Here is a 143,856-nt window from a genome sequence, read left to right as displayed (position 1 = left end):
CCCTCTCCACACACATTTGGGAGCCTCTTCCAATGATACGTCTGTGCTCGGGTGTCCCTGAGAGACCACACAGTGTCTGCGGGCTCTCTAAAGACCTCTTGGCACCAGAGGACACTATGGGGACAAGGGTGATCATGTTTTAACTTGACAGGATCATTCAGCAAAGAAACAGGCCCTTCAGCCCAACTGATCCATGTTGGTCAAGATGCCTAGCTAAGCTAGTCCCATTTGGCCCGTATCCCTCTAAACCTTTCCTATCCGTGTACCTGTCCGTATCCCTCTAAACCTTTCCTATCCGTGTACCCGTCCGTATCCCTCTAAACCTTTCCTATCTGTGTACCTGTCCGTATCCCTCTAAACCTTTCCTATCTGTGTCCCTGTCCGTATCCCTCTAAACCTTTCCTATCTGTGTCCCTGTCCGTATCCCTCTAAACCTTTCCTATCCGTGTACCCGTCCGTATCCCTCTAAACCCTTCCTATCCGTGTACCTGTCTGTATCCCTCTAAACCTTTCCTATCCGTGTACCTGTCCATATCCCTCTAAACCTTTCCTATCCGTGTACCTGTCCAAGTGCTTTTTAAACGGTGTTAATGTACCTGCCTCAACCATTTCCTCTGGCAGGTAAAATAACAGCATTTTAAAGGCGTAAACACGAGGAATTCTGCAGATGCTGGAAATTCAAACAACACACATCAAAGTTGCTGGTGAACGCAGCAGGCCAGGCAGCATCTCTAGGAAGAGGTACAGTCGATGTTTCAGGCTAAGACCCTTCGTCAGGACTCTCCTTATAACTCAGCTCTCCAGTCCGTGTGACATCCTGGTGAATCTTTCCTATCCCCCTCTCCAGTTTCATGATAGCCGTCCTCTGTATAGCTGTAAAATGACATCCCAGCCCCTGTCCACCGTCCCCCATCCGGCGAAGGCCAGAGTACCAGACGCTCTCTCCTTGGACCTGATGTTTGTCAGCACTTCAGCTCACGGTCAGCAGAGGGCGCTCTTGGCAAATGTCTGCCGATGTACAATGGCGAGTACTGAATGTACTGTGTTCTAACTGGCGTCACCTCGCCGCTGTGATGGACAGGACTGCAAGAGGATGCAGAAGGTAGAGGATTATAGAGGCAGCCAGTTCCATCTTGGGCACTAGCCGGCCCACCATCGAGAACATCTAGAGGTTCCACCTTTTGAGGCCAGCTGCCATTATTCCATCAACACTACCTCACTATTTCTGAATGGACAATGAACTCACGAGCACTTTCTCAGTTTTTTTCTCTCTTTTTGAACTCCTTATTTAATTTAATCTGTTTTTATATATGCTTATTGTAATTTATAGCTTTTATTATCATGTATGCATAGTACTGCTGCCACAAAACAAATTTCAGGACCTCTGCCAGTGATATTAAATCTGATTCTGATAAAGACCCTCACCATTCAAGAACTGCCCCCTTCTCCTTGCTACCATCAGGACCCTGAAGACCCACACTCAACATTTTAGGAGCAGTTTCTTCCCCTTCTGCCATCAGATACCTGAATGGTCCATGAACACCACCTGACTATCTGAGACCACAGACCATGCTGTCTTTTTGCTTTATTGATTTGTATAAGCTTCTTGCTGTAACTTGGAGTAGGGTTCTGGTATACTGCACCAAATTTGCCACAAATCAACAAATTTCACAGCCTGATTCTGCTATCACCCAAGGAAGTCGGCCCCACAGGCTCCAGATAGGTGGCACTGGGCAGCACTTAGCTGATGCCAAGTCCATTCGCAGAACCTGTAACCCTGCAGGTCAGTCAAGGTGGGGGTGGGGGTTACAAACGGACCCTTGTAACTTGCCCCAAACATCGGGGACGAAATGGTGGGAATGTAAAATGGAATTGGTACGGCCTCGATGACCATACCCTAACCCTAGCCCTCCTGAACCCCGAGAGAGACCCCCTCCTGAACCCTGAGAGACCCCCTCCTGAACCCCGAGAGAGAAACCCCCTCCTGAACCCCGAGAGAGACCCCCTCCTGAACCCCAAGAGAGAGACCCCCTCCTGAACCCTGAGAAAGATCCCCTCCTGAACTCCCAGAGAGACCCTCTCCTGAACCCTGAGAGACCCCCTCCTGAACCCTGAGAGAGAGACCCCTCCTGAACCCCGAGAGAGAAAGACCCCCTCCTGAACCCCGAGAGACAGACCCCCTCCTGAACCCCGAGAGTGACCCCTCCTGAACCCCGAGAGAGAGAGACCCCCTCCTGAACCCCGAGAGAGAGACCCCCTCCTGAACCCCGAGAAAGATCCCCTCCTGAACCCCGAGAAAGATCCCCTCCTGAACTCCGAGAGAGACCCCCTCCTGAACCCTGAGAGACCCCCTCCTGAACCCTGAGAGAGAGACCCCTCCTGAACCCCGAGAGAGAAAGACCCCCTCCTGAACCCCGAGAGACAGACCCCCTCCTGAACCCCGAGAGTGACCCCCTCCTGAACCCTGAGAGACCCCTCCTGAACCCCGAGAGAGAAAGACCCCCTCCTGAACCCCGAGAGAGAGACCCCCTCCTGAACCCCGAGAGAGAAAGACCCCCTCCTGAACCCCCAGAGAGAGACCCCCTCCTGAACCCCGAGAGAGAGACCCCCTCCTGAACCCCGATAGAGAACCCCCTCCTGAACCTCGAGAGAGAGACCCCCCTCCTGAACCCCGAGAGAGAGAGACCCCCTCCAGAACCCCGGGAGAGAGACAACCCTCCTGAACCCCGAGAGACCCCCCTCCTGAACCCCGAGAGACCCCCCTCCTGAACCCCGACAGAGAGAGACTCCCTCCTGAACCCCGAGAGACAGACCCCCTCGCAGATACTGAGACCTCACTCCCCCCCACTTGAGTATTGAAAGGAAAGCCCTCCCTGCTGAACCCCAGAAACTTATGAACGCCGTGACAACCCGACCTCAGAACCTCCGCTCTCCCCGCCTGCACAGAACGTCCCTGGCGCTGTTCCGTGTGCAGGACACTTTTTTCCATCTCGTTCCCTCGTCCCACCCGCGCTGTTGTTATTGTTCTCTGTGTGACACGTTCTGACATGTACCCTGCATGTGGTGTACCGAGCACCGAGGACTGCGTACTGTACTGTACTGTACTGTGTTTCCTGTGCCTCGTGTGCCTTTTCTACACTCTGGCTGTGCAGTCAGTGTACTGAGGTACAGTACTCACTATCGGAGTCCCTGCACTCTGGGCAGCGATATTGAAAGTCTGCCTTGTTTGTGCACAACCAGCTCTACATTCCAGACATCTCCTTTCCCTGCCCCCTGCCCTGACTGCTCGGATTCCCAGTGCTCCGGGCTGTTGTTACCATTTATTGCAAAGCGATGTGCCCGGTCGCTGGCTTACGTGCTGCGGCTCCAGTCATTCCTGTTCTATAAATCAGGGAGGCACGGCAGTGACACGCCCAGCCAGCACTGATCACGGCTGGGGGAGCCAGAACATTCCGGTTCAGCACTAAAAGCAGTCAACCGAAGTTACTGTAAATACTGCCTCTACACCACACACTCCCGGGGCCAGACACAGAGTGAAACTCCCTCTACACTGTCCCATCACACACTGCCGGGGTCAGACACAGAGTGAAACTCCCTCTACACTGTCCCATCACACACTCCCAGGGTCAGACACAGAGTGAAGCTCCCTCTACACTGTCCCTTCACACACTCCCGGGGTCAGACACAGAGTGAAACTCCCTCTACACTGTCCCTTCACACACTGCCGGGGTCAGACACAGAGTGAAGCTCCCTCTACACTGTCCCATCACACACTCCCGGGGTCAGACACAGAGTGAAACTCCCTCTACACTGTCCCATCACACACTCCCGGGGCCAGATACAGAGTGAAACTCCCTCTACACTGTCCCATCACACACTCCCGGGGTCAGACACAGAGTGAAGCTCCCTCTACATTGTCCCATCACACACTCCCGGGGCCAGACACAGAGTGAAACTCCCTCTACATTGTCCCATCACACACTCCCGGGGCCAGACACAGAGTGAAACTCCCTCTACACCGTCCCATCACACACTCCAAGGGCCAGACACAGAGTGAAACTCCCTCTACACTGTCCCATCACACACTGCCAGGGTCAGACACAGAGTGAAACTCCCTCTACACTGTCCCATCACACACTCCCGGGGTCAGACACAGAGTGAAGCTCCCTCTACACTGTCCCTTCACACACTCCCGGGGTCAGACACAGAGTGAAACTCCCTCTACACTGTCCCTTCACACACTCCCGGGGTCAGACACAGAGTGAAGCTCCCTCTACACTGTCCCATCACACACTCCCAGGGTCAGACACAGAGTGAAACTCCCTCTACACTGTCCCATCACACACTCCCAGGGCCAGATACAGAGTGAAACTCCCTCTACACTGTCCCATCACACACTCCCGGGGTCAGACACAGAGTGAAGCTCCCTCTACATTGTCCCATCACACACTCCCGGGGCCAGACACAGAGTGAAACTCCCTCTACACCGTCCCATCACACACTCCAAGGGCCAGACACAGAGTGAAACTCCCTCTACACTGTCCCATCACACACTCCCGGGGCCAGACACAGAGTGAAACTCCCTCTACACCGTCCCATCACACACTCCCGGGGTCAGACACAGAGTGAAGCTCCCTCTACACCGTCCCATCACACACTCCCGGGGTCAGACACAGAGTGAAGCTCCCTCTACACCGTCCCATCACTCCCAATGTCAGACACACAGAGTGAAACTCCCTCCACACTGTCCCATCACTCCGAATGTCAGACACATAGAGTGAAACTCCCTCCACACTGTCCCATCACACACTCCCGGGGTCAGGCACAGAGCGAAGCTCCCTCTACACCGTCCCATCACACACTCCAAGGGCCAGACACAGAGTGAAACTCCCTCTACACTGTCCCATCACACACTCCCGGGGCCAGACACAGAGTGAAACTCCCTCTACACCGTCCCATCACACACTCCCGGGGTCAGACACAGAGTGAAGCTCCCTCTACACCGTCCCATCACTCCCAATGTCAGACACACAGAGTGAAACTCCCTCTACACAGTCCCATCACTCCCAATGTCAGACACAAAGAGTGAAACTCCCTCCACACTGTCCCATCACTCCGAATGTCAGACACATAGAGTGAAACTCCCTCCACACTGTCCCATCACACACTCCCGGGGCCAGACACAGAGTGAAACTCCCTCTACACCGTCCCATCACACACTCCAAGGGCCAGACACAGAGCGAAGCTCCCTCTACACTGTCCCATCACACACTCCCAGGGTCAGACACAGAGTAAAACTCCCTCTACACTGTCCCACCACACACTTCTGCGGTCAGACACAGAGTGAGGTTCCCTCTGCATTTTTCTGTCAATCCCTTGTATGATAGCTATCTGTCTATCTTGCTCTCTCTCTCTCTCTCTCTCTTTCTCTTTCTCCCTCTCTCTCTCTCTCTTTCTCTTTCTCTTTCTCCCTCTCTTTCTCATAACAAGACCACCTCGAACAATCAGTGACCCTCTCTCTCCATTTATTGGTCTTTGACATTACCAATGGTCCCAGTGCTGTCTGTCTCCTGTGACCCTGAGGTTACCCAGACCCCATGTCCCCACTTGCGTCATAGCTTATTTGGGAACCCCGGTGATCCATCTGTTAAAATCACAAAGAGTTGGACAGAATGGGCCGCATGCTGGCGAACAGTCTGATGGTCTGGGGTCTCCATGGGATGGGATAGTCTGATGAAACAGGGGAGATATCTGTTGGAGTAGTCTGATAGGATGGGGTAGTCAGGGTGGGACAGTCTGGGATGAGGTAGTCAGGATAGGGCAGTCTGTAGGGATGGGTAGTCTGATAGGAGGGGACAGTTTGATGGGATAGGACAGTCTGATGGGATGGGGTGGTCTGGTGGGATAATCTGATAGGATGGGGTAGTCAGGATGGGACAGTCTCTAGGGATGGGTAGTCTGATGGGATGGGGTGATATGATGGGATGGTGTAGTCAGGATGGGGCAGTCTATTGGGATAGGAGTCGTCTGGTGGGAGGGGAGTCTATTGGGGTGGGGTAGTCTGCTGGGAGGGAACAGTCTGCTGGAGTGAGGTAGTCTGATGGGATGGTCTGATGGGTTTTAAGTGATGGATGCTGCCTTCTTGAGGCACCTCCTTTAAAAGGTGTCCCCAGTGGTGGGGAGGGTTGTGCCATGAAGGAGTTATCTGAGTCTCCAACCCTCCGCAGTTTTTTGTGATCCTGTGCTTTGGGACCTGTGATAGAACCAGGCAGAATGCTCTCCACCGTGCATCTGGAGAAATTTGTCAGAGTGTTCAGTGGTGAGCCAAATTTCTTCAAACTCCCAGAGAAGTACAGCCACTGGCGTGCCTGTTCCATGTGAGTCACTTCCTCTGCCTCCTCCTGCCCTGAGCTCAGCCAAACGAGAGGGTGACTCACACTCTCTGTAGTTGTTTATCACCAGGACACCACATTAATCACAGTTCCCCAAGCTTCAGCTGGACACCACTCCCATGGTTAAAGTTTTTTTTTGTCATTTATAGACATCTATATAACGTATATAACCATATAGAAACGAGGGTGTAAAGCACAGTAGTACACATAACACACAATAACTTAGGAAGGTAAGAATCTACGAATGAATCACACATAAATAACAAACTAATATTAAACACAAACATGAGGAATTCTGCAGATGCTGGAAGTTCAAGCAACACACATCAAAGTTGCTGGTGAACGCAGCAGGCCAGGCAGCATCTCTAGGAAGAGGCACAGTCGACGTTTCAGGCCGAGACCCTTCGTCAGGACTAACTGAAGGAAGAGCTAGTAAGAGATTTGAAAGTGGGAGGGGGAGGGGGAGATCTGAAATGATAGGAGAAGACAGGAGGGGGAGGGATGGAGCCAAGAGCTGGACAGGTGATAGGCAAAAGGGGTACGAGAGGATCATGGGACAGGAGGTCCGGGGAGAAGGAAAAGGGGGAGGAAGGGAAACCCAGAGGATGGGCAAGGGGTATAGTCAGAGGGAGAAAAAGGAGAGAGAGAGAGAGAGAGAGAAAGAATGTGTGTATATAAATAAGTAGCGGATGGGGTACGAGGGGGAGGTGGGGCATTAGTGGAAGTTTGAGAAGTCTACAAGGGGGAGGTGAAAAATATTGTAGAGTACAGAACAGATTAACCAGTGTCATTTCAAATACAATGCATCCAGGAGTTCAGAAGCCTAATAGCCTTGGGGGAGAAATTTAGTCATTTTAACCATTTTTGTTTTTATGCATTGCAGTCTCCTGCCTGATGGTGGAAAGTCAGAGGATGCTGGATGGATGGGTGGGATCCTCAATAACACCAAGGGCTCTGCATATGCAGTGCTCCTGATAAATGTTCCACTTGAATGGTAAGGAGGGCTCTCACCACCCAGGACGTAACCCCTTTTCATTGCTACCATCAGGGAGCAGGTACAGGAGCCTGAAGACACACACTCAACGATTCAGGAACAGCTTCTTCCCCTCCACCATCAGATTTCTGAACGGTCCAGGAAACAATTAACAGTACCTCATTATTTTGTTTTCTCTTTTAATTATTTATTTTTGTAACGTAATTACCTGTGTGCACAGGTAGAATAAAAAGGTACTTGCAACAGTGTCACAGGCGCAGAAAGACATAACATCTGGAATCAGAATCAAGTTTATTAGCTCTGACGTACACCGTGAAATTTTGTGGTTCTGTCTGTAAGGAGCTTGTACGTTCTCCCCGTGACCACAAGGGTTTCCTCTGGGTACTCTGGTTCTGTCCCACAGCCCAAAGATGTGCCGGTTGGTAGGCTGGTTGGTCATTGTAAATTGTCCTGTGATTAGAGTAGGATTAAATTAGTCACTAATTGGTCACTGTAAATTGTCCTGTGATTAGACTAAAATTAAATTGAGGGATTGTTGGGCGCTGTGGCTCAAAAAGATGGAGGGCCGATTCCGTGCTGTACAGGTATCTCAATAAATAAATGGTGTGATAATATTCATGGATTCATGGGCCAACAATGGAGGGGAAGAAACGGTTCCTAAAGTGTTGAGTGTGGGTCTTCAGGCTCCTGTCCCTCCTCCCTGATGTAGTAATGAGAAGAGGGTATGTCTCAGGTGGTGAGGGTCCTTCATGATGGATGCAGGTATGGTCACGTGTACAGAGAGTTGTGGACACGGATCAGCACATCATTGAAACCAACCTCCCCTCCATGGACGCTGTCTACACTTGTCACTGCCTCAGAAAAGCAGCCAGCAGAATCCAGGACCCCACCCACCCCAGGCATTTCCCCCTTCTTCTCCCATCAGGCAGAAGATACAAAAGCCTGAAAGCTCAGACCACCAGGCTCCAGGACTAATTCAGGTTCAAACTCATTTATTTAGCACATGGGCATCGAAACGTACAGTAAAATGTGTCGTTTGCATCAACAACCAAAAGGGGTGAGATGTGCTGGGGCTGCTGTAACTGTTTGTAACTCACTGTTATCAGCTTCTTGAATGGGCTTGTAGAACGATAAAGATGAATTCTTCAGCAAACAAACACAAGAAATTCCACAAATGCTGGAAATCCAGAGCAACACACACAGAATGCTGGAGGAACTCAGCAGGGCAGGCAGCGTCTATGGAAATGAATGAACAGTTGACAATTTGGGATGAGACCCTTCTTTAGGACTGGAAAGGAAGGGAAAGAGGACAAAATAAAAAGGTGTGGTGGGGGGCAGAGAGGACCACCAGCCGGAAGGTGATAGGTGAAGCCAGGTGGGTAGTCATAGTCATACTTTATTGATCCCGGGGGAAATTGGTTTTTGTTACAGTTGCACCATAAATAATTAAATAGTTATATGTAAATTATGCCAGGAAATAAATCCAGGACCAGCCTATTGACTGGAGAGAAAGGAATCTGAAAGGAGAGGAGAGTGGACCTTGGGAGAAAGGGAAGGAGGAGGGGATGCGGGGGGTGGGGGGGGGGGTGATACACAGGTGAAAAACGGTAGAGGCCAGAGTGGGGAATAGAATAGAGGGGAGGGGAAGGGATTTTTTTTTACCAGTAGGAGAAATCAATGTTCATACCATCAGGTTGGAGGCTACCCAGACGGAATATAAGGTGTTGTTCCTCCACCCTCATCGTGGCACAAGAAGGAGACATGGACCGACCTCACGATCTATCTACAAGAGGCCTTTGCACTTCATTGTCCACTGCTCCGACTGTAACCTCTAATGCAGGATTCTGTTATTGCTTTTCCCTCAGTATGGTCAAATAGTTTGTTTGGATAGCATACAAAGCAAAGTTTTTCACTGTCTTATCTAGATGTAACAATAATAAACAGATTTGCCGGTATTGAAAAGACAGGCACATGGATCGGAAAGACTTGTACCAAATACAGGCAGACAGGGCCAGTTTGGACAAGTTGGGCTGAAGGGCCTATTTCTGCACTTCATAACAAACAAACAAAGAACAGGAACAAACCCTTTTGGCCCACGACATTGCGACAAACTTAATTAAACTAGTAATTAAATACCTAACTAATCCCTTCTTTTTATAGAATGTCCACATCCCTCCTTTCTCCGCATGTCCACGTGCCTCGCTGAGCCTCTTAAATGCCCCTATCGTATCTGCCTCCTCCACCACCAGCCCTGTCAGCACATTCCAGCACCCAGCACTCTTTACGTGAAGACTTAGCCCACATTTCTTCTTTCCACACCCCCTCTCACTTTATATGCTTGCCCTCTTGTATTAGACATTTCACCCCCCGGGGAGGTGATGCTGTCGACTCTGTCTCTGCCCCTCACATTGTTATGACCCTCCATCAGATCTTGCACAGGCTCTGATGCTCCAGAGAAGACAACACAAGTTTGACCAAACGCTCCTTACAGCTCATGCCCTCCAACCCAAGCAGCATCCTGGTGAGCCTCATCGGAATCAGGTTTACTATCACCGGCATGTGTCGTGAATTTTGTTAACTTAGCAGTGGCAGTACGTTATTGAGGATCCCTCCCACCCATCCCACAACCTCTCCGACCCACCACCATCGGGAAGGAGGTACCAGAGCATATTGACAATAAACTGGACTGGTCAAAGAACACTGAGGCTGTCTACAAGAAGGGTCAGAGCCGTCTCTATTTCCTGAGGAGACTGAGGTCCTTTAACATCTGCCGGATGATGCTGAGGATGTTCTACGAGTCTGTGGTGGCCAGTGCTATCAGGTTTGCTGTTGTGTGCTGGGGCAGCAGGCTGAGGGTAGCAGACACCAACAGAATCAACAAACTCATTCGTAAGGCCAGTGATGTTGTGGGGATGGAACTGGACTCTCTGACGGTGGTGTCTGAAAAGAGGATGCTGTCTAAGTTGCATGCCATCTTGGACAATGTCTCCCAACCACTACATAATGTACTGGTTGGGCACAGGAGTACATTCAGCCAGAGACTCATTCCACCGAGATGCAGCACAGAGCATCATAGGAAGTCATTCCTGCCTGTGGCCATCAAACTTTACAACTCCTCCCTTGGAGGGTCAGACACCCTGAGCCAATAGGCTGGTCCTGGACTTATTTCATAATTTCCCGGCATAATTTACATATTACTATTTAACTATTTATGGTTCTATTACTATTTATTATTTATGGAGCAACTGTAACGAAAACCAATTTCCCCCAGGATTAATAAAGTATGATTACTACTAATACTATGTTATAAAGACTCGGACTAGCAGACTGAGTAACAGGCTCTTGCCTCGGGGTGTGAGACCCGGCCACCGAGGACAGTGAGCTGTTTACTGTTTACCTGTGCTGTGCACTACATCCACTTTGAATTGTAATTTTATTAACTTATTTGTGGTAATATTTTACTCCCTCTCACGTTTAATACATGGCCTGTAGTATTAGACATTTCAACCCTGGGGTACAGATACCGGATATCTGTTCTGTCTATAAGGCATCTGTTAGTCTTGTGAGACCATGGATCTGCGCCTGGAAAGTCTTCACTCTCCAGGGCGCAGGCCTGGGCAAGGTTGTATGGAAGACCGGCAGTTGCCCATGCGGCAAGTCTCCCCTCTCCACGACACCGATGTTGTCCAAGGGAAGGTGTCGTGGAGAGGGGAGACTTGCAGCTGATAGCTTGGCACCGGTGTCGTCGCAGAGCAATGTGTGGTTAAGTGCCTTGCTCAAACACACAACATGTTGCCTCGGCTGGGGCTCGAACTCACGACCATCAGATCGCTAGTCGAATGCCTTAACCATTTGACCACGTGCCCACACTGTCTATGACCCTTATAATCTTATAACCTTCTATCAGGTGTGTCAGCGTCCACCACTCCAGACAAAACACTTTGTCTGACCTCTATAGCTCATAGTCTCCAATCCAGGCAGCGTCCTGGAGAATCTCCTCTGCCCTCTCTCTAAAGCCTCCACACCCTTCCTGTAAAGGTGTGACCAGGACTGAATACAACACTCTGGATGCGGCCTGACCAGAGCTTTATAAAGTTGTAACATAACTTCCTGAAACTTGCACCCAGCGCCCTGACGACTAAGGGCATGCATGAAGTGAACCTTCTTTACCAACGGCTGGACCAACAGTGTGCTGTATGTTGGTGGTCAGACTCAGCCACTTATCCGACTAATGGCATTAAATGAACAAGTGTCCACAGACGTACTGTGCTGTCAAAAGTATTCTGACTGGTGGTGTCATGGCCTGGGACAGCCATTCCGATGCACAGGGATGTAAGAAGCTGCATAGAGAGAGGTAGATTCGGCCCAATACATCACAGGTACAAGTACATCCCACCCCACCATCAGTCGTATCCACAGGAGACGCTGTCTCAACAAGGCAACATATGTCATCACAGATCCCCACCGTCCGGGCCAGGCCATCTTCTCACAGCTCCAATCAGGCAGGAGGTCCCACACCACCAGGTTCAGGAACAGCGACTTCCCTTCAACCATTTGGTTCTTGAACCAACCAGCACAACCCTAATCACCACCTCAGTACAGAAACACTGTGACCGCTTTGCACTACAATTATGTAGAATTTGTGATTGCTTTATGATTTGCGTATGAATGCTGCTTATCTGAAGCTGTGAGCCTGTGATATAAGTTTTGCATTGCAGCTGCACACACGGACTTTTGCTGATGACAATAAACTCGAGTTAGACTTCCGACACATTCTGATCTGCCGACGTGTGTGTGCACTTGCAAGCTATACAAAATGTTCTTTTGACCTGAGAGTGCAGATGCGTGTGCTGTGTGTGAGCTGGGAACAAGAACAGAGTGTACTTCCTGTTTATACACTGCACGCTTGTGAGATCATGTTACAGGCCAGGGACACACACACACACACACACACACACACACCAGATACCTGTTCTGTTCAGCCAGCAGTGGGTGTTTGTATTCCCTGGGATCTGCCCCAGGACATAATGACCTACAAATAATCCTGCGGTCTAACGCTGGCACACACAGACAGGGCTCAAAAACAGGGCAGATGACATCCCACACCCTTACAGCAGATAATACACAATGAAATGCACACATTGAGGGTGGCGTATGTGTGTGAGTGTGTGTGTGTGTGTGTGTGTGTGTGTGTGTGTGTGGGACTCAACCCCCCCCCCATTGAGGGTCAGTGAGTGTGTGTGTGTGAGTGTGTGTGACTGTTCCCCCCCGAGGGTCTGTTTATGTGTGTATGTGTGTGTGTTTGTGGGACTGTTCCCTCCCCCCCATTGAGGGTCAGTGTGTGTGTGTGTGTGTGTTTGTGGGACTGTTCCCTCCCCCAAGAGTCAGAGTGTGTTTGTCTGTCTGTGGGACCCATCCCCCCCAGTGAGGGTCAGTGACTGTGAGTGTGTGTGGGGAACTATCCCCCCCGAGGGTCAGTGAGTGTGTGTGTGTGTGACTGTTCCCCCCCCCCGAAGGTCAGTGTGTGTGTGTGAGACTGTTCCCCCCGGAGGGTCAGTGTGCCTGTGTGTGTGTGTGTGACTGTTCCCCCTCCCAAGGGTCAGTATGTGTGTGTGTGTGTGTGTGTGTGTTTCGACTACCTCTCCCTGCGTGAGCCGCTGGTGTGGAAAGGAGAGCAGAGGTATTGGAGCTCTTTGTCACCGTTTGCAGTTGTGTTAGGTCTGCTGGAGGATCGGCCCCCATTCTGCACTCAGTAACCACAGCCACTCCCCCCACGCAGCCGGACTTGCAGCAAGGAAAGCATCTGGTGACTGGTTACATTACCAGTGCCCGACACGTCATCGACGCTTCGAAATCGAATGTGAGATGACGAAAGCCGCAGAATTAAAAATAGAAAATGCCAAAAATACCCAGCGAGTTGGACAGCGTGCGTGGAGATGGAGATCAGTTCAACAAACATTTATCAGCGTCGTAGAACACTACAGCACATAAGCAGGCTCTTCGGCCCATCTGGTCCATGCTGGACTGTTATTCTGCCCAGTCTTATTAACCTACGCCTCCCATATCCAAATCTCCCTCAAATATTGAAATCGGACCCGCATGCTCTCACCCTCTGAGTAAAGAAGTTCCTCTTAAGTATTTCTCCTTTCACCCTTAACCCATGAACAGTCTCACCCAATCTTGGTGAAAAAACCTGCTTGCATTTACCCTCTCTACACCCCTCATAATCTTGAATACCTCTATCAATCTCCCCTGACCCTGACTCTCCCTCACTCCAGGGAATGAATTGTGAACCTATCCAACCCTTCCCTGTAACTCGGGTCCCGGCAACATCCTTGTAAATTTTCCCTGCACGCTTTAAATCTGATTGACATTGAGTGTTCGTCCATTATTGACGTCGATGAGGACCTCAACACCATTATGATGGTGTCGAGACTAGCGCGTGATTTGGATTTAAGTGAGGGAGAGTTGTGCAGCGTCAACCTCACTCTCTCTTCCCAATTCCCATCTGGATCCAGTGGCAAGACAGAGTTTAGACGGCTGGAGATGGGACTGGGCGCAGTGGATGACCAGGACATCTTCTGTGTCTTGTCCTGCTCTACACGTTCCACGACGCTTGCAGAGACCGCCTTCTTGACCGTTGGACCTTTCACTGGTCTCGTCCGCTCAATCCGCTGGAGTCTGTCTTCACATGCTGGGATAGACAACTCCCTATCTCACCAAGGGTTTGAGACCCGTCAGCTACCCTCACCTGGTTTACCCGGCTTGTCGAAGCCGTTGCCCGGGGTGTGGCTGCTGTCACATGCAAACAGCTACAGGGAGCCACAGGTGAGAGCTGAGTGCCAGGTGGGGACCAAAGGTGGACTAACCGCCTTGAAAAGGACGCGACATGTTCCCCCACCAGAGGTGCTACCCCTCCCTGACACCCCATACACCCCTTTGACATTAGAGGCAGTCTACAGCTGAATAAGACATTGATGAGACAGCACTGGGGGTATTGTACACAGTTCTGATCTCCAGGCTATAGGAAGGAAGTTATCAAGCTCGACAGGATACAGAAGAAATTCACCAGGGTGTAAGTGGGACTGGTTTCAGTCACAAGGAGAGACTGGACAGGCTGCGACCATTATCCCAAAAGCAGAGGAGGCTGACGGGTGACCTTAGTGAGATTCAGATACCCTGAGCGCCACAGTAACGTAGCGGCCAGCAAGGGCGTCCGAGTTCCAACTTCGATCCTGGCGTCCTCCGTAAGGGGTCGGTCCGTCCTCCCTGTGCCCACGTGGGTTTCCTCCGGGTGATCCGGTTTCCTCCCAAACTCCACAGACGGACCGGTCGGTAGGGTAATTGGTCATTGTGGATTGTCCCATGATTAGGCTGGGGTTGCGAGGGCCTGCTCTCCACTGTATCTCTAAATAAATAAAAATAAATTAAACAAATAACATTCTCACCCCAAGGGTGGACAGTCTCAGCAACAAGCTGGAGAGGAAGTGATTGAGACGGGTACATTATCAACATTTAAAATGCACCTGGACAGGTACACTGATAGGGAAGGTTTAGAGGGATATGGACAGGTACATGGATAGGAAAGGTTTAGAGGGATACGGACAGGTACATGGATAGGAAAGGTTTAGAGGGATACGGACGGGTACACGGATAGGAAAGGTTTAGAGGGATACGGACGGGTACACGGATAGGAAAGGTTTAGAGGGATATGGACAGGTACACGGATAGGAAAGGTTTAGAGGGAGACGGACAGGTACACGGAACGAGTTGGACTGAAGGGTCTTTTTCCATGCTGTATGACTCTGTGACTCCAAGGCCAATATCACCCAAGACATTCTGTTGGACTTCTAGACTTTTTATCAGGCTTTTTGGGATGTCCTGGGGGATGATTACAGCCTTGTCCTAGGGGAGAGCCTAGCCACCGGAGAAATGCCCCTCTCATGGCGGAGAGCTGTTGTGGTCCTACTGCCCAAGAAGGGAGACCTCCGCCTGCTAAAGAACTGGCGGCCGGTCTCCCTCTTGTGCGTGGACTACAAGATCTTCGCCCGGGCAATGGCCAACCGTCTGGGTTCGGTAATTGGACAGGTGGTCCATCCTGACCAATCTTACACAGTCCCGGGCCGCTCCATCCAGGACAATGTCCACCTAGTACGGGACCTGATCCACCTACTCCAGGAGACTGGGACCCCGGCAGCGTTTCTTTCTCTTGACCAGGAGAAGGCTTTTGACCGGGTGGACCACAGTTTCCTGGTGGGCACCCTGCAGGCTTTTGGGCTCGGACCACACTTTGTGGCCCGAGTTCGGCTCCTGTACTCTGCCGCAGAGTGCCTAGTTAAGATTAATGGATCATTGACAGGACCTATCCACTTCCGAAGAGGAGTGCGTCAAGGGTGCCCCATGTCCGGTCAACTGTATGCGATCTGTGTCGAGCCATTCCTTAGCCTTCTTCGGTGAAGGCTGACAGGTCTGGTTCTGCGCGAACCAGACGTGGGGGTCGTCCTCTCGGCCTACGCCGATGACGTACTCCTCATGATGACAGACCCCTGTGACCTGCGGAGGATGCGCGAGTGCCAAGATGTTTTCGCGGCGGCATCCTCCGCCAGGATCAACTGGGCGAAATGTTCCGGACTCTTAGTAGGCCAGTGGCAGGTGGACTCCCTGCCGGAGGAGATGAGAGCTTTTGAGTGGAGCACCAGACGTCTTCTCTATCTGGGAGTCTACCTGAGTCCTTCTGGGGAGACCTGGCTGGCGAACTGGCAGGACCTGGAGACAAAGGTCATGGCCCGGCTAGGGCGCTGGTCAGGCCTTCTCAGGGTGCTTTCCTATCGAGGCAGGGTGGTGGTCATAAACCAGCTGGTGGCCTCCATGTTGTGGTACCGGATGGTCACCTTGGCCCCCCCTGCCCCTTTTGTCGCAAGAATGCAGAGGAAGCTAGTGGACTTCTTCTGGGGAAACAGGAAGCACTGGGTCTCTGCAGCGGTTCTGAGCCTCCCAGTAGGAGAGGGCGGACAGTCGCTGGTGTGTGTACGCACACGACTGGCGGCTCTCCGCCTCAGGACGCTGCAGAGATTCCTGTACGCCGAGCACCCTCCCAGGTGGCACGTGTTGGCGACTTTCTTCCTCCGGAGGGGCTGCTGTCTTGCCGAAGATATGCAGCTACCGCCGGCGGGCATCAGCCGTGCTGCTTTGCAGAGGCTGCCAGGCTTCTATCAGGACCTACTGAGAGTCTGGAACATGGTTGCCTCAGGCCGGGAATCCCCTCCTCTGGCAGAGGGCAGGGTCCTGGCCGACCCTTGCCCTGTCTCAACGGATGTCAGTGCGGCTCAGGTGTGTGGAACGACTCGGGCTGAGCTGCTCGTCGGGCCCAGGCCCCGCAGCCTTACCCGAGAGGCGAATCCACACAACTTGAGCCGTCTTTCATCGACACCCACAATCCCATTCAGGGATGCAGGCAGGAGGTACCTTTATGGGCTGCTGCTCCACACCCTCCACTTCCTAGCATTTGTCCACCGTCCCGACACGCCATGGCGGTCGGTCTTTCCACCTGGAGGTGAGGGGGGTCCCCAATGGAAGTCCCTCTACAAAGGAGTCCTTCCCATGCACCTTGGGGATCTCGGCTGGAGGGTGCTGCATAAAGTGGTGCCCTGCAATAAGTTCTTTAGTTTGTACACGGATCTCCCAGCCGCGTGTCACTTCTGTGGGCTGGAGGAGACCGTGTACCATATGTACGTGGAGTGTGTGAGGCTGCAGCCCCTTTTCGCGTATTTGTGTGGGCTGCTTCTCGCCTTCTGGTTGCAGTTCAGTCCCACCCTATTCATATATGGTCATCCAGTAAGGAGGGGGGCACAGAGGGATGAGGATGTCCTTGTCAACTTGCTCCTGGGGCTGGCGAAAATTGCCATCCGTGGCTCCTGGAAAAGGGTGGCAGGAGGTTCTCCCCGGGCTGACTGCCTGGCTATGTTTAGGGGGTATGTTCGTGCCCGGGTGAACATTGAAAAGGAATACGCGCAGTCCACGGCGACCGTAGAGATGTTCTGGGACCGTTGGGCTCCGCGGGGTGTAAATACCATCATTGATGAGGATGGCAATATACTGGCTTAACATGTATTGTCTCTTTGTAGTGTAGTAAATGTGTTAGTCACTGGTTTTGTAAATATTGTATAGCACCAACATTTGTAATAAAGAATTTTGTATAAAAAAAAAGACATTCTGTTGGACTTCTAGATAACGGGAAGGGATGCCTTCTGATTTTTTTAAAGATCGGTAGGCGTTTAAAATGTAGACCATAAAACATAGGATCAAAATAGGCCATTTGGCCCATTTAGTCTGTTCTGCAATTCCAATCAAGAACCTATCACCTCTGCTGGGTGACAAGATAGCAAAGCAAATGGCGTGGCACTGTTACAGCAGTAGTGACCCACGTTCCAAAGGCGTACCTGGTAGGTTAGTTGGTCATTGTAAGCTATCCCGTGGTTTGGTCAGGGTCAGTCAGGTTTGTAGAGTTTCAGCAACACTCACAACACGCTGGAGGAACTCGGCAGGTCGGGCAGCATCCGTGGAAACGATCAGTCGACGTTTCGGGCTGGAACCCTTCGTCAGGACTGAAGAGGGAAGGGGCAGAGGCCCTATAAAGAAGGTGGGAGGAGGGTGGGAAGGAGAAAGCTGGTAGGTTCCAGGTGAAAAACCAGTAAAGGGAAAGATAAAGGGGTGGGGGAGGGAAGCAGAGAGGGGATAGGCAGGAAAGGTGAAGAAGGAATAGGGGAAAACACTATGGGTAGTGGAAGGAGGCGGAACCATGAGGGAGGTGATAGGCAGCTGAGGGAGGGGGCAGAGTGACATAGGGATAGGGGAAGGGAGGGGGAGGAAATTACCGGAAGTTGGAGAATTCTATGTTCATACCAAGGGGCTGGAGACTACCTAGACGGTATATGAGGTGTTGCTCCTCCAACCTGAGTTTAGCCTCATCATGGCAGTATAGGAGGCCATGTATGGACATATCTGAATGGGAGTGGGAAGCAGAGTTGAAGTGGGTGGCTACTGGGAGATCCTGTCTATTTTGGCGGACGGAGCGGAGGTGCTCTACGAATCGGTCCCCCAATCTGCCTCGGGTTTCACCGATGTAGAGGAGGCCGCACCGGGAGCACCGGATGCAATAGATGACCCCAACAGACTCACAAGTGAAGTGTTGCCTCACCTGAAAGGACTGTTTGGGGCCCTGAATGGTGGCAAGAGAGGAGGTGTAGGGACAGGTGTAGCACTTACGCTTACAGGGATAAGTGCCGGGTGGGAGATCCGTGTGGATCAGGGAGTTGTGGAGGGACTGATCCCTGCAGAAAGCGGAGAGGGGTGGAGAGGGAAAGATATGCTTAGTGGTGGGGTCCTGTTGAAGGTGGCGGAAGTTGCGGAGGATAATGTGCTGGATCTGGAGGCTGGTGGGGTGGTAGGTGAGGACAAGGGGAACTCCGTCCCTGTTGTGGTGGCGGGAGGATGGGGTGAGGGCGGAAGTGCAGGAAATGGAGGAGATGTGAGTGAGGGCATCATTGATGATGGCAGAAGGGAAACCACGATCCTTAAAGAAAGAGGACATTTGAGATGTCTTGGAACGGAAAACCTCATCCTGAGAGCAGATGTGGCGGAGACGGAGGAATTGGGAATAGGGAATGGCATTTTTGCATGTGGCCCGGTGGGAAGAGGTATAGTCGAGGTAGTTATGAGAGTCAGTTTAAATTCACTGCGAAGCCTCTTCCGTGACGTCTACACTGAAGAAGTTTAAATCTTCTCTTCGACGGGAGTTCAGTGAAACCATCTCTCGCTGCTCCCCATTTGTAATTTCTTCGGCTTTTCAACTTTTCGACCACACTTTGACTCAGACTCGCTATCACAGCCACATATCCGTTCTTGGAACGTGCCAGCTCTTGGCTCCATCCCTCCCCCTCCTGTCTTCTCCTATCATTTTGGATCTCCCCCTCCCCCTCCCACTTTCAAATCTCTCACTAGCTCTTCCTTCAGTTAGTCCTGACGAAGGGTCTAACGTCGACTGTACCTCTTCCTAGAGATGCTTCCTGGCCTGCTGCGTTCACCAGCAACTTTGATGTGTGTTGCTTGAATTTCCAGCATCTGCAGAATTCCTCGTGTTTAGGCTCGTAGAAGATGTCAGTGGACAGTCTGTCTCCAGAGATGGAGACTGAGAGATCGAGAAAGGGGAGAGAAGTATCTGAGATGGACCAAGTGAGTTTGGGGGCTGGGTGGAAGTTTGAAATAAAGTTGATGAAATTGACGAGCTCAGCTTGGGTGCAGGAAGCAGCCCCAATGTAGTCATCAATGTAGCGAAGGAAAAGTTGGGGAGCAGTACCAGAATAGGTTTGGAGCACAGACTGTTCCACATAACCAACGAAGAGGCAGGCATAGCTGGGGCCCATGCGAGTGCCCATAGCTACACCCTTAGTCTGAAGAAAGTAGGAAGAGACAAAACAGAAGTTATTAAGTGTGAGTATCAGTTCCGCCAACCGGAGGAGGGTAGTGGTGGTGGGGAACTGGTGAGGTCTATTGTCCAGAAAGTAGCGGAGGGCTTTGAGGCCTTCTTGATGGGGAATGGAAGTGTATAAGGATTGGATATCCATAGTGAAAATGAAGCAGTCAGGAACAGGGAACTGTAAGTTATTGAAGAGGTGGAGGGCATGGGATGTATCCTGGATGTAGGTGGGGAGGGACTGAACTATGGGTGACAAAATGGAGTCCAGGTAGGCAGATACAAATTCGGTGGGACAGGAGCAGGCAGAAACTATGGGTCTACTGGGACAGTCAGGCTTGTGGATCTTGGGGAGGAGGTAAAACCGAGGGGTACAGGGTGTGGGAATAATGAGTTTAGCGGCTGAGGATGGAAGGTCTCCAGAGTTGATGAGGGCGGTGATGGTGCGGGAGACAGTGGTCTGATGTTTTTTGGTGGGATCCTGTTCCAGGGGTAAGTAAGAGGAGGTGTCAGAGATCTGCCGTTTGGCCTCAGTGAGGTAGAGGTCCGTCCGCCAGACTACCACGGCACCACCTTTGTCAGCAGGTTTGATGGTGAGGTTGGGATTAGTGTGGAGAGAGTGGAGGGCAGTGTGTTCTCAGGCAGTGAGGTTGGAACAGGAGATAGTAGTGGTGAAGTTGAGACGGTTGATGTCTCGGCGACAGTTAGAGATGAAGAGATCGAGTGCAGGGAGAAGACCCGGGCGGGGTGTCCAGGAGGAGGAGGAGAGTTGAAGACAGGAGAAGGGGTCATCAGTAGGGGGAGGGGAATCCTTGCCAAAGAAGTAGGCTCAGTGACGTAGGCGACGGAAAAAGAGTTCAGCGTCATGGTGGGCACGGAACTCACTGAGGTGTGGATGGAGGGGGACAAAACTGAGGCCCTTGCTAAGGACAGAACGTTCTGCCTCAGAGAGGGTAAGGTCAGAGGGGATGGTGAAGACACAGCAAGGGTTGGGGCTGGGGTCAGAGGAGGGTAAAGAGTGGGAGGTCTCAGGAGGGAGGGGGGGTTTGGATGTTCAGTAAGAGCGGGGTGAGGGGTGGATGAGGGATCAGAGGAATGGAGGGGCGATGAGGAGTAGAGGGTAGATTGGGAGTCGCGGGGAGGAAAGAGGGTAGAGGGGGAATCAGACCCAGCGGCAGTAAGAGCAGTGCTGGTCTGGAGAGGGTCGGTCTAGGTAGTCTCCAGCCCCTTGGTATGAACATACAATTCTCCTACTTCTGGTAATTTCCTCCCCCTCCCTTCCCCTATCCCTATGTCACTCTGCCCCCTCCACCAGCTGCCTACCACCTCCCTCTTGGTTCTACCTCCTTCTACTACCCATTGTGTTTTCCCCTATTCCTTCTTCACCTTTCCTGCCCATCTCCTCCCTGCTTCCCCTCCCTCACCCCTTTATCTTTCCCTTTACTGGTTTTTCACCTGGAATCTACCAGCCTTCTCCTTCCCACCCGCCCCCCACCTTCTTTATAGGGCCACTGCCCCTTCTCCCTACAGTCCTGACGAAGGGTTCCAGCCCGAAACGTCGACTGATCGTTTCCACGGATGCTGCCCGACCTGCCAAGTTCCTCCAGCGTGTTGTGAGTGTTGCTTTGACCCCAGCCTCTGCAGAGTATTTTGTGCTGTAGAGTTGCAGGAAGAGCTGGAAGGGTACTCTGTAAACAAACAAACTCCCGCCACCGTCTGTAAGGAGTTTGTACGTTCTCCCTCTGAATACGTATGTTTCCTCCTGCGTACAGGTTAGTAGGTTAGTGGGTCACGTTGGGCCTGGAGGGCCTGTTGCCATGCTCTGTCTGTAAAGAAATTATATTAATGACTCAGTCTCCACAGCCACCTGCGGCGAGGAATTCTACAGACTCTCCACCCTCTGGCCACAGAAATTCCTCCTCAATTCCTTAAAGGGACGTCCTTCTGTTGCGATGCTGTGCCCTCTGATTGTAAAATCTCCTGCGATTTTGGAGCTGAAGCTTACAATCCTCTGTCGCACTTCCACCGAGCAACAGCAGCTGGGACGTCACGTTACATCTGCACGAGTTGTGGCACTAGGAGCATTGTCAGCAGTTCTGGTCACCCAGCTACAGGAAGCTGAATCGCAACCAGAATCACTTCACTGTCAGTACAGTATGTGAATCACACCAGGATTGATCGTGGTTCTGAGCCAAGCACAGAACACAGGGCAATACCGGAACAGACAACACAGCAGCAACCAACAGCTTACAAGATGATTGAGCAAGCAGCCGTGAGCAATCAGCAATTAGCAGAACGGTCACACGTGCAAACATCATTAATCAAACTTACATAAAGGTGAACATATGAACAGACACAATAATTCTCAACAGAGCAGGACAGGAAAGAATCTCAGAAATATTGCCGTGACTGGGCAGCTTGAGTTATCAGGAGAGACTGGACAGGCCAGGACTGTTTTCCCCAGAGACGGAGGGTAAAATTATTGTAAAATCATGAGCACTGTAGATGGACAGATAGATGGATAGATAGATAGGTAGTCGTTAGATCAATACTTTATTGATCCCAAAGGAAATGACAGTGTCAGATAGAGGAGTAGGCCAAGAGAGAGTGTGTGAACGGGGTTCTCACAGGAAACGATTTCACACAGAGACCTGGGATGAGCTGCCAGAGCAGGAGGTGGAGGCAGGAACAGTTACAATATTTAACTGGCACCTGGACAGGCAGTTTGATGGATTCAGATCAGGTTTATTTATTCCGTGTACATTGAAACCGACACAGATCGGTTGGGGGCAGTGTGTCTTCGGTTTGGTTTGGATCCCGCCGCCCTTTTTATCGGTTGTAGGGGTGATTTCACGAGTCTTGGGCTGGTGAGGTCCATCCCTCTCCAGGCCAGACCATAGTCGTTCCTGCCTGTGGCCATCAAACTTTACAACTCCTCCCTTGGAGGGTCAGACCACCCTGAGCCAATAGGCTGGTCCTGGACTTTTTTCATTATTTCCTGGCATAATTTACATATTACTATTTAACTATTTATGGTTCTAACACTATTTATTATTCATGGTGCAACTGTAACGAAAACCAATTTCCCCCGGGATCAATAAAGTATGACTATGACTATTACTATGTCCTCCAGCTGGGTGGCTCGCCTGGTCTCGAACACGTGGCCATTGTAGCTCTTCGCCCAGGGGTGCCGTGTTAACACCACCCCCTCATGTCACTTAGCCTGCTACTAGAAGGTAGCCGTGAGAGATTTAGGAGAGGGATGAGGACCAGAGATGTCCGTCCACCCTGTGAAGTAGAGCGCAGCTGCCAGACATTACAGGTCCGAACTTTACCCAGAGCCCCCTACACCATTTGGGGGATTAGTATGGATGGGCATCATGGTCAACATAGCAACAATGAGCCGAACGGTCTGTTTCAATGCTGGACAACTGTGTGACTCTACAAAACATTAAGAGCATGAAAACAAATTGGTAAATAGGTGGAAATCGTTGTTTTGCATGCCATCCGTTTCAATATAGCAGTACAATCAATAACAGAATGCAGAATAAAATGTCATAGTTACAGAGAAAGTGCAGCACAGGCAGACAGGAAGGTGCAAGAGTCATTACAAAGCAGATTGTGAGGCCAAGAGTCTATCTTATCTAAACCTAAAAGCACGTCGCCAAAATTTAACATTTATACTCTGGGGAAAACAGTGAGAAGAATCAGAATTAAGTTTATTATCACTGAGGATATGTTCCTGGTCTTCAGCTCCTGTACCCCAACCACTTCAAGGTTCAACATGTTATGTGTTCAGAGATGCTCTTCTGCACACCTCTGTTGTAACACATAGTTAGTTGAATTACTTTTGCTTTCCTGCTGGCTTGAACCAACCTGGTCATTCTCCTCTGACCACTCTCATTAACAAGGCATTTTCATCCACAAAACTCCCACTCACTGTTTTTCACTCCATTCTCAGTAAATTCTAGAGACTGCATGAAAATCCTAGGAGATCAACAGTTCTTGAGATACTCAAATCACCCCATCTGGCACCAATGATTATTCCACGGCCAAAATCACTGAGATCACATTCCTTCCCCATTCTGATGTTTTCTCTGAACAACAACCGAACCTCTTGACCATGTCTGCATGCTTTGATACATTGAGTAGCTGCCACATGATTGGCTGATCTGGTACTTGCATTACATACAGGTGTACCAGATAAAGTGGCTACTGAGTTTATGTCATGGAAGTTCTTGCTTTGCTGCAGCAGTACAGATCAGGATATAAAAAGTATCATAAGTTACAAAGACAAATAGTCCAAAAGAGGGATAGTGAGGTGGTGTTCATGGGTTCCTGGACCGGTCAGAAATCTGATGACAGAGGGATAGTGAGGTGGTGTTCATGGGTTCCTGGACCGGTCAGAAATCTGATGACAGAGGGATAGTGAGGTGGTGATCATGGGTTCATGGACCGGTCAGAAATCTGATGACAGAGGGATAGTGAGGTGTTGTTCATGGACCGGTCAGAAATCTGATGACAGAGGGATAGTGAGGTGGTGTTCATGGGCTGGTCAGAAATCTGATGGTGGAGGGGAAGAGGCTGTTCCTAAGACATTGAGTGTGGGTCCTCAGGCTCCTGTACCTCCTGCCTGATGGTAGTCATGAGAAGAGGGCACATCCCGGAAGGTGAGAGCCCTGAATGATGGATGCTACCTTCCTGAGGTACCACTTCTCAAAGATGTCGTTGATGATGAGGGTTCTGCCCGTGGTGGAGCTGATTAAGTCTACGTCCCTCTGCAGCCTCTTGCGATCCGGCACATTGGAGCCTCCACACCAGGGATTGATGCAGTCGGTCAGAATGCGCACTTGCGTACATCTGTAGAAATTTGCCACAGTCTGTGGTGACATTCCAAACGCGTAGCATTGGAACACCTCAGGTCAGAGGCTCCTGCTCAGTCTTGCATGTTGCACAAGGCGTTTGTTTTGGCCTTGTGCATGAAGGACGTGAGGACCTTCTTATACCAGATCTCTTCAAACTCCTGATGGACGTGAGGACCTTCTTATACCAAATCTCCTCAAACTCCTGATGGACGTGAGGACCTTCTTATACCAAATCTCCTCAAACTCCTGATGAGCTACAGCTGCAGATGAGCCTGCTTGCTGACCCTTCAATAAGGATAGAATGTGTTCTCCCAACTTTCTGGAGCCCAGAATCAATTCCTTGGTCTTGTTGATATTGAGTGCGAGGTTGTTGTGGGACACCACTGGTCTCAGTTCCTCTTCTGCAGTAGTTTCCCCAAGCTCTTAGTTCCTCAAACTGGCTCCCAGTCTATTCTTGATTTGTCGATACAAGCAAATCACCGCTTGCTTCTCCTTCCTCCGGCGTCCTTCACTCCCGATGACCTCTTGCCTCCATCGTCCACAGTCGATGGTACAGTTGAAGTTCATCAACGTTTCTGTAATCCACGCTCTCTGCTAGCTTCCACTAACATACAGACCCTCCTCAGTCTACAACAACCGCAGCAGGCTGGGGTAGCAGACACCAACAGAATCAACAAACTCATCCGTAAGGCCAGTGATGTTGTGGGGATGGAACTGGACTCTCTGACGGCGGTGTCTGAAAAGAGGATGCTGTCCAAGTTGCATGCCATCTTGGACAATGTCTCCCATCCACTACATAATGTACTGGGTGGGCACAGGAGTACATTCAGCCTGAGACTCATTCCACCGAGATGCAACACAGAGCGTCATAGGAAGTCATTCCTGCCTGTGGCCATCAAACTTTACAACTCCTCCCTTGGAGGGTCAGACACCCTGATACAATAGGCTGGTCCTGGACTTATTTCCTGGCATAATTTACATATTACTATTTAACTATTTGTGGTTTTATTACTATTTAATTATTTATGGTTCAACTGTAACGAAAACCAGTTTCCCCCAGGATCAATAAAGTATGACTATGACTATGTCAAGGAGTCGAGGTGAGTCAAATTTGTTGCCACCCGCACAAGAACACTGAGGTGCGGCTACAGTGAAATTTATTTATTTGGAGGTACAGTGTGAACAGGCCTTCCCGACCCAGTAAGCTGCACTGCCCAGCAACACAACTATGAGGGTGGGTCTGATTGAAAGCTATCGAATACCGGAAGGCCTAGAGAGAGTGGATGTGGAGAGGATGTGTCCTGCTGGGGGAATCTAGGATCGGAAGGCACAGCCTCAGAATGGAGATTTAGAAAAGAGATGAGGAGGAATTTCTTTAGCCAGAGGGTGGTGAATCTGTGAAATCTGTTGCCACAGGCGGCTGTGGAGGCCAAGTCAATGAGTGGATTTAAAGAGGAGGTTGATAAATTCTCAATAAGTCAGAATGTAAGAAATTACAGGAGACTGGGGTTGAGAGGAGTAGTAAATCAGCCATAGTGGAATGATGGCTCAGACTCAAAGAGCCGAATTTCTGCTCCAATGTCTTATGGTCTTATTTAATGCTAGCCTAATCACAGGACAATTTACAGTGACCAATTAACATAGAACATAGAATAGTACAGCACAGTACAGGCCCTTAAGCCCACAATGTTGTGCTGACCCTCAAACCCTGCCTCCCATATAAGCCCCCACCTTAAATTCCTCCAGATACCTGTCTAGTCTCTTAAACTTCACTAGTGTATCTGCCTCCACCACTGACTCAGGCAGTGCATTCCACGCACCAACCACTCTCCGAGTGAAAAACCTTCCTCTATTATCCCCCTTGAACTTCCCACCCCTTACCTTAAAGCCATGTCCTCTTGTATTGAGCAGTGGTGCCCTGGGGAAGAGGCGCTGGTTATCCACTCTATCTATTCCTCTTATTATCTTGTACACCTCTATCATGTCTCCTCTCATCCTCCTCCTCTCCAAAGAGTAAAGCCCTAGTTCCCTTAATCTCTGATCATAATGCATACTCTCTAAACCAGGCAGCATCCTGGTAAATCTCCTCTGTACCCTTTCCAATGCTTCCACATCCTTCCAAAAGTGAGACAACCAGAACTGGACAGAGTACTCCAAGTGTGGCCTAACCAGAGTTTTATAGAGCTGCATCATTACATCGCGACTCTTAAACTCTACCCCTCGACTTATGAAAGCTAACACCCCATAAGCTTTCTTAACTACCCTATCCACCTGTGAGGCAACTAACCGACATGTCTGTGGACTATGGGAGGGAACTGGAGCACCAGAGGAAACCCACACACTCATGGGGAGGACACACAAATTTCTTACAGACAGTTTTGGAGATGAACTCTGAGCGCCGATGTCTGAGCTCCAAACTGTCACAGCGTCACACTAACCACTGCACTACCGTGGCGCTCTAAAAAACTTGCTTGCAGCAGCACCACGGGCGCGTGAGTACAGACAACACATAGAACATAAATTGTACAAGAGAATGAAGAAAAAAACTGTGCAAACCACAACATGACTGCAAGAGCAAAGACACAACCCGAGACAAGTCCATGGTAGTCCACGAGGTGGTCTGTAGTGTTCTGTACTGAGATGGTGATTAGGGTTTTGTCGGTTGGTTCAAGAACCGAATGGTTGAAGGGAAGTCGCTGTTCCTGAACCTGGTGGTGTGGGACTTCAGGCTTCTGTACCTCCTGCCCGACGGGAGCTGTGAGAAGACGGCCTGGCCCGGATGGTGGGGATCTCTGATGATGGACGTTGTCTTCATGAGGCGGCGTCTCCTGTAGATGGTGTCAGTGGTGGGGAGGGACGTTATTGAGATGGACTGAGCTGTGTCCATGCCTCTCTGTGGCCACTTATGTTCCTGCGCATTTGAATTGCCATGCTAGACCATGCTGCAATCATTTGGGATAGTTTCAACGGTGCATCTGTAGAAGTTTGTTAGAGTATTGAATGACAAGCCAAATCTCTTCGCACTTCTGAGGAAGCAAAGACCCTGGCATGCCTTCTTTGTGATCGCATCCATGAGCGGGGCCCAGGACAGCTCACCCGAGAAGTTAACGACCGGAGATTTAAAGTTGCTGACTCTCTCCACCGCCGATCAAGCAATGGGGGCTGGAACCAGTGTCCCCCGACTTCCCGTTTTTGGGACAATGCACGCAATGCAGGAGAAACTCGGCATCTGTGGGTCGAAGCCCTTCACCTGGGCTGAAAGAGAGGAGGGGAGATAGCCAGTATAAGGAGGTGAGGGTAAGGGGTGGATCTAGGTGAGGAGGGGGGATAGGCAGAGTGGGAGGTGGGGATAAAGATAGAGGCTGGGAGGTGACAAAGGGCTACAGGTGGTGGGAGTCTGATGGACTGTGGAATCAGATAAGGGAGGTGGGAAGGCCGACGGGAACCGGAACGGAGAGAGGAGCCCCAGTGAGATGGATTGGGTGCGGGGAGGGGCAGATCCCGCTCACTTCTTCACCATCAAAGATCACTTTAATCATTGCACGAAAATGTGCTGTTTTTTGCTCAAATTGCGTTCTTTCTTGTAAAAACTGTATATATTTTATATTTAGTTTATGTTTTCTGTGTGAATGCTGCAAGTAAGGTTTTTTTTTTGTCTTTTATTTTTTTATTGAAGTTCATCATCAAACAAACATTTCCATAAGGTGTATTTCAGATGTACATATATATCATATAGTCATATTTGTCGCAAATCTCCACATAATATTTATCTGAGGTATACACTTACAGAAAGGAGAGGAAAGAAAGAACAATCGGAAGAAGAAAACTATGTACAAAGTTTACAACATATTCATTGACTTGTGAGAATAAAATCAGGCCTATGAAGTGTTATGTAGTTAAACCATTTTTCCCAGTATGAATAAAATTGTTCCAACTTATGATTAACAGATGCTGTTATCTTCTCCATTTTGTAAATGTCCATTGTAATTTCCATCCATACATTTAAAGTTGGGCTCTCCTGTGATAACCATTTCCTGGTAAGGGTCTTTCTACCAGCCACCAGCAGTACATTCATTAAATATTTATCTCTTTTCCACCATTCTTGAGGTATATACCCAAAGTATATGGTCTTACTCTCTAAGGGTATTTCACATTTAAAGCTGCCTTGTAGGGCATTGTGTATCCCACTCCAATAGTCTTTGATAACGGGGCATTCCCAGAAAATATGATAATGGTTTGCAAACATGAAGGGTCTGGGCCCGAAACGTCGACTGTACCTCTTTCTAGAGATGCTGCCTGGCCTGCTGCGTTCACCAGCAACTTTGATGTCTGATGCTCATAATGGTTTGCATTTTGATTTCCATAATTTCTCCAGCAAACAGGGAGGTTACTATCATAATGCGATTTCTGAGAGGGTGTAATAAAATATCTTATCAAGATTTTCCACCTGAACTCCCTCCATTTCTGTGAAATGGCACACTTCCATTGATACCTCCATATTATTGTCCAGTCTTCCTCAGATATTATTATCCTTCCTTCCTTCTCTCATTTTGTTTTCATGTATGAAGTCAAATGTGTTTTAAAATTTGACAAACCCTTATACACGCTTGAAATTATTCTACTATTGTCGTCTGAATTATATGCTTTTCTAAATAGCTCTATCAGGCATGTACTTGCCTTGGTTACATTTTTAACCCCTCCTATTAACCTACTGTCGCATCTGTAAATACCGGTAAAAGTCTTGTTTTCTAATGAGTGTTTCTCTTTGAGCATTTCAAAACTGAACAGTGTTCCATCTTTCATTAAATTGCAAATAGCTGTTATTCCTTTAGCTGTCCAGTCCTTAAATCTAGCATCCAGTTTGTTCAGTGTAAAATCCGAGTCATATGCACACCATTTAAGAATTGCAATGTCTCTCTCTAGTTTATATTCTTTTATAATAGTTTTCCATATTTTAAGAGTCCATTTCACCCACGGGTTATCAATAGTATTTATGTAACTTTGTAGGTTGTTATCAGCCAAAATTGCCTGTATGGGGATGGAAAGTATCCTCTCCTCAATGTTTTTCCATTGAGCGTCATATGATGGGTTGCACCAGCATATCACGGCTCTCAACTGTGCTGTAAAATAATAATCTCCAAGAGAAGGTAGGCTCCATCCCCCCTTTTCCTTGGCTGATTGCAAAGTTTTGAGATGAACCCTGGGCCTTTTACCTTGCCATATGTATCTTGATAGCATCTTGTTCCATTCATTGAATTGATTTTGGTTAATCTCTATTGGTAGGGTCTGAAAGAGATATAGTAGTCTGGGCAGTATATTCATTTTAATAGATTCAATCCTTCAACTGAGACCAAGAAAAGGAATTAGGTTCCATCTTGATATATTTTCCTTAATTTTTTTATATATAGGCTGATAATTGCATTCTCATAATTTTGCCCAATCTTTTGGCATAATGATGCCCAAATATTTGACGGACTCTGTTTGCCATGCCAAGGATATCTACTTTCAATTTCTCTTGGTGGGCTACAGTTATATGAAAGTAGTTGGGTTTTATCTATGTTGATCTTGTATCCTGATAATTGGCCATATTGTGCAAAGGATTGCATTAAGATCCATTGATTTTAATCCTGGCAGTGGGATTGTCGTATAGTGCCTGTATAGTTTTAATAATTGTGTCATGTAGACCAAATCTATGTAAAACTCTGTAAAGAAAACTCCAATTAACCGAATCAAATGCCTTTTCAGCGTCCGCGCTTATTACTATAGCTTCAGTTTCAAGCAACACACATCAAAGTTGCTGGTGAACGCAGCAGGCCAGGCAGCATCTCCAGGAAGAGGTGCAGTCGACGTTTCAGGCCGAGACCCTTCGTCAGGACTAACTGAAGGAAGAGCTAGTAAGAGATTTGAAAGTGGGAGGGGGAGGGGGAGATCCAAAATGATAGGAGAAGACAGGAGGGAGAGGGATAGAGCCAAGAGCTGGAGAAGGGAGAGGATCATGGGACAGGAGGCCTAGGGAGAAAGAAAGGGGGAGGGAAGCCCAGAGATGGGCAAGGAGTGATAGTGAGAGGGACAGAGGGAGAAAAGGAATAAATAAATAAATAAGGGATGGGGTACGGTGGAGGTGGGGCATTAATGAAAGTTAGAGAAGTCAATGTTCATGCCAATACATTTCTTCGTGTTTGCTTCAATTTCATTTTTTAAATATGATCCATAATGTGAAGTGTCCTTCATATATTGTCTTGTGTTTGGTGTTGTTGTATAAAACCTGTCTGATCATTATGTATAGTGTGGGTAGAAACACAAGTAAGTTTTTCATTGCACCTGTGCACACACGACTTGCGCATTTGATAATAAACGCAGGATTCTACATTCAGGTATATTTACTCTCTCCCTCACAACTGGCAGGTGTGTTTACAGTCATTTTTAATCTCTCCCTCTCCCAGTGTAGAGTGCCCTCCTGCTTCAAAACATCGGCCATTGTCCTTGTACCTAAAAAGACCAAGGTAACATGTCTGAACGACTGGGGTCCTCTCGCACTCACCTCAGTAATAAGCAAATGCTTTGAGAGGCTGGTCAAAGACTACATCTGCAGCTTGCTACCACCCAAACTGAACCCCCTACAATTCGCCTACTGACACAACCGAACGACAGATGATGCAATAGCCACAGCTCTAAATACCGTCCTCACACATCTGGAGAAGTGGGAGGCTGTTCTTTGGACTACAGTTCAGCATTCAGCGCCATAATTCCCTCCAGGCTCGACACGAAGCTCAGAGATCTCGGCCTTCACCCTGCCTTGTGTAGCTGGATCCTGGACTTCCTGTCAGATCTCCGGCAGGTGGTAAGAGTGGGCTCCCTCACCTCTGCCCCTCAGTACAGGAGCCCCTCAGGGTTGTATACTAAGCCCCCTCCTTTACTCTCTGTATGCCCATGACTGTGTTGCCACCCACAGCTCCAATCTGTTAATTAAATTTGCTGACTACACTACACTGATTGGCCTAATCTCAAATAATAATGAGGCAGCCTACAGAGAAGAAGTCATCACCCTGACACAGTTGTGTCAAGAAAACAACCTCTCTTTCAAAGTCACAAAAACAAAGGAGCTGGTTGTGGACTACAGGAGGAATAGAGACAGGCTCACCCCTATTGACATCAATGGATCTGGGGTTGAGATGGTGAACAGCTTTAAGTTCCTCAGTTGTTGTTGCTGTTGTTCGTCCTTCGTAGTCGAAGATGACCATGGCTTCAAAGTCAAATGGGAGATTGGTGGCTGGGGGTCCGGAGGTGACTGATGAGGCCAATCCGGGCCCTGAAGGCTCGCCCACATGTGGGACACAAGTGGGTGGGTGCTGCTTGGGCCTTGCGCACAGCACGCTTTCGTTGCGCCTCGATCATGTGCCCGACTTCAGCTGCGCGGGCTCCTGTGGTGATCTTGCTGTGCCAAGCTGGATGGTCCAGGGCAAGTGTCTCCCACATGTTGATGTTGACACCCAGGCCTTGGAGGGACGCTTTGAGGCAGTCTTTGTAACGTTTCTTCTGCCCCCCCGACTGAGCGCTTGCCCTGACACAGTTCTCCGTACAGCAGCTGCTTAGGCAATCGGCTGTCTGGCATTCTGACCACATGTCCAGCCCACCTGGCTTGGGCTTTCAGCAGGAGGGTGTAGACGCTGCAGAGCCCAGCTCGTTCCGGGATTTCCGTGTCGGGGACTTTGTCCTGCCACCTGAGTATTCCTCAGTGTTCCTCAGCATACACATCACCGAGGACCTCATGTGGTCCGTACACACCGGCTGGGTGGTGAAAAAGACACAACAGCACCTCTTTCACCTCAGACGGTTGAGGAAGTTTGGCATGAGTCCTCAAATCCTAAGGACTTTCTATGGGGGCACAATTGAGCGCATCCTGACTGGCTGCATCACTGTCTGGTATGGGAACTGTACTTCCCTCAATCGCAGGACTCTGCAGAGAGTGGTGCGGACAGCCCAGTGCATCTGTAGTTGTGAACTTCCCACGATTCAGGACATTTACAAGGACAGGTGTGTAAAAAGGGGCTGAAGGATCACTGGGGACCCAAGTCACCCCAACCACAAACTGTTCCAGCTGCTACCATCCGGGAAATGGTACCGCAGCATAAGAGCCAGGACCAACAGGCTCCGGGACAGCTTCTTCCACCAGACAATCAGACTGATTAATTCAACCTGATACAGTTGTATTTCTGTGTTATGTTGACTGTGCTGTTGTACATACTATTTATTATAAATTACTATAAATTGCACATTGTACATTTAGATGGGGACATAACGTAAAGATTTTTACTCATCATGTATATGAAGGAAGTAAGGTAATAAAGGAGGGAGGAGAAGATGGCACCGTGACGCAGCGCGTGTGGCTGTTCCGAATGAATATTGATATGTGTTAACTACGGGCCGTGCACAATCCTGATTTGATGGGGACAGCCATGAAAAGCGCAGAGGAACATCTGGAGCAACTTCTGAAATGCCCGCTTCGCTGCCGCTGCTACTGTGAGACTGTCTGGAGACGAAGGCCCCAAATCCTCGGCTTTGCCTATCGCCTGTTGCCGGGGCCGGGGTTGAAATGCTCGGCAGAGATGGTGCTCAGTGCTCGGTGTTGGGAGGTGGTCGGAGGCTGGGAGTTTTTCGGTCGGACTGTGGTCGAATGCTTCCGGGAATCTGCATCGGCAAGTTGGCGGCGCTGGAGGTTCACCGTCTGCGTGAGATGATGGGACTTTCGAGAGACTTTGAGACTTTTACCGTGCCATGGTCTGTTCTTATCAAATTATGGTATTGCTTTGCACTGTTGTAACTATGTTGTAATTATGTGGTTTTTGTTAGTTTTTAAGTTGGTTTGTCATGTGTTTTTCATGATATCATTCTGGAAAAATATTTTTATAATTTCTTAATGCATGCATTACTAAATGACAATAAAAGGGGACTGCGTGTCCTCATAATCATAAAGTCAACTCAATTCACGTGTACGAGACACACCTAATCTTGCTGTTGACTTGTTCCAAGTTCATGAAAGGACAGAGGACATGCCAGAGATATTTATCAGGGTCAAGGCGGAATAAATTCTAAAGATTAAAGATTAGCTTTATTTGCTTGTAAATTTTTCATTGTACCTGGGCATACAGGGTACTTGCGTGTGACTATCAACTCGACTTTGACTTTGTCTGTGACCCTCTTGTTCCTTCTAACTGCACGTTCATCAGCTTTCACCCACGCCAGTAACTTTCCGCCAGCACGTCTTGTGTTAACCTTTAACAAAGCCGCTTCCTCAAACAACCCTCAATAGGTTTGTTTCCCCTTCATGAAACTCTGTTTCATTGGATTACAAACTCAAAGAACGGCAAGGAGCTGTGGGGAGCTGTTGACCCAGCCCAGCCCAGCCCGTCCCCCCTTCACTCTTCCTGCTATCTCAGGAATGCAGCCAGGACCTTGACACAAGATGCTGGAGGAACTCGGCGACCCAGCAGCACCTACGGAGGGAAACTGCCCTCAGATGAGTGCTCACTTCTGCTCGCCTCATTCTCGGAAGGACATAGAAGCTTTCGAGAAGGTGCAGAGCAGATTCACCCAGATGCTACAGGGATTAGATAGTACGTCTTAGGTTGAGTGAGCCAGGGCTTTTCGACAACGAGGGAAGGAGGATCAGAGGAGATTCAATAGAGGAGCACAAGAAGATAAGAGGCAAAGATCAAGTGGATAACAAGAAACTTCTTCCTGGGTGGGGAGGGGAACAGCTGATACCAGGGGGGATAATTGTAAGGAGACAGGGGGAAAGTATGGGGTGGGGTGTCAGATCTAAATTCCTCACACAGGGAGTGGTGGGTGTGTGGAACACCCTGACAGCAGTGGTGGAGGTCAACTTAAGGAAATCTTAGATATGATGTTAGAAAAATGGAGGGCCTTGTCGGAGAGATAGGTTAGCTTGAGTAGGTTAAAAAGTCACACAGATTGTGGGCTGAAAGGCCTGTGCTGTGCTGTAATGTTCTATGATCTAAAACACTGACCGACTGTTTCCTTCCGTAGATGCTGCCTGACCCATCGAGCTCCTCCAGCTTTTTGTTTGTGTTGCTTCAGATTTCAGCACTGGTACTCGCTTGTGTTTCCATAATCAAGGACCCTCCCGCCCGCCCCCCCCTATCATTTTCTCTATTCCACCCCCCTCTCCCAAACCTGGTCTGGCAGAAGATCCAAAAGCCTGATAGCATGTACCACCAGGCACAAGGACAGCCTCTGCCCCACTGCTGTCAAACTCTTAGACAGACCTCTCATACGCTGAAAGATGAACTCTCGATCTCCCAGCCTACACCCTCGTGACCCTTGCACTTTATTTGTCTGCCTGAACAGCACTCTCTCTATAACTGTGACACTCTATTCTGCATCCTGTTTTCTTTTCCAGAATCAGAATCACGTTTATTACCTCTGAGGTATGCTGAGAACATTGGCAGCAGTGCAGTGCAAGGCAAAAAGTTACAGTCTGAAATAGAAAATAGATAAATAATGCACAATAGTTAGTGAGGTGTTGTTCATGGGTTTATGGACCGGTCAGAAATCTGATGACAGAGGGATAGTGAGGTGTTGTTCACGGGTTTATGGACCGGTCAGAAATCTGATGACAGAGGGATAGTGAGGTTTTGTTCACGGGTTTATGGACCGGTCAGAAATCTGATGACAGAGGGATAGTGAGGTGTTGTTCATGGGTTCATGGACTGGTCAGAAATCTGATGACAGAGGGATAGTGAGGTGTTGTTCCTGGGTTTATGGACCGGTCAGAAATCTGATGACAGAGGGATAGTGAGGTGTTGTTCATGGGTTTATGGACCGGTCAGAAATCTGATGATAGAGGGATAGTGAGGTGTTGTTCATTGGTTTATGGACCGGTCAGAAATCTGATGACAGAGGGATTGTGAGGTGTTGTTAATGGGTTTATGGACCGGTCAGAAATCTGATGACAGAGGGATAGTGAGGTGTTGTTCATGGGTTTATGGACTGGTCAGAAATCTGATGACAGAGGGATAGTGAGGTGTTGTTCATGGGTTTATGGACTGGTCAGAAATCTGATGACAGAGGGATAGTGAGGTGTTGTTCATGGGTTTATGGACCGGTCAGAAATCTGATGACAGAGGGATAGTGAGGTGGTGTTCGTGGGTTTATGGACCAGTCAGAAATTTGATGACACAATATCAGTGATTTACTATAACTCCTTAAAGCATTTTAAACTTTTCTCAATAAATGCCCAGCTTAATTTAGTCATAACTGAATCATTTTTAGTCATGACTATCTCTTAATAGAATGTTTCTGCATTTGGAATTGTGAAATATTCTTCAAAGGTTTATTATTGTTATTCATCCAAAGTCACACCTTTTCAGCTATCAGTCCATCTTAGTCGAGGTAATTCGGGAATTTAGAATCAAACACTCACTTCGGAAACAGGCCCTTCGGCCCACTGAGTCTGTACTAACCATTTTACCCACATCCCCATTTTATTCTCCCCACAGATTCTGCCCCTCCCTTGCACACTGAGGAGTGGGGGGGGTGAATTCCACGCCCGATCACTCCACTTACCCTGCGCGTCTTAGGGATGGGGGGGCAGTGCATGCAGTCACAGGGAGAACGAGCCTGGGAGAACTCCACACAGCGACGCGGACAGCGCCAGAGATCGGGATCAAACCAGTGGCTCTACCTGTGCATATTCCACAGAAATTAAAAAATAAACAGTAGAACACTACTGGCTCTTCGTACGTGGTGAGACCTGGGAGGCATCAGGGAATTCAGTCGTCTCACAGCCTGTAGGGATCTTTAATAATAAATCTAATATCAAAATATTGTATATATATGTCACCATATCCTACCCTGAAATTCAGTTTCCTGCTGGCATTCACCGTAGAACAAAGAAATACAATAGAATCAGTGAAAGATTACAAATGAGCAACACACAGAAGAGACAAACTGTGCAAATACCCCCGCCAGCAAAAAAAAAACTAAAATAAATAAATAATACTGAGAACACGAGCTGTCAAGTCCTTGAGAGTGAGCCTGTAGGTAATGGAAGCAGTTCGGCGTTGAGGTAAGTGAAGTTATCCTCTCCGGTTCAGGACCCTGGTGGTTGAAGGGCAGTAACTGTTCCTGAACTGTAGCATTAGGACAAAGGTTGTACAGATGAGAAACAGCTTCTTCCTCCAGGCTGTGAGACGACTGAATTCCCTGATACCACCCAGGTCTCATCACGTATGAAGTGCTAATATTACTTTATAGTGTGGGCATGTGGCCAAGTGGTTAAGGCATTGGACTAGCAACCTGAAGGTCATGAGTTCGAGCCCCAGCCGTGAGAACATATTGTGTCCTTGAGCAAGGCACTTAACCACACATTGCTCTGCGACGACACCGGTGCCAAGCTGTATGCCCTTCCCTTGGACAACGTTGGTGTCCTGGAGAGGGGAGACTTGCAGCATGGGCAACTGCAGGTCTTCCATACAACCTTGCCCAGGCCTGCGCCCTGGAGAGTGAAGACTTTCCAGGCGCAGATCCATGGCCTCGCAAGACTAACGGATGCCTTATATATTACTTTATCTGTACTGTGTTGTGCACCCTGTCCCAGAGGGTTGTTGTTTTGTTTGCAGTATACATTGTGTAGGGTTGAGTGATAACCAACTTGAACCTGGCGGGTTGGGACCTGAGGCTTCTGTGCCTCCTTGCTGACGGCAGCACTGAGAGGGAACACGGCCTGGCCGGTGGGGGTCCTTGACGATGGAGGCTGCTTTCTGGTGGCAGAGCTCCTTGTAGACGCGATCAGTGGTGGGGAGGGCTTTACCTGGGATGGATTGGACCGTATCCACTACTTCTTGTAGGACTTTCCATTGTCCGGTGTTCCTGTACCGGGCTGTTCCTCCAGCATTCTGTAACTGTTGCTTAAGATTTCCAGTATCTGCAGAACCTTTTGTGTTTTTGCTTACGTACCACCACTCTCTGTGTTAAATATTTGCCCCCTTTTGAATTATCCCTCCTCTCATTACATTAAAAACATGGCCTCTGGTGATTGCCTGACTGGCAGACCACAGTACGTGTGCTTGTAACACTGTGTGTCCAACAGAGTGATCAGCAGCACTGGGGCTCCACAGCGGACTGTCTTGTCTCCCTTCCTCTTCACCATTTACACCTTGGACTTCAACTACTGCACAGAGTCTTGTCATCTTCAGAAGTTTTCAGGTGACTCTGCCATAGTTGGATGCATCAGCAAGGGAGATAAGGCTGAGTACAGGGCTACGGTAGGAAACTTTGTCACATAGTGTGAGCAGAATTATCTGCAGCTTAATGTGAAAAAGACTAAGGAGCTGGAGGTAGACCTGAGCAGAGCTAAGGTACTGGTGACCCCTGTTTCCATCCAGAGGGTCAGTGTGGGCATGGTGGAGGATTACAAATACCTTGTGGATACGAATTGACAATAAACTGGACTGGTCAAAGGACACTGAGGCTGTCTACAAGAAGAGTCAGAGCCGTCTCTATTTCCTGAGGAGACTGAGGTCCTTTAACATCTGCTGGATGATGCTGAGGATGTTCTACGAGTCTGTGGTGGCCAGTGTGATCATGTTTGCTGTTGTGTGCTGGGGCAGCAGGCTAAGGGTAGCAGACACCAACAGAATCAACAAACTCATTCGTAAGGCCAGTGATGTTGTGGGGATGGAACTGGACTCTCTGATGGTGGTGTCTGAAAAGAGGATGCTGTCCAAGTTGCATGCCATCTTGGACAATGTCTCCCATCCACTACATAATGTACTGGTTGGGCACAGGAGTACATTCAGCCAGAGACTCATTCCACCGAGATGCAACACAAAGTGTCATAGGAAGACATTCCTGCCTGTGGCCATCAAACTTTACAACTCCTCCCTTGGAGGGTCAGACACCCTGAGCCAATAGGCTGGTCCTGGACTTATTTCATAATTTACTGGCATAATTTACATATTATTATTTAACTATTTATGGTTTTATTACTATTTATTATTTATGGTGCAACTGTAACGAAAACCAATTTCCCCCGGGATCAGTAAAGTATGACTATGACTATGATTGACATTTCTTCCCTGGGGAAGAGATTCTGTCTACTCTATGCCTGTCATAATGTAAAAAAAAGTCCATTAAGACTATGCAGCCTTCAGTGTTCCGTGTCTCCAAACTTTACTGCCCTGTTGTCTTGTGTGGCTGCTTTTGGAAAGAACACCTACACACAGTGGCCACCTTATTAGATACACCTGCTGGTTACTGCAAATATCTCATCAGGTGGCAGCAAGCCCATGCATTAAAACATGCAAAAATGCTCAAGCGAGTCAGCCCGAACATCAGAATGGGGATGAAGCATGATCTAAGTGACTTTGACAGTGGAATGATTGTTGGTGCCAGATGGGGTGGTTTGAGTATCTCAGAAGTCGCTGATCTCCTGGGGTTGCTATGCACAATAGTCTGTAGAGAATAGTGGGAAAACAAAAAAAAAAAATCCAGTTCGGTGGGCAAAAATGCCTTGCTAATGAGAGATGTGATTAAAATGGCCGGACTGGTTCAAGGTGGCAGGAAGACGAGAGTAACTCAGATAACGATGTGCTATAACAGTGGTGTGCGGAACAGCATCTCTGAACGCCCATGTTGAACCTTGAAGTGGATCGGCCACAGCAGCAGAAGGCCACAGACATACACTCAGTGCCTGCTTTATTAGGAGAAAGAGTTAATTTCCCAGGTGGAAATTCCCTGCTCTCCCCACAGATGCACTGTCCTGTATTTTCTTTCGTTTCAGATTCTGTGTACTATTGCCAGTAACTGGTGGATTTTCCAAACCGATGACTCAGTCCGTAGATAACTCCAATTGAAAGTGCGGTAACAGATACAACTCCCCTCCCTCAGCCCCCGCAACACAAAGAACCTGCTGACTACAACCCTCACCGCGCGTTCCCCTCTATTCGGAAAGGCAATCCCCACTAGGAACTGGCGAACGGGAAGATCAGGGCTCAGACGGTGTGACACAGCGGCGGGTGGGGTGATCACAACCCTCTCTTGTCACTCCGCAGCTGTCGGTGAAGCGGGACGGGGGGGAATCTGCTGTGGGTCTCTGTCTAGGGTCCCAGGTGTCCGCCCGGTTCATCCGTAGCCATGACTCAGGGACCCCGGGCCCCGGTGGGACCCTGTCCCGGAATGGCCATGCCCGATCCCCCGCGGACCCCACCCCGAGACCGGCCGACGGCCGAAACTGAAATTGCTCCCAAGTTACAACTCGATACACCAAACTGTTACAGCAGCCCGCGTGCACCCCACGTGAATCAGCGGCTCCTCCAATCAGAAGTCACCGGCTCACAGCCCGGCGACCAATCGCAGCGGCCGACACGCGGTCCCCCCATGCAGAGAGGCAGCTCCGGGGCAGAGTCCGTTCCGGCGCCGGGAGCGCCACCAAAGTTAACCCATTCAGCTGCCGGACAGTTTGAAACAGCCAGAGGAGGTGCCGTTAACCCACCCAACACCAGAATAGGCGGGATTAACCCGTGTGATGCCAGAAGGTGTGGGTTTGAGCTTGATTTTTAAATTAGCTGGCGTTGTAGGCACTGTCGACGGTAATGAAAAAAAATCAGGGACCTCTTAATCAGCTCGATATGTGAGCTGAGGATTGACAAATGACCTTCAGTTCAGATAAATAATGAGGTATTGCACTTTGGGGATCAAGCCACGGTAGGACTTGCGACTAGTAGGATCCTGGGAAGGGTTTAGAACAGAGACCAGGTGTATAGGATCACTGATAGCGGCGTCTGAGGTAGACTGACAGGTGGGAGGGGAGGAAGGGGAGAGAGGGGAAAGGGGGAAGGGGAATTGAAGAACGTGTGTGCGAAGAAAAAGAATTTCAGGATGTATATTGTATACATTTCTCTGACAATAAATGTACTCATTCCACCGAGATGCAACACAGAGCGTCATAGGAAGTCATTCCTGCCTGTGGCCATCAAACTTTACAACTCTTCCCTTGGAGGGTCAGACACCCTGAGCCAATAAGCTGGTCCTGGACTTATTTCCTGGCATAATTTATATATTACTATTTAACAATTTACTGTATGGTTTTATCACTATTTAATTATTTATGGTGCAACTGTAACAAAAACCAATTTCCCCCGGGATCAATAAAGTATGACTATGACTATTGAAGCTTGCTGGCCCTTCATCAATTAGGGCATTCTGTGTAGGAGTAGGAAGATATATTACATTTATATAGGGTATCTGTGAGACTGCACTCGGGGTACTCTGCACAGTTTTGGTCGCCCTGTTATTGGAAAGATGTATTAGTAAATTAAAGAGAGATGCAGAAAAGTTTAACCTGGCCATGAGTTACAAGGAGAGGTAACATAAACTAGGACACTATTCCCTGGAATGTCGAGGGGTGACCTGATGGAGGTATATACGATTATGACGGACATAGGCAGGGTGAAACCACATAGTCTTTTTCACCAGGGAGGGATGCTAAAAACAAGAGAGCAAAGGTTTCAGGGCAGAGGTCAGCAACATACCCTTTCATTTTCTTTCATAGCTATATGGACCAGCTATTGCTCTGTGCAGGAAATGTTTACACCACCTGAAAACTGCACAACACTTCAATAAAACATGATAATGAAGATAATTCCATCTGTGCAGCAACAAAGACTATGTGCGCGGGAGCGTTTCAGTTAGTGAGCAGCCTCATGCACCTTACTTAGAGGGAGCAGGGAGCAGTGGAGGCGAGAGATTTAAGAGGGACACGGGGGCGGCTTCTTCACCCGAAGGGTGGTGTGTATTTGGAGCGAGCTGCCAGAAGTGGTGGTTGAGGCGGACACATAAGCAACGTTTATCTGGGTAGTATGGGGAGAGGGGAGGCCATGAGCCAAACGCGGGCAGATGGGACTAGCTGACTGGGCCATGGAGTCAACATGGATGATTTGGGCCGAAGGGCCTGTTTCATTGCTGAATGACTCTGTAATCTGTCCAATACCAGGTGGAGAGGCAGCCACTCGTGCAATGCCCGCGGAGCTGACGTCAACCTGTCCTGTGAGGGGGGGAGAACACAATAGGTTACGGTGGTATTGATGAATAAAGTTTAGCTTTATTTGTCACACGGAAATTGGAACCTACAGTGAAATGCATCATTTGCAGCAAATCAAATCAGCGAGGATCTGCTGGGCAGCCCGCAAGTGTCACCATGCTTCCGGTGCCAACACAGCATGCCCACCAGTCACGTACCCTAGCCCGCACAACTTTGGACGTGAGAGGACTCTGGGGCACCCAGAAAAGACCCATGCTGTACGTAAAGACTTCTTACAGACAGAATCAAACCCCAATCCTACAACTAGTGCCCAATTTCTATGGGTGTCTGATAAATCTATGACAAAGTGAAAGCAACTTTCTATGGGTAAAACTATAGATGGGTGGTGGAGAGTATACTGACTGCTGCATCACAGCCTGGTATGGAAACACCGATGCCCCTGAATGGAAAATCCTACAAAGGGTAGTGGCTATGGTCTCGTCCATAACAGGTAAAGCCCTCCCCACCGTTGAGCACGTCTACATGGGAGTGCAGTCACACATCGTCGAGGACTCCCACCATCCAAACCATGCTCTCTTCTCACCGCCGCCATCAGGAAAGGGGCACAGGAGCCTCATGACCCCCACCTCCAGGTTCAGGAACAGTTATTACCCCTCAACTATCATGCTCCTGAGCCAGAAGGGATAACTTCACTCACCCGTACACTGAAATATTCCCACAAGCTGCGGACTCACTTTTAAGGACTCTTTGCCTCATGTTCTCAATATTTATTTGTTTATCTTTCTTTTTTTCATCTGCACCATTGGTCATTCGTCCACCCTGTTGGGTGTGGCCTTCCATCGATTCTATTCTGGTTATTGGATTTACTGAGAATGCCCACAAGAAAGTCAATCTCAGGATAGTATCTGGTGACATATATGTCCTTTGGTAATAAATTAACTTTGAACTTTGAAATAGGAGGAGACAGTGTAGAAAATTAGTAATTAGAAAGGAATTTGTTTCCGTGGGATAGGATCCAACAAAGTCCCATGGAAGGAAAAGCAAACTGTTCGAGGAACACAGTTGAAGAGTCAGGCAGCCTCTGGCAGTGATGTTAGTATTCAAATCAAAGAGAACTAAATGCAAACACCAGGGCATACATATGAGGCATTGGTCAGACCACATATTTTGAAGACTATTGATTGGAAGGATGTTCTGGCCCTGGAGAGGGTCCAGCGGAGGTTCACAAGAATGAAGACTTGTATGAAAGAATGTACAAAGAGCGTTTAATGCCTCTGGACCTCTACTTGATGGAGTTCAGAAGGATGAAGGCAAGTTGTCCTTGAGATCTCCCAGATGCTGAAAAGTCTGGATAGAGTAGATGTTTCCATCAGTAAGAGAATGTAGGACCAAGGGTGCAACCTGAGAATTCAGGGGAATTGGGGTGAAGAGGAATTTTTTCATTTAGTGGGTGGCAATCTGTGGAGTTTGTTGCCACAGAGGGCTGTGGAGACCGAGTCATTGGGTGTGTTTAGGGCAGGTTCTGGATTGGTGAGGTGGTTAAGGGTCACAGGGAGAAGGTGGGAGGAATGGAGCTGGGAAAATGCCAGCCAGGATTGAACGGTGGAGCAGACTCAATGAGCTGAGTAGTCTAATTCTTCTCCTACCTTAAGGATTTGTGGTCTTACCTGTGCAGGGAAATGGACACTCAGTGTCTCAGGTCAAGACCCATCATTTAGTCTGTCTTTGACTCCGGATTCCAACACCCTCACTCTCTCGCGTCTCCACTTTGCCACTCTGTGGTGAAATGTCTTCAAAGTATGCCCACTTTGAGAAAGCCTCCTTCTCTCTGTGAAGGGAGTTCTGTGAGACCCGCTCACTGTTCCTCTTCCACGACCCGGATTGAAGGGTCTCGACCTGAAACATTGACGGTTCACAGGTAAGCCCAACACATTGAGCCAAACGTGAAGAAGGTAGGCCTGTGGCTCTATTTCATCAGGAGATTTTCTACAGATGTGCAGTGGGGAGCATTCTGACTTGCTGCATCACTGCCTGGTGTGGAGGCTCCAATGCATGGATCGCAAGAGGCTGCAGAATCAGTCAGCTTCATCTTGTTTCTGTGAGCATGACTGTATCAGGGAGGAGGCGCACCAGCCTGAAGACCCACACTCGGTATTTTAGGAGCAGCCTTCTTCCCCCCTCATGTCAGATTTCTCAATGGGCAATCAACTATTTATTTCTGTTTGCAGCTTGTAAATTTTTAAGTCTTGCACTGTACTGCTGCCACAAAACAACAAATTTCGCGACATAAATTAAAGGCATCCGTTAGTCTTGCGAGACCATGGATCTGTGCTTGGAAAGTCTTCACTCTCCAGGGCGCAGGCCTGGGCAAGGTTGTATGGAAGACCGGTTGTCCATGCTGCAAGTCTCCCCTCTCCACGACACCGATGTTGTCCAAGGGAAGAGCATTAGGACCCATACAGCTTGGCACCGGTGTTGTCACAGAGCAATGTGTGGTTAAGTGCCTTGCTCAAGGACACAACACGCTGCCTCGGCTGGGGCTCGAACTCACGACCTTCAGATCACTAGTTGAGTGCCGTAACCACTTGGCCACGTGCCCACACTTCACAACATATGCCAGTGATAATAAACCTGGTTCCGATTCTGTCTCTGCATTCCCCTCCACAGATACTGCCTGACCCATTGAGTTTGTCGCTGCTCTCGATTCCTGGAGCTGTCGCCCCTTGTGTCTCGGAAGTCCACAGTCCCTTCCCCTCCACCTGCCCCCAACCCCCATCCCTACCTGCGGCCCTCAAATGATGAGGACACCTGATGCAGAATTCTACGTTGTTGCTATGTACACATTTGCATAGCCTTATCTCTAATTAGCCAGCTCCATCTGGGTACCAGCCTCCATAGTAACCAAGATATCTCCAAAGAGTGGTGTCTCAGAAAGGTGGCTCCCATCATTAAGGGCCCCTCTTCTCATTGTTACTGCTGGGAAGGAGGTACAGGATCCTGAAAACACACACTCAGCGATTCGAGAACAGCTTCTTCCCCTCTGCCATCCGATTCCTAAATGAGCATTGAACCCATGAACAGTACTTCAATTTTCAAAAGTTATTTCTGCTTTTGCACTATTTTTAATTTAACTATTTAATAGACATATACACACTGTAATTGCTTTACCTATTGTTTTTCCCTATACTTATGATGCATTGCATCTTACTGCTGCCACTAAGTTAACCAGTTTCACGACATAAGCTGGTGATATTAAACCTCGTTCTGAGTGCATCACAGACGGTATCAAATTCTGCGAGAACACCACCTCGCCAGCCAGGACTGGACGCTGCTTCCCAAACAGCATGCCCTGGATTGCCAGTGACCTAAAAGAACTTTTGAATATGACGAAGGAAGCTTGCAGGTCTGGAGATAACAAGTACTGAGGCGAGTACAGAGTGAACTGAGGGTAAGGCTGAGGGAACGCAAAGAGTCCTACAAGAGGAAGCTCCAGCAGAATAGCACAAGGGATGTGTGTTCGGGCATGGAGCAGATCACTGGCTTCAAGGTTCAGGAAAGGGAGATCGAGGGCCGCCTGGATAGGGCCAACGAATTGAACTTGTTTCTCAACATATTCACACGGGACCTCCCCCACTTGCCCAAACCACACACCCTCCCTGCCCCCGAAGCCTTCCCCCCTCCACCCCTCCCTCCCCTCCAGTGAGTGCTTGTGTTCCAAAACCCCCAACTTTGGAGTATCCTGCCTCCATGGGGATGACCACCCTCCCCTGCCTGACTGTGACTGCAGGTCGGGTTAGGAGACAGCCGGAGAGACCACATCGAGGCAAGGCTGCTATCAGCCCAGGGTACTGAAGGCCTGTGCGAGCCAGCTGTCTGGTATTTTGCAGCACCTTTACAACCTGAGTCTGGGTCAGGAAAAGATACCAGTGCTACGAAGACTTCCTGCTTGGTTCCTGTACCCAAAAGGGTGACTCCATCTGAGTACAACCAATTGACCTCACATCTCACGTGATGAAGGTGCTGGTCCTCTTGGACCACAGGTGAGATCTTCATTGGGCCCTCTACAGTTTGCCTACCAACCTCTTGTGGGAGTGGATGATGCCTTTTGTAACGAGCTCACTCCCACCTGGATGAAGCTGATGGCGTTGTGAGAATCACAGTTTTTGATTTCTCTTTTGCCTTCAGTACAATCCAGCCACTTCTTCTGAGCAAGAATCTGCAAAGGATGGGCATAGACAAGCCCACTATCTCCTGGATTACTGACTACCTGACTGATAGACCCCAGTTTGTATGGCTGGGTAGTTCTCTACCTGAGGTGGAAGTGAGTGATGCTGGAGACCCACAAGGGACTGTCCTGTCTCCGTTTCTGTTCACACTGTACACCTCAGACTCTCAGCACAGATCTGAGTCTCGTCACTTGCAGAAGTTCTCTGATGACCCTGTGGTAGTTGGGTGTATCAGACATGGGCAGGAGCCGGAGCACAGAGTCTGGTGGACAAGTTTGTGGAGTGGTGTGGGAGGAATCACCTGCTCTCGAATGTGGCCAAAACCAGGGAGATGGTGATTGATTTTGGGGGGAAGAGGACTGTGACGAGTCCTGTATACATTCTGGGAGAAGAAGTTGTGGTGGTGGAGGAGTACAAATACTTGGGTGTTCACCTCGACGATGGACCTGACTGGAAAACCAACACTAAGGCTGTTTACAAGAAGGGGATGAACAGACTCTATTTTCTAAGGAAGCTGAGATCCTTCAAAGTGTGCAGCAGGATGTTGGAGATCTTTTATCAGCCTGTTGTAGCAAGTGCAGTCTTCTTTGCTACGGGAGCAGCATCGGTGTTGATGATGCAAAAAGGCTAAATAGTCACGGTCATACTTTATTGATCCCGGAGGAAATTGGTTTTCGTTACAGTTGCACCATAAATAATAGATAGTAATAGAACCATAAATAGTTAAATAGTAATATGTAAATTATGCCAGGAAATGAGTCCAGGACCAGCCTATTGGCTCAGTGTGTCTGACCCTCCAAGGGAGGAGTTGTAAAGTTTGATGGCCACAGGCAGGAATGACTTCCTATGACGCTCTGTGTTGCATCTCGGTGGAATGAGTCTCTGGCTGAATGTACTCCTGTGCCCACCCAGTACATTATGTAGTGGATGGGAGACATTGTCCAAGATGGCATGCAACTTGGACAGCATCCTCTTTTCAGACACCACCATCAGAGAGTCCAGTTCCATCCCCACAACATCACTGGCCTTATGAATGAGTTTGTTGTTTCCGTTGGTGTCTGCTACCCTCAGCCTGCTGCCCCAGCACACAACAGCAAACATGATCGCACTGGCCACCACAGACTCTCAAATAAACTCATCAAAAAGGCTGGACATGTCCTTGGCCACAACCCGGACTCTTTTGAGTTAGTGGTGGACAGGAGGTCACTAAACAAACTGTTATCCATTATGGACAGTCAGGCACATCCTCCCCAGGACCTACTGAACAAGCAGTGGAGCACCCTTTCGAACAGACTCATTCAACTCCACTGTCACAAGGATCGTTACAGAAAGTCTTTCCTACCAAATGCAATAAGCAGATCCAACAGTTCATCTCTGTGCGACAGGAAAACACACATCATAGTGCACTAGTCTCTGTTTTATTACTTCATACATTATTATTGCACATTGGTAAATTATTATTGTGTATGTTATTATTCTGTACTTCATTATTAGTTCAGTCTGCACACTGCTATCTGTGTTTTTAAACGTTGCTGCTGTAACAAAAGGATTATTCTCAGTACAGCAACACTTGTGACCATTTTGCACCACAGTGGACTTTGTTTTAAATCAGAATCAGAATCATTGTCACTGACATTAATTGTGAAATCTGCTGTCTTGTGTCTGCAGTTCAGTGCAGGCATCACAAATTACTATACGTAACAATGGGAATAAGTTAATAATTAGTCAGAAGAGGAACTGTGAGGTAGTGTTCATGGGTTCAGAAATATAATGTCAGAGGGGAATAAATGATGACACAGTACAGGCCCTTCGGCTCACGATATGGTGCCCACCTTTGAACAATAAGATCAATTTAATCCTTCGTTCAGAATCAGGTTTATTATCACCTGCATGTGACCTGAAATTTGTTAACTTCGCAGCAGCAGTTCCTGCATAGACCCTCCCTTTTTCACTCATTCATGTTCCTGTCCAAAGTTTCTTAAATGTCTGTGATATATCTGCCTCTACCATCACCCTCCAAGCTCTGTGTAAATAGCTCACCTCTGACACCTCCCCCGATACTTTCACCTTAAAATTATGCTCCAGCCACCTCCACGCTGGGAAAATGCCTCTGGCTAACCACTCAACCTATGCCTGCTGTCATCTTGTAGAACTCTACCAGGTCTCTTCTCATCGACCTTCGCTCCAGAGGAGGAAGCTGCAGCTCACTCGTAATACCCTCCCCCCAGTGGGTGTAATGAGCAGAGGGCATGTCCCAGACAGTGAGAGTCCCTAATGACTGATGCCACTTTCCTGAGGCTCCAGCTTCTGAGGATGTCCTCAGTGGTGGGAGGGTTGCACCCGTGATGGAACTGGCTGAGGCTACGACCCTCCGCAGCCTCTTGCGATCCAGTTCATTGGAGCCTCCGCACCTGGCAGTGAAGCGACTAGTCAGAGTGCTCTCCACTGTCCACCTGTAAGTATTTGCTGGTGATTTTGCAAATCTCCTCCAACCTGAAGTATAGTGCCCTCTTCACGATTGTGTCAATGTGTTGGGCCCAGTTGACACCCAGGAACTTGAAGCTGCTCACCCTTTCCACCACTGACACTCCAGCAAGGACTGATGTGAGCTCTCCTGTCCTCCTCCCTTCAAGAACTGTGTATAATTTATGTTTTTCTTATCCGATGCTGAGTGCCTGTGATACTGTTGTGTAGGGTTTTCACACTCAGACTTGAGGATGTGACGATGACAGGTACGGCTGATAATAAATCTCATTCTGAATGTGAGCTTGTGGCTTGTGGCCAGGCTAAAGAATGGAATCCCTTTGGCTCAGACAGCTCTTGTTATTGTTTTTGGGTGCCCTTAACCTTACTTGGTGCTCGCCTCTCGCCAGCTGGGTCCTATTCCAAGCACTGAAGACGGCAGAGTATGTAAACTATCTGACTGATCACATTGCAGCCGACAGCCGGCCCAGTCCTGAGAGCAGTTCTCCATGTACTGTACACCCCACTGCCAAGCTCCATCTCTGCTCACGCAGATATTTGCTGTCGGGGGCTGAGGGACGAACTGTACACCTTGGTCAGGGGCACATCTCCTTTCTCCACCTCCAGGACTAAATCTTCCCACAGCAACACACCCCAAACTCGGTAGGGCCAGGCAGCATCTATGGAGAGGAGGAAACAGTCAACATGTCGAGCTGACACCCTTCACCAGTTCTAATGAAGAGATCAACGGTCTAGATGCTGCCTGGCCGACTGATTTCCTGCAGTAGTTCAGCATTTCCACCCTCTGCAGAACCTCTCGTGGTTTTGTCTCAGTGTTACCAGCAGGAAGGGGCAGGCAGACGCCGAATAAGCACAAATATCTCTCACCATCAAAAAGGTCCCAACCTGCTCGCCCTCGCTCCTGAACTCAGTTCGCCAAGTCCCGCTGATGTTCTTGCATTCTCTTCGGCTTAAAGGCATCTTTCCTACAGCAGGGCACCAAAACCTGAACACAATACTCACCAACATCTTGCAGAATTGCAGCATAACATTGCATCTTCTCCACTCAACGTCCTGACTGAGGAAAGCAAACTTAACAAAAGCCTTCTTCATTGATTGAACAAAATTCATCAATTTCTCGTCTCATTTGGAAAAAGCTAAAGAAAACACATTTAAAAGTTAACAAAAGTCAATTGAAAAATGTTGTGATTTAAAAATCTAAAGTTGAATGCTGCTAATTCCCACTTGCTAAGTGTGATAACATACAGATTTTAATGTTGTTAAGTAAAATAATCCACTTGAGAATAACATTTCCATCTGCTTACTCATAGACTATTTGGCCATCAAGTCCATGCTAGCTCTCACTGAGCAATTTCATACCTCCTCTGTGTTTGGTCATCAATATTAGTGATTTGGGTGAGATTGGTAAGTTTAATGGGGGGGGGGGTTGCTGCTATCTGTGATGTGCTGAGCTGTGTCCACATCTCTCTGCAGTTCGTTGCGATCTTGGGCAGAGCTTTTGCCATGATGCACCCGAATTGGATGCATCAACAGAAGTCGGTGAGAGGGACGTGCTGAGTGTCTTCAGCCTGCCAAGGAAGTAGAGGGCACTGGTGAGTTTTCTTGCCTATGCCTGAGACCAGGACAAGTTCACTCTCCCTGTCCCTGCTCTGGTTTGTTAATTTTCCTACCTTTCAGATATTTATCTATTTCCAAAGGCAAAATAAGACCATAAAAGCAGAATTAGGCCGTCAGGGGATAGGTGGAAGAGGTAAAGAAGAAATCTAACAGGAGAGGACAGTGGACCATGGGAGAAAGGGAGGGAGGGAGGGGAAGAGAAAGGGCGAGCAGGGAACCACCGTGGGGAATGAGAAAAGAGGGCAAGGAGAAGTTACTCGTGGTTAGAGAAATAGACGTTCATGCCTTCAGGTTGGAGGCTACCCAGATGGAATATGAAGTCTTGCTCCCACACCTGAGCGTAGCCTCGTCATGGCAGCAAAGGAGGCCGTGGATCAATATGTCAGAATGGGAATGGGAAGTTGATTCAAAATGGGTGGCCGTCAGGGAGTGGATTGAATGCAGCAAAGGTGCTCGACAGAGCGATCCCCCGATCTCCGTCGTGTTTCACACTGGGAGCACCGGGTACAGAAGATGTTCCAGCAGCCCCTGGATAGAATCACTTAATGCTCACATTGCTGGGATGTGGGATGCCAGAGCGGCGAGGGTGACAGGGAGAAAACACAAATCCAACTCTGACAGTGCTCAGGATCAAAATCCCGGGCACCAGCACTAACAGCAGCATTTCAGTACCTGGAATCACGTGCAGAAAAGCAAACTGCTGGAGGAACTCAGGGAGCATCTATGGTGGGAAACTTAACACCATCACCCCTTCAAAACTAATCAGTAAACTCCAAGACCTGGGCCTCAATACCCCCTTGTGCAAGTGGATCCTGAATTTGCTCACTTGTAGGTCCCAGTCAGTTCGGATTGGCAAAAACATCTCCTCCACAATCTCCATCAGCACAGGGATTTGTACTTAGCCCCCTGCTCTACTCACTTTACACCTAAGACTGTGTGGCTAAGTATAGCTCAACACCATATACAAGTTTGCTGATGACACCATAGTTGTGGGCTGTGTCAAAGGTGGTGATGAATCAGCACACAGGAGGGAGATTGAAATTTTGGCTGAATGGTGTAATAACAACAACCTCTCCCTCAATGTCAATAGGACCAAGGAACTGATTGTAGGCTACAGGAGAGGGAACTCAGAGGTCCATGAGCCAGTACTCATCGGAGGATCAGAAGTGGTGAGGGTCAGTAACTTTAAGTTCCTGGATGTCACTATCTCAGACGACCTGTCCTGAACCCATATAATTGCAAAGAAAGCACAACAGCACCTCTACTTCCTCAGGAGTCTCCGGAGATTTGGCATGTCATCAAAAACCTTGGCAAATTTCTATAGATGCGTGGTGGAAAGTGTGCTGATTGGCTGCATTGGCCTGGCATGGGAACACCAATGCCTTGAGTGGAAAATCCAACAAACAGTAGTGGATTTGGTCCGGTACATCATGGATAAAACCCTCCCAACCATTGAGCACATCTACACAAAACATTGTCGTAGAAAAGCAGTAACCATCATCAGAGATCCTCACCACCCAGGCCATGCTCTTTTCTCACAGCTGCCATCAGGTAGGAGGTACAGGAGCCCCAGGACTCGCACCACCAGCTTCACAAACAGTTACTACCCCTCAACCATCAGGCTCTTGAACAAAAGGGGATAGCTACACTCATTTAAGGACTCTGTTATATTATTATTTCATGGTTGTTATTTATTGGCATTTAATTATATCTGCATTTGTTTACAGTTTACAGTTACTGTTCTGTAGATAGATAGATTTGCTAAGTATGCCTGCTGCAGAAAAAGAATCTCAGGATTGTACGTGGTGACATGTATATACTCTGATCATAAATCTTACTTTGAAATGGGTTATGTTTCTGGCTGAGGCCCTGCATCCAGACTGGTCAATGTCTCTAGTTAAGACTCTTAATCTGGGTCTTGACAAAGAGTCCCATCCCAAAGCTTTGGAATCAGAATCAGGTTTATTGTCACTGTCTGATATGATGTGAAATTTGTTTTTTTTGATGTGGCAACAGCACAATCCAAAGATGTAAAATTACTATAAATTACAATGTAAATAAATAGTGTAAAAGCAAGGAATAATAAATTAGCATTCATGGACCGTTCATGAATCTAATGGTGAAGGAGGAGGAGATGTTTCTGAATAGTTGAGTGTGGGTCTTCAGGCTCCTGTACCTTCTTTTATTTTATTTAATTAGTAGAGGGCATGGTGAGGGTACTTCGTGATGGATGTTGCCTTCTTGAAGCACTGCCTCTTGAAAATATCCTCAATGATGCAGAGGGCTGTGCCCAATAGAGCTGACTGAATCTACAGCTCTCTGCAGTCTTTTGTGTTGGAGCCTCCAAGCTTCCCATTTCCCTCTAAATGCAGTCCTTGTTATTTTTGCACTAACTAATATGAGCATCTAGTTGATAATCTATTTTAATATCCCCGTCTGCCTTTCCCCTTTGGCTCCTTCTTCGATGTTTACTGCAATACCTACTATGCCTGTACTCCTGGCTTAACCAATCATCTCTCAGCATGTCTGATGGCAGATATGGTGTTAGATCTGTCCTGGGTACAGCATGTAATTGCCATTTTAAAGAAAACATGACAGTATCTCTATGTTCTTGTAAGTTTGACAAACTTCTGTAGATGTGTGGTGGAGTGCGTACTGACTGGTTGCGTCACAGCCTGTTATGGAAACACCAGTGCCCTTGAACAGAAAAGCCTACAAAAAATAATGGACAGACATTCTATCACAGGTAAAGCCTTCCCCACCAGTGACACATCTACAAGGAGTGCTGTTGCAGGAAAGCAGCATCCATCATTGAGGACCGCACCATTCCAGGCTATGCTCTCTTCTTGCTGCTGCCATCAAGGAGATGGCACAGGAACCTCAGGACCCACACCACCAAGCTCAGGAACAGTGATTACCCCTCAACCATCAGGCTCTTGGAACAACATGGACAACTTCACTCACCCCAACACTGAACTGATTCCATAACCTATGGACTCACTTTCACAGACTCTCTACAACACATGCTCTCATTATATGTTACTTATTTATTTTTGTATTTGTCATCTTTTGCACATTGGCTGTTTGTCTTAGTTGTTCAGTTTTTCCCACTGATTCTATTGTGATTTTGTATTGACTGGGAAACATAAGCAAATTAATCTCAGAAAATTAATATGGTGACATACAGTAAATGCACTTGATAATAAATTTCCTTTGAACTTTGTCTTTTCTTAAATTCGTTTCCTCTTCTCCTAGAAACACTTTCTTCCCATTTACTGCCAGCAACCAGACAAGATAAACACACACGATATTCTGCAGACCTGAGACCTGAGATCTGAGATCAGACCTACTCAAAATGCTGGAAGAACAGCAGATCGGGCAGAGAGATAATCAGTCAACATCTTGGGCAAAGACCTTTCATTAGGACTGGAAAGGAAGGGAACAAATGCAAGGATAAGCTGGGATTGGTTTCTTCCCTCTTCTCCCAGTCCTGATGAAGGGTCTCAAACAATTGATATTTTGGGCTATTTCTCTATAGATGCTGCCTGACCTGCTGCCTCCTCCAGCATTGTGTTGTTTTGACAAAATGGGAGTGTGCACATCAAGTCCCCTGCCACTTTCCCACACAGTACGAGAGGCTGGATCAACTGCAGGTTAAGGACAGGCACTGATGTAACACCACCACTGCCAGGGCTTCATACATTTCCCCTGGAACTGCAAGGGTTTCCTCCATTTCCTTCCAAAGACATGCAGACAAGCTGTTGGTACCAGAAACTAACACTTGCAGGCTACCCTCAGCACATCTTCACACTGCACTGGTTGTGACACGATTTACTCAATGTGATATACATGAGGAAGACAGCTAATCTTTTGGATCTTTAAATCACTATTAGTAAACAATGCAATTTTGATATTGACACTGCAATAAAGATTGAGCTGCAAGAGTACAAAATAACTGAATGAGACAGCAATGCAGACCTGAAAATGCAACAGGTTCAAGAACAGATACTTCTCTTCAACCACTTGGTTCCTGCACACACCTACACCACCTCAGCATACTGTGACTACAGGGGACTCCAGTTCAAATTGGGTCCTTGTGTAATTTGCTTTTCTTGTGAACATTGAGTTTGATGTTCTATGCCCATGATGCTGCTTGAAGTTTTTGATTGCGCCTGTACATGTGTATTTTTGCAAGTGACAATAAAACTCTTGATGTGACTGAAGTAAACTTGCTTTGTGGTCGTTTACAATAGATATTGCATTGGTCTTAGTATCTCATGGTGATATGAGGCAACAGTCAATGGAAAAGACAAAAGCAAGCAGAAAATCTGTGAGCAGGGACACAAGACAGGAATATCCAATAATTTTTAAAATATTTCAGATTTATTTAAAACAATCACAAGTACAAAATAATACCTTTGGACTTAGAAAAATACAAATACATTTTGGCAAAATGCATAATACAAGCCAAGTAGAAAAATCAAGTTTAAATAAAATCTTATCAAAATACTTAACAGCAGTAGATTGCTAAGGAGTCGATCTGTGGACCCAATGGCCCAGGTCAGACCACAGGCTAAGAGAACCTGAAACAGTGGTCTTTGTACAAAAAAAGACAAACAGAACAATGAAGCAAGTGCATTGAAATGTTTTCAATACCATAGACGGAAGCTGGTCAGTGAAGTTGCCCTGTACTGAATTCCCAAGTCAGGAAGTTCCCAGTCAATAGAAGCCAAAGGTTTCTCTAAACAGTATGGAGTTAGAGCAACAATCTACTGGAGGAACTCAGCAGGTCTAGCAGCATTTGTAACAGGGAGAGGAATTGTTGACTGTGTGGGTCAGATGCTGCTACTTCAGTTAGTTCTCCCAGCAGGTTGTTTGTTGCTCCAGATTCCAGCATGTGGTCTTGTCCATCTCCGGGAAGGAGCTGGAATTCTGAGACACTAGCTAGAACACAGGAGTGGGGGCTCTGGGTCAGAATGACCATTTTGGAGTGAAAAGAATACAAACTTTGGCAGCAGCTTCTGGATTGGAAACCACTCAGGAGTGTCTTTGCATTAATACATCCCTCATCCCCATTTTAAATAAGGATGGATTTGGATTCAAATGCCCACCTTATTCTGGAAGGGTACAGGAGGAACAAGCTACTGGCGGTCTCTGCTGTCATGCCTCAGACTTGGCACCAAGATGTGGCGCAGGCTATCAATGAAACACCTGCATTGCCCCAGTTAAGGCAAAGGATTTTAATTAACACCTCAAAGTGAAACAACCCAAGCAGAACATATTTGCAACACACATGATCAATAACTACTGTGTGCAGTTGGCCCCTCTCACACACAAGGAGAGGAGCTCAAAATTTTCCTAGAAACCCGACGCAACCTTGATTCGAACACTTGACGATCACTGATATCAGCTGGCGGAGTGACTGGATTTAGCCGTGATGAGGACCTGACGCCTCTCCATCCTCACTGGCACTGTTCTGCTCCCTCCACTTCTCCTTTCGGGTCGTTCCCCCAGCACCTCATTACCACCGAACAATTTAAATGCAAGTCCCAGTTAATTTTGGATGTCCTTGCTGTATTGGCCTCTTCACTGCACTACGGCCTCGCTGTTCCCGTTCTCATCCATCTGCTAAAGACAAAAAGTTGGAGATGTCACACATTGCCGCTGGGATTAAATTGCTGAGAGACTATCGGGAACATGTGGATGGCAATGCTTACCTCGCTGTAGGCTGGTGGGGATGGGAAGCTGAAGTCGGACTTCATGAAGATGGGGCTCTGTGGGACATCGTCATACTCCTCCAGCAGGGGTGTGGTGGGGCACTCCATTCGGTGGTTGTCCACAAAGGGAGACACTGAAATATAAAGATGGTGCCATTAGGATCTGGAACATTCACCGGCCTCAAATGATGAGAAAGATAGCCAGTGAGCTGGTCCTTACTTGTCATGGACTCTGGGAACTCCATGTGGGGCCAGCTCATGCTACTGTAGCTCATGCTACTGCAGCTCATGCTGTTGCTGCTCATGCTGCAGTTGCTGGCCATGCTGGACGAGCGGCTGTCCATGCCGCTGTATGGAATGGTGCCGATGACCAGGGGCAGCTCCAGGGTCAGCTTCTTGCTTCCAGGAATGTGGACGTAGATCTATGCAGGAGGGAAATAGAACACTGCCATCAGTTGCCAGGGAAAGCCAAAGGTCCTACAATAGGCTGGAACAGAACAATTTTAGTCCACTAACTATTCACACTGCTTTCCCATTACTGCAGACCCTTGGGTGATGCATAGTGCTTACTGGTTTAAAATTTCTCCCAAATCTGTCCTCCATATTTATCACCCAACTACTTAAAATGTTGGAGGCAGGTTCTTTTAGAGTGGTGGTCCATGGCACCTGCTAGCAGGGATGGTGGTAAACGCAGACATGTTGGGGACATTTAAGAGACTCTTGGACAGACACATGGGATGAGGTGGAGGAGGAGGAGGAGGAGGGCTATGTGGAGTAGGTGAAAAGGTCTGCACAATATTGTGGGCCCAAGTACCTGTACTGTCCCAAGTCCTACTCCTCACTAACCCCCTCAGGATTTCCATTCTTGGTAAGCCATACTCACCAGCAGTGAGTACTCCAGGCGGATAATGCTAGAGCTGACCGATGGCTTCACTGTGGGGACCCGGAGGCTCTTTGCACACCAGGAATCCGACATGCCTGAGATGATGTGGTTCCCTCGCACGCTGCTGAGCTTCTCCTTTACCACCTTGGTGTTGCCATTCACCTGGTAGGTCTGCTTTGCCAGGATGGCCGCCTTGGGCACAATGATCCTTGAGCAGTTGTTCTGGAACTGCGCGTTGATGCAGATGTCATCCCCTGTACATATGGAAGTGGGGTGGGGAAGAGCATCCGTTATTAACAATCAGACAACATTTGGAGTGAATAGTGCTTTAGGGCAGGGCAGGACAAGATGAATACCTTGGCAGTAGCCTTTCCGGTCAATCTTCGCTGCAATGCACACGTAGCCGTCAGAAAGGAAGAAACAAGTCAGATTCTTCTTGTTGGATCCACCAACTGGAGACTGAAAGAACAGAGGAGTTAAGTTAGTAGATCATAACATTCGCTACACAATCTAACTTAGTTTTATTTGGACCCATTATGCTTCTAGCTGAAATACACTAGTCACCCCAAGCAAGATTCAATGATATAATCCAAGAGCACCTCCCTACATCTATTACTCAGTGCACTCCACCTTCACCCTTATCTGATGCTCACCAGTAAATTTGGTGTGTTCACATCGATGGGGTCAACCACCTCAATGGTTTTGGTGGCTTGCAGGGTCGGGAGCTTTTCCTGGTCAACGTGGGCTGTGACCAAGTAGCACACACTGCCGTATTTCCCTTTGAACGATGGAGGAAGGTGCCTGTCAGGAGAAGAAATGTTTTATGAGCCATGGCAGAGAGCAAGCTGAATTTCAGTAAACATAAGGTTCCCATCTAACCCAGATCCAGGCAAAGTTATACTCACCCTTCAGGCAACTGAAAGTTAAAGCTGTACTCATACACTTGCCCTGGCTGTAGAAGCATAGAGGCATACAAATCTGTTCGAAGGAAGGAAAGATCATCAGTATCTGTAACCTCTGCTAAAACCCTGACTCAGTTAACAAGCTGGTCTAGCTCCCAGGCTGACAAACCCAACCACATCACCAACCTGTCTACCCACAACAATGACTATGCAATCTATTTAGCTGTAAATCCCAACATCTTTTAAAAAGATAGCAAATATTTACCCTCTGCACTTAAATTACTCCATCACCAGGCCAACCACCAATCCCCTTGCCCAAACTCCCCATTACCAGGGCAACTACCAATCCTCTTGCCCAAACACCCCATCACTAAGACAACCACCAATCCCCTTTCCCCAGCTCCGCCTGTTACCAGGACAGCCACCAATCCCTTGCTCCAATTTCCCCGGTCATCCGGGCAACGACCAATCCCCTTGCCCCAGTTCACACTGTTACCAGGGCGACCACCAATCCCCTTATCCCAACTACCCCGACCTGGTCGCTTACCTGAGTGCCGCTCCTCGCCGTCGGCCTGCAGCGTATCGTTGTACCGCAGGTACTCCTGCTGCTGCCGCAGCGGCTGCGAGCCTTTGCTCAGCTCGGCCCGGGCGTAACCCAGAGCCGAGATCCGCACCGAGGTGACCCGCAGCGGGTGCGCCGCCTGCAGCACCACCTTGCCCGACACTTTGTCGCCGGCCGAGTAGCTGCTCTGCGATCCACTGAACTTCACCTCGAAAGTCTGCAGAGAGTTTTTGTTGACTCCCATTTCGCCGTCCAGTTTGTTAGTGAGTTTAATGGGGTATTGTTTGGGAAAGGCTAGTTGTGAACTAGTAACGTTAGAAATGACCGTCTCGTTGGCTCTTCGTCTCTCTGTGAGGAAACAACAGCCCCGCCGTCCTATTTATAACCTCTCTGCTTGCGGGTCTCCGCCCACCAATGGCTGCCCGCGTGCTCACAGCTCGAGCTCACCGCGTGCTCTGCTCTCCCATTGGCCACCGCCGCTTGTTTACCACATCCCCGGCCAATCAGCGCGCCGGGACCGCGCGTGAACAGGAGCTGATCGCAGGCCTGCAGCACGGGAACAGGCGGGGGTGGCCAGAGCGACGTGGCGGCCGGCCAATCAGCGGCGGAGGAGATCGGTGCGGGTGCCTGTCATTGGACGAGTCAGGGGCGGGGGTGGGGATAGCGATGGGACATGCCGTCCCTTGTGGAAGGAGGGGAATTTTGTTGAGATAAGGAACTTGGTGGTGGGGGGGGGGGGGGTGATGGTGGTGAGGGGAATAGAGTGAGACTGAGGGGAGGTGAGGGAGAATAGAGTGAGACGGGAGGGGAGGGGGAATAGAGTGAGACTGAGGGGAGGGAATGGGGTGAGGTGAAGGGACAAGTGGGAGGAGGAGGAGGGAAGGGACAAGTGGGAGGAGGAGGAGGGAGGGGACAAGTAGGGAGGGGAGAGGAGGAGGAGGAGGGAGGGGGACAAGTGGGGAGAGGAGGAGGAGGAGGAGGGAGGGGGACAAGTGGGGAGAGGAGGAGGAGGGGGACAAGTGGGGAGAGGAGGAGGGAGGGGGTCAAGTGGGGAGAGGAGGAGGAGGGAATGGGGACGTGGAGAGAGAGGAGGAGGGAATGGGGACGTGGAGAGAGAGGAGGAGGAGGGGACAAGTGGGGAGAGGAGGAGGAGGGGGACAAGTGGGGAGAGGAGGAGGAGGGAGGGGGATAAGTGGGGAGAGGAGGAGGAGGGGGACAAGTGGGGAGAGGAGGAGGAGGGAGGGGGATAAGTGGGGAGAGGAGGAGGAGGGAGGGGGTCAAGTCGGGAGAGGAGGAGGGAGGGGGTCATGGGGAGAGGAGGAGGAGGGAGGGGGTCAAGTGGGGAGAGGAGGAGGAGGGAGGGGGTCAAGTGGGGAGAGGAAGAGGGAGGAGGGAGGGGGTCGTGGGGAGGAGGAGGAGGGAATGGGGACAAATGGAGAGAGGAGGAGGGGGGGACAAGTGGGGAGAGGAGGAGGAGGAGAGAATGGGGCAACAGGGAGGCTAGAAGGAGGGAGATGTGGGGAGATGGGGAGGGTAGAAGGAGGGAGGGTTACAAGAAGAGGGTTGGGGGAGAGGGTGGTAGAGAAGGAAGGACGGATGGGGTGGTTTGAATGTAAGAATCAAGGGAGGGAGAGTTGGGGTGAGGCCAGAGGATGAGAGGGGGGGGCAAGCGTAGGCCGAGGAATGATGGGAGGAGGTAGGGAGAGAGGGAATGGGGAGTGCAGGGAGACAAGTTAAATGCTGAGGGGGGATGTGATCTATGAGAAGCCCAAAGTAGATAGGAAAGGACACAGGCACTAGAGTATGTAGGGAGACTGCCTGCAGGCAGAAGTAGGGAAGTGTGGGTAGCCCAGACAACACAAGTGGAAGACGATGTAGTGCCTCTGAGACAGGGAGATGCCTGACCTCTGGATCTCTGCTGAGCACAGAATTCCTGAATGTTATTCATATTGACCTGGATTTCATTGGAATTAGCAAATATTCCCTCCCTTAGCCCTATTGATTCCAGTTCTCGTTTTTCACTAGCCCTCCCTTGTGAAACCTTTCTACATCTAAGCGCTTTCCTTTTTGACAATTGTTGTGCATTGTTCTAATCTGAAACTGTTCCAGGAGCACTTCATGTTTCCTGCCATCTGGCAACTTCTTGCTTGTGTATTTTAAGCTCCTCGGCTCAGGATATCCTCTCTATTATGTCGAGTCTTTTGAGAGGTGGAGCCCACTTATGAACATGATTTGCGCTTCTGCCCATTCGGACTGGTTGTACAATTAAGGGCATTGTATGGAAGTACGGTCAGTCGTAGGCTAGAGATGGCAATCCCATGTCACTTCCAGTACACAAGCGAAAAGGAGAAAGAAATCATTGTTACTCCAGATCCGATGCAGCACAAAAAGAAACACAATAAGATAAACAACACAATTACAAAGAAAGCACAGCAAATATAAACACATAAATCGGTTATATACAGAGATTGTCATAGGAAGTCATTCCTGCCTGTGGCCATCAAACTTTACAGCTCCTCCCTTGGAGGATCAGATACCCTCAGCCAATAGGCTGGTCCTGGACTTATTTCCTGGCATAATTTACATATTACTATTTATTATTTATGGTGCAACTGTAACGAAAACCAATTCCCCCTGGGATCAATAAGGTATGACTATGACTATGAGATTGATTGTCTGTCCATAAAGTGACGCTGGGCACAGGTGTGTCTGTACGTAAGATGACTGACAGGAAGTGATAAAGTCATGGTAGTTGGGGATGGGTTAGTGGGTGGAGGTGTTGATCAGCCTTGCTGCTGGGGGATCGTAACGATTATGATTTATTGGAGTTTTTAAATGGATGGACATTTTTGGTGATCACTGTGAGGTTGTATCTTCAGCCTATGCTCAGTAACCATAATTACACTGTCATATGCAATGGTGCAATTATTTGGACCCTTCCATGACCATACTCCTCAGTCACGTGCTGCCATAGATATTTTTAACAATGAAATGTCAGTGAAGGCAGTTACTTCACTCACTGTATCGACAAAGATGCCGAGGATCAACTTTATTCGCTGCATGCATTTACATGGGTTAGGAATTTGCTGTGGTGTGTTGGCACGACATGAAACAGGGAACAGTAAAAACCATTTGTGCGACACGTTTGGGTGGTGTAACACTTTTACAACGGCAGTGACCCGGCTTCATTTCCCACCGCTGTCCGTGAGGACTTTGTACGTTCTCCCCATGAGTGCGTGGATTTCCTCGCAGTGCCCTTGTTTGCTCCCATATTTCAAATACGTACAGGTTAGTACTTTAAATTGGTGTAATCGGGTGGTGTGGCTCATGGGTCAGAAGAGCCTGTAACTGTGCTCTTTCTCTACATAAAATAAAATAAATTCATTTCGAGATACAGCCCATAGCAGGGCCCTCTAGCCCAATGAGCCAACTATTTGACCCAGGCCTAATCACAGGACCAATTAACCTACTAACCGGTATGTCTTTGAACTGTGGGAGGAAGCCCATGTGCTCACGAGAAATACGTACAGACTTCTTACAGAGGACGCCCGACGCTTGCCTGGGCATTGCACGGACTGCTACGCTATAAAATATTAAATAGGTTAGAGGTTGAAGAGTAGATATGGATTAAAATCATATAAATAAATAAATAAACACTGGCATCTATTTACGACATAAACAGCAATATAAAAAGTTAGGTGTTTGATTGATCCTAATAAACCTAATGAATGGGGTGTCTGAAATCTAAAGTGAAAGCAAAGATATAAATATCTGTGGGTTGTGGACAGAGGAAGGAAGTTCAAAGTAAATTTATTATCGAAGTACATTGATGTCACCGTGCACAACCCTGAGATTCATTTTCTTGGGGCATGCTCAATACATCTGATAACCATAATAGAATCAATGAACGATCGCGCCAACAAGGTGGACACCCAGTGTGTAAAAGACTACAAACTGTGCGAATACAAACAAGAAAATAAATAATAATAATAACTAATAAATAATAAATATCAAGAGCATGAGATGAAGTGTTCCTGAAAGTGAGTCCATAGGTTGTAAAGTTATCCGCTCTCTGATTCAAGTGCTGAGGGGTAATACTGATCCTGAACCTGGTGGTGTGACTCCTGATACTCCTGTACCTTCTGCCTGATGGCAGCAGAGAGAAGAGAGCGTGGCCTGAGGTTTGGGGGTCTCTGATGGTTTCCTGCGACAATGCTCCAATGGTGGGGAGGGCTTTTCTCATGATGGGCTGGGCTGTATCTACTACATTTTGTTGGATTTTCCATTCAAGGGTATTGGTGTTTCCACTGTGATGCAGCCAGTCAATATACTCTCTATCACACATCTATAGAAGTTTGTCAAAAGATTTATAATTTTTTAGGGCGCTGCCCTGCTTTCTTTGCAATTGCCTTTACGTGCTGGGCCCAGGATGGGTCCTCTAAAATGACAACACCGAGGAATTTAAAGTTGCTGACCCTCTCCACTTCTGATCTCTGGATGAGAACTGGCTCATGAACCTCAGGTTTCCCCCTCCTGAAGTCAATAATCAGCTCCTTGGCTTTGCTGACATTGAGTAGATCAGGGGCTAAGCACACAACCTGTGGTGCACCTGTGCTGATGGAGATGGTGGAGGAGATACTGTTGCCAATCTGAACCGACTGGGGTCTACAAATGAGGAAATCCAGGATCCAATTGCATAGGGATGTCTTGAAGCTCACCGATTAGCTTTGAGGGGATGATGGTATTGAATGCCGAGCTGCAGACGAGCTTTGAGAGCATCCTGTTGTATGCACCTTTGCTGTCCAGATGTTCCAGGGTTGAGTGAGAAGCCAATGAGATGGCATCTGCTGTGGAGTTAATGTATCTGCTGAGAAAATTAATGTTCAACTTTAATAATCTTTAATCAGAAAGGAAAATGATAAACGAGGAAAGAAAAGGTTCAAGTGAAGAGGAAAGGTTGGCAGTACTGATAAGGCAATAAAATGGCAAGATAAACTAATGTAAGAAAGTAAAAAGAGAAAGCCATAAACACGACAGACTAAAATGGAAGGAATTAACTTCCCGAGAAGAGAACTTAGATTGAACAATAATATAAAATTGGCATGCACAAGAGAGGCTGTGGATGCTGGAAATCCGGAGCAACACAAAAAGTGCTGGAGGAACTCGATTGGTCAAACAGCACTTGCGGCGGGAAATGGACAATCGATGTTTTGGGCCAAAACCCTGAGCCCTGAAGAAGGGTCTCGACCTGATTGATAAGTAACAGAACCTGGGCCTTTGTACCTCCCTCTGCAATAGGATCCTCGGCTTTCTGTGCGGATCGGTGATTACATCTTCTTGCTGACAATCAACACTAGTGCACCTCAGGGGTGTGTGCTTAGCCCACTGCTCTACTCTCTCTATACCCATGACTGTGTGGCTAGGCATAGCTCAAATACCATCGATAAACTTGCTGACGATACCAACCATTGTTGGTAGAATCTCAGGTGGTGACGAGAGAGCATACAAGAGTGAAGTATACGAGCTAGTGGAATGGTGCCGCAGTAACAACCTGGCACTCAACGTCAGTAAGATGAAAGAGCTGATTGTGGACTTCAGGAAGGGTAAGACGAAGGGACACATACCAATCCTCATAGAGGGATCAGAAGTGGAGAGAGTGAGCAGCTTCAAGTTCCTGGGTGTCAAGATCTCTGAGGATCTAACCTGGTCCCAACATATCGATGCAGTTATAAAGAAGGCAAGACAGTGACTAAACTTTATTAGGAGTTTGAAGAGATTTGGTGTGTCAACAAATACACTCAAAAACTTCTATAGATGTACCGTGGAGAGCATTCTGACAGGCCGCATTACTGCCTGGTATGGTGGTGCTGCTGATAGGACTGAAAGAAGCTACCGAGGGTTGTAAATTTAGTCGGCTGCATCTTGGGTACTAGCCTACAAAGTACTCGGGACATCTTCAGGGAGCGGTGTCTCAGAAAGGCAGCGTCCATTATTAAGGACCCCCAGCACCCAGGACATGCCCTTTTCTCACTGTTACCATCAGGGAGGAGGTACAGAAGCCTGAAGGCACACACTCAGCAACTCAGGAACAGCTTCTTCCCCTTTGCCATCTGATTCCTAAATGGACATTGAATCCACTTTTTAAAATACGTATATAATTTCTGTTTCTGCACAATTTTTAATCTATTCAATGTACATATATTGTAATGTATTTATTTTTCTTCTATATTATGTATTGCATTGAACTGCTGCTGCTAAGTTAACAAATTTCACGACACATTCTGAAACGCTGGCTGTCCCTTTCCCTCTACAGATTCTGCCTGTCACACATTGAGTTCCTCCAGCATTTTGCATGTTGATCCATATAAAATTGGTAAATTGGTTTATTGTAACACACACACACACACAGACACAGAAAATGCTGGAGGAGCTCAGCAGGCCAGGCAGTATCTAGGGAGAGGAAAAAACAGTTTATGTTTCAGGCTGAAACCCTTCATCAGGACTGGATTTCCAGCATCTGCAGACTCCCTCGCACTGAAAATTGGTTTGTTGTCACAGGCACCGCAGTACAGTGAGAAAAAACGTGCAGCTCATACATACAGATCATTGTATGGGGTTAGTGGGTTTGCGTCAGGACCTACTCAGTTTATACTAGACCCTGTTTTAGTACAACCTCGTGTTCTCTTCTCACCCAGCCTCAGTGGAAAAAGCCTGCTTGTATTTACCCTACCTATACCCCTCATAATTTTGTAAACCTCCATCAAGTCTCCCCTCAATCTCCTATGCTCCAGGGAATGAACTCCAAACCTATTCAATCTTTCCCTGTAACTCAGGTGCTCACGCCCCAGCAACATTCTTGTAAATTTTCTCTGCATTCTTTCAGTCTCATTCCTGCAGGTAGGTGAGCAGAACTGCACACAATACTCCAGATAAGGCCTCACACAATTTCAACATGGCATCCTAATTTCTGCACTCAATACTTTGGTTATGTGCTGTTGGATCTGACAGGTTAATTTTCATTGTTATTTTCTTAGTGGTTTAACAATCAATTATCTGCTTGTGTTTTGAATAGCCTTTATATGCATAACAGAATAAACACAATAAGATAAAAAACACAATAAATATAAACAGATAGGATAGCTGCATCAACCACTTTCTCTGGCAGCTCGTTCCACACACAGACCACTCTCTGCGTGAAGAACTTACCCTTTGGGACCCTTTTAAATCTTTAACCTTGCGCCTTAAACCTTGGTAGCACACAAAATGCTAGAGGAACTCAGCAGGTGAGTAGATGCGTCTACGGAAAAGAATAAACAGAGGAGGTTTCTGGCTGAGACCCTCAAGGACTGGAAATGAAGAGGGCAGAGGCCAGAAACCATAAACCTTTGCCCCTAGGTTTTTTTAAAATTACCCTTCCTTCCCTGGGGAAAAATACTGTGCGCATTTACCGTAACTCTCCTGGCATTAACACGCTGCCGTTGGAGTATGTACAGTGAGAACCTTCTCTGACTGCTCGCCCGTCCAGCTACCACTAGAACACCAGCAGTCACTGCAGAGCATTCCAGCTGGAAGCCATTTTGTAATTTCTCCAGCAGAGCTACCCTTCACATATTGGAATGGTGTAACTGGAAGACCTGCACACTACGATTCAGAGGAGCTCAGAGCCCTGAGTCTGCGAGGCATGGTGGAGGATTACAAATACCTGGGGATACAAATTGACAATAAACTGGACTGGTCAAAGAACACTGAGGCTGTCTACAAGAAGGGTCAGAGCGGTCTCTATTTCCTGAGGAGACTGAGGACCTTTAACATCTGCCGGACGATGCTGAGGATGTTCTATGAGTCTGTGGTGGCCAGTGCTATCATGTTTGCTGTTGTGTGCTGGGGCAGCAGGCTGAGGGTAGCAGACACCAACAGAATCAACAAACCCATTCGTAAGGCCAGTGACGTTGTGGGGATGGAACTGGACTCTCTGACGGTGGTGTCTGAAAAGAGGATGCTGTCCAAGTTGAATGCCATCTTGGACAATGTCTCCCATCCACTACATAATGTACTGGGTGGGCACAGGAGTACATTCAGCCAGAGACTCATTCCACTGAGATGCAACACAGAGCGTCATAGGAAGTCATTCCTGCCTGTGGCCATCAAACTTTACAACTCCTCCCTTGGAGGGTCAGACACCCTGAGCCAATAGGCTGGTGCTGGACTTATTTCCTGGCATAACTTACATATTACTATTGTTACGTACCCCGTAACTGGGTTGCCAAACCAGCAGAAATGGATCACTCAGTTGGAGTCTGGATTACTAGAACTAAGAAAGTTTTATTAAAGAAACAAGCAACACAGTAATCGAAAGGATAATAAATGCAACAGTTCAGCAATGATAAACACACGTACACAGAATTAAGATAACAGGATCAATCAAGCGCTATCGTTGTCTAGGGGTAAATGACCAATTTCAAAGTGACACGAAGTCCAGTTCAATTTAGTTCAGTTCGCAGTAATCGTTGCCATGGCGATGGACAACGTGGGGGGAAGGAGAGAGAGAACGGGAACGAATGATCATTCCAAAACAGCTTCCACTCACAGACCGGCGATATTGCTCACAAGCAGCTTTTGGGCGAGTCCTTTGTGATGTCACCTGAGGTCACCGACTGTGACCCCTCCTCCAGATGCGGACGATCCTCTGCAGTGAACCTGGCACCCAAGGAAGGGCGGACACACACCGGGTTCCCACTGATCGTACCTTTCCACCCTGTGTGTCTAAGGCTGATCCCGCGATCAGCCGTCCAAGAGCTTCCCACCGACTTGTGAGAGGCCCACCACTTCCAGGGTCTCGTTACCTCGGGGTGTTGTGTGTGTCTTGCCTTAGCGAATCTGTCCCTTTTTATCCCCCTGCTGGGGTATCACCTGTCCATCACTTCAAACAGTTCAGGGTTCAAAGGGGGAGCCGCTCTAGACAGCTCTCTCTCCCGTCCCTTCATTACACATCTCCAGATCGCCTGTCCATCACTTCAAACAGTTCAGGGTTCAAAGGGGGAGCCGATCTTGACAATACCCAGACTGACGGCTCCTTCATTAACATCTCCAAATGCTGCTCCATTGTTCATCTCTCCCTCCCCTGAGGACAGGTGGCAGACCAACTGCTGATGCCACTGGTGCTAGCCCAGGCCAGCAAGCATCTCAATTTATGTGTATTCTCGTCACACTTCCCCCCTTTAAGGATCTTTACCGGGGTAAAAATTACAAACATGAGTACATTATTTGATACACACAAATATACATCTTTATCAGCTATTTCGCTAATACAGAGAATTTGAAGTTGTCAGCACCTTGACAGACAGTCAGCAATCACATTTTCCGTGCCTTTTACATGTGTTATTAATAATCCCTTAGACCAGGCTCCAACTCAACAAACTTCATAGTGGCCAAAAACACTGATGAATTGCGATCAATGTAACCTCTCATTTGGTTTTGTCCCGGACCACAATAACAAGGGTCGTCCCATTCCGACTTAGTTTTCTCTCGCAAGGGCTTAGTAGGAGGGGGAGGGGTAGTAACCACAGAGTTATTGCAAAACTTCCTACAGTACCCCACCATCTCCAAGAGCCTTCTGAGGGCCCTCTTGTCTGTCGGGGTTGGGAGGTCAGCAATAGCCTGCACTGTAGCTTGCATCACTGCCAGCTGCCCCTGTGTCACCACAATTCCCAGGTAAGTGACCTTCGTGTGGCCAAACTCATTTCTTTCAAAGTTCACTATCAAGCTGGCTTCAGACAGCCGTATTAAATTGCCAATACACACCTCTGTGTTCATCAGCCCTTTAGTCACTGAATTACTCATTATATATGAATGTTGTTTGCTAGGCTGGCCTATTGTACCAGACACCATCCAACGTCCCAGTTCTTTACATCGCCTCGGGACAATCAAACACATGGGTGCGAGTCGTTTAATTACTTCTCCTAAAGAGTCGCTTTGTTCGGGGCTTAAGGGAGAGACCTTATCAGCAGATCTGGCCAAAACAATAGCCTTCTCCCATCTGATCAATACCATACTAATCTTTTCAAAATGGTTTTTCTCTCTTATCGGGGGGACCCTAGCTTCATTGATTTCCACGCTAACCCCAACTAGGTTTGTTAGCATATCAAAAGCCTGTGACCGTCTCAGTTCGCGTTGGCCATAATCAATAACATCCTCCCCCCTGGGCAGCTGGTAAACCTCTTTCATGATTCCACCAACTGTTTCCTCCAGCACCGCAGAATGTCCACCGGGGGGTACCTTGTGGGCCAGGTTAAAAATCTCATCCTCATAACTCTTTTGCACCACCCCCCATTCCTCATCTGCGGATACTGTACTTGATTTCCCTTTCTTCCTTAGCACTTCCTCCTCCACACAATAGCCTACTAGTTCCCTTGTCAAGTCTGTGTCAGAGAGAGCTGTCTCTGTCGAAACCATCAGCCCCTCGTCTCACTCCCGCGTCTGCACAAATTCTTTCCTGGCTACTGCTACTTCTGCCCCAGCTCCCTCACTACCTCTTGCCTCACTACGCTCCTTCTTTTCACTTTCTACCCTCTTCTCGTACAAGGCTGACAGAAACGTCTCAGCTAAATTTACCACCGCAGCCCCGTGATGAACCTGTGAGTCCATGGGCGGGGCCTCAGTGCTGGCAGGCTGACCTGTCAATCTCACTGCTGGGAACACGATTCCCCCAGCGAGGTCATTACCGAGCAAGACTGCCATGCCCTTCATCGGTAATTCGGACCTCACCCCGATCGTGACTACTCCAGAGACCAGGTTGCTTTGTAAGTGTATCTGGCGCAAAGGGACTGACTCTGTCCCTTCCCCAACACCTTTGACCTTGACCTCCCCAGTCTGGGTCTCTGAGCTAAACTCTAACACACTCTTCAGTATTAGTGACTGACACGCTCCCGTGTCTCTCCAGATCCGCACTGGAACTGGGTTTAACCCCTCTTTCACCGACACCAATCCGGCCAAGATAAACCTCTCGCACCCTTCCTGAACTTTAGCAGACCTGTCCTGTCCTAGTGGTTCGCTTAACAGCTCGATACAGCCAGTCAAAATTGCTGTCTTCCCTTTTCCCGTCTCCTTCTTTGGGGCAAAGCACCTGGACGCAAAGTGTCCGACTTTCCCGCAATTATAACAGACGCCCGCAGGAGACTTCCTGCCAGACTGCTCCCGGTCTACCTTATCCTTCTCACTAGTCCCCGGCTTACTTTCTGACTTTTCCGGTGGACTCTCCTCGCCGTCCTGACTACCCTTCTGGTAGCCTTTACTCGGGGCAAACTTCATTTTATGCGTCAACGCATACTCATCCGCTAACTTAGCAGTTGCGGCTAACGTGGCTGCCTCTTTCTCATCTAGGTAGGGTCTCATACCCTCAGGGACACAACCTTTAAACTGCTCAATCAGGATCAGCTGTAGCAGTCTGTCATAATCCCCCTCTACCCCCTTTGAGGTGCACCAACGCTCACAATATGTCTGCATCTCACGGGCAAACTCTAAATACGTGCGGTCCCACTGCTTCCTTGCATTCCGGAACCTCTGCTGGTATATATGTGCAGGAGTAGGCCACTCGGCCCTCCGAGCCTTCACCACCATTTATTATGATCATGGCTGATCATCCAACTCAGAACTCTGCCCCAGCCTTCCCTCCATACCCCCTGATCCCCGTAGCCACAAGGGCTATATCTAACTCCGGGACCAACTCATAAATCCTGAGGATGGCCTCTTTCACCACCTCATACCTCTGGGCATCTTCCGCGGACAAAGCTGAGTAAGCTTCTTGGGCTTTCCCTTTCAGTACACTCTGAAGTAAAACAGCCCACTTATCCCTCGGCCAGTCCTGACTCATAGTCACTTTCTCGAAATGGAGAAAGTACCGATCCACGTCGGTATCGTCAAATGGGGGAACCAGCCTAACCTCCTGGGTCACCCGGAACCTTCCACCTTGGTTCGGCACGAGCCCCTGCTCGGCCCTTATCTTTAACTTCTCCAGCTCGAATTCCCTTTCCCTCTGTTTCTCTCTCTCTTCTCGCTCCCATTGCCTCTCTTTCTCTTCTCTCTCCAACTGTCTCTCTCTCTCTCTTGCCTTTCTAACTCTCTCTCCTGCTCTTCTCACTCCAACTGCCATATCCGGAACTCGTGCTCGAGTCTCAGTTTTTCAAGCTGCACCTGTACCGCGTCTCCAGCAGGTTTTTCAATAGACACCACCTCCAGCTCGCCTTGGGGAAACACACCTTTAGATACATAGTGCTCTACGATAGCTCTGTGTATCTCCTCTCTCCTCATTGTCGACTTCCCCTTAGCAAGATTCAACCGTTTGGCCACAGCTACCAATTCCGATTTCCTGGCATCCTCTAATGCCTCCAAGGTCGGCGCCTTTATAAATTCCTCAGCCTCCATTTCTGCTGTTTGTCTTTTCTTTCTTTCGGGAATTTTGACCCAATCAATTTACTCCGTCCCAAATTTAGCGTTCAAAATCGTGGACGAGAACCCCACTTATGTTATGTAACCCGTAACTGGGTTGCCAAACCAGCAGAAATGGATCACTCAGTTGGAGTCTGGATTACTAGAACTAAGAAAGTTTTATTAAAGAAACAAGCAACACAGTAATCGAAAGGATAATAAATGCAACAGTTCAGCAATGATAAACACACGTACACAGAATTAAGATAAAAGCATCAATCAAGCTCTATGGTTGTGTAGGGGTAAATGACCAGTTTCAAAGTGACACAAAGTCCAGTTCAATTTAGTTCAGTTCGCAGTAATCGTTGCCATGGCGATGGACAATGTGGGGGGAAGGAGAGAGAGAACGAGAATGAATGATCATTCAAAACGGCTTCCACACACAGACCTGCGATATTGCTCACAAGCAGCTTTCGGGCGGGTCCTTTGTGATGTCACCTGAGGTCACCGACTGTGACCCCTCCTCCAGATGCGGTCGATCCTCTGCAGTGAACCCGGCACCCAAGGAAGGGCGGACACACACCGGGTTCCTGCTGATCGTACCTTTCCACCCTGTGCGTCTAAGGCTGATCCCGCGATCAGCCGTCCAAGAGCTTCCCACCGACTTGTGAGAGGCCCACCGCTTCCAGGGTCTCGTTACCTCGTAGTGTTGTGTGTGTCTTGCCTTAGCGAACCTGTCCCTTTTTATCCCCCTGCTGGGGTATCGCCTGTCCATCACTTCAAACAGTTCAGGGTTCAAAGGGGGAGCCGCTCTAGACAGCTCTCTCTCCCGTCCCTTCATTACACATCTCCAGATCGCCTGTCCATCACTTCAAACAGTTCAGGGTTCAAAGGGGGAGCCGATCTGGACAATACCCAGACTGATGGCTCCTTCATTAACATCTCCAAATGCTGCTTCATTGTTCATCTCTCCCTCCCCTGAGGACAGGTGGCAGACCAACTGCTGATGCCACTGGTGCTAGCCCAGGCCAGCAAACATCTCAATTTATGTGTATTCTCGTCACACTATTTAGCTATTTATGGTTTTATTACTATTTAATTATTTATGGTGCAACTGTAACGAAAACCAATTTCCCCTGGGATCAATAAAGTATGACTCTGACTATGTCAATAAATAATAAAAATTACTGACTGGTGAATCTCCACAGGAAGCTGCAGAGAGCTGTGGACACAGCTCAGCACGGCACGGATGTGCCCGTGATGTACGTGCTGGGTCAACTACTCCCTACAGCTTCTCACGTCCATGTGCATTTGATACTTCCACAGGGGCATCTTGGAGTCCATGCCCACAACTCCCAGAAAATGTCTGCTTGGGGTGTAAAGGCATGCTTTGCTTCTCTCAGTCAGGGCTTTGAGTTCAAGAGTCAGGAAGCTGTGTTGCAACTCTATAAAAGTCTGGAGTGTTGTGTGCACTTCTGGTCACCCCATCTCAGGAAGGAGGTGTAGGCTTTGGAGAAGGTACAGGAGAGGTTTCAGGACGTAGCCGGAATAGAGGTATAAGGAGCGGCTGGACAAACTCGGGTTGTTTTCTCTGGAGTGGCACACCTGAGGGGAGACCTGACAAACAAAAGTGTATAAGATTATAAGGGGCATAGACAGAGCATGAGAGCAGGTGGTGGATGGTCGTACGAGCAGCTGGAGCATATCACAAATCCTGGTTATGCGACCACTGACGCCAGGCGGACAATCTCTGAAGAGTATTGATAACGGTGATAACGGCTGGGGCGGGGGAGTGGTGGGGGTCGCCCATCTTGTAGAGACACAGCCCAGGAGAAGGCAATGACAAACCACTTCTGTAGAAGAATTTGTCAAGAACAATCGTGGTCCTGGAAGGACTGTGATCAGCCAAATCATTCGAGTCAGCACATAACAAATAAGCAAGATAACAGTATAGATAGCTGGTATTCTTTGTGTAGGGTTGAAATGTCTAGTAGGGCATGCATTTAAGGGGTGAGAGGGACAGTTCAAAGATGCATGAGGCAAGTTTTTTTGCACTGAGAGTGGTGGGTGCCTGCAGTGTGCTGCCAGGAGGGTGCTTAGACAGGCACGCGAATGTGCAGGGAATAGGGGGACATGGACACTGTGCAGGCAGGAGGGATTTGTTTGGTCAAGCATTCAATGTTGTGGGCAGGAGGACCTGTTCCTCTCCTGTACTGCTCTGTGTTCCAAATACTTTGCATTTCTCTTCATTAAATTCCACCTGCTATGTCTTCACACTCGCAGCCTGTTCTCGTGACAGCGCCATCTCAGTGTCTCCCAAGCTTCCTGATTGCATCAGCAGGTTTTGTAATTTTAGTTTGTACACACAAGGTTAAATCATAATATAGATCTGGAAAAACAGCTTAGCCTGCTGAAAAATTAAAGAAGCAAACTCCTCCTTGGCGTGTACAGGGAAGAAAGTGTCTTTGCAATCAGAGGGGACGGTTAAGGCACATATAACCATATAACCATATAACAATTACAGCACAGAAACAGGCCATCTCGGGCCTTCTAGTCCGTGCCGAACTCTTACTCTCACCTAGTCCCACCGACCTGCACTCAGCCCATAACCCTCCATTCCTTTCCTGTCCATATATCTATCCAATTTAACTTTGAACGACAACATCGAACCTGCCTCAACCACTTCTGCTGGAAGCTCGCTCCACGCAGCTATCTTCGGAATGTGAATGGTGTTAGAGACACCTGTTGTCAGTGAGATAAAAACTTGTTTATCATTATTGTTTCAGAGCAACAGTTTGAGAATTCCCTCGTCTTGCTTCAGACGATAGCACCCTCAACTTGCATCAAAGCTGTTATGCTGACCTACAAATTATGTAAATGTAAGATGATGTAATATATTTTTATCATGGTTATAATGTACTGTGGTGCTGCTGCTAAAAGCTGATTTTCATATCATTTATACCCTAGGTTTGTGTGCCCATGACCATAACCTCAAACCAGAACGGATTAGGGGACTTCTGTAGTTACATTGAGGAATAAATGCAAAAATGTTGGAAATACCCAGCAGGTCATGCAGGGTCTGTGGAGAGAGAAAGAAATAATAAATCAAGGTGGCGACCCTTCAAGACACAACTGTGGTGAAGGACAGCGGTCTGTACAGTACAGGAACATAACGTCTCCTGCTAATGCAATGCCAAATTAAACGCAATCCTACACGTGATCCGTACCCCTCCATTGTCTGTGTGTCCGTGCTTCCAATTAAAATCCCCGTAAACATCCGTGTTGTATCTGCCTCCACCACAACCACAGACACCCACCACTCTCTGTTTAAAAAAACTGTGCCCTGCACATCTCCTTTCCTCACTCACCACTCGGCTCCTCTACCACTCTAAATGCAGGGAATTTCTACCCTGGAAAAAAAGTTTCTGTTTACCCAACCTATGCCTCTCAATAGTCTCTGCCACCCCAGAGTAAACAACCCAAGTTTGTCCCACCTTAGGGGCCCATACCCTCTAATCTAGGCAGTAGCCTGGTGACTTCTTCCGCACCCCCTCCAAAACATCCACGTCCTTCCCGTAATGGGGCAATCAGAACTATGCACAGTATATTTGGATTTTCAAAAGGCTTTTGACAAGGTCCCACACAGGAGATTACTGTGCAAATTTAAAGCACACGGTATTGGGGGTAAGGTATTGATGTGGATGGAGAATTGGTTGGCAGACAGGAAGCAAAGAGTGGGAATAAACGGGACCTTTTCAGCATGGCAGGCAGTGACTAGTGGGGTACCGCAAGGCTCAGTGCTGGGACCCCAGTTGTTTACAATATATATTAATGACTTAGATGAGGGAATTAAATGCAGCATCTCCAAGTTTGCGGATGACATGGAGCTGGGTGGCAGTGTTAGCTGTGAGGAGGATGCTAAAAGGATGCAGGGTGACTTGGATAGGTTAGATGAGTGGGCAAATTCATGGCAGATGCAATTTAATGTGGAGAAGTGTGAGGTGATCCACTTTGGTGGCAAAAACAGGAAAACAGATTATTATCTGAATGGTGGCCGATTAGGAAAAGGGGAGGTGCAACGAGACCTGAGTGTGATTATACACCAGTCATTGAAAGTGGGCATGCAGGTACAGCAGGCGGTGAAAAAGGCGAATGGTATGCTGGTATTCATAGCGAGAGGGTTCGAGTACAGGAGCAGTGAGGTACTACTGCAGTTGTACAAGGCCTTGGTGAGACCACACCTGGAGTATTGTGTGCAGTTTTGGTCCCCTAATCTGAGGAAAGACATCCTTGCCATAGAGGGAGTACAAAGAAGGTTCACCAGATTGATTGCTGGGATGGCAGGACTTTCATAAGATGAAAGACTGGATCGACTAGGCTTATATTTGTTGGAATTCAGAAGATTGAGGGGGGATCTTATTCAAATGTATAAAATCCTAAAGGGATTGGACAGGCTAGATGCAGGAAGATTGTTCCTGATGTTGAGGGAGTCCAGAATGAGGGGTCACAGTTTGAGGATAAAGGGGAAGCCTTTTAGGACCGAGATTAGGAAAAACTTCTTCACACAGAGAGTGGTGAATCTGTGGAATTCTCTGCCACAGGAAACAGTTGAGGCCAGTTCATTGGCAATATTTAAGAGGGAGTTAGATATGGCCCTTGTGGCTAAAGGGATCAGGGGGTATGGAGGGAAGGCTGGTGCAGGGTTCTGAGTTGGATGATCAGCCATGATCATACTGAATGGCAGTGCAGGCTCGAAGGGCTGAATGGCCTACTCCTGCACCTATTTTCTATGTTTCTATATTTCTATGTTTACTCTGAAATGGAATTAGTTTACTATTGTCTGGTGCACCGAGACAGAGTGAAAAGCTTATCTTCCATACCGATGAGATCATTACACAGTGCACTGAGGTAGAACAAGATAAACCAATAACAGCTCCAGGGGAAGTGTAGTGCAGGTGAACAATAAAGTCCAAGATCATATCAAGGTAGATGTGAGTTCAAGAGTACTATTTATTGAAGACTATTGGGGAAATAAGATGCAGCCTGACCAAAGTTTTATACAGTTGCAATATAATTTCTTGACTCTCACTCGGTGCCCCCCAAACCAGTGAAGACAGTGTGCCATACTCATTCTTTTCCACCCTATCTAGTTCCTGAAATATTAATTGTCTTTCTCTTTCGCCAGATGCTGCCTGACCCGCTGAGTGTTTCCTGCATTTTCGGCACATTATAGCATCTGGAGAGTTTTTTTCTTTCGATTCTCATTCCATAAATGCAGTCTTGAACATCAGTGCAGGTTGGACCTCAGCCTTTCACTTTCACAGGGAAGTGTCTGATCCCGGCTGCTTCTCGTTGGAATACCGTCTCAGCACGGTGACCCAGTTCAATTCCCACCACTGCCTACAGGGAGTTTTTACATTCCCCCCGAGATTGCAGGAGCTTCCTTGGGGTACTCCAGTTTCCTCCTACCTACCATACGTGTGAGGGGTAGTGAGTTGTGGGCTCGCTACGTTGGCGCCAGAAGTGTGGTGACACTTGCGGGCTGCCGCCGATACATCCTCGGACTGTGTTGGTTGTTGATGCGAAACAACACATTTCACTTATGTTACAACGTATATAAAGTTAATCTTTAGTCTTTAGAGTACACTTGCTGAACGTCGCTGGTATGTCCTCCTCTTGGAACGAGTCAACATCAAGATTGGGTATGTCTCAGGTGTTCAGGTGATAAATAAAATTAAATGTAGAATCTTGAGTTTATTGTCATCTGCACAGGTAGTTGTGTGCACAGGTAGATGATGCATGCACAGGTAAATGTGTGCACAGGTAAATGTGTGCATAGGTAGATGTGTGCACAGATAGATGATGCGTGCACAGGTAGATGTCTGCACAGGTAAATGTGTGCACAGGTAGATGACATCTGCACAGGTAGATGTCTGCACAGGTAAATGTGTGCACAGGTAGATGATGTCTGCACAGGTAAACGTGTGCACAGGTAGATGATGCCTGCACAGGTAAATGTCTGCACAGGTAGATGACATCTGCACAGGTAGATGATGTCTGAACAGGTAGATGTCTCCACAGGTAGTTTTGGAATGGGATTGGGGGTCGGAGATCGAGGAGATGTGCAGCTGAGGGGTAAAGATTGCACCGATTCAGCAGACTCCCAGCGTGTGGGCAGAGACTGGGGTGAGTGAGCCTGCGTTGTCACAATGCCTCGGGCCGGAGAGAGGTCAGAAGCAGGCTGATTATTACTGACATGTGTCATAAACTTTGTTGCTTGTGGCAGCAATACAGTGCAAGGCATAAAAATTACAACAGGCTGCAAAATACATAAATAGTGTAAAAGAGGAATAATGAGGTGTTGTTCATGGACCATTCAGAAATCTGCTTGCAGAGGAATACACACACAGCACACAGCAAAGTCGCCGGTGAACGCAGCAGGCCAGGCAGCATCTCTAGGAAGAGGTGCAGTCGACGTTTCAGGCCGAGACCCTTCGTCAGGACTAACTGAAGGAAGAGTTAGTAAGAGATTTGAAAGTGGGAGGGGGAGGGGGAGATCTGAAATGATAGGAGAAGACAGGAGGGGGAGGGATGGAGCCAAGAGCTGGACAGGTGATTGGCAAAAGGGATATGAGAGGATCATGGGACAGGAGGTCCGGAAAGAAAGACAAGTGTGGGGGGAACCCAGAGGATGGGCAAGGGGTATAGTCAGAGGGACAGAGGGAGAAAAAGGAGAGAGAGGAAAAGAATATATATAAAAAAATTATAATAAATAAATAAATAACAGATGGGGTACGAGGGGGAGGTGGGGCATTAGCGGAGGTTAGAGAAGTCAATGTTTATGCCATCAGGTTGGAAGCTACCCAGATGGAATATAAGGTGTTGTTCCTCCAACCTGAGTGTGGCTTCATCTTTACAGTAGAGGAGGCCGTGGATAGGCATATCAGAATAGGAATGGGATGTAGAATTAAAACGTGTGGCCACTGGGAGATCCTGCTTTCTCTGGCGGACAGAGCGTAGATGTTCAGCAAAACGGTCTCCCAGTCTGCGTCGGGTCTCGCCAATATATAGAAGGCCACATCGGGAGCACTGGACGCAGTATATCGCCCCAGCCAACTCACAGGCGAAGTGTCACCTCACCTGGAAGGACTGTCTGGGGCCCTGAATGTTGGTAAGGGAGGAAGTGTAAGGACATGTGTAGCACTTGTTCCGCTTACACGGATAAGTGCCGGGAGGGAGATCAGTGGGAAGGGATGGGAGGGACGAATGGACAAGGGAGTCGCGTAGGGAGCGATCCCTGCGGAAAGTGGGGGGGGGGAGGGAAATATGTGCTTAGTGGTGTGGTCCCGCTGGAGGTGGCGGAAGTTACGGAGAATTATATATTGGATCCGGAGCTAGGTGGGGTGGTAGGTGAGGACCAGGGGAACCCTATTCCTAGTGGGGTGGCGGGAGGATGGAGTGAGAGCAGATGTACGTGAAATGGGGGAGATGCGTTTGAGAGCAGAGTTGATGGTGGAGGAAGTGAAGCCCCTTTCTTTAAAAAAGGAGAACATCTCCCTCGTCCTGGAATGAAAAGCCCCATCCTGAGAGCAGACGTGGCGGAGACGGAGGAATTGCGAGAAGGGGATGGCATTTTTTCAAGAGACAGGGTGAGAAGAGGAATAGTCCAGGTAGCTGTGAGAGTCCGTAGGCTTATAGTAGACATCAGTAGATAAGCTGTCTCCAGAGATAGAGACAGAAAGATCTAGAAAGGGGAGGGAGGTGTCGGAAAAGGACCAGGTAAACTTGAGGGCAGGGTGAAAGTTGGAGGCAAAGTTAATGAAGTCAACAAGCTCAGCATGCATGCAGGAAGCAGCGCCAATGCAGTCGTTGATGTAGTGAAGGAAAAGTGGGGGACAGATACCAGTATAGGTTTGAAACATGGATTGTTCCACAAAATACTTGGAGTACTGTCACTTGGAGCTCAGTTCTGGTCACCTCACTACAGGAAGGATGTGGAAACTGTAGAAAGGGTGCAGAGGAGATTTACAAGGATGTTGCCTGGATTGGCGAGCATGCCTTATGAGAATAAGTTGAGTGAACTCGGCCTTTTTTCCTTGGAGCGACGGAGGATGAGAGGTGACCTGATAGAGATGGTGAGAGGCATTGATCGTGTGGATAGTCAGAGGCTTTTTCCCAGGGCTGAAATGGCTAGCATGAGAGGACACAGTTTTAAGGTGCTTGGAAGTAGGTACAGAGGAGATGTTAGGGGTAAGTTTTTTATGCAGAGAGTGGTGAGTGTGTGGAATGGGCTGCCGGCAACGGTGGTGGAGGTGGATACGATAGGGTCTTTTAAGAGACTCCTGGATAGGTACATGGAGCTTAGAAAAATAGAGGGCTATGGGTAACCCTAGTAATTTCAAAGGTAGGGAGATGTTCAGCACAGCTTTGTGGACCGAAGGGCCTGTGTTGTGCTGTCGGTTTTTTCTGTTTCTATGTCTCTAATAGTGAGCTGGTGTTTATGGGTTCATGGACCATTCAGAAATCTGATGGCAGAAGAGGAGATATTATTCCCAAAGTGTTTTCAGGCTCCTGTACTTCCTCTCCGATGGTGGTAGTTAGAAGGGGGCGTGTCCCCAATGGTGAATGTTCTTAATGATAGATATCACCTTCTTGAGGCAATGCTTCTTGAAAATGTCCTCAATAGTTCAAAGGTTCATTTATTATCGAAGTATTCAACGCTGAAATTCTTCTTCTCCAGGTAGCCATGAAACCAAGAAAGAAAAGAAAGGCAGCACAATCTTCAACCCCCAAATCCCTCCTCCTTGCACAAAAAATGAGAAAGATCAGGCAAAAAAACACAGAATATAAAAAAACTGTAAGACTGGGGGGAGTCTACAGTCCAAGTCCACATCCAAAACACAGAAAACCTGGGTAACACTCTATGGGCACAGAGTGGCAGACCCTCTCCTCTCTGGTAGAAGAGCGATTAAAAGACAGGCAGCCGACACTCACCCTCCGTACACTCGCCTCGAAGCTTCAATCTCCCTCGTTGCTTTAACTGGCAAAATGGAGTCAAACGTCAGCTTGCTCCCCGGCCCACCATGCGTAGTGTGGAGGGTTGTGCCTGTGACGGAGCTGGCTGAGCCTACAAACCTTTACAGCTTCTTTCAATCCTTTGCATCCCAGTCGGTGATGCCATCAGACCGAATGATCTCCACCATTACATCTATAGAAATCTGCTGGTGATGTAACCAAATAATGCAACAGCTCAGGGCCAGGGGCTCCTGCTCACTCTGACAGGTTGCACAAGGCAGCTGCTTTGAACTTGTGCATGAATGATATAAGATGGTTTCACAAGCCAGTTGCCGTTCAGGAAGGTGGCTGTCTGATGGGACTGGCATGCAATGTGAGCAGCTCCTCACTGTACACTCCCAGTGCTCTCAGCCCCACCCTCTCAGTGCTGGCCCCACCCACGTTCCAGAGCTTATCGTCCCACTCACCGCTCACTGCACTCTACCGAACTGCCTCTAGGTGTGCGACTGACATCGAGGGGAGCCATTTGGGCCATCGAGTCCATGCCAGCTCACATTCCCCTCATAACTGCAGGACTCCCTAAAGGTTAACTAGCAAGTCGAGCTGGTAGTAAGGCTGGCCAATGCTGTGTTAGCATTCATTTTCAGAGGACTGATGGAGAAGAATGAGGAAGTTGGGGGAGGGATCTCATTAAAACCTGCTGAATATTGAAGGGCCGAGATAGAGTGGGCATGGAGAAGTTATTTCCGATAGTGGGGGAGTCTAGGACCAGAGGGCACAGCCTCAGAGTAGAAGGATGCCTATTTAGTACAGAGATGAGGAGGAATTTCTTTAGCCAGAGGGTGGTGAATCTGTGGAATTCGTTGCCACAGGCAGCTGTGGAGGCCAAGTCATTGGGTATATTTAAAGTGCAGACAGATAGGTTCTTGATTAGCAAGAGCGTCAGAGCTTATGGGGAGAAGTCAGGAGAATGGGGTTGATAGGGATAATAAATCATAATAAATCACCTGCGATGGAGCAGACTCAATGGAATGTATGGCCCAGTTCTGCTCCTGTGTTTTATGGTCTAATTTTCCTTGTGACACCTTCCCCCCGTGTTTCCATAAACCTCCCACACATCCTAGCACACATGTACCATGGCAAGAGTTTGCAATGGCCCATTAACCCTCTGACCCCTCACCCTGTCAGGCTGTGGGAGGAAACCTGTGCAGTCGCAGTGAGAACCAGGACACACCAGGGCATGCCCATTTCTCACTGTTACCGCCAGGTAGGAGGTACAGAAGCCTGAAGGCACACACTCAGCGATTCAGGAACAGCTTCTTCCCCTCTGCCATCCGATTCCTAAATGGACATTGAACCCCTGGACACTACCTCACTACTTTTTCCTAAAGTTCTGTTTTGGCACTACTCAGCTTAGTTTAACTATTTAATATACAAATATACTGGTTACTTACTGCAATTCAGTCTTTTTTCCTATATTTATTTTGTGTTGCATTGTACAGCTGCCTCAAAGTTAACAAATTTCACGCCATATGCTGATGATATTAAACCTGATTCTGGTTCTGATCTGGCAAAAAACTGAGTCAGAGTCTGAATCGGGTTTGTTCGTTTTCACTGACTGGTCTGAGGTGAAATTTGTTGTTATATGCCTGCAGTACAGAGCAAAGACATACAATCACTATAGATTGCGTAATAAATTAATAGAGCAAAAATGAAAGGCATAATGAGGTGTTGTTCATTGGTTTATGGACTGGTCAGAAATCTGATGACAGAGGGATAGTGAGGTGGTGTTCATGGGTTTATGGATCGGTCAGAAATCTGATGACAGAGGGATAGTGAGGTGTTGTTCATGGGTTTATGGACCGGTCAGGAATCTGATGACAGAGGGATAGTGAGGTGTTGTTCATGGACCGGTCAGAAATCTGATGACAGAGGGATAGTGAGGTGTTGTTCATTGGTTTATGGACCGGTCAGGAATCTGATGACAGAGGGATAGTGAGGTGTTGTTCATGGGTTTATGGACTGGTCAGAAATCTGATGACAGAGGGATAGTGAGGTGGTGTCCATGGGTTTATGGACTGGTCAGAAATCTGATGACAGAGGGATAGTGAGGTGTTGTTCATGGGTTTATGGACCGGTCAGAAATCTGATGACAGAGGGGAGGAAGCTGTTCCTGAATCATTGTGTGTGGGTCTTCGATAAGGTGCCACATAAAAGACTTTCCCATAAGATAAGGATGCAGAGAGTTGGGGGACGATGTATTAGCGTGGATACAGGTGTGGTTGACTAATAGAAAGCTGAAGGTGGGATACATGGGTGTTTCTCTAGTTGGCAATCAGTGGTGAGCGGTGTGCCGCAGGGGTCGGTGCTGGGCCTGCAACTGTTCACGATGTACATTAAGGATCTGGAAGAGGGGACCGAGTGTTGTGTATCTAAGTCTGCTGATGAGACTAAATTGAGTAGAAAAGCAAATTGTGCAGAAAATATGGAGAGTCTGCAGAGAGATATAGAGCGGTTAAGTGAGTGGGCAAGGGTCTGGCAGATGGAATGTAACGTCGGTAAATTTGAGGTCACCCACTTTGGAAGGAAAATTAAAAGAGCAGATTATTATTTAAATGGTAAAAAAATTGCAGCGTGCTGCTGTGCAGAGGGACTTGGAAGTGCTTCTCCATGAGTCACAAAAGGTTGGTTTGCAGGCTACAAGAAGGCAAATGGGACGTTAGAGGGGTGAATTTAAGAGCAGGGAGGTCATGCTGCAACTGTACAGGGTACTGGTGAGGCTGCACCTGGAGTACTGTGTGAGGCTCCAGAGATGAGGGGATTAGACTATGGGGAGAGATTGAGTCACCTGGGACTGTACTCGCTGGAATGCAGAAGAATGAGAAATATATAAAATTGTGAAAGGGACAGATAAGACAGAGGCAGGAAAGTTGTTTCCACTGACAGCTGAGACTGGAACTAGGGGACATAGCCACAAGATTCGGGGGAGTGGATTTATTACGGAGATGAGGAGGAATTGCTTTTCCCAGACAGTGGTGAATCTGTGGAATTCTCTGCCCAGTGAAGCAGTGGAGGCTACCTCAGTAAGTATACTTAAGACAAAGTTGGATAGATTTTTGCATAGTAGGGGGATTAAGGGTGATGGGGAAAAGGCAGGTAGGTGGAGATGAGTTCATGGCCAGATCAGCCATGATCTGATTGAATGGCAGAGGAGGCTCGACGGGCCAGATGGCCGACTCCTGCTCCTATTTTTTATGTTCTTATGTCTTCAGGTTCCTGGACCTCCTCCCTGATAGTAGTGGCAAGAAGAAGGCATATCCCAGAAGGTGAAAGTTCTTAGTGATGGATCCCATCTTCTTTAGGCACCATCTTTTGAAGGTGCCTTGATGGTGGGGAGGGTTATGTCTGTGGTGGAGCCGGCTGAAGTCTACAATCTTATGCATTGAAGCCTCCAAACCAGACAGTGATGCTTCCCACTACACGTGTGTAGAAATTTGTAAGAGCCTTTGGTGACATTCCAAAACTCCTCAGACTCCTAATGAGGTAGAGGTTCTGGCATGCCCTCTTCGTGATTGTCCAAGTTGCATGCCATCTTGGACAATGTCTCCCATCCACTACATAATGTACTGGGTGGGCACAGGAGTACATTCAGCCAGAGACTCATTCCACCGAGATGCAACACAGAGCGTCATAGGAAGTCATTCCTGCCTGTGGCCATCAAACTTTACAACTCCTCCCTTGGAGGGTCAGACACCCTGAGCCAATAGGCTGGTCCTGGACTTATTTCATAATTTACATATTACTATTTAACTATTTATGGTTCTATTACTATTTATTATTTATGGTGCAACTGTAACAAAAACCAATTTTCCCCGGGATCAATAAAGTATGACTGTGACTATGACATCTATGTGTTAGGGCCCAGTGTAGATGCTCCGAGAAGTTGATGCCTAGTTATTATTTCCGGATCTAAAACAGAATTCCGTGAGAGCTCAGAGGGTCGGCGGCATCTGTGGAGGCAGAACATGCGTCGAATCTTCAGAGCGACATGTAATAAAATGCTGGAGGAACTCAGCAGGTCGGGCAGCATCAATGGAGGAGAATAAACAGTCAACATTTCAGGCTGAGACCCTTCATCAGGATTGAAAATGAAGGGGGAAGTTGACCTGCCCTGGTCCTAATCATAGCTGTAAACATGAGGAGAGTGTGTCAGAGTCTTTGCTTTCTCAGGAACTTAAGAAGTTATAGCATGTTGTGGAGATGGTACCACAGTGGCAGAATCTCGAATGAGAGGATAGTTGTGTGATTATAGGGTGCTCATTTAACACTGAGGCTTATCACACAGGGTAGAGAATCTCTGGAATGTACTGCCCTGGAGGGTTGTCGAGGCAGGATAACTGAAGAGATAAGTGTTTGTAAGATAAGAAGAAAGACAGCAGGGAAGAACTTTGAACAGTAGAGACCAAGAAGGGTCTTGGCCCAAAACTATTTCCTTTCCTCCATAGATAGTGTCTGACCTGCTGAGTTCCTGTGTGTGTGTGTGTGTGTGTGTGTGTGTGTGTGTGTGTGTGTGTGTGTGTGTGTGTGTGTGTGTGTGTGTGTTGTGTGTGTGTTCAGGGCGACAGACTTTCATCAGGATTAGCAAGAGGGAGATAAGGCCAACAACTTCAAACTGCAGAGAAGCAGAGAGGTGGGAGGGGAGAACAAAAGAGAATGCAGGAGGATTTTGAATTGTGACTACCTGATCAATATCTTCAAACTCCCGGGCGTTAACATCTCAGATGGCCTGTCCTGGGCCCAACACATGTCAGTCTCCCCCATAACTATAACCCTCCCCGTCTGTCTCCCCCATAACTATAACCCTCCCCGTCAGTCTCCCCCATAACTATAACCCTCCCCGTCAGTCTCCCCGTAACTATAACCCTCCCCGTCAGTCTCCCCCGTAACTATAACCCTCCCCGTCAGTCTCCCCCATAACTATAACCCTCCCCGTCAGTCTCCCCGTAACTATAACCCTCCCCGTCAGTCTCCCCCGTAACTATAACCCTCCCCGTCAGTCTCCCCTGTACCTATAACCCTCCCCGTCAGTCTCCCCTGTAACTATAACCCTCCCCGTCAGTCTCCCCCGTAACTATAACCCTCCCCGTCAGTCTCCTCCGTAAGTATAACCCTCTCCGTCAGTCTCCCCGTAACTATAACCCTCCCCGTCAGTCTCCCCGTAACTATAACCCTCCCCGTCAGTGACCCCCGTAACTATAACCCTCCCTGTCAGTCTCCCCCGTAACTATAACCCTCCCCGTCAGTCTCCTCCGTAACTATAACCCTCCCCGTCAGTGACCCCCGTAACTATTACCCTCCCCGTCAGTCTCCTCCGTAAGTATAACCCTCTCCGTCAGTCTCCCCGTAACTATAACCCTCCCCGTCAGTCTCCCCCGTAACTATTACCCTCCCCGTCAGTCTCCCCCGTAACTATAACCCTCCCCGTCAGTGACCCCCGTAACTATTACCCTCCCCGTCAGTCTCCCCATAACTATAACCTTCCCTGTCAGTCTCCTCGTAAGTATAACACTCTCCGTGAGTCTCTCCCCTATAACTACAAACTTCCTGGTCGGCCTCTCCCCGTGACTATCACTGCTGTGGTGATTAATGAGGCTCATCAGTGTGTTCACTTTCTCAGGTGCCTGAGCAGATGCGACCTGTCCACGAGGATTCTCTCAGACTTCGAAAGATGTGTTGCAGGAAGAATCCTGACCGGGTTCACCTCAACGTGGAATGGCAGCGGCTCTGCCCGTGACCGCGAGGCATTGCAGAGAGTTGTGAACACAGCTCAGCACATCACAGAAACTCCACCTACACTTCTTGCTGCCTCGGTAAGGCAGCCAGCAGAGTCCGAGACCCCACACACTCCGAGATGATCTTCTTTTCCCCCCTCCCACCAGGCAGAAGATACATAGGCCTTAAAGCACCTACAGCTTCTACCCTGCTAATCATTGACCAGCTCCTTAGACCTCACAATCTACCTCATCGTGACCCTCGCACCTTATTCTCTGTCTGCACTGCACTCTCTCTGTAACTGTCACACTCTATTCTGCAATCTGTTGCAACAACCTGGGAAAGGTTTCGCTGCTAATGGAATGGTTTCTCTGTAGTGCAGTGTTAGGGTTATGACTAGAGATAGCGGGGGGCTTTGGAATGTGCGCCAGCCAATGAGGAGAGATGTTTTTCCTTCTTGTGCGCCCGAGCAAAAGTTTTGCGGGCTTTTGTTCAGCAGAAGATGGAGAGAGAAGATGCCAGAACGGGGAAGTCGTAGACTGCCGGATGGAGTGGACCTGGAATGGGGTCGGGAGTCGACGACACCCAGGGGGAAATCGATGGGGAATGAACAGACAGGAAAACAGTGAGCTCCAGCGTGTGCATTATACTGGTTCATGAAGAAGTGCCATTTTTCTTTTTTGTTTCTTTACTAACCCTGTAGTCAAATTAAGAATTATAAAGCTCCATTGTTTAACTGCATATTGTGTACTGTTTGTTATTTTGAGGTACTGATTTGTAACAGGGGACACATCACACAGCATCCACACAAACAAGTTTTCTCAAGTTTGGTTGGGCTGGGCTGCCTTCACCTAGATTAAGCCGCTAGCCGGACCGAAGCTATTATTGCTTTTCCCTTGTACCAGCTTGATGTACCGATGCAAAGTTTCTCTCTGAACCTTGGCACAAGTGACAATAATAAACCAATTTTCCAAATCAGCAGATTACCTGCACTTGCAGGTCAAGGATTCCTGCCACTGAACACTCCCTTCTTCTGGGAGGAGATACAGGGGCTTGAAAGCCCTGAACAGCAGCTCTTCCCCACCGCTGAACCAGGCTGGCTAATTAGACCCTGGCTTTTAACAAGCAGGCGTACCTCATAATGTGGCCATGTACCATGTCTGTGCAACCTGCCGGGGTGGGTTAGTCGCCAATCACTAGCAACACACACAAAATGCCGGAGGAGCTCGGCAGGTCAGACAGAGGGGAATAAACATTCAGTGTTTTGGGTCCAGACCCTTCAGTGTGGCTGAAAAGGAAGGGAACAGAAGCCAAAGTAAGGTGGCAGTGGGGTGAAGGCATGGAGACCAAAGCTGGCAGCTGAAAGTCATAGTCGTACTTTATTGATCCTGGGGGAAATTGGTTTTTGTTACAATTGCACCATAAATAATTAAATAGTAATAAAACCATAAATAATTAAATAGTAATATGTAAATTATGAAATAAGTCCAGGACCAGCCTATTGGCTCAGGATGTCTGACCCTCCAAGGGAGGAGTTGTAAAGTTTGATGGCCACAGGCAGGAACGACTTCCTATGACGCTCTGTGCTGCATCTCGGTGGAATGAGTCTCTGGCTGAATGTACTCCTGTGCCCACCCAGTACATTATGTAGTGGATGGGAGACATTGTCCAAGATGGCATGCAACTTGGACAACATCCTCTTTTCAGACACCACCGTCAGAGAGTCCAGTTCCATCCTCACAAAAGGTGAGGGGGAAGATGGGTAGGTGGAGAAGGGGATGAAGTGAGAAGCTGGAAAGAAACCTGCCATCTGGGCCATGCCAGTGTGGGGCAATGTAAAGTGTGTTGGAGAAAATGTACAGAATTCACAACCACTGATATGAGTTGGGGTTCACTTTAAGAGGCTGGTCTCACATGATGATGTAATTATGTAAAGGACTTTTACCGCACTTTGTGTTCAGTGTTTGGAGTACAATAAATGATTTGTTATGGTTTTTCTTAAACACAAAACGCCTCACACTGTTTTTATTTGCGAAAACCTACCCTGGTGACCCCGATGCTCTGGGACGATTCCAGAGTTATTGAACGTGTCGACCAGCGCAGGCGCTTTGAAACCGCCGAGTTTGGGAGCAAAACGCCGTCGTTTGTTTTGTACAAGCCCAGGCCCCATTCGGGCTGCGGGAAATCACCGCCGACAACATCAGATAATTCCACGTGGTAGCGTCACTCAGCAACACCACGGCTGTGAGAGTGGTGGGTTTGCTAGAACTCCCACCTGGACACGATAAATACCGATGGCTGAAAACTCACCTTTTACAGAGTTCTGGACTATCGGAGTCTGAGATCGCTAAACTGCTGCTCCCCTTGCCCGGTCTCGAAGATGCTGGGCCACTAGAGCTAATGGACCACGTGTGTACCTCCTGGGAAATCACCATCTTTGTTTTATTTTTAAAGAACTCTTCATTCGGCAAATGTCTGATCAGGTTTGTGTAGCCCTCACTAATACAGCTTGGTAAAGAGGCCGATAGCCTACACTCAGCCGGGCAGCAGTGCATCATTCCTCCTCCTTGCTCTACCTCAGTAAGCTCGGTCAGCAGGGTCTCCAAGACACGTACGCCCATGACTGTGAAACGGTGACACCGGGCCCGTGTTTTTACCACGCTCGCTCTGGTACAAACGCTAGGAAGAGCTGACCACCTCGCAGCTTCGACAGAGCCAGTGCATCGGGACATCAGAGCCTGTAAACACCGTGGGTTCCAGCTGCAAGCTCGTCTACTGTTCATCGCAGCCACCCTCTCAGAGCGACGCCTCCTGTGTGGCACGGGCTGTCAAGTGAGTGTGCTGCCAGCATCGCCTACCGAGGAGAAGGCAAAGAGCGAGAAGGCCTCACTGGAGGCCGCCAACGGCAGCAGGATCCAGACTTATGGGGCACAACGGGTGACACTCAGCCTCAGTGGGCAACAGTACACATGGGACTTTGTCCTGGCTGGAGTGGCTGGACCTCTGCTCCATGTGGATACTCTGACACCTTAACAAGGTCACCGTCCCTGATCGTTACCCAGTCCCACACATCCACGACTTTGCAGCACGTTTAGCTGGAAAGTTATTTTTTTCCAAAGTCAGTCTAGTCAGGTGCCTGTGTGCTTAGAGGACATTCCCAAAACGGCTGTGATAATCCCATTTGACCTCTTTGAGTTTCTGCACATTCTGTTTGGGCAGAAAAATACAGCCCAAACTTTCCGATGGCTGACGGACTCTGTGTTAAAAGCAACACATATCAAGGTTGCTGGTGAATGCAGCAGGCCAGGCAGCATCTCTAGGAAGAGGTACAGTCGATGTTTCAGGCCGAGACCCTTCGTCAGGACTAACTGAAGGAAGAGCTAGTAAGAGATTTGAAAGTGGGAGGGGGTGGGGGAGATCCAAAATGATAGGAGAAGACAGGAGGGGGAGGGATGGAGCCAAGAGCTGGACAGGTGATTGGCAAAAGGGACACGAGAGGATCATGGGACGGGAGGTCCGGGAAGAAAGACAAGCGTGGGGGGGAACCCAGAGGATGGGCAAGGGGTATAGTGAGAGGGACAGAGGGAGAGAAAGGAGAGAGAGAAAAAGAATGTGTGTATATAAATAAATAATGAATGGGGTATGAGGGGGAGGTGGGGCATTAGCGGAAGTTTGAGAAGTCAGTGTTCATGCCATCAGGTTGGAGGCTACCCAGACGGAATATAAGGTGTTGTTCCTCCAACCTGAGTGTGGCTTCATCTTGACAGTAGAGGAGGCTGTGGATAGACATGTCAGAATGGGAATGGGATGTGGAATTAAAATGTATGGCCACTGGGAGATCCTGCTTTCTCTGACGGACAGAGCGTAGGTGTTCGACTGAGAGACGGCTTTGCTGAACACCAACGCTCTGTCCGCCTGAAATGTCGACTGTACCTCTTCCTAGAGATGCTGCCTGGCCTGCTGCGTTCACCAGCAACTTTGATGTGTGTTGCTTGAATTTCCAGCATCTGCAGAATTCCTGTTGTCTGTATTAAAAGACCCAGATTTTCTTTTATTTACCTTGATGACATACTTGTCACCAATGCATCCAAATCCAAACACGTATTTCATCTCAATTCACTTTTTGAGTGCTTAAGCTGACAGGGGTTGATTATTAACCCTGCTAAACGCCAGTTTGGGTTGTTAACCATTGACTCCCTCAGCCATCGCATCTCCACAGAAGGTGTGAAACGCCTTCTATCAGAAGTACAGCCTTTATGGATTTCCCACCACCCGACACTACTCAAAAACGACAGGGTTAATACCCCTAATCACGTGCTGGAGTGGTCAGAGGACATGACCGGGCCATTTGGTGATACCAAACGCGCTCTTTCTAATGCCAGCCTACCGGTGCACCCTCTCCCCATCGCACCTGTAGCCATTACTACTGAGGCTTCCAACTCGGCTGCGGGTGCTGAGCACAAACAGTTGGTTGGAGGAGTGTGGCAGCTGCTCGCCATCTCTAGCTAGCAGCTCCATCCTCCTGACAGGAAATACAGCACATTTGCCCGTGAGTTTCTCAGTCTCTATCTGGGTGTCCACCATTTTTGTTTTCTTCCAGAGGATCGCCATTTCACAGCGTTCGTTGACCACAAACCTCTCCTGCACACGATGGCCAAAACATCAGGACCTTGGTCTGCATGGGAGTAACGCCAACTGGTCTACATAGCAGAGTTCACAACTGATATACAACAATGGATACAGCCGGCCACTGAGGCCAAACACATAGGGATTGACTATGCCGGCATAGCAGCCAGCCAAGTTATTGACCCAGAGGTCCAGGCTTACTGGTCAGGAGTCACGGGCCTGTAACTGGCTGACATTAAGTTTGGCGTAGCTGAGGTTTCTCTCCTGTGCGATGTCTCAACCAGCTGCCTTCGCCCCATAGTGGCCACTAACTGGAGACAGACTGTTTTCGACTCCATATATGGCCTCTCGCATCCGGGCCGGAAACTGGTTACACTAAAGTCTGTGTGACACGGCCTTAGTCAGGACGTGAGTGTTTAGACTGCGGCCCGTGTGAAATGTCTGTCAGTAAAAATTAACCATCATGTTCCGGCGTCATTGGCACCTTTTGAGATCCCTGATCGACGATTTGACCACATCAATATGGACCTTCACACCTCTCTCCCTCCACCCCACCGTGGTTTCACGCTCCTCCTCATCATGGTGGACCGTACCACCAGGTGGTCCGAGCTTGTCCCTCTAGCACTGACGATGGCCACAGACTTGGTCTGGGAGTTCACCAGCACCTGGGTTGCTCGGTTTGTCACCCCTCCTGATCTGACTGAGGTCCCCATTTCACATCAGACTCCGGGGTGCGATGGTCCAGTACCTCAGTGTTAGGCTACATCGCACCACGGCGTATCACCCGCAGTCCAGTGGCCATTGCGAGCGGGTTCACCACTCCTTAAAGGCTGCTCTGAGGACTTCCCTGACCGATGAGTGTTGGCTTGATCATCTCCCGTGGGCCCTGCTGGGGATCAGACCAGCTCCAAAAGGGGACCTGCTGATGTCCACGGCTGAGTTGGTAAATGGGAAGCCGTTACGAGTGCTATGTGACTTTATTCCTGACACCACGACCGCCTGATCTGCTTCTCAACAGTGTTCCACCCTCCTCAGTAAATTCAATTCCTTTTCACTATTCCTCCCTCCCATCATGGTGTTCCTAGATTCCGCCTCGTTTGTTTTCATCCGCTATAATTCACAGCAACATTCCTTAGGCTCCCTGTTCCACATTTTGGAATGGAGAGAAAAGGCTTATCGTAGATAAGAGCCATGAAGGAGGTCCCTTAACATCTGCCGGACGATGCTGAGGATGTTCTACGAGTCTGTGGTGGCCAGTGCGATCATGTTTGCTGTTGTGAGCTGGGGCAGCAGACTGAGGGTAGCAGACACCAACAAAATCAACAAACTCATTTGTAAGGCCAGTGATGTTGTGGGGATGGAACTGGACTCTCTCACGGTGGTGTCTGAAAAGAGGATGCTGGCCAAGTTGCATGCCATCTTGGTCAATGTCTCCCATCCACTACATAATGTACTGGTTGGGCACAGGAGTACATTCAGCCAGAGACTCATTCCACCGAGATGCAACACAGAGCATCATAGGAAGTCATTCCTGCCTGTGGCCATCAAACTTTACAACTCCTCCCTTGGAGGGTCAGGTACCCTAAGCCAATAAGCTGGTCCTGGCATTTCTTGGCATAACTTACATATTACTATTTAACTATTTATGGTTTTATTACTATTTATTATTTATAGTGCAACTGTAATGCAAACAAATTTCCCCCGGGATCAATAAAGTATTTTTTGGTAGATCGCATTAACCGATGTTCCGAGATTTGGAGGATTCCTGCACCATGCCCCTGCCATCACGATGTGACCATGGACACGTCAACACAGCTCTGGACGTGTCAGGGCACCTGCTGTTCCTCCACCCCGGAACACAGGACTGGAACCGGGCAGCTCCTCCGAGCTCCGGACAGCTCACAATGCCGGTTTTGGGGAATTCTGGGGGAGGGGGGGGCTGTAGGGAAATGTATGGATTGGAAATGTTCATAATTCACAACACCGACATGAAGCTGGGGTTTCACTTGAAAAGGCTGGTCAGACGTGATGATGTAATTATGTAAAGGACTTTTACTGCACTTTGTGTTCAGTGTTTGGAGTCCAATAAATGAGTTGTTATGGATTTTCATAAACATAAACCACCTCCACCATTTTTATTTGTGAAAACCTGCACCATCTTCTCGGAGCTGCCATGGGGCAGGAGGTACAGGAGCTTGAAGTCCCACGTCACCAGGTTCAGGAACAGCTACCACTAGGTTTCTTGAACCAAGAGGGGAGGACACAACCCTAACCCCTTACTCAGCAACAGAACACTGCAGACCTCCTTTAGCACTCGCGTGGACTCGAGTCTGATTGTGTCCTTATTTTTACAGTAAGGTCTTCTTTCGTCCGGTTTTTCTCTCTTCACTGTCTGGTATGAATAACGTGCGATTTACATTCCGTGTGTAATCTGTACCTGTGAGCCTGTGATGCTGCTTTTCACCATATCTGAGCCTCACCGCACTGGTGCACAGGACAGTGGACCCCACTTGACCAGAGCAACGCGCACCGAACGCTGGGGGAACTCAGCAGGTCAGGCAGCATTGATGGAGCGGAATAAACAGTCGACATTTTGGACCAAGACCCTTCATCAGGACCGAAGCGTCGACTGTTTATTCCCTTCCATGGATGCTGCCTGACCTGCTGAGTTCCTCCAGCATTTAGACAATAGACAATAGGTGCAGGAGTAGGCCATTCGGTCCTTTGAGCCAGCACAACCATTTACTGTGATCATGGCTGATCATCCACAATCAGTATCCAGTTCCTGCCTTATCCCCATAACCTTTGATTCTGCTATCTTTAAGAGCTCTATCCATCTCTTTTTTGAAAGTATCCAGAGACTTGGCCTCCACTGCCTTCTGGGGCAGAGCATTCCATATATCCACCACTCTCTGGGTGAAAAAGTTTTTCCTCAACTCCGTTCTAAATGGCCTACCCCTAATTCTTAAACTGTGGCCTCTGGTTCTGGACTCACCCATCAGCAGGAACATGCTTCCTGCCTCCAGCGTGTCCAATCCCTTAATAATCTTATATGTTTCAATAAGATCCCCTCTCAGCCTTCTAAATTCCAGAGTATACAAGCCCAGTCGCTCCAATCTTTCGACATATGACAGTCCCGCCATCCCGGGAATTAACCTTGTGAACCTACGCTACACTCCCTCAAAAGCAAGAATGTCCTTCCTCAAATTTGGAGACCAAAACTGCACACAGTACTCCAGGTGTGGTCTCACCAGGGCCCTGTACAGCTGCAGAAGAACCTCTTTGCTCTTATACTCAATTCCCCTTGTTATGAAGGCCAGCATGCCATTAGCTTTCTTCAGTGCCTGCTGTACTTGCATACTTGCTTTCGGTGACTGATGTACAAGAACACCCAGATCTCGTTGTACTTCCCCTTTTCCTAACTTGACTCCATTTAGTTAATAATCTGCCTTCCCGTTCTTACCACCAAAGTGGTAGTTGAAGTGGGTGGCTACTAGGAGATCTTGTCTGTTGTGGCGGACGGAGCGGAGGTGCTCGACGAAGCGGTCCCCCAATCTGCGTCGGGTTTGAGTGTGTGTGGCATCTCCTGTGTTTCTGACTTGACTGTGCTGTAGAGCGCAGAAGAACTGGGCCGAGCTCAGATCCCGAGGGACAGGGTAAGGGAGACGTGGGGATGTTGCCACCTGTGGGACAATCTCACACGAGGAGATAGTTATTGGATCAGGGGTCAGTCATCCGACACTAAAGTGTGCAGGAACTTCTCACAGAGGGTGGAGAGTCTCTGGAATCCTCTACCCTGCAGGGTTGTTGAGGCAGGATAATGGGCGACTTCTCTAACTTCCGCTAAGGCCCCACCTCCCCCTCGTACCCCATCTGTTACTTATTTTTATGCACACATTCTTTCTCTCACTCTCCTTTTTCTCCCTCTGTCCCTCTGAATATACCTCTTGCCCATCCTCTGGGTCCCCCCCACCCCGCCCTCCTTGTCTTTCTTCCCGGACCTCCTGTCCCATGATCCTCTCGTATCCCCTTTTGCCTATCACCTGTCCAGCTCTTGGCTCCATCCCTCCCCCTCCTGTCTTCTCCTATCATTTTGGATCTCCCCCTCCCCCTCCCACTTTCAAATCTCTTACTAGCTCTTCCTTCAGTTAGTCCTGACGAAGGGTCTCGGCCTGAAACGTCGACTGCACTTCTTCCTAGAGATGCTGCCTGGTCTGCTGCGTTCACCAGCAACTTTGATGTGTGTTGCTTGAATTTCCAGCACCTGCAGAATTCCTGTTGTAATGGGAGAGATAAGTTTTTTTAAGATCACAGAAAAACAGAGTGAAGAACAATTCAGCACAGAGACAGACCCTTGGGACCAGGGTGTTGTGATGGACTAGTTAAACTAACAACAGTTAATCACTCTGTTTGTACAAGATCCCATATCTCCTCCCATTCTCTGCATCTAGACCATAAGATATAGGAACAGAATTAGGCCACTCAGCTCATCCCGTCTGCTCAGCTATTCCACCATGGTTGATTTAGTGTTGCTTTCAACCCCAAACACCTGCCTTCTTCCCATGATGTTTCATACCCTCACTAACAAGAACCTATCAACCTCGGCTTTAAATATCTGTGGAATGCTCTTCCCCAGAAGGCTGTGGAGGCCAATTCTCTGGATGCTTTCAAGAAAGAGTTAGATAGAGCTCTTAATGATAGTGGAGTCAAGGAATATGGGGATAAGGCAGGAACGGGATACTGATTCTGGATGATCAGCCATGATCACAGTGAATGGCAGTGCTGGCTCGAAGGGCCGAATGGCCTACTCCTGCACCTATTGTCTATTGTCTACACCCAATGACTTCGCCACCACAGCCATCTGTGACAATGAATTCCACAGATTCACTGTCCTCTGGCTAAAGAAATCCCTCCGTCTCTCGGTTCTAAAGGGACCCCCTCTATGCCAAGGCTGTGCCCTCCGGTCCTAGACTCCCCCACCACAGGAAACATCCTCTCCATGTCCAGTCTCAGTTTTGTCTGATGAATAAGAACCTTTTAAAGGCCTCCATCATATGTGACTCCACCTCTGACGTTCGAGGCACCCACCACTCTCTCTGTAAAATAACCTGCCCTGCTCATCTCCTCTGAACTTTCCCCTCCCAGCTTTGTGCATGCCCCCCCAGTGTTAGACCTTTCAAGCCTCAGAGAAAGGTTCTGGCTGCCTGACCTTTCTATATCTCTCATAATCTTATAAACTCTCCCCTCGGCCTCTGCCACCCCAGAGAAAACAACTCAAGTTTAGAGTCACAGTCATAGAGCACTACAGCACAGAAACGGGCCCTTCAGCCCATCTAGTTCATGCTGAATTGTTATTCTCCCTAGTCCTATCGACCAGCCCGCCATCTCTTTATAACTCACACACTCTAACCTAGGCAGCGCCCTGGTGAACCTCTTCTTTAGCCTCCACATGCTTCCTGTAATGGAGGTGACCAGAAATGAAGGTTGTACTCCCGGTGAGGCCTAACTTTCCGACCCCTGACTTCAGTGCCTGGACTAATAAGAACAGGAATGCCACACACTTTCTTTATCACCCATTTCTGCAGCCACTGAGGAGCTGCAGATCTGGCTCCAGCATCCCTCTATGCATGACGTGCAGAATGGGCCTGAGGCCTATCTACCATCATCAAATCAAATGGTGGGAGCAGTCCTAATGTTTCTGTTTTCTTTTGTTCTTACGCAAGGTTAGGAACAGCCTAGAGTCAGAAACTATAAACAGACAGGATTAGGAAGCGAGTGTTAGAACATCTCAAGCAAGATTGCTGGAATGATGGGAACAGAGTGAGTCCATTGCCTTCATGCGAGAGGCCCAAGTACTGGGTTGTGAATCTGAGGGGCGGGGTCCTCTGTCATACAACACTGCCACCTTCCGTCTGCCCCAGGCAGTGCTGCAGTTGTACAGACAAACCCAGTGGAATGAATCAGTGACATTTGTTGTTTCGCAAGACATACAAATTTGACGTCAATACCTCCAGTGCAGTTGGATCCTCGATTTCCCCACTTGCAGACCCCAGTCAGTTCGGGCTGGGAACAACATCCCCACAATCTCCAGCAGCACAGGTGCACCAGCGTGTGCGTGGCCCCAGTTCTACTTGCTGTACATTTATGACTGTGTGGCCAACTCTAGTGCCACACTCCGGTTTGCTGACGGCACCACTGTCGTGGGCCAAGTCAAAGGTGGTGATGAATCAGCTTATAGGAGGGAGGTTGAAAATCCGGCTGAGTGGCGCCATTTCAACAACTCTTGCTCAATGTCAGCTGATTGTTGACATCTGGAGAAGGAAACCAGAAGTCCATGAGTCAGTCCTCAGTGGAGGAACAGAGCTGGGGAGGGTCAGTAGTTTTAAAATTCCTCAGTGTTGTCAATTCAGAGGATCTGCCCTGGGCCCAGCACGTGAGCGCAATTACGAAGAAAGCCAGGCAGCAGCTCTACTTCCTTAGAAGTTTGCGAGATTCGGCATGACATCTAAAACTTTGACAAACTTTTGGAGAGTACATTGACTGGCTGCATAGAACAGCACAGTACAGGCCCTTCAGCCCACAATGTTGTGCCAACCCTCAAACCCTGCCTCCGATATAACCCCCCACCTTAAATTCCTCCAGATACCTGTCTAGTAGTCTCTTAAGCTTCACTAGTGTATCTGTCTCCATCACTGACTCAGGCAGTGGATTCCACGCACCAACGACTCTCTGAGTGAAAAACCTTCCTCTAATATCCCCCTTGAACTTCCCACCCCTTACCTTAAAGCCATGTCCTCTTGTATTGAGCAGTGGTGCCCTGGGGAAGAGGCTCTGGCTGTCCACTCTATCTATTCCTCTTATTATTTTGTACACCTCTATCATGTCTCCTCTCATCCTCCTTCTCTCCAAAGAGTAAAGCCCTAGCTCCCTTAATCTCTGATCATAATGCATACTCTCTAAACCAGGCAGCATCCTGGTAAATCTCCTCTGTACCCTTTCCAATGCTTCCACATCCTTCCTATAGTGAGGCGACCAGAAATGAATCACAACTTGGTATGGAAAAACCAATGTTCTTGAACAAAAGTTCCTTCAGAAACTAGTGGATATGGCCCAGTTCATCACGGGTAAAGCCTTCCCCACGATGAGCACATCTACACAGAATGCTGCTACAGGAAAGCAGCACCCGTCATCTGGGACCCCCACCACCCAGGACCTGCCCTCATCTCACTGCTGCCATCAGGAAGAAGGTACAGGAGCCTCAGGACCCTCACCACCAGGTTCAGGAACAGTTACTATCCCTCAACCATCAGGCTCCTGAACCAAAGAAGATAACTTCACTCAAAGTCACTTGCCCCATGATTGAATTGTTCCCATAACGTATGGACTCACTTTCAAGGACTCTTCATCTCATGTTCTCAATATTTATGGCTTATTTATTTATTAGTATTATTTCTTTGTTTTTGTGTTTGCACAGTTCGTTGTCATTTCCGCAGTGGTTGAGTGCCCAAGTTGCAGCAGTCTTTCATTGATTCTGTTATAGCTACTACTCTATAGATTTACTGAGTAGGTCCGTAGGAAAAAGAATCTCAGGGTTGTATATGATGACGTATATGTACTTTGATGGCTACAGTGGTGGCATCCGCTAGTCTCGCGAGACCATGGATCTGTGCCTGGAAAGGTTTCCAGGGCGCAGGCCTGGGCAAGGTTGTATGGAAGACCGGCAGTTGCCCATGCTGCAAGTCTCCCCTCTCCACGACACCGATGTTGTCCAAGGGAAGGGCAAGGGCCGATATAGCTTGGCACCGGTGTCGTTGCAGGAGTTGCCAGAATGAGGTTGAAGGCAACGTCGGACTGCCTTAGGGAATCCAGCTCCGGATTTGTCCTCAGGGTTTACTCCCGTAGCCTCTCCCATGAGTGGGTATGGCCGCAAGGCAGCAGAGGTTTGAAATCAGAGTTTTCCCTCTCTTAGATGGACCGCCTTCCCAGGCTGACGAGCTCCATCTACCCGAATCACTGGTTTTAAGGCGCCAGGACCCGCCTTCACCCCTTCTCCTGTCAGTAGAAACAGTTCTGCTGGGCTTAGAGGCTAAACCACACGAGAAGGCCAGGAGTTGGACTTGGTTGTCAGAGTCTATTTGAGGTGCACGCCGTGAGGAGCACTTTTATGTAGAGGGAGCTCGTCCCCACTACCACCCCTCGGCTTGACAACCTTGGAACACTATAAATTACAGAAAATCACAAACTTGAACATGCTCACCTTTTTCACCACCGACCTCTGGTGTGTGTTGAGCTTTACTGCCTTTGTTTCCTTGTGTTTTTGCACGTTAGGATCAGCCCAGTCAACAGCTGGAATTCAAAGGGAATGTTAGAAAATCTCAAGCGAGATTGCTGGAATGATGGGAACCTGTTCTTTTGGACCTTCTGAGTCTACTGACTTTGTGACATGGGACCTCATGACACCCAGCTACAGGGGGGAGGGGGTGAAAGCGGCAGATGCCCCTGCTGAAATCCGGAGGAAAGCACACAGAGGATGCAGAGGGGGATCACAAAGCCGAGGAAAGAGGACCGGGTCGAGACAACACAGACTTATGGAGAAGAGGAGTTCGGTGGGTAATAAAATGGATGAGTTCACGGCGCTAGCCAGGCGTCAGAGAACATTTCGGGAGTGCAGTGTTATGTGTTTCACTGGAACGGGGCTGCATGAGGACATACCCGATCAAAACTTCTCCATGGACGGCTTCCAGACCGTTGGGGCTGACCAGCAGTGCACTGAGAGTGGTAAGCGTAAAGAAGTTGGGGGCTTACTGTTCTGGTTAACAACGGATGGTGCAATCCGGGTCATATTACGATCGAGGAACGTGTTTGTAGACCGGATATTGAACTTTTTACTGTTGGACTCCGGCCATATTCCACCAAGATACAACACTGGACGTCACGGCAGGTCGTTCCTGCCTGTGGCCATCGGACGTGCAGCTCCTCCCGTGGAGGGTCAGACACCCTGAGCCAATAGGCTGGTCCTGGACTTATTTTCCATCTGGCATAGTTTGCATTTTGTTGTTTGATTGTTTGTGGTTTTTGTATTGCTATATTTATGCTCTATTCTTGGTTGGTGCAGCTGTAACGAAACCCAATTTCCCTCGGGATCAATAAAGTATATCTATCTATCTATGAGGGGCAGGGTCCCACTGTTGTACAACACTGCCGCCTTCTGTCTGTCCTAGGCAGTGTCACAGTTGCACACAGGAACCTGATGCCGTGAACCAAAATCATGTTTACACTTTATTAGGTACCTAATAAAGCGGCCACAGGAGTGGATCCCGCTGTGGTCTTTTGCTGCTGTAGCCCGTCCACTTCAGGGTTTGACGTGTTGTGCGTTCAGAGATGCTCTTCTGCACACCACTGTTGTAATGCGTGGATATCAGTGTTCCTGCCAGCTTGAACCAGTCTGGTCATTCTCCTCTGACCTCTCTCGTTCACAAGGCATTTTCACCCTCAGAATTGCCACAAACTGAATTTTCTTCTTCCCTCGCACCATTCTCTGCAAATTCTAGTGGACGCTGTGTGTGAAAATCCCAGGAGATCAGCAGTTTCTAAGATAGCCAAACCACCCTGTCTGGTATCAACAAGGTCACTGAGATCACATTTCTTCCCCATTCTGATGTTTGTCCTGAACAACAACTGAGCCTCTTGACCATGTCTGCATGCTTTTACGTACTGAGTTGCTGCCACATGATTGGCTGATGAGATATTTGCATGAACGAGCAGGTATACAGGTGTACCTAGTAAAGTGGCCACTGAGCACACATTGTGAAATTTGTTGTTTGGTGGTGACAATACAGAGAAAATATAAAAACATTACCATAAGTTGAAAATAAATTACTATTGCAAAGACAAGTGGTGGCCCTCCTTTGGGGCTGACCTGTCTGCATCAAAGTTGGTACGCGAGCCTGGGCAGTATGATACGGAGAGCAAGCTCACCCTCTCCAGGCAGCTGGTGAATCTAAAGGAACGGCAGAGGCCGATACAGTTTGCCACCGGTGGCATTGTAGGAGTTACAAGTGTTACAACAGTGGTGTGCAGAAAAGAGCATCTCAAACGCATTGAATCTTGAAGTTGATGGGCTACAGCAACAGAAGGCCACGAGCAGACACACAGTGGCCACTTTATTTGGTACAGGAAGCCACAGAGTGTTTTTCAGGAGAGTTTTATCACGTCATTGATAAAACTCTCATTGTATCATCGTTCCTCAGCAGACAGCAGACAGCACTCGTTGGTCAACTGTCTGCATATTCTGTACCAAGTTCCTCTTATGCCATCATGGTGACTCGTCTCATCAGAGTCCAGCACTGACAGTCCTTTGTGATCCTCTAGCCCCAGTCCCCTCCCGGACCCTCTCCTCCCCAACACCAGACTCCCTGTGTCTCATCCACCAACACCCCCCCCCCAGTCCACCCCCTCAATGTTGACAATAAACTGGTCAAAGAACACTGATGCTGTCTACAAGAAGGGTCAGAGCCGTCTCTATTTCCTGAGGAGACTGAGGACCTTTAACATCTGCCGGACAATGCTGAGGGCATTAGGAGAGGAAGAACTTAACTGTTTCACTGATGGGTTGGGAGAAGTTGGTCTCTGGCTCCATCTTTAGCTCTGCTGGGTAGAAACATTTCCACCAGCTTCACACGAAGGCCAGGACCTGGACTTGGTTGTCAGAGGCTATTTGAGACGTGCATCATTGGGAACATTTAATAGGTGCTGGAAGCTCAACCCCACTACCCCACTCCCCCAGCTATGACAGCCTTAAGGAACCAAAAGGCGAAATAGTGATGTAATGCTCATAGGTTGACAGGCCATTCAGAAATCTATAGTGGAGGAGAAGAAGCTGTTCCTGATATTACTGGGACTGGAGATTCGAGTGAAAAAGGGAAAGATTAGATAAGCTGTGTCTGTTTTCCCAGGAGTGAAGGAGGCCTACAGGTGACTCGACGGAGGTTTATAACATTTTGAGGGGCGTAAACAGGGTGGACATAGAAACACAGAAACATAGAAAATAGGTGCAGGAGTAGGCCATTCGGCCCTTCGAGCCTGCACCGCCATTCAGTATGATCATGGCTGATCATCCAACTCAGAACCTTGTACCAGCCTTCTCTCCATACCCCCGATCCCTTTAGCCACAAGGGCCATATCTAACTCCCTCTTAAATATAGCCAATGAACTGGCCTCAACTGTTTCCTGTGGCAGAGAATTCCACAGATTCACCACTCTCTGTGTGAAGAAGTTTTTCCTCATCTCAGTCCGAAAAGGCTTCCCCTTTATCCTCAAACTGTGACCCCTCGTTCTGGACTTCCCCAACATCGGGAACAATCTTCCTGCATCTAGCCTGTCCAATCCCTTTAGGATTTTATATGTTTCAATCAGATCCCCCCTCAATCTTCTAAATTCCAACCAATATAAGCCTAGTCGATCCAGTCTTTCATCATATGAAAGTCCTGCCATCCCAGCAATCAATCTGGTGAACCTTCTTTGTACTCCTTCTATGGCAAGAATACCTTTCCTCAGATTAGGGGACCAAAACTGCACAAATACTCCAGGTGTGATCTCACCAAGGCCTTGTACAACTTCAGTAATACCTCCCTGCTCCTGTACTCAAATCCTCTTGCTATGAATGGACGGTTACAGACAGTAGAGGAGTCTAAAACTAGAGGGCACAGGTTTAAAGTGAGAGAGGAAAGATTAAAAAGCAAATTAAAGGGCAACTTCTTCACCCAGAGGGTGGTCAGTCTATGGAGAGAGCTGCCAGAGAAGGAGGTTGAGACAGGTACATTAACAACATTTAAAAGGCACTTGGACAGCAACCTGGATGGGAAAGGTTTAAGGATCCAAACCCAGGGAAATAGGATTATCTTCAAGGGAAGTCTTGGTCAGCACGGATGAGTTGGGCTGACAGGCCTGTGTGAGTCTAATTTACACTTTATTAAGTCCACCTGTACACCGGCTCGTTAATGCAAATATCTAATCAGCCCATCATACAGCTGTGTACAGTCAAGGTCAAGTTCAGGCCGAACATCAGAATGAGGATGCAAATTGACCCAAGTGACTTTGACCATGGAATGGTTGCTGGTGCCAGATGGGGTGGTTCGAGTATCTCAGAAACTGCTGATCTCCTGGGATTTTCACACACACCAATCTTCACACCAGAAAACGGTGTGAAAAAAAGAAAAAAAAACACATCTAGCGAGTGACAGGTGTGTGGGTGAGAACACCGTGTTAAAGAGAGAGGCCAGAGGAGAATGGCCAAACTGGTTCAAGCTGACAGGAAGGCGACAGCAACTCAAATAACCAAGTGTTACAACAGTGGTGTGCAGAAAAGAGCATCTCAATCGCATTGAATCTTGAAGTTGATGGGCTACAGCAACAGAAGGCCACGAGCAGACACACAGTGGCCACTTTATTTGGTACAGGAAGCCACAGAGTGTTTTTCAGGAGAGTTTTATCACGTCATTGATAAAACTCTCATTGTATCATCGTTCCTCAGCAGACAGCAGACAGCACTCGTTGGTCAACTGTCTGCATATTCTGTACCAAGTTCCTCTTATGCCATCATGGTGACTCGTCTCATCAGAGTCCAGCACTGACAGTCCTTTGTGATCCTCTAGCCCCAGTCCCCTCCCGGACCCTCTCCTCCCCAACACCAGACTCCCTGTGTCTCATCCACCAACACTCCCCCCCCCCCAGTCCACCCCCTCAATGTTGACAATAAACTGGACAGGTCAAAGAACACTGAGGCTGTCTACAAGACGTGTCAGAGCTGTCTCTATTTCCTGAGGAGACTGAGGTCCTGTAATATCTGCTGGCCGATGCTGAGGATGTTCTACGAGTCTGTGGTGGCCAGTGCTATCATATTTGCTGTTGTGTGCTGGGGCAGCAGGCTGAGGGTAGCAGACACCAACAGAATCAACAAACTCATTCGTAAGGCCAGTGATGTTGTGGGGATGGAACTGGACTCTCTGACGGTGGTGTCTGAAAAGAGGATGCTGTCTAAGTTGCATGCCATCTTGGACAATGTCTCCCATCCACTACATAATGTACTGGTTGGGCACAGGAGTACATTCAGCCAGAGACTCATTCCAATGAGGTGCAACACAGAGCGTCATAGGAAGTCATTCCTGCCTGTGGCCATCAAACTTTACAACTCCTCCCTTGGAGGGTCAGACACCCTGAGCCAATAGGCTGGTCCTGGACTTATTTCCTGGCATAATTTACATATTACTATTTAATTATTTATGGTTTTATTACTATTTATTATTTATGGAGCAACTGTAACGAAAATCCAATTTCCCCCAGAATCAATAAAGTATGACTATTTGACAGGAGTACGTGTGTCACCCCACTTCCAACAGTCAACAACCAGGTCAAAGTATAAAGTAATTGAATTATCAGAGTGTGCAAACCATACACAGCCTTCAGTTTAATCTCTTCTTGCAGGCAGCCACTAAACAAAGAAACAGAATGGATTTCACACACAACACAGACCCACAAACATCCAATGTGCGAAATAGAACAGGTCACAGAATGGTACTCAGAACAAGAACCACTATTCTTTTGTTTTGCTGACATTGAGGTAGGAAGGGTTGTTGTCATGACAGCACGTCACTGGGCTCTGTCTCCTTACTGTACTCTGACTCATCGAGATTTGAGATACAGCCCAGTACGAGAGCGAAAATGGAGTTAGAGAATCATATGGCCACACAGCCGTGAGTCTATAGGGAGTAGGGTGGGCGTCTGAGGATACAGTGTTGAGGATAATTCTGCTGGGGGTGTGGCTGCCTACCCTTTCTCAGGCTGGTCCATTAGTCAGAAAGTCAAGAATCCAGATGCAGCGGGAGATGTGATGGCACATGAGATGAGTTTGCCTGGAATCATAGTGCTGAGCTTGGAGCTGTAGTCCATAAACAGGCTAATGTACTGTCCAGGTGCTCCGAAGATGAGCGTAGGGCCAGGGAGATGGTTTCTGCCAGAGGTCTGTTTCGGCAGATGTCTTGCAGTAGGTCGAGGTTTTCTTGGAGGCTGGAGTGTGACCAGACTCTCAAAGTACTTCATGGTGGTGGATGTCAGAGCTACTGGGTGGTAGTCACTAAGGCACATTACCTTATTTTTATTCAGTACTATGACGATAGTCATCTTCTTAGAACAGGAGGGAACATCATGCGTGATGGCACTGAGTTTGCTGACTGAGAAGTTCCAAACTCAGTCAAAGACCTGAAGCCCTATCGGATATAAATAACTACATCTGTGTAGCCACGTCGAGAGGGTGGACTGGGAGGATGGGTGAAAGGTGACAGGCAAAGGGAGTCAAGGGTTGGGGAGGAGACAGAGGGAGTCAAGGGTTGGGGAGGAGACAGAGGGAGGAGATAGAGGGAGTCAGGGGTTGGGGAGGAGAGTGTGAGGGAGGAGACAGAGGCTAGAGGGTGTAAAGCAGAATCACAAAGGAAATTAAATTGTATCCACCTACTCTTCAAAAGATCGTTCATTTTCTTGTTTATTCTCCAAGGTGTTTAGTTGGTCCTTATCAAGGAGGAGATACTTCCAGCTAACAAAGTAGTTTGTCACTCAGTTCATTTATTTTCAGTGATACACGCTTAAACCCACACAACACTCTTAAATCACATGTAAAACTCAGAGGATTTTAATCTTACAAAAGACTTCCAAATTACAAGCCAATTCTAAAACACAAAGGATTTCCGAAACACAGATACAATTCCTATGAACTAAAAAGGCATACCCACAAGCCTCGGGATAAACAAGTTGTCCTTCGCAGAAATCGAAGATGGAGGAATAGTTTCTAGTTCGTGCTGTGTTTCTGTCATGCTTCTTGACGTTCCTGGACCATTTCTAAAAAGCCTGAACTGCTCTCTACATTTATACTATTTCTCTGCCATTCGGGTGGCTTCACACACATGTGATATTCTTTTTAACACAGTCTAAAAACAAAGATCCCACGCACTCACAATTAATGCTGTGAAGCTGACTCTTTGAATATACAAACTTTTAACAAATCAGCTTATTTAAGTGATAATCTCAATCTAGTCTGCAAACTTCCCTGAACTAAATGACTTAACCAGCGTTATCTGGTTTGAAACAAGCCAACTTAAATTGTCTAACACTACACCTCTTGAGTAGCCGGCCTGGGTGCTGAAAGCTAGCAGTCTGCTCAAAGACAGTGCTTGTTTGCAAAGCTGTCTTTTCAACTTCAATCTGAGTACCATTTGCCATTTACATTCAGGACTGAAGACTGGCTCCTGTTTACAACAAGAAACTGAACAAAGAATACTGGTAGGAATCTTAACTTACTTAAAAACAACCTTTGGTCTTTAGAAGTGTCAGGTGCTGTGTCTAGAAAATTGAGTTTGGCAACAAAACAAGGAGGCACCTGGTCCAGGAGTGAATATCCGTCACACAGGAAGAGGTTAAAAATGTCTTCAAATATGCTGGTTGATGTGCTCAGGAACTAAGGACACAGCCAGGGACACCGTCTGGCCCAGGTGATTTATGAGGATTCACTCTCTGGAAGACTTGACCTGATCTCCTTCACTCACTCACTCATTGTACACAGGCACAAGCCCATTTGCACTCTGTGGCTGAATCCAGCTCCCATCTCTGGCTCAACACTGCCTCCTGCTGTCCTGACCTAGAACAAAGCAATGTGCCTCGTATAAAGCAAGACACACATGATCCTGGTGACAAGGTGTGGTTATGGCCCAAGTATTGAGAGAGGGAGACACTGAAACGGATCTAATAGGAACTGTGCAGAAATAAAGGAAAAAACAATAGACGCTAGGCCAACGGGGCCATTAACTAAAACTTTCAAACTAAAGCTAATGCCAATACAGTGGCTCGGCAGTAGTAGATTAGTACTAAATAAACACCGCTCCTTAACAGTGTTAGTCCTGGAAGCACGACAACGGTAAGCAGGGAGCATCAATGTTGTTCTGCTTTTGGTCAACTTTCAACAAGACTGAAATGAGAGGAAGGGAGTTTAATACCACCACAATGAAACACTAATTGGCTGGAATGTGCATTTTCATGAGCGTGTTTGCCACAACCAGTTCTGCAGCCCGCCCGAGACGGCGTGCAGACACCAAGGCGGAGTCCATGGTTATTTTGACAGGGCCCCCTCCCTAGCGCAAATCCTGAGGCGTCGGAGACCTGTGACTGCCGGAAGTCCTGGATGAGGGAGTTGTCCAGGATATCATATGCCAGAATCCAAGAAGGTTCCTCAGGGCCACACCCCTCCCCATCTACAAGATACAGGACCCTTCCCTACACCCAGTGAGATGCCCGAAGTCACTGCACAGAATAGACCAGGGACCCATTCACCAAGTGGGGAGGAGGGAGAAGGGATGGGGGTGACTGGAGCAAGGGCAGTCGCTGGTTTGATCTGGCACATTGGGTGAATCTTCTTTGATGATGGTGGGAGCAATCTGTCTGAGACTTTGCTGATAGCCTTGTCCAATATAAATGGCCCCATGTAGCGCGGGGACAGCTGTAACCTCTCCCCTATCTGGCGAATGTCAGGTTCAAGGTCAGCTATTCTCTCTTTGTTGGGTCCATTTTCCTTGGTCAAGACTTGCTGATAGGGTGCTCAGAGAGACAACAGAGACAGACTTTAAAGTGGAGCAACGGTTCACTGAATTTAATAGGAACTATGCAGACATAAAGGAAAAACAATCGATACGAGGCCAACGGGGCCATTAACTAGAACTTACGCTGTTGCAGCAGCTTGGCAGTGGTAGATTAATATTAAATAAATACCGCTTCTTAACATCATCAATCTAACCAGTAGTCTTCTCTCCCGGAACCAGGACAACGGTAAGCAGGGAGCGTTAACGTTGCTCTGCTTTCGGTCAAGTCTCGACAAGACTGAATTGAGAGGAAGGGGGTTAAATACCAGCACAACGAGACACTAATTGGCTGGAACGTGCATTTTCACGGATGTGTTTGCCGATCCCCCATTCCACAGCCTGCCCGGGAAGCAGTGCAGAACCTCGGCAGGGTTGGTGATTGACAGCTGCAGGAACTCAGCAGGCCAGGCAAGGAGGAGGACAAACAGTCAACACTTTGGGCCGAGACCCTTCATTACGACTGGAAAGGAAGGAACAAGGTGGTGAGGGAAAGGGGTGGAGTACAAGCCGGCAGGTGATAGGTGAGACCAGGTGAGGGGAGGATTGAGAATCTGGGGGGGGGGGGTGAGAGGTGGAAAAGGTAAAGGGCTGAAGAAGAAGGAATCTGATAAGAGAGGAGAGTGGACTGTGGAGGAAAGGGAAGGTGGAGGGCACCAGAGGAGGTAACAGGCTGTTTACAGAGAACAGGTGTGTAAAAAGGGCCGAAGGATCATTGGGGACCCGAGTTACCCCAACCACAAACTGCTCCAGCTGCTACCAGCCAGGACCAACGGGCTCTGGGACAGCTTCTTCCACCAGGACATCAGAATGCTTAACTCACGCTGATACAATTGTATTCCTATGTTATATTGAATCTCCTGTTGTACCTACTGTTTATTATAAATTACTATAAGTTGCACATTTAGACGGAGCCGTAACATAAAGATTTTTACCCATCACGTAGATGACGAATGTAAGAAATGAAGTCAATGCGATAGGTAGGGTGAAGGGAAGGAGTAAGGAGGGAACCAGCATGGGGGAATTGAAAAAGAGAGATGGGTAAAGGGGAGACATTACTGGAAGTTAGACAACCAATATTCCTGCCATCAGGTTGAAAGCTACCCAGACCGAATAAAAGGTCTTGCTTCTCTAACCTGAGTGTGGCCTCCTCGTAGCAGTAGAGGAGGCCATGGATAGACATGTTGGAATGAGAGTGGGAAGTGGAATGAAAATGGTTGGAACCAAGAAATCCCGGTGGTTATAGCAGAGGAGCAAAAGTGCTCTCATATCTCTCACCCTGCTTCAGCCCACACACAGTTTCCTCAGCCCCAGTAACTGAACATCGAAAACCCTGAACCTGCCGAGGACTCCAGTCCCCTCTCCCCACTCCCACACTGATCTACTGGTGTGTTGGCCTCTTGCTCTGCTCGAACGAAGCCAAAAGCAAGCTTGAGGAACAGGTGCCCCATCTTCCGTCCGGACATATAGGGCAGCGTAGCATCTTCCGTCCGGACATATAGGACAGCGTAGGACGGGCAGGCTTTCAGCACACAATCGGTGCTGAACATGATGCTGAATTAAACTAAAGCTCGTCTGCCCACACATGATCCATCTCTCTCCACTCCCTGCCTATTTACGTGTCTGCCTCGATACCTCTTAAACCTGTCTGCCTCCACGACCACCCTCTGCAGCACACCAGACACCCACCACTCTCTGTGTAGAAAAACTGGCCCTACACATCGCATTTAAACTTTTCCCCTCTCCCCTCTCTAGTATTTAACATTCCTACCATGGGACCAAGACTTTCTTCTCCATTTAATCTTCCCATAACTTTACAAACCTCAATCGGGTCTCCCCTCCGTCTCTGACACGCCAGATCATCTCCCCTCTGTCACTCCAAGTCTCCCCTCCATCTCCGACACTCCAGATCTCCCCTCCGTCTCTGACGCTCCGGGTCGTCTCCCCTCCGTCTCTGACACTCCGGGTTGTCTCCCCTCCGTCTCTGACACTCCAGATCATCTCCCCTCTGTCACTCCAAGTCTCCCCTCCATCTCCGACACTCCAGATCTCCCCTCCGTCTCTGACGCTCCGGGTTGTCTCCCCTCCGTCTCTGACGCTCCGGGTCGTCTCCCCTCCGTCTCTGACACTCCGGGTCGTCTCCCCTCCGTCTCTGACGCTCCGGGTCGTCTCCCCTCCGTCTCTGACACTCCGGGTCGTCTCCCCTCTGTCTCTGACACTCCAGATCATCTCCCCTCTGTCACTCCAAGTCTCCCCTCCATCTCCGACACTCCAGATCTCCCCTCCGTCTCTGACACTCCAGGTTGTCTCCCCTCCGTCTCTGACACTCCGGGTCGTCTCCCCTCCATCTCTGACGCTCCGGGTCGTCTCCCCTCTGTCTCTGACGCTCCGGGTCGTCTCCCCTCCGTCTCTGACACTCCGGGTCGTCTCCCCTCCGTCTCTGACGCTCCGGGTCGTCTCCCCTCCGTCTCTGACGCTCCGGGTCGTCTCCCCTCTGTCTCTGACGCTCCGGGTCGTCTCCCCTCCGTCTCTGACACTCCGGGTCGTCTCCCCTCCATCTCCGACACTCCAGATCTCCCCTCCGTCTCTGACACTCCAGGTTGTCTCCCCTCCGTCTCTGACGCTCCGGGTCGTCTCCCCTCTGTCCCTGACGCTCCGGGTCGTCTCCCCTCCGTCTCTGACACTCCGGGTCGTCTCCCTTCCGACTCTGACACGCCAGGTCGTCTCCCCTCCGTCTCTGACACGCCAAACCTCCCCTCCGTCTCCGACGCTCCAGGTCTCCCCTGCGTCTCCGACACTTTTGGCTTCAGATGTTGTTTTAGATGTTGATAATGAATCAGAATTGGGTTTGTTATCACAGACGTGCACCGTGAAACTCGTTGCTCTGCGGCAGCAGTTCAGCATCATGTACCGAACTGGATAGGGTGCATGGGGTGTCCGGGGAGGGGTGAAGGGGCTTGTCGTGTCCATTCCGGGGCAGATCACTCACCTTTTGTCCCTGCTGGACACTCAGCTCTCACCTGTGGCTCCAGGGAGATGTCTGCATGTGAGAGTGGCCTCTCCCCAGTACACTGCTCCGACAGGCGGGCTGAACCAGGCGTGGGGAGGTGACTGGCCTCAGAGCCCGGTGAGGGCAGGGATATGCCCGTCCTCACATGAGAGCTCAGCTCTGGTGGGCTTAACGGATGAGATCCACAGTGAGGTCCGACGGCCAGGAAGGTGCCTCTACAACGCTCCGTGCAGAGTGGAGGGCTTGGCGAGGCACAGAAGATGTCACGGTCATCCCACTGCAGCCAAGGACGACCCCAGTTGTGACACTTGTCTGGACCACTGGACCTGGACTTCTGAGGTGGAGGGAGTGAAACTGCCCCAGTGTAACGACTCTTCCACTTTAAAAACTCTCCCACACTGGTTTCCTGTCATCGTGGGACATGACGGACCGCCATCACTGTTCAATACATAAAAGATACTATGAAATACTATTTTTAAAAAATGTGCAGATGCTGGAAATCCAAGCAACACACACAGAATGCTGGAGGAACACAGCAGGGCAGGCAGCATCTATGGAAGAGTACAGTCGACGTTTCGGGCCAAGACCCTTCGGCAGGACTGGAGAAAAAAGATGAGGAGTAGGGGCCCTGAACGGTAGTGAGGGGCAGGTGTAGCACTTGTTCCGCTTGCAAGGATAGCTTCCAGGAGGGGGGATCAGTGGGGAGGGACGAATGGACAAGGAAATGGTGTAGGGAGCGACTTCTGAAGAAAGCAGAAAGTTGGGGGGAAGGAAAGATGTGCTTGGTTTCAGGAGATGGCGGAAGTTACGGACAATTATTTGCTGGACGTGGAGGCTGGTGGGGTGGCAGGTGAGGACGAGAGAAACCCTGACCCTGATGGGTGGCGGGAGGATGCGGTGAGCGCAGACGTGTGTGAAATGGAAGAGATGCCGTTGAGGGCAAAATAGTGAGATATTGTTCATGGGGTCATGGACCATTCAGATGTCTGATGGCGGAGGGCTAGAAGCTGCTTCTGAGTTGTAGAGTCTGGGTCTTCAGGTTCCTGATCAGAAGAGAGCACGTACTGGGCGGTGGGGTCTTTAATGATGGGTGGTGGCTTTTTGAAAACGTCTACAATGGTGGGGAAGCTAGTGCTCATGATGGAGCTGGTTGTTTGTAAAGAAAGAAATTACAGTAATAACTCACACAAAAGCTGCTGGTGAACGCAGCAGGCCACACAGCATCTGTAGGAAGAGGTGTAGTCGATTTTTCAGGCCGAGACCCTTCGTCAGGACTAACTGAAGGAAGAGCGAGTAAGAGATTTGAAAGTGGGAGAGGGAGGGGGAGATCCAAAATGATAGGAGAAGACAGGAGGGGGAGGGATGGAGCCAAGAGCTGGACAGGTGATTGGCAAAAGGGATATGAGAGGATCATGGGACAGGAGGTCCGGGAAGAAAGACAAGGGGGGGGGCACCCAGAGGATGGGCAAGGGGTATATTCGGAGGGACAGAGGGAGAAAAAGGAGAGTAAGAGAAAGAATGTGTGTATAAAAATAAATAACGGATGGGGTACGAGGGGGAGGTGGGGCCTTAGCGGAAGTTAGAGAAGTCGATGTTCATGCCATCAGGTTGGAGGCTATCCAGACGGAATATAAGGTGTTGTTCCTCCAACCTGAGTGTGGCTTCATCTTTACAGTAGAGGAGGCCGTGGATAGACATGTCAGAATGGGAATGGGATGTGGAATTAAAATGTGTGGCCACTGGGAGATCCTGCTTTCTCTGGTGGACAGAGCGTAGATGTTCAGCAAAGCGGTCTCCCAGTCTGTGTCGGGTCTCGCCAATATATAAAAGGCCACATTGGGAGCACCGGACGCAGTATATCGCCCCAGTCGACTCACAGGTGAAGTTTTGCCAAACTTGCTTGAATTTCCAGCATCTGCAGAATTCCTGTTGTTTACAGTAATAACTCGCTTCACTTTGAGAACGAACCAAAGAGAAAGAAAAACATGAGGAAATCTGCAGATGCCAGAATTTCAAGCAACACACATCAAAGTTGCTGGTGAACGCAGCAGGCCAGGCAGCATCTCTAGGAAGAGGTACAGTCGACGTCTCAGGCCGAGACCCTTCGTCAGGACTAACTGAAGGAAGAGCTAGTAAGATTACTAGCTCTTTCTTCAGTTGGTCCTGACGAAACGTCGACTTTACCTCTGTAAAGAAAAAAACAAAGAACAAAGAAGTTGTGGTGTTAAAAACCAGCTCAAACTAGACAGATAAGTAAATTCTTTTGCAAGGAACAGACCACAAGACGGTTGAAGGCATGACACAGGCTGCAGGCAGAGAAGCTACAAGTGCAGAATAACCTGCACTACCCCAGGACGCCATCACTCACCTCGGCCCCGAACTGATCCGACAGCGTACACTGGCTTTCAAGGACTCTGCAACTCCTCTTCTCAGTATTATTTATTGTTTCATTTGCACTATTCGTTTTCTTTTTCACATGGGTTGTTTGTCAGTCTTTGTTTATACATAGCTTTTCATAAATTCTATTGTATTTCTTTAATTTACTGTAAATACCTGCAAGAAAATGAATCTCATAGCAACACATGTAGTTTTACAATAAATTTACTTTGACTCACTTTGAAACTACTAATAACTCAAGATCTACTGAACATTTAAGAACAGCACATGCTTATAAAGTCCATAAAACATAGGAGCAGAATTAGGCCATTTGGCCCATCGGGTCTGCTCCACCATTTGATCAATTTCCCTCTCAGCTGCATTCCTCTGCCTTCTCACCGTAACCTTTCACGCCCTGACTTATCAAGAATCTATCAAACTCCGCTTTAAATACACTCAAAGATCTGCCCTCCACAGTCAACTGTGGCAACAAATTCCACAGATTCTCTACTCTCTGGCTGAAGAAATTCCTCCCCATCTGCATTCTAAATGGACACTCCTGTATTCTGAGATTGTGCCCCACCATAGGAAATATCCTCTCCCCATCCACCCTATCTAGGCCTTTCAACATTCGATGTTTCAATGAGATTCCCCTCATTCTTCTAAACTCCGATGAGTACAGGCTCAGAGCCACCAAACACACCTCATATGACAAGCCTTTCATTCCCAGAATCATTTTCAGAATCTCCTTTGCACCCTCTCCAATGTCAGCACATCCTTCCTTAGATAAAGAGCCCAAAACTGCTCCAATACTCCAAGTGAGGCCTCACCAGTGCCTTGTAAAGGCTCAGCTCTACATGCTTTCTTTTATATTCTAATCCTCTCGAAATGAATGCATTTGCCTTCCTCAACATCAACTCAATTTGTAGCCACCGCTACAACCTGCAACCTGGTCATCTCTGAGGCTGAGGTATGCAGATGTTTCCAACGAGTGGACAGTCGCAAGGCTGCGAGACCAGACGGTATCCCGGGGCGAGTACTCAGGATGTGCGCAGCACAACTGGCAGGTGTGTTTACTGACATTTTTAATCTGTCCCTCTCCCAGTGTAGAGTGCCCTACTGCTTCAAATTATCCACCATTGTCCCTGTACCAAAAAAGACCAAGATAACATACCTGAACAACTGGCGTCCTGTCGCACTCACCTCAATAATAAGCAAGTGCTTTGAGAGGCTGGTCAAGGACTACATCTGCAGAATGGACCCCCTACAATACGTCTACTGACACAACTGATCGACAGATGATGCAATAGCCACAGCTCTACATACCGTCCTCACACATCTGGAGAAAAAGGATGCTTATGTGAGAATGCTGTTCTTGGACTACAGTTCAGCATTCAACACCATAGTTCCCTCCGGACTTGGCAAGAAGCTCAGAGACCTCGGCCTTCACCCTATCTTGTGTAGCTGGATCCTGGACTTCCTGTCAGATCACCAGCAGGTGGTAAGAGTGGGCTCCCTCACCTCCAACCCTCTGACCCTCAACACCGGAGCCCCTCAGGGCTGTGTCCTAAGCCTCCTCCTTCAACAACCTCTCCCTCAATGTCACAAAAGCAAGGAGCTGTTTGTGGATTACAGGAGGAATGGAGACAGGCTAACCCCTATAGACATCAATGGACCTGGGGTTGAGAGGGTGAACAGCTTTAAGTTCCTTTGCATTCACTTCACCGAAGACCTCACGTGGTCTGTACACACCAGCTGTGTAACTGGCTGCATCACTGCCTGGTGTGGGAACTGTACTTCCCTTAATCGCAGGACTCTGCAGAGAGTGGTGCTGACAGCCCAGCGCATCTGTAGATGTGAACTTCCCACCATTCAGGACATTTACAAAGCCGGGTGCGTAAAAAGGGCCTGTAGGATCATTGGGGACCTGAGTCACCCCAATCACAATCTAATCCAGCTGCTATCATCCGGGAAACGGTACCGCAGCATAAAAGCCAGGACCAGCAGGCTCCAGGACAGCTTCTTCCACCAGGCCATCAGACTGATTAACTGATGCTGATTTGAGTGTATTCTATGTTACATTGACTGTTCTATTTATTATAAATTACTGTGATTGCATATTGCACACTTAGACGGAGACATAATGTAAAGATTTTTACTCCTCATGTATATGAAGGATGTAAGAAATAAAGTCAGTTCAATTCAATTCAATTTGCAAATTAACCTTTATGGAATCCAGCACGAGGACTCCCAAGTCCCTTTGCACCTCAGAGTTTTGAATTTTCTCTCCGTTTAGAAAATAGTCTATGCTTTTATTTATTCTACCAAAATGACCACACACTTCCCGACACTGTATTCCATTTGCTTCTTGTTTGCCCATTCTCTAAGTCCTTCCGTAACCTCCCTATCTCCTCAACACTACCTGCCCCTCCACCTATCATTGTATCATCTGCAAACTTGGCCATAAAGCCATCAATTGTCTCATCCAAATCATCGACATACAATGTAAAAAGAAATGGTCCCAATACCAACCCCTGCAGAACACCACTAGTCGCCGGCAGCCAATCAGAAAAGCCTCTCTTTATTCCCACTCTTTGCCTTCTGCTAATACTCTATCCATGCCAGTATCTTTCCTGTAACATCATGGAATCTTATCTTGTCAAGCAGCCTCATGTGAGGCACCTTGTCAAAGGCCTTCTGAAAATCCAGGTGAGCAACATCCACTGATTCGCTTTTGTCTATCCTGCTCGTACCCTTCATGTAATGGGGTGACCAGAATCCAACATAATCCTCCAAGTCAAAATCAGAGTCAGTTTATAACCACAAACAGACCATGAAATTTGTTTTTTTTGCAGCAGCAGCAGCAGGACAGTGCAAGACATACAGTATAATATAGTATAACTTACAATGAGAAATAGTTAATTAAATAGTACAAGAAGAGCACAGAATAGTCAGTGAGGTGTTGTTCATGGGTTCATGACCGGTCAGAAATCTGATGACAGAGGGATAGTGAGGTGGTGTTCATGGGTTCATGGACCGGTCAGGAATCTGATGCCAGAGGGATAGTGAGGTGTTGTTCATGGGTTTACGGACCGGTCAGAAATCTGATGACAGAGGGATAGTGAGGTGGTGTTCATGGACCGGTCAGAAATCTGATGACAGAGGGATAGTGAGGTGTTGTTCATGGGTTTATGGACCGGTCAGAAATCTGATGACAGAGGGATAGTGAGGTGTTGTTCATGGGTTCATGGACCGGTCAGAAATCTGATGACAGAGGGATAGTGAGGTGGTGTTCATGGACCGGTCAGAAATCTGATGACAGAGGGATAGTGAGGTGTTGTTCATGGGTTTATGGACCAGTCAGAAATCTGATGACAGAGGGATAGTGAGGTGTTGTTCATGGGTTTATGGACCAGTCAGAAATCTGATGACAGAGGGATAGTGGGGTGGTGTTCATCGGTTTATGGACTGGTCAGAAATCTGACGACAGAGGGATAGTGAGGTGGTGTTCATGGGTTTATGGACCGGTCAGAAATCTGCTGGTGGTGGGGAAGTTCAAACCCATGATTGGCACCCTGGGCGTGAAGTCCGATGTGGGAGGCCCAGTGTCTGCAAGTCTGAGAGCCCGGGACCAAGGACTACAGGCCTGTCCTGGGCTTGTAGGTTGTGTAAGTGTATGTGCACGTGTGTGTGTATCTGTGTGTGTGTAAGTATATATATGTGTATGTATAAATATTATATATATATATATATATATATATACACACACACATACATGTACTTACTGTAATTCAGTTTTTTTCTATATTATTATGTATTGCATTGTACTGCTGCCTCTAAGTTCACAAATGTCACAACATATGCCGGTGATATTAAACCTGATTCTGATTCTGATGAAGTAGCCAGCGAGCTAGATCACATGGAGGCTGAAGGAATTCTTTCCAAGGTTGTGTGCAGCTCCTGGGACCCAGATGCCTAGGTGGATGGGTCTGTCAGGATCTGTGGTGATCTTAAAGTCACCATCAACCCAGTACTGAAAGTAGATCAGTACCCTCTGCCCAGGAAAGGGGATATTTAAGCTAATATTTCTGGAGGGAAACACTTCAGCAAAGTGGACTTAGCTGAAGCTTACCTACAGGTGGAGATGGAAGAAGAGTCTAACCATAAACACTCACAAAGGGTTTTATCACTATAATAGGCTTTTTTTTTTGGAGTACATCTGCACCTACACTCTGGCAGAAAGCTATGGACCAGGTACTGAAGGACTCTCCAGGTAAACAGTGTTATTGGTGAGGATAACAAGACATCTCCAAAATCTCAAGACTGTGTTAAAAAGATTAGAAGATTATGGTCTCGGAGCATGATTTACCAAGTGTGAATTCTTCAAACCAAGCATCACTGACTGCAGTCATACCTTTGATGCACAAGAGTTACACAAGGATTTACACAAGTGTGCTGGGAAAATTCAAGAGTGGTGGGTGTCCTAAGGCTAAAATATGTGTCAGAGTTACAGTCCTTTTTAAAATTTGTCAATTACTATAACAGGTTAGTTGTCCTCCAAGAAACAGAGTCCATTTCTCATTTGTGCTGCTGCTGTTAATGGAGCACCCATCTGTGGATTGAAAATGGACACTACTGGTTGAAGATCAGTAATGAGGGTAAACTCTCTCCCATACAGGTACTAGTTGAAACGTCTTACACCCCAAACCAAACTCAAGGCCTTTCTGTCAATCTGTGCGTAATTTTTCTCTGCAGCAGTAAGGGAAAGTGAGGCAAAGGCTGTGGGACGTTCACTTCCATCACTCATAAAATGTGACATGATTGCTCCTGTACCATAAGGCCAGGCATCACAGGCAAGTTTCACTGGACGATGTGGATCATAATGTGTGGGTACAGTGTCTGTTATCACCATTTCCTTCACCTTTTGGAAACACACTCACACTGTCCATTGTCATTTCTGTCCGATCTGTCGTAACGAGATCAAGGGGTGGAGCACAGTAGCCAGGTTTGGCAGCAGTGAGAGGAGGGGTCCCGGATGTTGGATGCTGCTTTCCTGTGACAGCATCTCATGTGGATGTGCTCAATGGTGGGGGGGGGGGGGGGTGCTTTACCCTTGATGGACTGGGCCGTATCCATAACCTTTTGTTGGACTTTCCCTTCAAGGGCTTTGGTGTTTCCATACCAGGACATGATACAGCCAGTCAATAAACTCACAACACATCTATAGGGGCTTGTCAAAGTTTTAGACATTATGCCGAATCTGTCCTTAAAGAGGGTGAGCCCTCACAAGGCGGCAGGACCCAATGGAATACCTGGTAAGGCTCTGAAAACCTGTGGCAACCAACTAGCCAGAGTATTCAAGGACAATTTCAACCTCTCATTACTACAGGCAGAAGTTCCCACTTGTTTCAAAAAGGCAACAATTATAGCAGTGCCTAAGAAGAATAATGTGGGCTGCCTTAATGACTATTTCTCGGTAGCTCTCACATCTACAGTGATGAAATGCTTCCAGAGATTGGTCATGGCTAGACTGAACTCCTGCCTCAGCAAGGACCTGGACCCAATGCAGTTTGCCCATTGTTACAATAGGTCAACAGCAGATGCAATCTCCACGGCTCTTCAAAACGCTTTAGACCACCTGGACGAGACAAACACCTATGTCAGGATGCTGTTCATCGACTATAGCTCAGCATTTAATACCATCATTCCCACAATCCTGATTGAGAAGTTGAGAAGTTACAGAACCTGGGCCTCTGTACCTCCCTCTGCAATTGGATCCTCGACTTCCTAACTGGAAGACCACAATCTGAGCTGATTGGTGATAATATCTCTTCCTAGCTGACAATCCACACTGGTGCACCTCAGGGGTGTGTGTGCAGCCCACTGCTCCACTCTCTCTATACCCATGACTGTGTGGCTAGGCATAGCTCAAATACTATCTGTAAATTTGTTAACTATACAACCATTGTTGGTAGAATCTCAGGTGGTGATGAGAGGGTGTACAGGAGTGAGATATGCCAACCGGTGGAGTGCTGTCATGGCAACAACCTGGCACTCAGCGTCAGTAAGACGAAAGAGCTGATTGTGGACTTCAGGAAGGGTAAGATAAAGGAACACATACCAATCCTCAGAGAGGGATCAGAAGTGGAGAGAGCCAGCAGTTTCAAGTTCCTCGGTGTCAAAATCTCTGAGGACCTAACCTGGTCCCAACATATCGATGCAGCTATAAAGAAGGCAAGACAGCGGCTACATTAGGAGTTTGAAGAGATTTGGCATGTCAAAAAATGCACTTAAGAACTTCTATAGTTGTACTGTGGAGAGCATTCTGACAGGCTGCATCACTGTCTGGTATGGAAGTGGCTACTGCACAGGCCCGAAAGAAGCTGCAGAAGGTTGTAAATTTAATCGGCTCCATCTGGAGTACTGGCCTACAACGTACCCAGGACATCGTCAAGGAGCGGGAGTAACAAGAAGAGGGCACGTCCCAGATGGCAAGTGATGGATGCCGCCTTCGTGAGACACCGCTTCTTGAAGATATCCTTGATCTTTGATGAAGGTGCGCGGTGTAATTCCCATCCAGGCGAAGCTGTCCAGCCGGTAGAAGGACGTGCCGCGGAGGCGCCGGATTTTCACCCCTTCCCCGGGTCCAAGCCGGAGAAGATCGCGGCTGGCGAGGCCGCCAATGCCGGCGAGTCGCGGCATACTGGGCGCAGTGCGGCCGGAGCAGGGGTCTCGCCGGGTCGTCCCACGGTGTCTATGTAGAGCAGCAGCACCCCCCGCTCCGGGGCAGAGGCACTCAAAGAAAAGATCTCCAAGCGGCGGCGATCCCATCACCCAGGACATGCCCTCTTCCCATTGCTACCATCAGGGAGGAGGTACAGGAGCCTGAATAATTCTGACACTCAATAATTCGGGAACATCTTCTCCTCTGCCATCAGATTTCTGAGTGGACGTTAAAACCCCCTCACTAATTTTTGCACTATTTATTTAGTTTCACTTTATTCGTCCCTCCACAAAGGTCGCCGTATACCAAGCGGTCTGTGTCACCACCCTCCTTTGTAGCTGTGAAGCTTGGGTAACCTACAGCCGTCACATCAAGTCCTTGGAGCGCTTCCACATAAGCTGTCTCCATCACATCCTGGGAATTACCTGGCGTGAGCGGGTGCCTCACACTGAAATACTTGTAAAGACCAACTGCAGGAGTATCGAGGCCGTGATCACCCAGCGTCAGCTGCAGTGGCTAGGGCATGTGATAAGGATGCCCCCATGTCGGCTACCCCGCAGAGTGTTATACGGCCAACTACATCATGGTCGACGCTCAGCTGGAGGGCCGAAGAAGCGCGATAATGATCAGATGAAGAATGCTTTAAGGAAATGCAAGATCAGACCCGAGGACCTGGAGGAGGCCGCTGCTGACCGTACCACTTGGTGACAGCTGTGTAGGGACAGGGTTCGTATTCTGGAGATGGAAATAACAACCAGAAGACAGCAGAAGAGAGCCAGGAGAAATGCAGCCATGGTTACCACCACTACCACATATATATGTCCCACCTGCAACAGAGCTTGTGGGTCCAGGATAGGACTGTATAGTCATCAAAGATCTCACCGTTAAAGGAGTGGACGTCGTCATCGGATTTTGTTGGACAACCGAAGAGATATATATATATTATTTACTGTAATCGCAGTTTTATTATAATGTAACAACAAATTTCACGACAAATGCCCGTGATATTAAACTTAATTCTAAGTATGATTCTGAAATATGTAGCTATGCAGAGTTGTTGTGTAACATCTGGTGTCCCCCAACTCTACAGCAACGTGGCCGGTTAGCTCAGTTGGTTAGAGCGTGGTGCTAATAACGCCAAGGTCGCGGGTTCGATCCCCGTACGGGCCAACTGCTTTTCTTCCTCCGAAGAATTTCCCGTTAAAACAAGAGTTCGGACCATTAGTCCCGGAGCGGTTCTCTCCCCCGAGAAGAAATTGCCAGGAGATTTCCACCTCAACACCGTCATTGTTTTATTGCAACCGCTCCGGAATTTATCACAAATCAGTACACTCAAAACATAAAACTGCTAAAACTTCCCGAGTTTTTGTTGGGAATTAAAAGCATGACGTTAAGCGTTCAACAATTCAAGTTTATTGTCCTGAGCACACATTCCCAGGTTATTTTATTTATCACAGCAAACACTGAAATGCAAACACGAGGAATTCTGCAGATGCTGGAAATTCAAGCAACACGCATCAAAGTTGCTGGTGAACGCAGCAGGCCAGGCAGCATCTCTAGGAAGAGGTACAGTCGACTTTTCAGGCCGAGACCCTTCCTCAGGACTAACTGAAGGAAGAGTTAATAAGAGATTTGAAAATGGGAGTGGGAGGGGGAGATCGGAAATGATAGGAGAAGACAGGAGGGAGAGGGATGGAGCCAAGAGCTGAATGTCCCCAGGCCTCCTGTCCCATGATCCTCTCATATCCCTTTTGCCAATCACCTGTCCAGCTCTTGGCTCCATCCCTCCCCCTCCTGTCTTCTCTTATCATTTTGGATCTCCCCCTCCCCCTCCCCCTCCCACTTTCAAATCTCTTACTAACTCTTCTTTCAGTTAGTCCTGACGAAGGGTCTCGGCCTGAAACGTCAACTGTACCTCTCCCTAGAGATGCTGCCTGGCCTGCTGCGTTCACCAGCAACTTTGATGTGTGTAGCTTGAAATTCCAGCATCTGCATATTTCCTCTTGTTGGCGTCCCTACATAGCATGCTTACGATATTTATCAGAAGCACACTATTGACAGCAAACACAGCAAAACGTTTCATACACCCACCCACCTGCCCACAGCCAGGCCTCCAGCCCACGACAGTCCGCCTCCAGCCTTCCAGTCCTTGCTCAAGGACACCAAGGCTCCAACTTCAGACTTTGCCCCAGAACTCTCCAGTTGCGGGTTTGACCTTTGGGCCTAGACCCCAGGACTTGCAAATCACAGGTCTGATATTCGGGCCTTGACTTTCTGGGACTGTGGTGGGATATATTTCTCAGGGCATTTCTATTTCTATAACCCTCCTCGTCAGTCTCCCCCGCCCCATAACTATAACCCATCGGTCAGTCTCCCCTGTAAGCTATAACTCTCCCCGTAACTACAAACTTCCTGGTCGGCCTCTCCCCGTGACTATCACTGCTGTGGTGATTAATGAGGCTCATCAGTGTGTTCACTTTCTCAGGTGCCTGAGCAGATGCGACCTGTCCACGAGGATTCTCTCAGACTTCGAAAGATGTGTTGCAGGAAGAATCCTGACCGGGTTCACCTCAACGTGGAATGGCAGCGGCTCTGCCCGTGACCGCGAGGCATTGCAGAGAGTTGTGAACACAGCTCAGCACATCACAGAAACTCCACCTACACTTCTTGCTGCCTCGGTAAGGCAGCCAGCAGAGTCCGAGACCCCACACACTCCGAGATGATCTTCTTTTCCCCCCTCCCACCAGGCAGAAGATACATAGGCCTTAAAGCACCTACAACTTCTACCCTGCTAATCATTGACCAGCTCCTTAGACCTCACAATCTACCTCGTCGTGACCCTCGCACCTTATTCTCTGTCTGCACTGCACTCTCTCTGTAACTGTCACGCTCTATTCTGCATTCTGCTATTATTTTTCTGAAGTACTGATGTGATGTGTATGGATGCATTCATGTTATGATGTGACCCATCCTGCTGAAGGGTCTCGGCCCGAAATGTCGACCGTACTCTTTTCCACAGATGCTGCCTGGCCTGCTGAGTCCCTGCGGCGTTCTGTGTGTGTTGCTCAGGTTTCTGGCTGCCTGTTCCTTTTGTGTAACTTTGATCAGGGCAGACTGGCTCTGCGGCCTGTGGTCAGCACTGGATTCAACTGAACCGAACATTCCATTCTGGTTTGATGTTTTATATTGTGTGTTTTTTGCTCGTTTTTGCCATTTGCATCGTATGTTTGTTTTGTGTGTGTTGAGTGTGTGCTGTTTTTCTTTGAACGGGTTCTGTGGTTCTCTTTGTTTTGTGCCTGGCCATAGGGAGACAGACATCCCCTATGGCCAGGCCTTAGGAAAAGGGGAGGTGCAACGAGACCTGGGTGTCATTATACACCAGTCATTGAAAGTGGGCATGCAGGTACAGCAGGCGGTGAAAAAGGCGAATGGTATGCTGGCATTTATAGCGAGAGGATTCGAGTACAGGAGCAGGGAGGTACTACTGCAGTTGTACAAGGCCTTGGTGAGACCACACCTGGAGTATTGTGTGCAGTTTTGGTCCCCTAATCTGAGGAAAAACATCCTTGCCATAGAGGGAGTACAAAGAAGGTTCACCAGATTGATTCCTGGGATGGCAGGACTTTCATATGAAGAAAGACTGGATGAACTGGGCTTGTACTCGTTGGAATTTAGAAGATTGAGGGGGGATCTGATTGAAACGTATAAGATCCTAAAGGGATTGGACAGGCTAGATGCAGGAAGATTGTTCCCGATGTTGGGGAAGTCCAGAACGAGGGGCCACAGTTTGAGGATAGAGGGGAAGCCTTTTAGGACAGAGATTAGGAAAAACTTCTTCACACAGAGAGTGGTGAATCTGTGGAATTCTCTGCCACAGGAAACAGTTGAGGCCAGTTCATTGGCTATATTTAAGAGGGAGTTAGATATGGCCCTTGTGGCTACGGGGGTCGGGGGGTGTGGGGGGAAGGCTGGGGCGGGGTTCTGAGTTGGATGATCAGCCATGATCATAATAAATGGCGGTGCAGGCTCGAAGGGCCGAATGGCCTACTCCTGCACCTATTTTCTATGTTTCTATGTTTCTGTACTACATACATACAGCAGTAATAAATACACTTACAATCTTTCAAGATTCTCACTGCACCTGACAATAACAAACTAATTTACCAAATCAGCAAGTTACCTGCATGGTGTGTTGTCTCAGGAAGGTCAAGGATTCCTGCCACCCTGAACACTGCCTTCTCTCTCTTCTGTTGTCTGGGGGGAGCTACAGGGGCCAGACAACTAAACTCAGAAACAGTAACCTCTCTCACATTCCTTCCCCACCGCTGAACCAATCACCTCTCTCACATTCCTTCCCAGCGGTGCTACCACATTCTCGGGCTCTTGGAATACAAGACATAGGACAGCAGGCCATTCAGCCCATCAATTGTGCTCAACCATTCCATCATGGCTGATTTATTATCCCCCTAAGCCCAATTCTCCTTTATTGTCACCACAATATATTTTCCCACAGAACTGCCTCTCACTGGATGGTCTTTTTTAAAAAATTCTTTGCAACATTCTCTGTAAACTCTAGAGCGCGTTGGGCGTGAAACTCCCGGGAGATCAGCAGTTTCTGTGATATTCAAACCACCCCATCTGGCACCAATAGTGGTCAAAGTCACTTAGATCACATTTCCTCCCAGTTCTGATGTTTCCATGCATTGAGAGATGCTGCCAAGTGACTGGCTGATTAGATATTTGCATTAACGAGCAGAGAGTACAGGTGCACCTAATAAAGTGGTCACTGAGTGTACAATTGCACGTATTAGGAACCTGCAGAGGTGTGTTGGTCATGAATCCAAAGCTGGAGGAACCCAGCAGGTCAGATAACACCGATGGAGAGGCAGTCGTACGTGGTGATAGGTGAGACCAGGTAAGCAAAGGTGGATGAAGTGAGATGCTGGAAGGGGCCAGGCCATCTTCTCTCAGCGCCCATCGGGCAGGAGGTACAGAAGCCTGAAGTCCCACACCACCAGGTTCAGGAACAGCAACTTCCCTTCAACCGTTCGGTTCCTGAACCGACTGTCACAACCCCAATCACCACCTCAGTACAGCAACACTGTGACCACTTTGCACTACAATGCACTTTCTTTTGGTTCTAATTGTATTATTTCTTGTAAAAATGTGATAGTTTATATTTCATTTGTTTTTTTTTTGTGTTAATGCTGCTAATATTATGCTATGTGCCAGAGAGGCTGCTGCAAGATTTTTCAGTGCCCTTGTACCTGCACATATAACCCTAAACTCGACTATGAGGAAGTTATTGGGTATATTTAAACCAGAGCTGTACCGGTTCTTGATTAGTCAGGGAGTCAAAGGTTACGGGGAGAAGGATGGAGAATGAAAGGGAAAATAAATCAGCCATGGTGGAATGGCGGAGCAGACCCGATGGGCCGAATGGCCTAATTCTGCTCCTATGTTTTATAGTTCTATGTCTTTGATTGTGTCGTGCAGGTAACACCCCTGTCGCTGCATACGCAATACTTGGGGTTTGCTTTTTTTAAATGTTAGCAAGTGAGTTAATTTCTCTATCGTCCCTGCAGCTTGGCTGTCTTCGATTTCTGCATCCAGTGTTGACCTGGACATGTGCTACAGGACTAATTCATTCCATAATGACTATTCCTGGTGACCAGTTTCGGATAGAAAGTAACACAAGTCAACTTATAGAACGCATCGGCAAAAGTCGTTCCGACGCGGCCGGTTAGCTCAGTTGGTTAGAGCGTGGTGCTAATAACGCCAAGGTCGCGGGTTCGATCCCCGTACGGGTCAGTCCACTTCTTTTGCTCGCGGAACCCAGGAATGTTTCTCTCTGTGGTTTAGCAACTCCACTTTTAACGAACTCCGATGAAGACAAACGTACGGATTATATCTAACCTACAACTATATTTTCTAATACAGCAAACGCATCGTTGGATGGAACTCAAACAACAGGAATTCTGCAGATGCTGGAAATTCAAGCAACACACATCAAAGTTGCTGGTGAACGCAGCAGGCCAGGCAGCATCTCTAGGAAGAGGTACAGTCGACATTTCAGGCCGAGACCCTTCGTCAGGACTAACTGAAGGAAGAGTGAGTAAGGGATTTGAAAGTTGGAGGGGGAGATCCAAAATGATAGGAGAATAGGAGAAATGATATCCCTCCCCCTCCTGTCTTCTCCTATCATTTCGGATCCCCCCCCCTCCAACTTTTACTAGCTCTTCCTTCAGTTAGTCCTGACGAAGGGTCTCGGCCTGAAACATCGACTGTATCTCTTCCTAGAGATGCTGCCTGGCCTGCTGTGTTCACCAGCAACTTTGATGTGTGTTGGATGGAACTTCCCGCTTTGAAAGGGCTTAAACCAAAACAACGTCGTAGAGTGTTAACCGTCGCAGACGCGGCCTGACCCGCTGAGCAGTTTATTTCCCGATCTAACTCTGAGAAGTTTGTTTTTGCATTTTTTTGCAAACGCTTAATGGGCTACAGTTTTCCCGTCTGAATTGGAAAGCATTCCTCGCTGCAAGGAGGTCGTGTAAACTGGATGCTATATAATAGTCATAGTGATAGTCATACTTTATTGATCGCGGGGGAAATTGGTTTACGTTACAGTTGCACCATAAATAATTAAATAGTAATAAAACCATAAATAGTTAAATAGTAATATGTAAACTATGCCGGGAAATAAGTCCAGGACCTATAAATGATGTATTTTGCACCATCTGAATTAAAATGCATTTTCTCTGTAAGATCGTGCTAGTTGGGTGCAATATAATGAACTTGTGGATATTGAAATGCTGAATTGATATTTCACGACATATGCTAGTGATATTAAACCTGCTGCCGATTCCGAAAGGCATTTCTCTCTGCTAGATCGCGCAATAAAATAAATTTAAGAGAGCTGCTGAGAAAATGATTTCTGGAGAGTCGCTGCGAGCAGGGTTCGAACCTGCGCGGGGAAACCCCATTGGATTTCGAGTCCAACGCCTTAACCACTCGGCCATCGCAGCCACACACAGGCAGCGTTTTCCGCCCGGCCCGAATCAAGCCGCCAGCCGCAGGAAGCCGCGTAGCGACTCCCTCTTCTGGGGGCGCAGCGGCAGGGCTGAGTGCTCGGGCCGGCCGGTTAGCTCAGTTGGTTAGAGCGTGGTGCTAATAACGCCAAGGTCGCGGGTTCGATCCCCGTACGGGCCAACATTTCTTTCTACTTACGGAATTATACGCTTATTCCGAAAGAGTGCATTTTTTAAAAATCTGTTTCGGCCTGTAAACAGAACAACGGAGGATTAAAAAAAAATATAACAACAGCCTAGCGACATGAGCAATTATATTTAATGTTACTTTAGAACATGGGAGATAGACATTTGCAGCACATTACATGCTCTTGGATGCTTTCCAAGTTGCATGCCATCTTGGACAATGTCTCCCATCCACTACATAATGTACTGGGTGGGCACAGGAGTACATTCAGCCAGAGACTCATTCCACCGAGATGCAGCACAGAGCGTCATAGGAAGTCATTCCTGCCTGTGGCCATCAAACTTTACAACTCCTCCCTTGGAGGGTCAGACACCCTGAGCCAATAGGCTGGTCCTGGGCTTATTTCTTGGCATAATTTACATATTACTATTTAACTATTTATGGTTTTATTACTATTTATTATTTATAGTGCAACTGTAACGAAAACCAATTTCCCCCGGGATCAATAAAGTATGACTATGACTATCCCACAATATTGTGCCGATCATGTAACCTACTCTAGATAGTGCCTAGAATTTCCCTAAAGCAGAGCCCTCTATTTTTCTGAGCTCCATGCACCTATTTAAGAGTCTCTTAAAAGACCCTGTTGCATGCGCCTTCACCACCATCGCTGGCAGTGCATTCTACACACCCACCACTCCCTGTGTGGAAAACTTACCTCTGACGTCCCCTCGGTACCTATTTACAAGCACCTTAAAACTATGCAACACACATCAAAGTTGCTGGTGAACGCAGCAGGCCAGGCAGCATCTCTAGGAAGAGGTACAGTCGACGTTTCGGGCCGAACGTCAACTGTACCCCTTCCTAGAGATGCTGCCTGGCCTGCTGCGTTCACCAGCAACTTTGATGTGTGTTGCTTGAATTTTCAGAATCTGCAGAATTCCTCTTGTTTGCACCTTAAAACTATTCCCACTTGTATTAGCCATTTCAGCCCTGGCTATCCACATGATCAATGCTTCCTGTATCAGGTCACCTCTCATCCTCTGTCACTCCGAGGAGAAAAGGCCAAGTTCACTCAATCTATTCTCATAAGGCATGCTCCCCAATCCAGACAAGATCCTTGTAAATCTCCTCTGCACTCTCTCTATAGTATCCACATCCGTCATGTAACGAGGTGACCAGAACTGAACACGAAACTCCTAGTGAGGTCTGACCAAGATCTTGTATAGCTGTAACATTACTTCATGGCTCTTAAACTCAATGGTTTGAAATCCATTTTTTGTTTACAGGCCGAAGTAATCTTTTTAAAAAAGTGCACACCTTCTAAGTAAGTCTCATACTTATTTCGAGAGTTGATACTCCTGTACCAAGAGAAAATACTTGGGTTGTTCTACCATTGTAGAACTGATGGGAGACTGAGCATTGCAGACCTGACAGAGGTTTTTAAATTACGAGAGGCCTAGACAGTGTCCATTCAGAGTCTTTTACCCCCGGATCGAAATGTTGGACATGCTTTTAAGACTAGAGGGGGCAGGTTTAAAGGCGACATGGGGGGCAAGATTTTTACATAGAGAGCTGCAGGTGACTGGATTGTGTGGGGTACTGTGGCAGGCTGTGGGTAGAGTTTAAGAGGCCTTTAGATAGATGCATGAATGTGAGGGGAGTGGAGGGATACACAGGAGGAGTCCATCAAAATCAGTGCATAATGGGCTGAATGGCCTGTCCCCTGTTGGACTGTTCTGTTCTAGATTCTATATTTTTAGAGACTGGAACTACCTGTAATTAATTTTCTCTCTCCTGCACTAGTGTTCTGTATTTTTTTTTGTGTGGTGTAAGTTGTGGTAACTTATGATTGTAATGTACTGTGCTGCTGCTACAGACAGCTAACTTTCATGGCATTTTCACGCTGTGTGTGCCCATGGCAATAAACTTCAACTTGACTCTGGATCTGCCGGAGGAACAGCACTGGCGGAAGGGATAGGAATGTGGAACTCTCCCCTCCCCACTCTTATCCCCAACCTGAGATATTGACAGTGTATTCCACCAGCAGCTGCCACTCAACCGCTCGGTTCCTCCGGCAGACGTATAACCAGTTCCTCACACTAAATGTGTCCTTTTTATTCAGAATTATGCTTTGGCCTGTGAATAAATTAAGGATTCATACCTGTTTTTTTTTAAAGAGTTTGGACTAGAGAAGAGAGATCAATGAAACACACACAAAATGCTGGCGGTCAGACAGCATCTGTGAAAATGAATAAACTGTCTGCATTTCGGGCTGGGTCCCCTCGTCAGGACAGGACAGAAAGTGGGAAGAAGCCGGAATAAGAAGGGTGGGGGAGGAATACAGGGACAGAAGGTGATGGGTGGGGGAAGGGGCATGAAGTAAGAAGCTGGGAGTGAAAGGTGGAAAAGTTAAGGAGGTGCGGCTGCGGAAGCCAGTCTGTGTCCGGTGCTCCCGTTGTGGCCGCCTGTATATCAGTGAGACCCGACGTAGATTGGGAGACTGATTTGCCAAGCACCTACACGCCACCCGCCAGAAAAAGCGGGATCTCCCAGTGGGCACGCATTTCAGTTCTACTTCCCATTCCCATACTGACATGTCAATCCACGGCCGCCTCCACTGTTGAGATGAGGCCACACTCAGACTGGAGGAACAACACCTTATATTTCATCTGGGTAGCTTCCAACCTGTTGGCATGAACATCGACTTCTCAAACTTCCAGTGATGGTCCCTCCACTTCACGATTCCCCATTCCCTTTCTCACCTATCTCCTTACCTGCCCATCCCCTCCCTCTGGTGCTGCTCCTCCTTCCCTTTCTTCCATAGCCGTGGTCTTTTATCCTGTTCCCCCTTCTCCAAGCCCTGTATCTCTTTCACCAATCAACTTCCCAGCTCTTTACTTCACTCCTCCACCTATCACTTGTACTGCTTCCTCCCCTCCCTCCTCCTCCTCACTATGACTTCTCATCTTTTTTTCTCCTGTCCTGCAGAAGGGTTTAGGCCCGAAACGTCGACTGTCTACTCTTTGTTTTCCCCCCATAGATGCTGCCTGGCCTGCTGAGTTCCTCCAGCATTTTGAGAGTGTTGTTTACGTTAACCTATGTCTGTAGTACATGCCATGCCCCTTCCCAATGCCGATTTTTGTGACATTTACACTCCTTGCCGTGGCAACGATGACAAACTTTCCCTTCACTCTGTTTTAGCGCACACGTCGGTCTCGCCTCTTCCCTGAAACCCCGCCCCCTCCATCATGGCCCCGCCTCCCCCGAAGCCCCGCCCCGCCCGCGGTGGTCCGGCTCTGCGCCTGCGCTGGGCTGGGCGGAAGTGACGCCGGGTTGTCGCTACCGGAGCGCTGGGCGGCGGGAAGATGGCGGACGTGCTGGATCTTCATGAGGCGGGCGGCGAGGATTTCGCCATGGACGATGAGGGTGACGGTGAGGGACTCCTCCCTGCCCCTTTCGCTAACCTCTCCTACCCCCTTTCCCCCGAAGCTGACAAAGTCCGGTGATGTTACCAGGACAGGGTCTGTGGAAAGAGTTGCACAGCAGATCCCGGGGTCATCTGTCCCCGCACACTCCCCTTCCTCCCTCCACCACCTTACAGGTTTTAATTTTAAACACAACAGTACAGCTCAGGAACAGGCCATTTGATCCACCGTGTATGAGCCGAAAGTGATGGGTTCCTGTCGTCTTTAACAGCCTCATGTGGCACCTTGTCACCTTTGGAAAATCTACAGAAAAAAAACATTCAACCAACACACAAAGCCTGCTGCGTTCACCAGCGACCAGGCAGCATCTCTAGGAAGAGGTACAGTCGACGTTTCGGGCCGAGACCCTTCATCAGGACTAGAAAAACATTCATTGACTCTCCTTGTTTGTTAATCCCTCCATGCCCTGCACATGTCTCACTAACAGCTTCTTAAGCAGCTGGTATCTCCTCTCTGCACCAATCCTGGAGCCTGTTCCAGGCACCTATTGCAGGCACTTGGTAAGCTTGACCTCTGAGTTTATCCCCTCCCCACCTGAATGCACGTCTTTCAGTATTTGACATTTCTATCCTCGGGAGAAACATTCTGCCTGGACAGACCTGGATTGTTCTCTCTGAATCGTCGAAGCTGAGGGGCAACCTGATAGGAAACCAATTTGCCCCGGGATCAATAAAGTATGACTATGACTATAGAAGTTAATTGTCATTTTGATGAAACCACATACACTCCTGCTGTTGCCCCATTCTCCCTCATGTCTGCGTGTACTTAAGCTGCTTGCGTTCTCCCCCCACAGAAAGCATCCACAAACTGAAGGAGAAGGCGAAGAAGAGGAAGGGTCGGGGCTTTGGATCGGGTGAGTAGTGGGTTCCTCCTGTGTTCTTTGCTGTCTGTGTGATGGTCCCAACAAATTTTTTTTCAAATCAAGTTTATTGTCATTTAACTCTGTACTGTGGAAGGAAACAGTTTCTCCGATCTAGGGCGTAAAACACAGTAACTTATGACAGTAAGAAAATCTGCAAGTGAATTACACAAAGTAAGTAAAATGCTTACATTAAATATTGTAGGGTACAGAGCAGATTGACCAGTGACACTTTTGAATGCGTTGTGGTAGGGAGTTTAGAAGCCGAATGGCCTGAGGGAAGAAACTGTTCCCATCCTGACCGTTCTTGTTTTTGTGTTTTGGCATTCTCCTGCTTGATGGTAGAAGTCAAAGAAGATGCTGGACGGATGGGTGAGATCATTGAGAATACTAAAGGCCCTGCGTAAGCAGTGCTCCTGATCAGTGTCCTCGATGGATGGTGGGGAGACCCTGTGATCCTCTGAGCTGCTGTCAGTCCTTTGCAGGGAGTTCGGCCCGATGCTTGGCTATGGAGATGCAGCTTGTCAGAATGTTATCAACGGTGCTCCTGTAAAATTCACTGCTGCACTGGAAAACAGGCCCTTTGGCCCAACATCTGTGCTGACCACCTCTCACCCCTCACCCCAGGAAGCAGTTTACAACCAATTGTAAATTGGAGCATCCGGGAGAAATCGACACAGACACAGGGAGAATGCACGGACGCCTCACGTGAGTGCCGGAGGTTGAGAATGACCCCAGGTCTCTGGCGCTGTGAGGCAGGGACTTTACCTACTGTGCCCGTGACTAGCTACTCAGAAGAGGGTAGCGCTAAGACTCCCCGAATGGCTGCAGTTCTTGTGGGGAAGCTAGTCCCGCAGTGCTGTCGGGACGGCAGTCCCCATGTAGACCCGTAGCAATGGCCAGTGTGCCTCCAAGTCACAGATTTGTGTGGATTGGAGAGATACCTGCAGGTACCTTTGTACTTGTTCATGTGCTGTCAAGCTACGCGTATGTCAGCACTTACAACCCTGAGATTTGTCTTCTTGAGGGCATACACAGTAAATCCAGTAGTCAATGAAAGACCGCACCCAAGGGACGGACAAACAACCAATGTGTAAAAGACAAAAATAATAGTAATAATAAATAATAAGGAAGTGAGATGAAGCATTCTTGAAAGTGAGTCTATAGATTGTGGGAGCAGTGATGGGCGAGTGAAGTTATCCCCACTGATTGAAGAGCCTGATGGTTATCGGTGAACTTGGTGGTGTGAGTCCTGAGGATCCTGTACCTTTTATCTGATGGTGGCAGCGAGAAGAGAACATGACCTGTGTTGTGCAGGTTCTTGATAATGGATGTTGCTTTCCTGTGACAGTGACAGCATTTAACTGTTTCAATTTACATGTGACAAATAAGCTAATCTTTCCTTTATCTTTAGAAACATAGAAAACCTACAGTACAATACAGGCCCTTCGGCCCACAAAGTTCTGCTGAACATTACCTAGGGTTAGAAATGAGAAATTACCTAGGGTTACCCATAGCCCTCTATTTTACTAAGCTCCATGTACCTATCCAAAAGTCTCTTAAAAGACCCTGTTGTATCCACTTCCACCATCGTCGCCAGCAGCCCATTCCACACACTCACCACTCTCTGCGTAAAAAAAAAAAAACAAACTTACCCCTGACATCTCCTCTGTACCTACTCCCCAGCACCTTAAACCTGTGTCCTCTTGTGGCAGCCATTTCAGCCCTGGGAAAAAGCCTCTGACTATCCACACGATCAATGCCTCTCATCTTCCTATACACCTCTATCAGGTCACCTCTCATCCTCCGTCGCTCCAAAAAGAAAGACAAGTTCACTCAACCTGTTTTCAAAAGGCATGCTCCCCAATCCAGGCAACATCCTTGTAAATCTCTCCTGCACCCTTTCTATGGTTTCCACATCCTTCCTGTAGTGAGGCGATCAGAACTGAGCACAGTACTCCACATGGGGTCTGACCAGGGTCCTATATAACTGTAACATTACCTCTCGGCTCCTAAATTCAGTTCCATAATTGATGAAGGCCAATACACTGTACACTTTAAGAGGAAACATTCTCCTAGTGTTCACCCTGTAAAGGCCTCCTCGGAATCTTGTAAACATTAATACAGAGAACAACGTAATTTTTTTTTTAAAATTCCAGAGGGTATAAGTCCAAATTGCTCATAAAGCTGCTTCCTGAGTACAGATTTAACCCAGAGAGCCATCCCTAATACATCTATATCTGTCCATCAGTGAGGAGACCAAAATGGTATGGAGATACCAGCGACAGCAGGTGCTGGATTCTGCAGCTACACAGCAGGTCAAGCAGCATCTGTGCAGAGAAAGGGATTTTACACAAGAGTGATGCAGGGCCTAGAACCGAAACATCAACCTTTCCTCTGCTTCAACAGATGCTGCTCAGCCTACTGAGTTTTTAAACCAGTATTGTATGTAGAACTGTGTGTGTCACTTTATCAGTGTCCTGTAAAATTGTAGCCAGACCACGTGCCCTTGCGATAGACTTGTTTGTCCTCCTGGCTATTGACTGTGTGTCCATATTAATTTTGTGTTTCACATGCATGTCCTTCTGGACGGCAGCTGTCTCCATTCAAACCACATCCTGCTTTACAAACTGTCCCAGTGGGGTTTATTATTTTAATTTTTATTGTCGAGGTACAGTGCAGAACAGGCCCTTCTGGCCCGACCAGCCCACCCGATTAACCCTCGCCTACTGACTGGACAATTTACAAAGACGCGTCCCTTTGAAGTGTGTGAAGAACCCGGGGGTCACCCACTCGGTCACGGGGAGGAATGTACACACTCTGACACACTGGGCCGTGATGGTGTTGTGTTAGGTGATGTGTTACTGTGGCTTCCGAACCTGTACAGTTGAACTACCATCATCAGCCTTGTGCATCTCATTGGGTGACAGTCATAGAGAAAATGCAGCATGAATCCAGGCCCTTCGGCCCAACCTGTCCATTCTGACCACAGTGCCACCCAGCCAGTCCTGTTTTCCTGCATTCGGTCTATATCTGTGCTCCCTCCATGTACTCATTCAAGTGCTTCTGAAATAAGTACCTGCCTCAACTTCTCTTGGCAGCCCGTTCCATATCACCTCAATCTGTGAGATGAATTGCCCCTCAGTTTCTATTTAAATCTTTCCCCTCTCACCCTAGACCTCCGCTCTCCTGTGCCTTTTCACTCACCGGGCTTACAGTTCCTGCACTCCCTTTCAGACCACTTTGTTCACTGGAAAAGCCAACACAGTGTCCTCCCACATTCTGAAGACGTACATGTCAGGGTTAGTGAGTTGAGGGCGTCTAGTGACGCTTGCGGGCTGCCTCCTCTGACTGTGTTGGTCCTTGATGCAAACGATGCATGTCACTATGTTTCCATGCACAAGTGACAAATAGTACTAATCTTTCATCTTTTGAAGTCTCAACTGAGGTCTGCCGAGTCGCATTGAGACCAGGGTCCCCACTCTGACTCTGAATCACATCACCCTCCTGCTTTCTTTCTCCTGCCGCCCCCCCCCCCCAACACCCCTCTTCCTCCCTTCTTCCCTTTGAATATGCCACCCCAACACGTTCCATATCCTTTCCACCCCTCTGGCCCTCTTCCATCCTTCTCATGCCCCCCCCCCCACCCCCGAGCATGTGAGCCTCAGTTGCTGATGACTGTTATATTGCTGCCTCCGGGCTGTGGGTGACAGTGTACGTGTCTTTGTGTTTGTTTTGGATGCTGACTGCGATCCATTAACGGTGTGACTCTGTGCAGAGGAAGGCGCTCGCTCCAGGCTGCGTGAGGACTATGATTCTGTGGAGCAGGATGGCGACGAGCCGGGTCCCCAGCGCTGTGAGTACAGAAACCTGATTCCTCGTCTGGCTGATAGACAAGGAGTGGAGGGGATGGTATGGTTCAGTTAGCAGGGACTGGGTCACTACAGAGAGGGGGTGGGGGGTAGGGGGTATACAATGTGAGGAGTGTGATAGATAAGGTGCACAGCAGGAATCTTTTCCCCATGGGAGAGATGGCTAAATTCAGACATAAATTTTGAAGTTACAGAAATTGGAAGGTGGCCCTTTGGCCCATCTTGTGCATGCTGACCTGAGGTAGTTCTAGTTGTCTACATTTGAGTCGTATCTAAACCTCTTCCATCCATAAATTTATCCATTACAAATATTGTAATTGTACCTGCCCCTAGTAGCTTGTTCCATGTTCTAACAATGCTGTGTATTATAAACATATCCCTTCAAACTTCCAAACTCTCACTTTAAAACTCTGCCCTCTCATTTTAGACCCTCCTAACCTGTGAAAACAACTGTGACCAAACATCTTATCTCTATGCCCATCATATTTTGATAAATGTCTACAAGTCATTTATCCCCTCAGCCTCCTTTGCTCCAGGGAAAGCTTACTGTTAAGGCGCCAGAAGGACTGACTCCATGCTTTACCGCTAAAATAAAATATAAACAAAATTAAAAAGACACAGCTGAACCAGTCTTTCTGTAAGCTGCAGACAGGTACAGTTACAACACTTAAACATACGTGGACAGGGACACGGATAGGAAAGGTTTAGAGGGATATGGACAGGTACATGGATAGGAAAGGTTTGGAGGGATATGGACAGGGACACGGATAGGAAAGACTCAGGGCAGGAACATGGATAGGAAAAGTTTGGAGGGGTAGCGGACAAATGGGACTGTATCAGATGGGTATCTTGGCTATATGGCTGTAAGTGGGATTAGTGTAGATGGCTAATTCACGGTCAGCAGGGACATGTTGGACCAAAGGGCCTGAGCCGATCAGGCCTGGTGTGCATGCGGAACTGACGTTCCTCCCCCCTCCCCCACACACAGCGGTTGAAGGCTGGATCCTGTTTGTGACTGGTGTCCACGAGGAGGCAACAGAGGAGGACATCCACGACAAGTTTGCGGAATACGGCGAGATAAAGAATCTCCACTTGAATCTGGACCGGCGGACGGGCTACCTGAAGGTGGGAGATGGTCTCGGCATGTGCCCTCGGGAGTGGGCTCTTCGGGGAGGTTGAGGGCAGGGGGAATGACAGTGTGTTGGGCTTTGGAGAGCAGTGGAGAGTAGCAGTGAGGGGAGAGAGGTGATATGGTAGGAGGAGGTGTGAAGAGCTGGAACTGGGATGTAGGGGCAGTCGGGGATGAGGGTGGGATTATGTGGGGAAGAAGTAGGGAGGTGGATCTCAAATGAAGTGGGAAGGGGTGGATAGATGGAAGTGGGAAAGGGTGGATGGATGGAAGTGGGAAGGGGTGGATGGATGGCAGTGGGAAGGGGTGGATGGATGGCAGTGGGAAGGGGTGGATGGATGGAAGTGGGAAGGGGTGGATGGATGGAAGTGGGAAGGGGTGGATGGATGGCAGTGGGAAGGGGTGGATGGATGGCAGTGGGAAGGGGTGGATGGATGGCAGTGGGAAGGGGTGGGTGGTTGGCAGTGGGAAGGGGTGGGTGGTTGGCAGTAGGAAGGGGTGGATGGATGGAAGTGGGAAGGGGTGGATGGATGGAAGTGGGAAGGGGTGGATGGATGGAAGTGGGAAGGGGTGGATGGATGGCAGTGGGAAGGGGTGGGTGGATGGAAGTGGGAAGGGGTGGTGGCAGTGGGATGGGGATGGATGGAAGTGGGAAGGGGTGGATGGATGGAAGGGGTGGGTGGGTGGCAGTGGGATGGGGATGGATGGAAGTGGGAGGGGTGGGTGGGTGCAGGATGGGAGGTGGTTGGGGGTGCTGAGGAGGGTTGAAAGGATGGGATTGGGGCAAAGTAGGTGGTTGAGTGAAGGCAAGAGTGCCATGAGGTGGGAGGGATGAGGAACCAAAGATGATGTTGGCTTGTGGGTAGGTTTGGAGGGGGTCACAGTGGAGGGTTGGCATTGGGTGGTTGGGTGGGGTGGGGATAAGGAGGAAAGGGGTGAGCTTTGGATTCTAGAGATTTGTGTTGAGGGGGGAGGCATGTGTTGGGGGATGGTGAGGGTGATGCCAGACAAATTGACTGGGATTTCTGTGAGCCAAGGTGTTGCCATGGTCCTGAAGTTCGTGTCTGTCAATCCCACCCCCAGGGTTACGCTCTGGTGGAGTACGAGACGTACAAGGAGGCCCAGGCAGCAATGGAGGGATTAAATGGTTCTGAGCTCGCGGGACAGCCCATCAGTGTAGACTGGGGCTTCGTCAGAGGGCCTCCCCGGAGCAAGAGACGGTGAGCCTCGGTTGGAGGGTGGGCGTCACCTGAAGGGGAGGGGGCTGGGCCAATTTTCTAGCAAGTGGTCTCTCCGTCCATGTCCCTCCCTCCAACCCATTTTCCATTATCCTTTGTCTGAATCCCACACCATTCCTCCTGACTCCCTCTCTCCCTCCGTCAATTCCCTCTTCCCTTTTCCCTTTTCCCCCTCTCCTAACTCCTGACACCAGTTTCCTGGGAAGATGTGTCCCTCATTGCTCCTGCTCTGAATCCCACCCCACCCCCCTTCTGACACTATAAACTCTTTCACCCCCCCCCCCCGACCCAACCATTCCCCCTCCCTACTCACCTCAGCTTTCCAAGGAGAGGTCCACCGTTGTCTCTCCACTAACTCCTCTGTCCCTGTTGCCACTTCCCTCTGACCCTCCTTGCATTCCCACCCCTCTCCAGTTCCCCAATAGGATACATCTATTACCCCTCTCTGTTCCAATGTCTAGGAGCGGACGCAGGAGAAGCCGAAGTCCGGATCGGAAGCGTCATTGACCCTGGAGTGGACCGGGAACCGACAGGATGAAATTCCTCTGGTGGAGAGCTGCCAGTGATCTGTTTTGTTCAGGCTGAGTTGTAGTTTCTTTGGTTTGGACCAGGAGTTGGAGGAATGGGGAAAGGAGAGGGGTCAGCGTGCAAAAGCAATGCTGTGGTTTCTCAGAAATAAATCTTTTACTTAAACTCTGCCCACTCTGCCTTCACCCTTTCCCACGCCGCGGGTTAACGAGCAGAAGAAGCTGAACAAACACAAAACGCTGGAAGAACTCAGCAGGTCAGGCAGCATCTGTGGAGAGGAATAAACAGTCGACATATCGGGCCGAGACCTTCAGGACTGAAAATGGGGGTGGGGGGATCGGGGGGAACAAGCCAGAATAAAAATGTGGGTGGAAGGGGAGGGGTACAAGCTGGCAGGCTTTAGGTGAGACCAGGTGGTGGGGAACGGGTTGGGGGTGGATGAAATGAAGCTAGGGGCTGAGACGTGGAAGGGATAAAGAACTAAGAAGAAAGCATCTGTTAGAGGAGAGTGGACCATGGGAGAAAGGGAAGGAGGAAGGGCACTAGAGGGGGGTGATTTTTCAGGTGAGAAAAGAAGGGGTAAGAGGAGTGCTGGAATGGAAATGGAGAGATGGGGGGATGGGAGAAATTACCGTTGTTAGAGAGGTCGACATTCATACCATCAGGTTGGAGCCTTCCGGTTAAGATGGTGCCACAACCTGTGCAACAGCTTCCTGCTAGTCAAAAAGCTAAGAAATCAAACTAAAAACATCACTAAAACACCTTTTCTGAGGTAAATCGTGTTAAATTATCGCTGCAAACAGTGAAGGGGCGAGAGATGGTGAGGCAAGTTTGAGGGATGGGCTTCCAATGCCTGTACAACTGGCCTGGGAGCAAGGTTGGATTTCCCTGGGCACCGTAAGGAGAAGGCGGGGCCTGAGCAGAGGAAATACTATTTCGATGCTCGGGTCTGAGGTTGGTTCACTCTAGGCACCAAGCTGATTTGAAGAGCTTAAGAATGGATTTGGGCCAGGCGACAATATCTAGGCCTGGAGCAAGTCACTGGCAGTGTGATCTGGCCTGGGGCCTTTCGCAGCGGTGCTGCCTGGGTCCTAGAGTGAAGCTCAATGCACTGTTTAGACTATTTAAATGCCGGCCCAGATCAGAGGTGAGAGCAGATTTTGCTTGCTCTCCACGCTGTTCACTGCTCTGTCTGGGTCACAGTGCCTTTCACTGTTCCATTGTTCAATTTAAACGCCGGCCCAGATAGACTGAAAAGACAGGCTGATGGTTGGGATGAGAGCCAATTTCGCTCGCTCTCTGCGATGGTCAGCTCCATGTCACTGAGGCTATGAACACTGCCCTGGCTGCTGTGCTCCAGGCCCAGTAATATAATGAACTGATAAGTGAGGCTTTGGGCCTGCTCTGGGGTTGGGATCTAATGGCTCAGCTTTGGTTTGGGTTGCTGTTTGCTTCGATTGTTTGCAGGATTTGTATTTTTTTCCTTTCTCTTGCACATCAAGTGTTGGTCTTTTTAGTTTTATTCTTTTTCTTTAATTGGGTTCTTTTGGGTTTCATGGCTACCTGTGAGCAAGGGGATCTCAAGGTTGTATGATTTGCACATTCTTTGATAATAAATGAACTGAAATACCCAGACGGAATATGAAGTTTTGCTCCTCCAGTCTGAGAGTGGCCTCATGATGGCAGCAGAGAGGCTGTAGACCGACCTGTTGGAATGGGACGTAGAACCTGTAACCCTGCCCACGAGCCTAGCTGTACCCTCTGCCAAAGCGTGAGCAGTACAGGAATTGTGTTTGCAAAGCTTCTCCCTTGTAGGGATTCAACTTCTGCAAGTTACAAAACATCCGGATGCTCTAGTTTGCTCCCACATCCCAACAGAGGGATCCATAGATTCCTCAAAAGTTGCCGTGCAAGTCGATAGAGTGGTTAAGAGGCATAGGGTGTGTTGGCTGTTATAAGTTGGGGGATTGAGTTCAAGAGCTACAACTCTATAAATCTCCATTTGGACCACTCTTGGAGTATTGTATTCAGTTCTGGTTGATGAGCCACAGTCTTGGAATACTGTGTTCAGTTCTGGTTGACTCAGGAAGGATGCGGAAGCTTTAGAGAGGATGCAGAGGAGATTTACCTGGATGCTCTTTAATCCAAGCAGTATGTCTTGTGAGCAAAGGTTGAGGAGGTGGGGCTTTTTACTTTGGAAAAAGGAGAATGGGAAGTGACTTCTTGGAGGTGTGTGAAATGTTAAGAGGCATTGGTAGAGTGAAAAGCCAATGAGTTTTTCCAGGGTGGAAACGGCTAACGGGAGGATGCAAAAATTTAAGGTATTGGAGGATAGTATAAGGGCAATGTCAGAGCATGATTCTTTACACAGAGTGGTGGCTGTGTGGAATGCACTGCCAGGGGTGGTGATAGAACTGGAATGTTACGCAGACAAACACCCTCACCCCACCCACAGCACATGAGGTCCGGATCGAGCTGTGGTCTGGAGCTCTGAGGCAGAAGCTCTATGCGTAGCACCACTGGGCTGCCTGTACTTTTTGCTCTTTACCCTCAGTCTCCATTGCCATGGGTTCCTGACTGTACTCACTTCAGTACTCACTGAGTATTCAGTTCCCAGCTGTGTTTTCTTCACTGTGATCTAGACTGTTAGATTCTCGGGACAGTTGAGACCCTCCATTGGTCAGGGGTGACTGAATATTGCATCCTAGCTGTCCAGCATGCTGTGTCCATTCAGCAGGCACACCCTCTGTTTGCAACTGATGAAACCAAAGGAACGGCAGACCAATACCGTTTGACAACAGTGGTGTCGCAGGAGTTGCCAGTTGAACTCAGCAGAAGACTGCCTTAGGGACTACAGCTCTGGATTTGTTCTCTGTGTTTACTCCCGAAGCCTTTCCCATGAGTGGGTATGGCCGTAAGGCAGTGGAGGCTTCTAGATGAGCTGCCAATCATGGCTGACAGGCCCCATTTGCCTGAAATCACTGGCTTTAAACCTGTCTCTCCCCTTGTCAGTAGAAATGGTTATGCTGGACTTGGTAGCTAAGCCTCGTGTGAAGACCAGGAGTTGGACTTGGTTGTCAGCAGCTATTTTGAAATGCACACCCATTGGGAGCATTCAATTGGTAGAGGGAGCTAACCCCATTTCCTACCCCTTGTTGCCTTTTATAAATCCAGCTCAATGTATGAAGGTCAGGAGTTATCAGGTCTTGATAAGATTAGCTTTACTTGTCACATCTACGAGACAAACAGGAAATGCATCATTCTGTGTCAAATCAAATCAGCAAGGACTGTGCCGGCCAGCTGCAACATACAACACACAAAAAGATTAACGAGGATGTTTCCTGGACTGCAGGGCTTGAGTTAAAACATTTAACTTGGGGTGGGGGGGGGGGGAGGTACTATAGATAAGATGGATGGTCATAACCTTTGCCCCATGGTAGGGGAGTCTGAAACTAAAAGGCATAGTTCTAAGATGAGAGTGGGGGAAACGTTTTTCACCCAGAGGGTGGTCAGTATATGGAACAAGCTGCCAGTGGAAGTGATCGAAGCAGATACATTAACTTTTAAAAGACACTTGGACAGGTGGGTGCGGCTGTAACGAAACCCAATTTCCCTCGGGATCAATAAAGTATATCTATCTATCTATCTAATAGGAAAGGTTTGGAGGGATTTGGACCAAACACAGGCAAATGGGACTACCTCAGAAACCTTAGCTAGCATGGACAACTTGGGCTGAAGGGCCTTTGTGTGCTGTATAACTGACTTTATGAACAGTGACAGGCCCTTCAGCCCACTACATCCATGCAGACCCTTTTTCCTGTAATAGGACAATATTCTTCTATGGCCGTGCCTATCTAAGTGACTGTGATTCCTCACCATCTGCGTCACCGCATTGCTCAGTGCTGTATAACTGTATAAGCCAGACCAAACCTCTTTGATCGGTAATCTTCCATGCCAGTAGTTTTCCAGATCTTTTATTAGCCCAATTAACCAAGTGCATCAAAGGGGTTGCTTCCACTATCCTGTCCATGTAAATTCCTGCACACGCAGCCCCACCACCCGAGAATGAATCTACATGAGCCCCCCCTTCCTTTCCCGTCTTGATGAAGGGGCTCGCCAGAAAATATCAGCAATTTATTCCTTTCCATAGATGATGCCAGACCTGCTGATTTCTCTAGCATTTTGTGTGTGTTGCTATGGATCATTTGATTCTAAACAACTTCCTAATATAAGCCAGCTAATGGTGATTGCCAACAGTTTATTTTTCCACTGGATTTAAGCTCAATATTGGGACAATATTTAGCTGCACTTGAAACACGAATCAAAATCAGATTTCATAGTACCCAGCATATGTCACAAAATGTGTTAACTTTACAGCAGTAGAGCAATGAAATACATTCTAAATAGAGGGATAAACAATTATAAATAAGTATATCTGTCTTATAGTTAAGATAAGTAGTGCAACAAAGTGTTAGTTGCCAAAAAATTAAAACCAGAGCTATTATAATAGTCAACTACATCAATAGCAGTCACCGTGGACATAGGCCGGATCCTAAATTAGTCACTTCCTTCCCTCTGATTTCTTGTGTAATCATCTAAAATACATAAACGTGCCTGATGAAAGCCTGGACATAAGGAATTCAAATTCAAAGACAGTTACTGCAAAGTGTCACTTCTTGGCCTTCAGTTGCCCGTACTCAAAATAAGGGTTCCTGACTACCATCTGTCTCAAATCATGCCCATATGTTTCAAAGTCGGTTTCTGTGCAGGGCTTTTCTCATTAATGAATCAGTTTGGTTTTTCTTACTCTGTTCCCCTCTGTCTATTTGTCTCTCATTTTCTTTCTGACTTTTCCTCTCTGTTCCCCTCTGGACGTCTCCCTAGTTTCCTTTGTCTCATGCTCTGTGTACGTCCACCTCCCTCCCCGGACTCTGTTGTGCCGTGAAGAAATTCACTGGAGAAACATTGAAACTAGTGGATGTGTAAGTGTTTTATTCATCAGAAGTGAACAACAAGCATCATACTGAGACATTCTTGGAAGAAGGAGGACCACTTGACCTGATATTACATGACATTTTTATATGCTTTAGGTCAAAGGTAACAGCAGGACAATTCTATATTTACAATGTATCTACAGTGAGTTACTTATAGTTTTTAGACACCTTCGCACCCACACTCTGGACACCCAAAGTGAATGTTAATCCCCACTGTCTCTAGGCTGCACTCATGCATATGCGGACATCTCAGGTCTAATTGTTCTGAGCTGCTTTTTAAATCCAATCTGCAGTCCACGTTTATATCTGAAGATTGGTTGCTGGTGAAATTAATATTTGCTCTATGCCCTAACTCAGTAGGCAGCACCTATGGAAAAGAGCATTTTGGGCCGAGACTTCATTGGGGCATCTTAAAACACACAAACATACTCTACCAAAATTTGGGATTAAACCCAGGTCCCTGGACCCGTCGGGCAGCATCTCTACCCGATGCAATGTTTCTTGAAGAGAAGGAGGCAGAATCGGGTTTACTATCACTTGCATATGTTGTTTTGCAGCAGCAGGACATTGCAATACATTAAACACTATAAACTACAATAAGAAATGTATATATTAAATTAGTGGTACAAAAAGAGAGTGCCCAAGGAAGAAAATGTGATATTTGAAATAAATAATTGTCCATTCAGAAAAGTGTTGGCAGTGGGGCAAAATGTTACTAAGACTGTGCAGATTTAACTCCTCCCTAATGGTAGTAATGAGGAGAGAATATAGGATGGGGGTCTTTAATAACTGATGCTGCTTTTTTGAGCCGAATTGTCTAAGTGGAGGCTATTTTGTTCCAGAAAACAGCCAACATTCCTGAATGGAAGCCTATGACAGAGCTGGGAGTGATGTTAGCAGATAAGTCCTTAAATCTTGGAGTGATGGGAGTTTCTTTACTGCACCTCTTGTGCGTCAGATGCCACGAACAACTCGTAAAATCATGCAGCAGAGAAATAAGTACTAACTAAGTACAGGAAATACTGCAGATGCTGTAAATCCAGAGCAACACTGCTTGAAACATTAACTGTTTATTCCTCTCCATAGATGCTGCTGACCTGCTGGGTTCCTCCAGCATTTTGTATGACAAACAAGTCTATAGCCCAGCTTGGTGCTGACTGTGATGCCTGTGCTAATCATATTTGCCTACAGTTAATTGTGCCTCTACCTTTCCAAATCTGCAGTAATGCCTTTTAGATGTTGCAATTGCCTCTACCTAGTCCAGGTAACCAAAGTTCAAAGTATGTTTCCATTATACAACCTTGAGCTTTGTCAACTTACAGACAGCCATAAAACAAGAAATCTAAACCCATTAAAAGACCCAACAAAAAATAGATTTAAAAAAAATATCATGCAAGCAATGAAAGCAAGCCACAGCATTCAGAATGGAAGTGAGTCCATAGACACGAAGCCATAGAAAAGGTCCACGTTCTCAGCAAAGAGCGGAACTGGCCTGACCCTCACCTCTGATCCTGACACCCCACCTTTTCAATCCATCCAGTCCAACACTTAACTCATCCAAACATCGGTTGTTCCTCATTGCAAGACTCGGGCTCTGTCGCATTGATACCGCCACCCTCTACGTAGAAAAATTACCCACCAAATGTCCAAAGCAGTGGCCCTTACTGTTGTAATGTGAACCAGAGAAACCCAGCTAGTAGATATAAGGGGAAGGGACGTCGACTCAGACCATGAG

The 143,856-nt window shown here is 48.3% G+C and overlaps 3 protein-coding genes, 2 long non-coding RNA genes and 1 other non-coding gene across 9 annotated transcripts; 2 read left to right on the top strand and 4 right to left on the bottom strand.

Moving 5' to 3' along the window:
- Positions 1–7,537: 7,537 nt before the first annotated feature.
- Positions 7,538–12,165, bottom strand: LOC140211512 (uncharacterized). Its single transcript, XR_011889499.1, has 3 exons — positions 11,852–12,165; positions 8,484–8,622; positions 7,538–7,836 (listed from the first exon to the last, which is right to left on the bottom strand). It is a non-coding gene; the product is annotated as an uncharacterized lncRNA (long non-coding RNA).
- A 42,308-nt stretch (positions 12,166–54,473) lies between these two features.
- On the bottom strand, positions 54,474–58,540 carry LOC140211507 (thioredoxin-interacting protein-like). Of its 2 annotated transcripts, none has more exons than XM_072281280.1 (8): positions 58,162–58,540; positions 57,618–57,690; positions 57,366–57,513; positions 57,069–57,171; positions 56,713–56,966; positions 56,050–56,251; positions 55,830–55,963; positions 54,474–55,740 (listed from the first exon to the last, which is right to left on the bottom strand). In XM_072281280.1, exons 1-8 carry the CDS (start codon positions 58,418–58,420, stop codon positions 55,699–55,701), a joined length of 1,215 nt encoding a protein of 404 aa, XP_072137381.1. In that variant the 5' UTR covers positions 58,421–58,540; the 3' UTR covers positions 54,474–55,698. The 2 variants fall into 2 exon arrangements, with proteins under 2 accessions (XP_072137381.1, XP_072137389.1); XM_072281288.1 differs by having other exon boundaries at positions 54,474–55,737.
- Positions 58,541–60,321: 1,781 nt separating this feature from the next.
- LOC140211502 (uncharacterized) lies at positions 60,322–74,293 on the top strand. Its single transcript, XR_011889491.1, has 3 exons — positions 60,322–60,824; positions 73,386–73,478; positions 73,567–74,293. It is a non-coding gene; the product is annotated as an uncharacterized lncRNA (long non-coding RNA).
- On the bottom strand, positions 66,517–110,041 carry LOC140211492 (uncharacterized). 3 transcript variants are annotated; one of them, XM_072281239.1, is made up of 4 exons: positions 108,511–110,041; positions 98,270–98,358; positions 94,146–94,287; positions 66,517–72,216 (listed from the first exon to the last, which is right to left on the bottom strand). In XM_072281239.1, exon 4 carries the CDS (start codon positions 69,790–69,792, stop codon positions 68,641–68,643), a length of 1,152 nt encoding a protein of 383 aa, XP_072137340.1. In that variant the 5' UTR covers positions 69,793–72,216; positions 94,146–94,287; positions 98,270–98,358; positions 108,511–110,041; the 3' UTR covers positions 66,517–68,640. The 3 variants fall into 3 exon arrangements, with proteins under 3 accessions (XP_072137340.1, XP_072137351.1, XP_072137360.1); XM_072281250.1 differs by lacking the exon at positions 108,511–110,041 and adding an exon at positions 98,725–99,351; XM_072281259.1 differs by lacking the exons at positions 98,270–98,358; positions 108,511–110,041 and adding an exon at positions 96,021–98,115.
- Positions 110,042–125,741: 15,700 nt separating this feature from the next.
- On the bottom strand, positions 125,742–125,823 carry trnas-cga (transfer RNA serine (anticodon CGA)). Its single transcript has one exon. It is a non-coding gene; the product is annotated as a tRNA-Ser (tRNA).
- A 3,516-nt stretch (positions 125,824–129,339) lies between these two features.
- rbm8a (RNA binding motif protein 8A) lies at positions 129,340–137,297 on the top strand. The gene is made up of 6 exons (XM_072281229.1): positions 129,340–129,448; positions 130,295–130,354; positions 134,139–134,216; positions 135,221–135,357; positions 136,445–136,581; positions 137,061–137,297. Exons 1-6 carry the CDS (start codon positions 129,382–129,384, stop codon positions 137,104–137,106), a joined length of 525 nt encoding a protein of 174 aa, XP_072137330.1. The 5' UTR covers positions 129,340–129,381; the 3' UTR covers positions 137,107–137,297.
- Positions 137,298–143,856: the final 6,559 nt, after the last annotated feature.

The sequence above is a fragment of the Mobula birostris genome, chromosome 2, assembly GCF_030028105.1.
Source record: "Mobula birostris isolate sMobBir1 chromosome 2, sMobBir1.hap1, whole genome shotgun sequence".
Taxonomy (NCBI): Eukaryota; Metazoa; Chordata; class Chondrichthyes; order Myliobatiformes; family Myliobatidae; genus Mobula; species Mobula birostris.
The sequence above is the reverse complement of the archived record's forward strand: the minus strand, read 5'-3'. Positions and strand labels throughout refer to the sequence as shown.

What these genes read in the sequence shown, in the direction of transcription:
- LOC140211507 (XM_072281280.1), bottom strand. Translation starts at nt 58,420, where the DNA reads ATGGGAGTCAACAAAAACTCTCTGCAGACTTTCGAGGTGAAGTTCAGT. An exon ending in GCCTGGAGTACTCACTGCTG is followed by an intron (nt 56,252 to 56,712) that starts GTGAGTATGGCT and finishes CCTCCTGCATAG; the next exon opens with ATCTACGTCCACATTCCTGG. An exon ending in GTTCCCAGAGTCCATGACAA is followed by an intron (nt 55,964 to 56,049) that starts GTAAGGACCAGC and finishes TTTATATTTCAG; the next exon opens with TGTCTCCCTTTGTGGACAAC.
- LOC140211492 (XM_072281239.1), bottom strand. Translation starts at nt 69,792, where the DNA reads ATGGTGGTGAAGGCTCGGAGGGCCGAGTGGCCTACTCCTGCACATATA.
- rbm8a (XM_072281229.1), top strand. Translation starts at nt 129,382, where the DNA reads ATGGCGGACGTGCTGGATCTTCATGAGGCGGGCGGCGAGGATTTCGCC. An exon ending in GGGTCGGGGCTTTGGATCGG is followed by an intron (nt 130,355 to 134,138) that starts GTGAGTAGTGGG and finishes GACTCTGTGCAG; the next exon opens with AGGAAGGCGCTCGCTCCAGG. An exon ending in CGAGCCGGGTCCCCAGCGCT is followed by an intron (nt 134,217 to 135,220) that starts GTGAGTACAGAA and finishes CCCCACACACAG; the next exon opens with CGGTTGAAGGCTGGATCCTG.